General features: G+C 41.9%; 11 protein-coding genes across 22 annotated transcripts; 2 read left to right on the top strand and 9 right to left on the bottom strand.

Moving 5' to 3' along the window:
* The first annotated feature begins 8142 nt into the window (after window positions 1–8142).
* On the top strand, window positions 8143–9639 carry foxd7 (forkhead box D7). The gene has a single exon (XM_061711833.1). It carries the CDS (start codon window positions 8384–8386, stop codon window positions 9365–9367), a length of 984 nt encoding a protein of 327 aa, XP_061567817.1. The 5' UTR covers window positions 8143–8383; the 3' UTR covers window positions 9368–9639.
* Window positions 9640–37458: 27819 nt separating this feature from the next.
* si:dkeyp-69e1.8 (uncharacterized protein LOC100001340 homolog) lies at window positions 37459–45784 on the bottom strand. Its single transcript, XM_061711288.1, has 3 exons — window positions 45728–45784; window positions 45187–45332; window positions 37459–40573 (listed from the first exon to the last, which is right to left on the bottom strand). The coding sequence occupies exons 1-3, from the start codon at window positions 45750–45752 to the stop codon at window positions 39713–39715; spliced, it is 1032 nt and encodes a 343-aa protein (XP_061567272.1). The 5' UTR covers window positions 45753–45784; the 3' UTR covers window positions 37459–39712.
* A 266-nt stretch (window positions 45785–46050) lies between these two features.
* hmgxb4a (HMG box domain containing 4a) lies at window positions 46051–54403 on the bottom strand. Of its 5 annotated transcripts, none has more exons than XM_061711282.1 (13): window positions 54323–54399; window positions 52650–52741; window positions 52336–52472; window positions 52170–52245; window positions 51491–52078; window positions 51182–51385; window positions 48940–49115; window positions 48778–48859; window positions 48602–48666; window positions 48425–48521; window positions 47072–47235; window positions 46841–46963; window positions 46051–46752 (listed from the first exon to the last, which is right to left on the bottom strand). In XM_061711282.1, the coding sequence occupies exons 2-13, from the start codon at window positions 52669–52671 to the stop codon at window positions 46708–46710; spliced, it is 1779 nt and encodes a 592-aa protein (XP_061567266.1). In that variant the 5' UTR covers window positions 52672–52741; window positions 54323–54399; the 3' UTR covers window positions 46051–46707. The 5 variants fall into 5 exon arrangements, with proteins under 5 accessions (XP_061567266.1, XP_061567270.1, XP_061567268.1 ...); XM_061711286.1 differs by having other exon boundaries at window positions 52366–52472; XM_061711284.1 differs by having other exon boundaries at window positions 52650–52710; window positions 54323–54363.
* Window positions 54404–55134: 731 nt separating this feature from the next.
* ankrd54 (ankyrin repeat domain 54) lies at window positions 55135–60700 on the bottom strand. The gene is made up of 8 exons (XM_061711133.1): window positions 60102–60700; window positions 57572–57619; window positions 57389–57487; window positions 56960–57031; window positions 56750–56797; window positions 56359–56483; window positions 56133–56240; window positions 55135–55994 (listed from the first exon to the last, which is right to left on the bottom strand). The coding sequence occupies exons 1-8, from the start codon at window positions 60466–60468 to the stop codon at window positions 55920–55922; spliced, it is 942 nt and encodes a 313-aa protein (XP_061567117.1). The 5' UTR covers window positions 60469–60700; the 3' UTR covers window positions 55135–55919.
* A 209-nt stretch (window positions 60701–60909) lies between these two features.
* On the bottom strand, window positions 60910–70221 carry foxred2 (FAD-dependent oxidoreductase domain containing 2). 2 transcript variants are annotated; one of them, XM_061711132.1, is made up of 10 exons: window positions 70091–70221; window positions 68520–68740; window positions 68101–68406; window positions 67750–68001; window positions 66484–66801; window positions 66156–66322; window positions 65781–65946; window positions 64237–64463; window positions 63978–64148; window positions 60910–62427 (listed from the first exon to the last, which is right to left on the bottom strand). In XM_061711132.1, exons 2-10 carry the CDS (start codon window positions 68732–68734, stop codon window positions 62192–62194), a joined length of 2058 nt encoding a protein of 685 aa, XP_061567116.1. In that variant the 5' UTR covers window positions 68735–68740; window positions 70091–70221; the 3' UTR covers window positions 60910–62191. The 2 variants fall into 2 exon arrangements, with proteins under 2 accessions (XP_061567116.1, XP_061567115.1); XM_061711131.1 differs by having other exon boundaries at window positions 68520–68737; window positions 70091–70220.
* Window positions 70222–74139: 3918 nt separating this feature from the next.
* On the top strand, window positions 74140–76795 carry hmox1a (heme oxygenase 1a). Its single transcript, XM_061711617.1, has 6 exons — window positions 74140–74337; window positions 74426–74475; window positions 74564–74675; window positions 74760–74975; window positions 75073–75345; window positions 76231–76795. The coding sequence occupies exons 1-6, from the start codon at window positions 74188–74190 to the stop codon at window positions 76393–76395; spliced, it is 966 nt and encodes a 321-aa protein (XP_061567601.1). The 5' UTR covers window positions 74140–74187; the 3' UTR covers window positions 76396–76795.
* Window positions 76796–76820: 25 nt separating this feature from the next.
* Window positions 76821–84068, bottom strand: mcm5 (minichromosome maintenance complex component 5). Its single transcript, XM_061711615.1, has 16 exons — window positions 83745–84068; window positions 83149–83275; window positions 82916–83044; window positions 82657–82829; window positions 81803–81958; window positions 81532–81701; window positions 81261–81432; window positions 81060–81171; window positions 80843–80986; window positions 79455–79520; window positions 79204–79380; window positions 79015–79127; window positions 78788–78916; window positions 78561–78703; window positions 77596–77723; window positions 76821–77128 (listed from the first exon to the last, which is right to left on the bottom strand). Exons 1-16 carry the CDS (start codon window positions 83915–83917, stop codon window positions 77027–77029), a joined length of 2214 nt encoding a protein of 737 aa, XP_061567599.1. The 5' UTR covers window positions 83918–84068; the 3' UTR covers window positions 76821–77026.
* Window positions 84069–85312: 1244 nt separating this feature from the next.
* gcat (glycine C-acetyltransferase) lies at window positions 85313–94072 on the bottom strand. Its single transcript, XM_061712272.1, has 9 exons — window positions 93830–94072; window positions 91957–92087; window positions 91367–91468; window positions 91129–91275; window positions 90838–90992; window positions 90298–90380; window positions 86488–86659; window positions 86246–86367; window positions 85313–86167 (listed from the first exon to the last, which is right to left on the bottom strand). The coding sequence occupies exons 1-9, from the start codon at window positions 94047–94049 to the stop codon at window positions 86016–86018; spliced, it is 1284 nt and encodes a 427-aa protein (XP_061568256.1). The 5' UTR covers window positions 94050–94072; the 3' UTR covers window positions 85313–86015.
* Window positions 94073–94969: 897 nt separating this feature from the next.
* On the bottom strand, window positions 94970–110172 carry tom1 (target of myb1 membrane trafficking protein). 6 transcript variants are annotated; one of them, XM_061712179.1, is made up of 16 exons: window positions 110009–110172; window positions 105351–105441; window positions 105171–105249; window positions 104932–105081; window positions 104705–104839; window positions 104456–104590; window positions 103521–103637; window positions 103187–103320; window positions 103063–103105; window positions 102840–102978; window positions 99702–99765; window positions 99218–99287; window positions 98926–98991; window positions 98467–98529; window positions 97419–97458; window positions 94970–95664 (listed from the first exon to the last, which is right to left on the bottom strand). In XM_061712179.1, the coding sequence occupies exons 1-16, from the start codon at window positions 110058–110060 to the stop codon at window positions 95570–95572; spliced, it is 1473 nt and encodes a 490-aa protein (XP_061568163.1). In that variant the 5' UTR covers window positions 110061–110172; the 3' UTR covers window positions 94970–95569. The 6 variants fall into 6 exon arrangements, with proteins under 6 accessions (XP_061568163.1, XP_061568164.1, XP_061568165.1 ...); XM_061712180.1 differs by having other exon boundaries at window positions 103187–103317; XM_061712181.1 differs by having other exon boundaries at window positions 105357–105441.
* Window positions 110173–116094: 5922 nt separating this feature from the next.
* zgc:171844 (uncharacterized protein LOC100151763 homolog) lies at window positions 116095–129242 on the bottom strand. 2 transcript variants are annotated; one of them, XM_061711980.1, is made up of 7 exons: window positions 128866–129242; window positions 124705–124825; window positions 124579–124606; window positions 121859–121916; window positions 119866–119980; window positions 116868–116938; window positions 116095–116323 (listed from the first exon to the last, which is right to left on the bottom strand). In XM_061711980.1, the coding sequence occupies exons 1-7, from the start codon at window positions 128942–128944 to the stop codon at window positions 116205–116207; spliced, it is 591 nt and encodes a 196-aa protein (XP_061567964.1). In that variant the 5' UTR covers window positions 128945–129242; the 3' UTR covers window positions 116095–116204. The 2 variants fall into 2 exon arrangements, with proteins under 2 accessions (XP_061567964.1, XP_061567965.1); XM_061711981.1 differs by lacking the exon at window positions 124579–124606 and having other exon boundaries at window positions 121859–121932.
* A 2605-nt stretch (window positions 129243–131847) lies between these two features.
* On the bottom strand, window positions 131848–134259 carry mfsd6l (major facilitator superfamily domain containing 6-like; the record flags this gene model as incomplete). Its single annotated transcript, XM_061711225.1, has 1 exon — window positions 131848–134259. A coding segment is annotated over one exon (1842 nt), but the record flags the coding sequence as incomplete, so codon positions are not given.
* Between the last annotated feature and the right edge of the window lie 7101 nt (window positions 134260–141360).

Here is a 141360-nt window from a genome sequence, read left to right as displayed (position 1 = left end):
ACCACTTCTACATGAGAGGTTGTGACTATCCCTTATAGGCCGATGTTTAACATTGTTAAGCAGCCACTTTTGGTTAAGACACGTAATTCCCAGCATGCATTGCTCTCACGGGAGCAAATAGCCAAATGTTTAATTTACTTAAATTATGGATTGTGCAGCAATTCTGAACTCCTGTAATTATAATGAACGTTAAATTGTAAGTTAATAAAATTTGTTAATAATTTTAGAATTTTAACCTAAACTATTAAAGCGGCCCAAAAGCTTTGCCTTGACTTATGGGCTTATCAAAAAATAATAATTTTAAATGCAATAGATGTCGTATGGGACACTAGAGTTAAAAGGTGTGTTGGATTGTTTTTTCTCCTACATAGTTACATTGCTCTTGTTATGTTTCGGTCAAACTGTCCTTTTACATACGTGAAAACAATTAGATGAAGGCAGCGATACAATGAAGAGGAAGACAAAGGTTAGAGCTGAATGGGAAAAGACGGAGGAGTCACATGACAAAGAGTAAAATTGTTGTATCATTTTACGCTATCAAAACGTTGCTATGAAAAATGAATAGAAAAGGAAAACGATGGGTCTACTAGTGTATGGCCTTTGTGTAACTGGTTCCAGGCAAAGCTACTGCTCAAGAACTTTTATAGATATTTATATATACTGTACATATATATATGTATATATATATATATATATATATATATATATATATATATATACTGCATTTGTGGGTATGTTTTTTTACAGGTGATCGTGCTAAAGCGTGTGTGCTCATGTGGACGTGGGCGAGCACACGCCGGTTTTAGTGGTTTGCGTAAGAGGCTGAGTGGGCAGGTGACCTGGATTTCCCATCAACCCCAGGAAGCAGCAAGGGAAGCTGCTGTGGGTCTGTCAGCATGCTGTGGATACCCTCACCGACCAGCGGCGAGATAGCACTGATTTGTCGTCAGACTCCTGAAATAAAGGTCACGGTAGTTTACAGGAAGTTCAAATTAGAATATTACACTTTGGGTACGAATTAATACAACGCAGTTATTGATCAGTGATGGTTAACTCCGACAGCAGATCCCACCAGCCAGGGAAGAAGCGTTGGTGGAAAACTCCCTGCTAACTCACCCGACAGCTGAGAGGAAAACTAGAACCTGTCGCAATATGTCATCCCGCGCCTCCCATGCATTTCCAGCACAAACAGCCTCATTCCAATAAAAATACGGGATCTGCTGAAAGAACCAGCAGAGTGGACACAACTTGAACCTCAGATGAATCGAACGCAAATAAACCGGCACCTCAATCCATCCACAAGCCATCTGTGCTTCCCGGTAGGAATGGGCGATATTTTACCGTTCACGATTTACCGTCAAAAAAATTCCCCACGGTAAGAATTTGTCATCTCGCGGTAAAAAGGATAAATTCCCGTTGATGATGTTTTTGTGTAACAAACATGGCGGAAGGCGGATCTGAGAGCGAGGAGCTCGTCGTTAAACGAGGCTCCAGCTCCGTTATCTGGAACTGGTTTGGATTTCTAAAGAGAGACGAGGAGCAAACATCATCTATTATGTGCAGAGTCTGCAAAAACAGAAGGAAATGGTTGTTACATTTTGATAAAACGTTTGACTATTATGAAAAAAAATGTCAATAGTCTCTAATTTGTGGCATGTTCCAACCACAGGTTAATTTGCACATTTTATATTTATATAGAAGAGGATTTTTTAGAAGAGGTAATCACTGATAGGATTTTATTTCCAGTGAACTTTTATTTATTTGTCCTGTTTCTTTATTAATCAGGTTGTATTTTTTTCTACTTTGTGATTTTATAAGCTAGGAAAACTTGAAGGGCAATGGTACTTTTGCTGTTTGCACTGTTATCCCACTGTTTACGCCATACAGTTTGAATAAATGTTGAATCTGTTCTTACATTTCAAACTTGTTTCATTTGAGTCATTACAGTTTTGCAGTACAGGTGTACTAATTTAATTGGTTTTTAATAATTCAATTTAATTGGTGTACTTTAGTAGCATTTAGTATTCTTTTAGAGCAGTGTTTTGGGGGCTCCAAAGACTGAATGTGGTGATAGATTTATAGTTAAAAAGGTGGAGTTGAATTGGTATTTTTTTTTATCATCATTTTTATCGTTATCGGGATAAATGCCAGAAATTATTGTGATAAAATTTTTAGTCCATACCGCCCATCCCTACTTCCCGGGCTGTCCAGGGGCGGCAGAAAGGTCACGGGCCAGCAAAGCATCCGCGAGTCCTGATGGGATGCCATCCAAGGAATGTACCTGTCAGCACTGGTGTCACAGGTGAAGATCATGAGCGTCTTAAATCAAGGACAAACAAGATTAAAATTGCTCATTTTACTTGAAATAAAACAGTCATTGGTTTAAAAGAAGACTAAATAAGGAAATACCTATTGCCTCGGGCAGATGAGTCTCTCTGTCGGAGGGTCTTCATGGACTATGGTGGCCCCCTGTCTAGAGCCAGACGTGACCCTAAATGTAGCCGCGTGACCTCTAACTCCTCACACAGCCCCCCCACCCCCAGGGGTCGGACTCCAGGGCCAGTTGTCGTGCAGGCCATGTCCACGCACATTCACGTCAGGGTCAGCCACCCGACCACTTGCTTCAGATGTCAGATAATAATTTACTGCGTCCCTTTAATGCCACACCGCAGCTTCACAGTTGCTGCAACAACCTCGCTTCACATGTGGTTTTAAAGAAATGAAAACCTCATTTTTTTACAGCGAAACACACACGCATTCAGACTGCAGATTTAAATTTTCCCTCTATTGTTTCTTCTCTTTCTTGAAGCTGTTTGGAAAATTGAGCACATAGTATAAATGGAGAAGCCCGGCCCTGCCAGGTTTCTGTCTAAGCAAACCACTTTGTGCTTATGTTTTTAAGGCATTACCAAAACCAGGTGGTCCGCTCCCACTGACCTTTCAGAGTTCTGACATCCAAACTTTGGAAGTCCTCGTGAAAGGCCGTTGGCTGCAGATCAGTTGGGTTTGTTTATCCGCTGGATTCTAGCGTATCATTGCTTAGACACAATACCATCAGACATCACAGACCCCTGCTCTTGAAACCCTGGCCGTCTTTTTTAAGCTCCATGTCCTGGAAACTTTTTGCGGATACGAAACCATTTTCATGCCACGTCTATTTTCCGGTGAAATGCCTTTGGTGTCCCTTTCACAACAAGCTGAAACATGCTGTCAAAGCGAGGCCAGTCAAGACGGTGACAGCAAGAGATTAGCATCCCATGTTGCAGCGCAAGAGGGAGAAACAGGAAAACCTCAATCAAAGCTCTTGTGTGTCACCCTTCACCAATGTATCACTCTATCTCAGCGGGCACGGACGGTGCAGCAAGCCATGCGTGCAGGACAAACCAAGCAAACGCTCCCCTGGGACTTTCTTATTACGGTCTGATAGCTCGCTTGTCGCCACAGCTCGAACCCTGACCCCCGACAGTCGGTCAACATGGTACACGTTGTGCTTTACAACACAACATCTGCATTCCTTCCATCCTCAGGCCCGCCTCTCAATGCAACACGAGGATGAACACGACCCAGCTGACAAACCGCCGCTGTCAGTCCCAATAGAATAGGATAATGGAGATTTTAGTCCTGCAGTTGCGCAGGCGTTTGGCTCGGCGTGCTAAGTTTTCCAACTCATGGCACAAAAACGCTCATGAAGGTCAAAGGGTTTCAGATACATTCTGACAAAGTTCTTCACTAACAGCCTTCACTTCACTTAACGGCACTAAAGATGTTGGAAAGACGTCTCCAAACCAGAGGAGCATAATTGAAGTCCTCAACTTTATAAGTGCATTTGTGAAAGTAATTTGTCAGCACAGTTTTACTTGACTTGATGGAGCAACTGATGGTTGCTGCGGAAATGTTAATAACTATTTCTGCTGTGACTGCGCCCTCTAGTGGAGAGGTTGAAGAAGTATTTCAATTGATCTCTCTTCCTTAAGCCCATCAAGAGCCATACTTTTATATCTTGACTCGAAAAAAGTATATTTCTCATTATAAGACATCATCATTTTCATTTCAGGTTATTTACCTGTCAGCTTACTTTTCAGCATATCAAGACACAAGTGGTTAATGTGCAATCTTAGCATGTGTTACCTACTATCTAGTTCTTTTTGCCAGGTAATAACACACATGCTAAAGTAGACATACAGGACTGTCTCAGAAAATTAGAATATTGTGATAAAGTTCTTTATTTTCTATAATGCAATTAAAAAAACAAAAATGTCATACATTCTGGATTCATTACAAATCAACTGAAATATTGCAAGCCTTTTATTATTTTAATATTGCAATATTTCAGTTGATTTGTAATGAATCCAGAATGTATGACATTTTTGTTTTTGTAATTGCATTACAGAAAATCACAATATTCAAATTTTCTGAGACAGTCCTGTATACTTTAAAAAGCCTCTGGCACACTTGAAATAAAAACAACTACAAATCTGGAAGCACAATATAAAATATTCCATCTGAGTCATGTTGTTTGTGAGGTGGAAAGTCAGACTTAGAACTCCAGATCAGTTTATTTCTGGCAGCAACCAGTTTCGCTTGAAAGCTGGAAATGCAGAAGTTTTATTATTGATATTAGTGTTGATATTTTCTCTACTGATTGTTAACAAGGAAGTAATGCTCAACACCCAGAACCTGCTCCAGAACCTACGATGTAACCGTGGTTTATTTTATTGGATTACGCCTGTGCTCCCTAGGTTTGTGAAGAGTGACCACATTTAACATAAAGGAGTGATTTTATGTATTATAGAGTCTCTTCTTTTAAATCAAACACTGATGAAAGTTGTTTTTCTACATGAAGAATTCTATTTTTTTAATGTTGTCTTTCTTTAGAAACCACTTCTACATGAGAGGTTGTGAGTATCCCTTATAGGCCGATGTTTAGCCTTGTTAAGCAGCCACTGTTGGTTAAGACACATAATTCCCAGCATGCATTGCTCTCAGGATAGCAAATAGCCAAATGCTTCATTTACTGCAATTATCGACTGTAGCAATTCTGAACTGCTGTAATTATAATGGACAACGTTAAATTGTAAGTTAATAATATTTGTTAATAATTTTAGAATTTTAACCTAAACTATTAAAGCCGCCCCAAAACTTTGCCTTGATGGGCTTATCAAAAAATAATAATTTTAAATGCAATAGATGTCGTATGGGACACTAGAGTTAAAAGGTGTGTTGGATTGTTTTTTCTCCTACATAGTTACATTGCTCTTGTTATGTTTCGGTCAAACTGTCCTTTTACATACTTAACTGTCAAAATGTGAAAACAATTAGATGAAGGCAGCGATACAATGAAGAGGAAGACAAAGGTTAGAACTGAATGGGCAAAGACGGAGGAGTCACGTGACAAAGAGTAAGTTCATTGTATCATTTTACGCTATCAAAACGTAGCCTATCATTTATGTTTGCTATGAAAAATAAATAGAAAAGGAAAACGATGGGTCTATTGGTGTATGGCCTTTGTGTAAGCCTAAAATAACTACAAAAACGGGCCCAGTTGCTACTGAAACGCGTAAGAGGTTCAAAATAAAATAAAATATTAGAGGGTTAAGACATGCTTTAAAAAATCAGTAAACGAAACAACTCGATAGCGTTCCCCCTTTCCACCACCAGAGGTCGCCACTTACTCAGGGTACCACCGGCCCGTGATTTATTGCACAGGAGAAAAGCTGTTCCTCCTCGTAAATGGCTCCAAACAACACCATAATGACTGAGCAAAGTACTTGAAGACAAGAGTACATTGAAATGATGAGATGCAAAACACAGGTTGCATCACTTTGCATGTTATGGAGCCGTTTGTCAGCCCATAAATATTGTGTTAATGAGCACTTCGGCTTGTGAAATTTACACATATCCTCCCCTAAATGGTGTGTGTTTCAGACATGGGTTTGGCTCAGCGACTCGCCTGACTTTGTTTCATGCAGTTATGATTCATGATACCTTAAATTACACGTTATATTAATGTTCACCGGTCTGCCAAGATTTTAAGGGAATCAAGATGAGAGAGGTGTTCGTTAAGAGGAAACAAGCTCCGCTCTTTGAAACGGGTTTAATATCCTCCAATGAAAAATACCCTCGATTTTTTTTTTTAACTCTCAAGAACTTGAAGTTTTCAGTGAGATAACAAAATATTCAACTGAAGTAGCCCATGACAGCTTCATCTGGCCCTGTTTGGGACCATGCGTGCGGCTTTCATTTATCCAGAGTGATCTGGTATATCCCCCAGGCCGGTGGAGTTCCTGCCAAATGATGTGATTACACCGAGTCCTTGGTGGCTCCCACCTCTCCCATCTGCGATACAGAGCAAATAAGATCTCCACAAAGGTCGGTTTGTGTGAGGCAGAACATTGGCGATTGTTAAAATGTGTGTGTGAAGTGTCTGGATCAAAGATAAAAGAGAGGCCTTGCTGATTTGAGCGTTTCCACATTTTTAACCAATTCATAAAACTAAAAAGTTCCGCAGACTCCATTCCACATTTAATGTTGCATATCTTTTATGACTTTGTGTTTTTTTTTCTGAAATTATCTTAAATAATAACGATAATTTTAAGAGGTCTCTTTTGTAAATGTCACATCAGGAAACACTTAGCAGCAGCAGGGTAATATGGTGCGGATTGTCTTGTCCGCCGTCAATCCCCATCACTGCACCCCAGAAGCTGAGAGCCATATACCTCCAGCTTTTGCAGTGATTTGACGCTCCTTCTCGCGCCTTTATTGAAACCACACAGAGCGCACGGGCCTGTTTCCAATCTTAGGACGTGCGTGATGAATTTGGGAAATCATCTGCAGCCTTGCTGGTACCGTATATAGGCCACCCAGTCCGGACCCAGACCCCCTCTTACCCCGGGGTATCAATACGATTACAGGCAGGAAATGTGGGAATCCCCAACAAAGGGCTCCATCATTAAACACAAACAACCAGAGGCCTCTTTACAATACCAAAAGCGCCCTCCTCTCCTCACTTCTCTTTTATGTCTGAGCACGAGAAAATCTATACTTTCATCCCAATATCAGCAGTCGGCCACTTATGTAAGCAGATAATCTGTCAGAGTTATCACAGCCTATGATAGGTTTGTGCAAAAATAGAGAACAGAGGGTGTAAAGTTTCTACTCAGCTCATAAAGACTGAAGATCAAATATTATTTCTTACTTCGTTCCACATATGGTGGCGATGCGTCTCAAGGAGAAGAGGCTTAAGTAGAAGTCCGTTTTTACCAGTTTATTCAGTGAAGCCCCAATGTTGGTGACAAATTATTATTTTCACTGCAGCCCTGAATCCGTTGTTCCATTTTTGTCTGTTGTTGCAGGTCTGAAAACGTATAATTGTGAGTCAAGTGTGTATAAATGCGACTGCTAGAGCCTTTGGGGGGGATAGGGGTGGGGGGTGGATTACGCTGTAAATCCCAGCCTCACGTTAGAGACGTGTTTGGGGATTTTCCCACTGGCTCTTTGATTTCTAAACGTGTGATCTGGTGTCACCAAAGCCAGTTAGGATATCGTAAAATGTCTATACTTTTTCCAGTTTTCTTTAATTGTTACTTTTCCCCAAACGTGAATATTTTGAATACGGTTTTTTTCCATCTGTCTATTTAGTCTGAAAATAGATTCATATCTCTGATTTAGGGATTGACAAAAAATAGATAAAAAATACATTCATTAAAAAACCAAAACGATGTTCTTAATTCCCACCGTTTGTGTACACGTGAAAGTCTCCCGATTTCTTTTCTAAACATGAGTGAAGAGTTAATCTCTGGAAAATAAAAATATAAAAGGCAATTCAATGGAATATTTACAGTGAACCCCACGGAACAACTCTCCGAGGAAGTCTGCTTATTCTTCTCTAAATTTAGTCATCTTTGATTTCCTCGACGGATCTCCGCGTCCACTTGGCACGGATGCGCCGGTGATGCGGGTGAGCTGGGTGGCGGGTGTAGGCCTTCTCACTCCGCTGCGCTGCGTCACTTTCATTGGTCAGGAGCCTTTCCATCGTGACATCACATCCACCCGACCCGCAGGAAAGCAACAGTGGTTCCAGATGATGCTGGACATCTCTAAGGACGCGCACACTTTTACGCTTTACGCACAATCTCTCGCAGACCTCTCTTTTTGCGCTCGGAGGCACCAAAATAAAGCGCACGGCTCGGTGATGCGTCGCGGTCTGCAGGGTGTGTTTTTGTTTTAGAGGCAGGAGTGGGATTTCGATCGGATTTGTACTTTTTGTGTGTGTTAACGGAAATGGGTCGTGTGTGAAAGTCGTGTTTTCATCTTATCTCAGAGAAGAGCTGTCACTCACCCACCTGTTGCCAGGTGGTCTTGGCTTAACAGTCGGAAATCTACTATGACATTAGGTTTGGAAGAAATTGTCATGGAGGATATTGATATCGACGTGGTGGGGGAAGGACTGAGAGACAGCAGAGAGGAGCAGCTCCTGCCTCCGGACGAGTGTCGGAGCGAGCAGGAGCGCAGCAGCGCGGAGACTTCCAGCAGCCAGATTAATAAGGACCGGGACTCCTCCAGTCCTCCGCCGGTGTGTCACACCCCGGCTAAAAGCAAAAGCACCACGTCCGTGAAGCCTCCGTATTCCTACATCGCTCTGATAACCATGGCCATTCTGCAGAGCCCGAAGAAACGCCTCACCCTCAGCGAGATCTGCGACTTCATCAGCCACCGCTTCGCTTACTACCGGGAGAAGTTCCCCGCCTGGCAGAACTCCATCAGGCACAATCTGTCGCTCAATGACTGCTTCGTAAAGATGCCCAGAGAGCCGGGAAACCCCGGCAAGGGGAACTACTGGACGCTGGACCCCAACTCCTCCGACATGTTCGAGAACGGGAGTTTTCTGCGGCGGAGGAAGCGCTTCAAGCGGCAGCATTTCCGCTTCGAGCCGCTGAAGGAGCAGCACCTGGATCCCGGCGCGCTGCACGGCTTTACGCACGGCGCCTACGGCCTCGGCGGCGCCGCCGTTCACCTGCCGGGGCTGGAGCTGTACCCGTACCTGCACCACCACGCTCCGTCGCCCTGCGCCCCCGTCACCATCCCACCTGTCAGCAGCATCCTCCCGGCCCTGTCCAGCTTCTTCTCGCGCAGCGCCCTCACGGCCAAAGCCTTCCTGCAGTCCCAGCCCGGCCTGGACGGCTTCTCCCCGGCCGGCTGCGCCGCGTACTCCCCCCCGCTCACCTCCGGCGCTGCCTACGTGTCCCCGGCGCTCTTCCACCCCGGCGCGTCTCCGCACTTCCTCAGTTTACAGCAGGAGTACCAGAAAGTACAGACTCAGCGTGGCACCGGGGACCCTGCCAAACACATCAGCAATAACAATGAATAATCACAGTAAAAGAAAGGGGAAAAACATACTTTTTTTACTCGCGTTTTCTCAGGTAACAGAGACATTTAAAGCAGCTTTTCACGGTATCCCCCACGAGTGGAAGAAAATGTTTTTAAGAATGTTAGATAAGTTAGGAAAAGTCTCCCTCCTTCACACACTTATGGCTCGTCCGCTTTTTCATCATGAATTATCATCTTTTGTTTGAATATTTAATTAACGAGTTTCCTATTCTTTCTTTTTTTATGGAAAAGAAATAAAGCTGAATATTTAAACCCTGCGTTAAAACTGTTTGGGAAAATTGAATTTTGTATTTATTCTTGTAGGATTATTGAAAGCCAAAGGACCTTTTTGTTGTACATATGATGGTATCCGACTTTTAATCACTCCTCTGTGGATTCTGTGTATGTGTGGCTGAATAAATAGCACCCTTTAGTCCCTAGATCGATTAATAATTGTAACAAAACAGTTATCGTCATTTTCTTATTCAAAAACACACAAAGAAACGCTGGTATCTAAAAACAATGAAGGAAATGATATCTAATTGATAATGAAATTGAATTGTCTTATGGGCCTTTAAACTGCACTTGTAACATGTTTCTTCTGTATATGTAAGAGTTGATAAAATTCAAAACAACGCAAAGCAAATAATTCACCCATGGAGATTGATTTAGAATCAGAATGTTCTTTTGGTTGAATTTTGATATAATGACGTATTCACATAATATTCATACGTTTTTGTTTGTTTTTGTTGTTTTGTTTTGTTTGTTTGTTTTTTTTAGTTTTTTTTTTTAAGCAACAAATTGCGTGAATGGAGAGACTGGCGTCAAGGCCAAAGTCAGCTCCAGTGTCAGCGCATCTTTCACAGTGAAACAGGAAGGATGTGAGTCCCGAGTGAGTACCTGTATTCCTCTGTTGTGAGTCGTTTTGGATAAAAGTGTCTGCTAAATGTAATGTATCGGGCTTGAGAGTGCTGTTTTAATCACCGTCACCCTGAAAATATACCTCCCTCTAATTGCCTTATTTTCCTGGGCCACACGCACGTCTCGTTCCCGCGAGAAAATCTGTCGAACACGTTTTTGCGTTAAATAATCACCCGCTTTCCGCTCCAATCATCCTAAAGCCCCCACTGAAGAGGCCTTTTCAATTTCCCATAATTTTGTTTCACATATCTATATCTATATATATAAATATATATATATATATATATATATATATATATATATATATATATATATATATATATATATAGCCTATATATATATATATATATATATATATATATATATATATATATATATATATATATATATATATATATATAATGAACAAATAGAAATAAGAATTATAACTCCAAATTAGTTTGTCTGGCTAAGAGTATTATCCCCTTTGTACGGTATATATATATATATATATATATATATATATATATATATATATATATATACCACTGTACAAAGGGAATATACAGGGATATATTTTGCACTGTACAAAGGGAAAAAGGTTATTTGGTATATCGTTTTTCAGAGATAATATTAGAGAGAAGTAGAAATGGTTAACATCACTGAGCATTTTTATAATAATGGCCACAAGAAAACCCAAATCAGTCGACCTCAAGATAAAATGTACACAAATATAAACCGCACAATGTCTAGAACAAAATGACTACATGTGTGTTTAGTGTAACCTCCCTCAGGATCAACCACAGATGTAATTATTTTTAAAGATGTAAGATTCAATTGTATTCAAGTTTAGGAGAGCTTTTCCTTTATTTTCTATTTTAAACTGAGTGAAAAAGAAACTTGGATGTATTTAAAGCTTTGCTGAACAATAAGACTGGGGTGCCGAAGGCTTTCGCACAGTACTGTATTTCACTAGAGCTACACATGTGTGTTTTGGCTTATTTTATCTTAACATTCTTCATTTTTCCAGTTTCAAACCCAGTGTTTAAATCTGAAACAAACCGAGGGTGATTAAATTAACCATAATCAGAAAGTGAAACAAAGAATTAATTATTTTGTTTAAGCAGACACACACTGAATTAATCAGTGATAAAAAAATCTAAGAAAATAAAAAAAAACTGCACTCATCTCTCCATTCAGCTACATTTATTTTTCCTCTTTTTCATTTAAGTCCACAGAGTTCTGCTCCACAGTGAGAATGACAGCAGTAAAATAATTTTAGGTTTCAGAGCATGGAAGTATTTATTTAATTGTATTCAGATTCTGGTTTAGATGGATTGCAGCGCTGAAGATCTGGGACAGGGCTCAGGGACCACATTTAAACATGAAGCTCCTTTACTTTAGCATTTGATGAGCAATTTCAACAAGTAAAAGGATTGTTACCTGATACTGAGCTGTTATCTTTTCTCAATAAAGAAGATTTTGCATTCTGGCTGGAGAAATGTGTTTGGATGCCCAAACTGAAATCATTCTGAATTGAGATTTTTCCATTTTATTTTTTTATCTCTGACAACCGAATGTGTAAATTTTGTCTTCCTAATCCTGGGGCTGTGGTTCAAACACCAGATTCATATCGTTTACCACAGCAGTCTTGCTTTCCAGTTGGAATTTATCTGATTGGAAGTCAGATTTCATTTCCAGCAGCTTCTGTGCTTTACGCTTGTGATGATTTACTCTGAGCTGGATGTGTATTTGTAGAGTAGCACATGATAGAAATGTTGATAAATGTGGGTTTGGTAGACATCAATGTGGATTAATACCATGGTTAGGTGTAACTTAACGCATCAGGAGAACGTTTTTATTGTTTGTATTTGTTTTTAAATGTGATGAGCTTTAACTGCTGGTGGGAGCGGAGGAGAAGAAATTACTGAAGCGGACAAACACTGCAGCAGAGACTGATTGACAGCCAGAGAGGGGAGTCAGGGTCATTTTCTGGGGGGAGATGTAGTCAGTGCACCTGATAAAATAAGCAAGTTAGACACCCCTAGCGCGCGCGTGTGTGTGTGAATCAGTGTCTGTATCGTTTTAACTGCACATTGGTTTTCCATCCTGGAGGATGTTAGAGCTGCCAGTGCAGTGCATAGTCTTCTTACTTTTCCTTTCCCTTTGTGCGTCATTAAGCGCAACACAGCTTATTGGGTCTTGTAATAGAAGTAAAAACCTCTTTTTAAAATAATTACCACCATCATTTTCCTTTTTTTCCCCACCAAACGTTTTGATCTTCCGTGAGGTCCCAGTGCCCTCGATGTTAAATTAAACGTAATCTGCAAAAGTACTCAAGAGTTTGCAACAAGGGGCTTAAGTTTCACACTCAATGTGCTGCCACACAGAATTTAAATCAATGTCACGTTACCATGATTCATCACGCAAGTTGGACGTGATGAATGTACATTTATGTGACAGCGCGTCAGTGGGGCATGCCATGTTGCAACGCTGCAGCGTTTCCGCTCCGTTCCACACGGAGGACGGGTTATGAGTGAGTGTACAGCTCATATCTCTGATGTGGAGGTCATTGCTCTGGGAAAAGTGAGTCGATTCAGTCAGGCCTCCATTCATGCCGAACAGTGCTGCTGTACCATGCTTCCATTCTCCACTTACGAGCGCCAAGCCAAACAGGCAAGATAAACTCATTGGTGGAGCGACCCGCCTCGCTGTTTTCACTCCTTTTTCTTCCACGGCGGAGAGGGGAGAGTGGGGAGAGTGGGGAGAGTGGGGAGAGTGGGGAGAGTGGGGAGAGTGGGGAGAGTGGGGAGAGTGGGGAGACTGGAGCACTCGGGGACGGATCCTGCAAGTTCAGCAAGGGCAGGAAAAACAGTGTGACTATGCTGTTTGAAATGCATATTTGATATTAATTCCCATTAAATATATATTTTCTGTTTGAGGTTTGAGGCTGTTGAACATATAATTCATCAGTTAAAAGAAAAGAAAAGTCTCACCGTAACCATACTGCGTGTATTTCATCATGTGCCAGTGTGTTCACAGTATTTTCTGGGTCACACTTGGGTAACGGGATCAAAACAACACTTTCTCATGTGTGGTACTACGTCACCTTTAATAGTTTAAATATACTTTATTTAGAAACCTGGAATCATACTTTACACTTTGCACTGGCCAGAATGAAGTCAACTTTAAAGTCCCTTGGGATTACTTTTATAGAAAAACCAAGACGTTGCATCAAAATCAGTCAGATTTTTAAAGAGAAACTCAGTCGGATTTTTGTCGCTTCTGCTGTTTCATCAGCAGCTTTACGTAACGTCGGAGTCTGAGCTCGCCGCACAACGTCCTGAGGTGATGTGGTTTTTCAGTTATCATTAGTAAATCTCACACCTTGCTTGTGAGGCGACTCACAGCCGAGGTTTTCTCTCCTCTCACTTTAATGGCTGACTTCCACAGGCCTCACTTGCTCCCTGGCGTTTGCTTTTCCTGGCAGGGTCGGCGCTCGCTGCCCTGCTTTAGGGAGTTATTCAATTATAAATCTTCCACCCGTTCTTCTGCGCCCCCCTCCCTCTCCTCTTCCCCCCGCCGCTTGTCGGTACATGTGTTACTCCGCCAAGCTCAGTAAAATACACTGCCCCGCAGGTACACCCCTCTCCACGCTCGTGCCCAGGAATTTATTATGCTCAGGGTGGTGAAGCGGAGTGTGCTGCGTTTTTTGGAAAAGGGACCCCCCCCCAAGCCTCGGTGCCAACCGATGACAGTGACGTATAGCAGGAAAGCCACCCAGAAAGAGAATGATCTCACACCTCAGCCACGCGCTGGATGGGAGTGGGAGAAAACAGAGGGAGAGTAGAGGTCTACAGCTGGATGCTGTGGGGGGAATCAAATCAAGACGGAAAAGGTAGAAAGAAAGAAAAAAAAACTAAATAAACTCTCAGTAAATGAACTGATGCTGCCGGTCCAAAAATATGTCAACAACGTCTTTAACTCAGCGTTATAATAACTTCCAAATAAATCAAACTACAGCACGGTAAACCTCTTAGATATTATATTCGTCCTCAAACTCTCCAACTGTGATTTGTCAACGTCAGCCGAGGTTCAGAGGAATTTCAGATCATCACTGCTGGACGGATTCAATTGCTGCTGATTTGTAAACAAAGACACAAGAACTTCCTCAAAACTTAATGTAAATTAAAGCTAGAAACCAAACTTGTGTAACAATCTTTTGATAAATAGTTAAAAGCTATTGAGCAAGAAATAAATCAAAGATTACATATATTGGAATTCATATATTTATATGCAGAGTACAAAGCACACCCGGACCCACCCATATTGGCACCCTTTTTTATATATGTTAAAGAGCCACCTGCAGTAAAATTTTATATGACCTAAGTCTGCTGAAATACATTTTTCATTTCATGAAAAATAAAAAAGGGTGATGGTTTTCAGTTTCTTTCTCACTGCGGTTAGGCCCAGAGATCTTTCTCCGAGCATTAGGAGGGTTATAATCAAAAGGACGTAAAAATTTCAGCGACTAAACGGTTATCCCCGAAGATCCTGAAATCCCTGCTTTAACACTTTGTAATGTTATCTCGAAGTTTCACTTTTGTAAAACCGTTGAGATGCTTTCAAGATGTGTTTCTGAGGAGAAACTAAACGAGGGCGGTCTGAGAGGACTGAAGTGGATGATGAAAACGGCACGGATAGCGCTTCAGAATGACCCTGATCCTGACTGATAACTTCAGTTTGTGGCATCATAAAAATTGGTTTCTTCAACTAAAGCCAAGAAAGTTTCCACTGCTGAAAACTTAATCCGGTGGATTTTCAATAGGATTTGGAAAGATGAACGGGGATAGATCAAGACTGATTTCTTAACCCAACTGTCAATATCCAAATGATAATAGTAATTAATAACACACTACCTTTGTGTTCTGATGCAGCTCTGTGTTCACTGCACTCTCCACTCGTGTCCCGCCCACATCTGATTTGTCAGTCATTACCATACCTCACTCTGAATACTGCCAAAGAGTACAGAGTGAACTTGGTGTAGCGAGAAGGTAAGGCAGAACAGCTGTAACAACAGCTGTCGATGAAGATATACACACAAGGCAAACCTCTGCTCCAAAGTTGCAAAACAGCAGCCTCACATTATTTGCCATGATGGCATCCACGTCTTTTAACCGCCGAAAATGCACAAATAGCACATAAACAGCCGTTCTCTGTGATGTAGTGAAAGTTATCACGTACGCGAGACTACAAGTGGACTTATTTTAGCTGCACACGTGACATCGTTACCCTGCTCGGCCCTGAGTTGCCTGATTAACTCACAGTCTAATGTCGCTTTACACGCTATGACCACAATAATGCTGATTAACCACTAACAAAACAACAAGCGATGCAATCAGCTCTTGCTTTAACCCATTTGCACTTCTGAATTTTAAGCATGTAATTTAGCCTGTAAGATAATGTGTTATAGTAAGAATAGCATTGTCTTGTAGAGCAAAAGTGTAGCAATGGTCATCGTACCTGTGGACGTCATCCTGGTTTTGACCGAACTTGTTTTAGCTGCAAATAAAACACTGACCTGGTCGCCTGTTTGAATTGATCAGAATAATGCCAGCTCTTTAGCAATGCATCATTAATAAAATATTGTTTATTATTTTATATATGAAGAAAAAAAGTGACCCCGTGACCCTGCAAAGGATAAAGCGGGTATAGATAATGGATGGATGGATGGAAAAAAAGTAGTCAATCCCGAAGAGAAGCGCTTGTTATAATAAAAGATACAAGAAAAGGTTTTCTTTAAAGTGTTCTATAATTAGTTTTGTGTGAGACTTTGCGTCCTTCTGAATGTTGACATCAAGGTTTAGGTTTCTGCTGCAAATGTACATTTATTTCAGGTATCATTCGCTCCGTTCCTTCGTAACTAATAATCAGTGCTGGCAGGAGACCTGTAGACTTCACAAAGCAAAAGAGGCAAAAGCAACAACTTGTAAAAGCGTCTCTCAACAAATGAAAGATAAGTAAATACAGTTTAGAGGTTTTGACTTGTTTTTCTGTCTCAAAGATTCTGGATTTAAGTTTTAGTGAAAGATAACACTTGTTTTTTCTTTAAATAGGCCGTTGTTTTCAGTTACTTCGTACATGTAATTAGAAACGTTTATATCCAACCTTTTTTTTTTTTTTATTTAACAAAAACAACATGGGAAATGTTTTACATCTCATTCATGTTGCATCCTCTATTTTACCATCAAAGCCATCAAAGCAGCCTCCATTTCCAGTCTTCCTCGTGCCCTGCTGCTCTCCAGCTGGCGGCCGCATGCCCTTGCCCTGCATGCCGAGGTTGGCATAACCAACATCCCTTCTACAGGACGCTCTGTGCAGAAACACGTGCCTGCATGAACGTCAGAATGTGTGTGTGTGTGTGTGTGTGTGTGTGTGTGGTATGCACCGCAGGTAGAAGTCCTCCACCCAACAAGAGAAATGCTCTCCTTTTACAGTCCTGAGATCAAAGTCAGCGAGTGTGTGATGTCACCCACAGCAGGCCCTAAACCACTTATTGCTCTAAATGAGAGCCATTAGCCATACAAACAAAGACTTAAAACTCTATGTCATTTAATCAAAAGGGGAGCAGGAAGCACAATTAACTTCAGGGCCAATATGTGTCAGAGAGAGGTCAGGCTAAAATTGTGCAGGCTCTTATTACACTCGCGCAGTCCGTGGCCTGGCAGTCGGTGTACGGCCTAATGAGAGTCAGTAACCCCAACCTGGCTGCGGCCCGTCTGCTCCGTCTGATCTCTCAGGAAGACAGAGTGGTCTGCCTTCCACACCAGCCATCACCCCGAAGAGGAGGGTATGTATGAAAAGCAGCCAGCTGAAAACCTCTCACACAGCCTGTACCCTCTTTGTTTCTGTCTGCACTTTCTCTCCTTACACCCCCCCTCCCACCCCCCCACCATTACATTTAGGTTTTCTCCTCTCAATAACGTCTGCAGTGGCATATTACAACTTGGAAATGGATTTTAAAAGGGAGTAGAAAAGGGTGCCAGAATGGAAAAAACATGGACTGGCTCTGGGGGGAAGCAGATTAAGTGGGCATGCCAAACCTCACGCTTTATAAGAAACAAGAAAAAGACCCCCTTTTTATATTAATGCTCCGAGTTATGGACCAACCACATCGTGGAGAGAAGTTAAAACGAAAATCCCACCCTATACGAAAGAGAATGAAAATACCAGGCGGTGATTTGTCACCTCATACGGAGCCCTTCCTCGCCGGTGTCACAGGAGTGAACAGAGTCGTAAGGTGCCGCAAAGCTGTCAGTATCGTAGCTGCAGGTCTCCCTGTGCTCAGGGAGCTGTAAAGCCAATTCATAGGTCTGCAAACATCCTGTAACAGCTACATAAATCCACTAATTCAGGCCTTTGTGTCTGGTAATGGATGTTATGCCGCACCATGTAGATGTGATATGATAGGATTGATTGCTCTGGAGATCACTCGGGCTGCTTTCTAGCACCACCCTGCCACCCAAACTGTCGGCCAGCAAGCCGTTCATCCCATGTTGCCTCCGTTGGTGGTCCCTGGTGTAAGCTATATTTTCCCTTCACTTCTATCCCCCTCTCTCTCCCTCGCTCTCTTTTTATGGCTAACTCAAAATTGTTCCTAATTCGCTGCTGCTAGAGGGGGGTAATTTGCGGCTTTTGGCTGAGTGTTGCAAGCCCCAAATTTGAAAAAGCTGCTGAGTGTAAGGCGTTCTGTGAAACGCAGTAGGAGCAACAGTAGAGGAGCACAGACGCGGAGAAGGCCTAAAGTCAATCAGCTGAAAAGGAAAAACACAAAATCACGATAAGCCTCACAACATTAAGCACTGCAGTGCATCAGTAAGAGACGGATAGTGGAAGCTGCAGCCGCCAATAACGCCGGATCTTTTAATGAAAGGATGGAGATCATGTCTGCTCTTCTTGCCCAAGTCAATACAAGCTCTGTTTGGTCTGCAGAGATGCTTGTATTCTAATCAGGCCATCTTGGATAAAATACGAGCTCTCATATCAAACGTGTGTTTTGTTTGTCTCCTCTTGAATTGGCTCAGTGGAAACTCTCTCAGGCTAACGTGCTGCTGCAGATACGTCCTCTGTAAAAGAGAAAACAGATGGATACCCTCAAAAGTCATCTAATATCTTGCCATATTCTGGTTTAGCAATCATCTCTCAGGTAGGACTCTGTGTGTGGAGGTCGATGGGAACAATATGCCAACACGCCGCCGCGTGCCAATAAGAAAGGACGTTTGTTTCCTATATCTGTGGGAGTAGCAGGGAGTTGAGTCAGGCCTTCCAGTTCTTACGTCGTTTAAGCCCTCACACATCATTTTTGGCATCTATACCACACTAACAAGATTTTTTTTTCTCCTCAAAATAACCAAACACATATTGACAGCAAATTTAAAAAACAATATGCCCGAACCAATCCAAACGCTTTCAGACAAAGATCAGATGATCAGTATCATCCTTGTATGTACATGAAACTAATAGTTGCTTAGGTTAGCATGCACGTTCCCATGACTCACGTTTAAACAATTTATATTCATCCAGCAAACATGAAACACAGAAAGCTTTAAAGTTGCAGGCTTTTTAAAGAACTAAACAAAGCAAAACTCATACTTTCCATTGTTTATAAAATTGAGATGATAAGACTATTTAGTTAATTGATGGTGGCAGCAGCTATGTTTACTACGAATGAGTCATGTGTGATTACAATCATTTTCTATATAATATCTTACTTTGTTTGGTCTGCGTTCATCGCAGGACATCAAGTTAAAACAACTCTCTTTGTCTCTTAGATGGTTCTGAGGTCACCTCTCTTGATTCAACGTGGGAGTGACTCACTTTTATTACTTTGACCTTTTCCACGTTTCATGAGGCGTATATTTCTGCAATTTTAATTCATTTGAAAATTCACCAACATGTCAGTTGCAACACCTGAAAAGAATGTTTCGGTCATGTTTGGACTGTAAGCGTTTGGAAAGCCAATCAACCAGCAAGAAAAATAGAACTTTAATTATATTCCTGACAGTACGCGACATAAAAGGAAATCTGTAGAAAATGATCCTTCAAAACGAGACTTTCAAACAACAAGGAGGCACAACTAATGAGACAAAGATCTGGCAGTGAACAAAGGATATCTGGTGTATTTAGAGTGTTTGGTGCCATAACACCATTCATCTGAGAAGCAATCGTTAGCTTAACCCAGGTCTGAAACAATGACTGGATGCAAAAGTACCGTATTTTCCGCACTATAAGGCGCATCTAAAAGCCTTTAATTTTCTCAAAAACCAGCAGTGCGCCTTATAATGCAGTGCGCCTTATATATGATCATTACGGTAATTTCTGTTACTGTAGTCAGGGGGATTGTGGGTAATGTAGTTGGTGTCGCCGAAGTAATGGCGCTAAAAACGTCAGGAATCGTCACAGACTCGCATAATGGCGACTTTGACGAGACGGAGCAAAGCATATTTTTATTTTGTTAATAAAGTTTGACATACAGTACTTTTCTTCTTGTTTTTTTTTTTTTTGCATTTGCTGTAGGATTTTGTAGCATTTCCTGTAGCGCAGCTCCATCAGGTAGATACGTAACTCAACCCCAGCCACTATAGTACGTATTTTACCATATATTTAGTGCGTCTTATAATGCAGTGCGCCTTATAGTGCGGAAAATACGGTAAACCAAGTGCACAAGAGAAGCAAAATCTACTAAATAAATCACAAAATACATTTATTTTGGAGGACATAAGACATGTTTTAACAAAATCTACTTTCATTCATGATTAAAGTCTTATATTATTAAAACAACACATACTTTAGCTCAACGGGTCCCCCTAGAGGTGTGGAGGTGAAGTCACATTTATGACACTTTCTTAGACTTTCACTGTAGTCTATTGTTCAGTCACTCTCTTTTTTTTTCTCCATTTTTTTTTTATCACCCAGTGCTCCTACCTAAGTCGATCCTGGGCATTGCTCACCCTCTACCAGCCCCGGGAGGGCCAAACTGAGCTCAAGTCTCCTCCTTTCAGTTCAGCCACTCTCTTGATTGATTGTTTCTTCCCTTTATTCTGTCTCCAGCTGGCCCTGCCATGATGTCCACCATAGCTGGTCATACGTAACATATTAAGTCTTACGCATCTGCAGCAAGAGTCAGCCGGGATGGAGCAAAGATGCACGGGCTGGTTTTTATCGATATTAGGGACAGAGAGATAAATACGCTTCCAAAAAGAAAAATCAACAATCATTTAAATGAAATTGAAACTGATATTTCAACATGAAAATAAAGGTTTGTGTTGGTTTAATAATGGCCTCCTCCTGTGATACTGGCAAGATTAACTAACAGTCAATGTGGGTTAGATTTGCTGCTGTGTGCATGTGCTGCAGGCTGTCTGTGTCTCTCTTTACGCTCCGGGCTGCTGTTCCCAGAGCAGAGGGGAGCCCGAGAGCTGCTCTGCAGCTCCGTATGGACACGAGGGCCCTGAGAGGTGCTCATTCATTTTGATTAACAGGGCCTTCCTCACTCTCATCACATCCTTGGTGGTTTACTCTCTCCTCGGGGGGAAAAGCCCACATGGATGTTTTTCTTTTTTTTATCCCACATGGTTTTTCGCTTTCACAACAGCACGTCATTACCCGAGTGTTTAAACACTTAAGAACAGTTTAAAAGGCGCGTTAGGAGGTGGTGGTAGAGGAGGAGTGAAAAAACACTCACGAGCAATGAACAGCTCCACATTAAGTCTGTATCACTCAGGGGAGCTGTAAAGGCTGCCCTGTGAGCGAAATGAAGTCAATAAATAAATGTGGCTGATGTCAGATGTCTGGAACAGCTTGAGAGGGTTGCATCAACGGGGCATGCGAACCATGTTGAAATGACGGCTGATACGTTTTGGCAGCCCTGCAGAATTAGATATTACAACCCGCTGAGTGCCATTGACTAATGAGCGCAGGTTTGTTGCATAATAGATTAAAAAAAAGAACAAGAAAAATGTGAAAAGTTTGAATTGCAAAAAAAAACAGTTTGTTGAGAGTGACAGTCGCCTCTTGACTCTACGTTGCAAGAACGCCTGATAGCAAGATGAGGTTTGTTATTTCATACACGAGCTGCCTCTGATAACAACGCCACCCCTCCACAAATGTCCGCTTTCACAGCAGTCAATCAGAGCAGAAATGACAACAAATAGCAGCATGGGTGCAGATCCCGGGGGGGACGGGGGGGACATGTCCCCCCCTATTTCTGAAAAACATGAATTGAACATGAACATGAACAAAATAAATTTGTTCTTAATTTGCTTGCCTGGTTAAATATAGGTTAAATAAAAATAAAAATAAAAATGAATTGTCCCCCCCAGTAAAAATACCCTAAATTATTCAAAATTGAGGTTGAATATGTAGAATATTTATTAAAAATATATTTCTAAAAAACTAATACATCCACGGTGCGTTTTGAGGTTACAGAATGAAAGCAATGGGTCCTTTTTTTTTTTAGAACTGTTTACCACCATAACTGTGTTAAAACATGATCAGTTAGTTTAAACAACTTGTTTAGGGCTCCATATTTCATCCATATATCAATTGATCGTGCATAAAGTAGTCCCATAGGATAAAAAGAAGATGGTGAGAAGAATTTGAGATGAGTAGACACTACATGCCCAAAACCCTTAAAATTATGATTTACGAATATAACAGTTAAGTAAGCAGTGACACACACTGTTGGCTGTTTAGGACAAATAAACAAGGAAAGGTAAGCACAATAAATGATTCCCTGTGCAGTATTTTTTGGCGAGCCTTTACCAATTTATGGCATGGTATGAGTTGCATATTGGCAAAAAATTTAAAATTAAAATCACGTTGGTGTCCCCCCCAATCCTGACATGGGATCTGCACCCCTGAATAGCAGAACGAGACAGGGGCTGTGAGTGGCGGTTCGCCTGCTTCGTTTCATGACTGTGCTGAATTAAAAGCCTTTGTAGGAGGAGCATCTGCTGAGACGCGACTGCAGCTCCTCTACTGCGGATCAGCCCTGCAGGAACACCAGCAGAAAACAGGAAGAAAAAAAAAAAAAACCCAAAGAAAAGCAGTAGCAGCTGGACGAGTGTTTTTCCAAGTTAAAGCAATTGATCAGCGAGAGTCCAGAGGAGGACCGGGTGGGTGGGGGAGCAGGGGTTCAGAGGAAGCTGCAGGTGTGGGGAAGAGAAAACACAATCACATCTCAAGTCAAACAAACGCGTCTCCGCTGATGGAGATGGATGGAGGGTCAGCATTCCAATCCACGCTGGAGATCCCACCGCTTTAGCCCCAGGTCCTCGCTCTCAGTGCGTCTACCGCCGCCGCCGCCGCCGCTGCCGCTGGGCCAAACATCTGGATGGACGGAGCGAGTGGGGAACAACAAAGAGGAACGAGAGGAGAACTTTACAACTGAGAGAGGAGAGAGCGGGTGAAAAGGAGGGATGAACCGAGGCCAGATGAAGAGGTTAAGGCTGTTGATATGAGCAGCAGTGTTTGTCTTGGGGACTCCTGTGGAGGAGGGAGCCCACATAAGTAAGATTGTCAGTGAAGGAAAGTTCACACCCTGCCTGTTAGTTGTCTTTATTTTCATCCAGCTCTTTTCCAACTCCTTTTTCTCACATCTTCCAGGCAGCTGAAGGCTGTAGTAAATGGGGCTAATTCCTCAGCCTCTAATTAAACCTCTTCTAAACATCTCCCGAACATCGTTCACGGGACAAAAGCAACACAATGAGTGCAAAAAAATGTTGCTATTTTTCTTCTTTTTGTTTTCCCCGGAGTCCCGTAAAAGACCGCTCAGCTCTTGTTTTCTCTGCGAGTCAAAAGATGAGCTAGAGCTCATAAAAGCAGCTCAGAGGGCACGCAGAGGTCCCGGGCTCTGTAAAAGTCTGTGGCAGCCGTCCTGCAGCGGGTAGTAGCAGTGGAGGTGAATATATAGGGCTTTTTTTTGTTGTTGTGGCTGCACACACACACACACACACACACACACACACACACACACGCTCCGCACCTTGGGGCTATTTGATCCCTGTGAACACTGCACGGCCTGGTGAGGACACGCTCTGTAAATTTTCCCTCCCTCCTGTGCGCTGCCTGCGCTGTGAGGGCAGCCCAAGCTTGTAAAAGAAAAAAAAAAAAAAAGCTCATGACAGGTGCCAGAATCAGGAACGTGAAAGAGTGAATGATGAAACAATGTCAGGCAGTTAAATTGTTAGTTTCCTTTGCGTCTTAACACTTTTGGCCTCCGTGTTTCGAGAATGGGCAAGTAACATTTGAGCATTATAATCTGGTCTGGCAGAGTTACGGTGTTAAATATTCAGTTTAACCAACAATTAATTTAATTTTATATATACAGTACAAACCAAAAGTTTGGACACACCTTCTCATTCAAACAAATGGGGAAGTGTACATATATATATATATATATATATACATAATATAGAAATATTTTATATATGGAATCTAAAAGTAAAACGTTTAAAAGGAAACTGCTGTGTGAAAGCAGTAAAAATGATCAGTGATTTATGTTTGTAGTTGACTACTTGAATAAAAAACAGTATATTGAGTAAATGTTCTTTGTTACATTGACTCTGCTTGCACTGCTGTGTTGTGGATCGTATGTGTGTGTTTTTACTGCTGATGGCACAGCGGAGGATTTATTTGAACAGATGTGAACTCTCTGTGCCAGGGTGACCTCAGGTCCCACTTGCAGCCGATCTCTCCGCCCTGGAAAAATAACACTCGGTTTAACAGACTGACCTGTGGAGGAGAAGGCTCACAAACACGCCGTGTAATAAGTCCAGGAATAAGGCTACATTTCCTCTCGGAGAGTAATTGAATCTTAGGCTGACCTTATCAGAGTATATACTTCGCCTGCAACGTGGCGTCCAAAGTGTCAGGCCGTGTCCTTGTCCGCTCTGAAAATACTGCCGTTAAAATAACCAGACTGTACAGTAAAACCAGAAGTTATATACCTTTCAAAGTTTGAAATATGGAGCTGGATTTATATTCTCATTGACTGAAAATGTTTTGTTTTTTTTAGCAAACGCAGCGCACATCAGCGGCGCTGAGCATGAGTTAGTAGAGTGCAGAGGTTGCCGACAAGAGCCATAAAGGAGGTGAATTTATGTGTCGGAGTGGAACAGGCGGGTCAGAGGCAGAGTGAAGTGTGCAGGGTCGACGAGGATGAAGAGACAGCAATGTTTGGAGAGAGGACAAGGGAGAGTGATGCTAATTTATACCCCGCTAATTGGAAACAGCAGAGTCTTGCACCTGAACCGCATTTTGGGCCCCGTGGCCAGGGCCGAGCCCAGGCGACGTGGGAGGGTGATGAAGGGTGGACAGGGGGGGGGTGGAGGGATGGGATGGAGGCTGGGGGTCAGTGTCAATGGTGGCCTTGTTGGTTCTGTCCCTCCAGACGGGACAGGGGTTACGGTGTGTGCATGTGAAAGTGCAGGATGTGCCTGTCTGAGCAAGATTAGTGTGCATGTTCCAAATTTTCTGGGGGTCACGTTGTTGTGACAGTCTCACGAAACACACACATGCATTATGCACATGCACACGTACATGCACACATAACAGGCTACAGCCAGAGTGAGGACCACCCTGCTCTGACAGAGAGAAAAGAAGAAGGACGGAGCTGGGGGGGGGTCATCTTAATGTGTCATGGTTTCAATCTTACACGATCGGACCTCGGACGTGGCCGGACTTCAGCAGTATTACCTTCCTAGCTAAATAAATATGACAACCTCCTCGTATGATTACCATCCCGTGACTGCGCTGAGTCACAGCATCCGTTAATTATTAGATGGGTTGCGTGAGTACGTGGCTTCATTTTTCAACTCCTCGCTGGTCGTGCGTATTGATGTCTGCAGCGCTCCAGTGAGCTATGGTGTACTCAGATGTTGGCTGTGACTGCGCTCTGGCGTCGCGCTCACAAAGTGAAGTAATCCTGGAATTTAGATTGCAAAAGCATCGAGGTGGCTTGATGTATGCGGGGATCCGTTTGCACGGCTGCAGAGCGGGGAGCCTCCCGCGCTCGTTTAGGCAACAGATCAGCTAGCTCGGGGCATTTCCACCACAGAAGGGAGTTCTGCATTAGGGATTTTTCTTTTTTCTATAACTTCAAGACATGCAAATCAAATGGAAAGTTCTTTTTCACAAAACCGTCGCTGCATGTAATGAAAAGATTTGGATTTATGCTCAATATAGGAAGTTAAAACAAATGGATTGAGTCATCCAGATATAGTTATCAGTGAAGAATGACATGCACTTAAATGAAGACATTTGGGACATGCCTGGCGGAGATGCATACGGCTGTAGGGGCTCCTCAGACGTTGGTTAGGAATCCCTGATTTATGGCTATTTTCCTAATACTGCTGTGTATGCTTTTGATAGAGCAAGTTATCATTACAGTGCTAAGTGATGGGCTGTCAGCACTCACAGAAGGATAGCCTTCCCTTTAATACGCAGGACCCCGAGAACCGAATTCCTCTAAAACAACAGCGTAGACATGGACATATGGAGAGCATATTGGTAGGCAGAGTTCTGATCACACGAGTTTCCTCCAAGGAGAAGAAAAATACAACAAGAGTTAGATGTGGTGTGGGCTGCTTTGTTTCACATAAAGGCGTGTCAGCTGTCTGCCCTGCTTGAGGTTATTTGGGAGAAAAGATTTCTTTCTGCTTCATCACTCTTCGTGATTGACATCTCGGTAGCACAAGAACGAAAGTGTGCAAGCCATTTCCCCCCGTAATGGCACCCAACACACATACGCACATTCCCGCACACTCTCCCACTGTGGCGGTTTTGCAGAGAAACATTTGTCCTATGATACAGCCTTTTTTCCTCCGTGGATCTATTCTGAGGGGTAGGTTCTGAGTGCACATCAAAGCCGCCACAATCTGTCTGTTTCTCTCATGATTTGTCTCTCACACACTCCTCTCGCTAGCCTGGCCCATGCCAGCACACAAGCCATGCACAAACTCAAGCACATTCATATAAAAGTGTGTTATGGAATGATTTAGCATCTTCTTTGAACCCTGAGAGCAAAGTCATTCTAGGAAAACATTCATTTATTTTCTGAGATGGAAGTCCTTTATTATTATTACTGTTTTAATATTTGTTGCTCTTCTTCTGTAGCAGGATGTATTTGAGCTTCAAAAAGAGCTCATGAGATGGAGAGAAGGAGGGAGGGAGGAGATAGCGCCTGGAGTTACTGCATGTAAAGGATCCCCTCCTTTTCACGCTGCCTTATCATTTCCACATTGATTCCACTGCCCTCTCTGGGACAAAGTAAAGCCACTGCAGCTGCACATCTTAATCTTATTTTGCCTTCATCCTGCATGTCATGTTTACTGGATGTTTCCCTCTCTCCTCCTTTCTGCAGGATGCACAGTTTCAAAGGGACCGCAGAACAAATCAGAGGCCCATCCCAGCGCACCGACAGCCCGTCTCTCATTTCACATGGAGATTGAAGGGCATGTCTGCTCTTTGGGGCGTCAGTGGAGGTTGGGGGGGGGCTCGGCACCCGCCATCTTGGGCCTTCTGTGCCTCCACGGCATGGGAGCCGTACCATGACTCCCACCAATCGCCGAACCCACCCATACAGCCGCGTGTAAAACTCAGTAACCCCTCTTGTACTTCTACAGCGAGGTTCACACGTACTTTGGGCGACAGTTGAAGATACACCACCACAATGGATTCAAGATCAAATAATCACTGTGATGAAACTCTAGACTTTCGGTTTTAATTTAAGAGATTTCACAGACCAATTACAGCCATTTTAAGCAAAGTACCTCATTTTCACAGGCTCCAAAGTGTTTGGCAGGCGGACTAAAAAATAAGTGAATTGTCCAGATGTGGTCTGTTTATTTGTTAATTCAAGACAAATGATGCAGATAATAATTAGATATTAAAGACCATATCAGTTATCAGGTATATCAGGTATTGAGCTGGCATTATTGGACAACATGAAGTCCAATAAGGTTTCAGTGCAAGTGAAGGAGAGTATCATTAGACTGAAAGTGCAACATACATCTATTACATCTATTAGAGATATAATAAAACCCTTCAGTGTGGCCAAATTAACACTCTGGTACGGTCATAAAAAAAGAGGGAAATGGAAAACCAGAATCAGAATATTGGGATGGATGAAACCCAAATAAACCTAGATCAGAGTTAAGTAAAGAGAGAAGTATTAAGAATTGAAGGTGTTGTGGAAAAAACCCATCAAATGCTCTTCAATGTGTTTTTTCCAACTAGGTGAATAACTGGACTAAGTTACCAAGAATAAGACTTGAGAGATGATCCAGATTTCAGTAGATTTAATGAAACAGTTGCATACAAAAGGGTCAGAACATACATCAGGCGTCTCCATGCAGAATGACAACGTAACAAAGGAAGCATACTGATTTTAAGGCACAAAGGATGATTCATTCTTACAATTCGAGTAGACAAAAACATCTTTAAGGTCAGTGTTAATCTTTTTTTGAGCAGACTCCCAGTCTGTACATCTGGGTGTTATTTTGTTGCTCTCAGCAGATTGGGTTTAATCAAGTATCCAAGGCTGAATTTTCCATCACAGAAGGAACAGCAGCTGATGTGTCATATGTCGGACACGGTGGAGCTAGTGTTATGGTAAGGGGACGTGTGGCTGTGATTGGAACAGACTCACCCATGTTAATTGCCGTGGTGTCTGAAAGAGAGTTTTGGGCTAAACTCTGCTTATATGCAGAAAAAAATAATACAACAGGGATAGATGATGACACCTAACAGATCCTGCTCTCCGACGTGCTACACAAATGTGCTGCAAAGTCAGTCAAGAGTCCGGTGAATAATCCCTTTATTGTTCAATCGGTCCATATTTGGCGCAAAATTCACAAGTTGCATTGATGAAATCCCAACCTTTCACCGAACTCCTCCTTGTGGAGAAATAAATGTATATCTGTTCTAAATCATGACAGAAGCGTTGAGTCCTGGTCTCAAAAGTGCATTTCACGTCTGAAAGATTGCTACAGATGGAGTTTTTATGGTTTTGAGAGATTAAAACAGAAATACCAGCTATATTTACAGTTAAGAAGTTTCTTAAGAGACCGTTAGGAGGGCAACCTTCTTTCACGCCACTTGGCAATGCAGCAAACTCTAACGTCTTTGGTAGGTAGTCTCTAAATTTCAACCTTTCAAAGTTAAAATTTACTCATAGTTATCAAACTTAAAGAGGTCTTGTTAGTCATTTCCAAAAAATGTTTATCTCTGAACTGGAAATCCATTCTCCTTCTGCCGGTTAGATTACTGTTCCTCTGAAAATAATAAATAATAACCTACTCAGTAAAAGATCAATCAGCCTGCATGTATTTTTTAGCTTTTTATTACATTCATGGATAACGTCCTAATCCAAATACTTGACTGAGTATTGTTAATTAGATCTCAGTGACCCGGCCACACTCACGCTGCTGTTGCATATGTTAATATACTCAGTTTTGTGTTATGTGTTGTCAAAAAAAACAAAAAAACAAGAATTAATAATGAAATATTTTATTAATTAGGGTACTTGTGGAAGTAGTACACGGTACTACTTCCACAAGATTGAAGGTGGCAGATGAATAAATCATCAGCAGGGGGGCAGCTCTCTTTTAAAGAAGATGTTGTGGCAGTTTGCTGGTCTGGAGCATCCAGATGTGGGTTAACACAATGCCAAGAGGGAAAGAGAGTAGAAATGGACCTAGAGAAGCTATTGTTACTGCAAATCAGACCTGTAACAGGTTAAAAAATCAGTTCCAAATAATTTAGAGATTATGATACTAAAGTGTTAAAGATTATTCAAAAGTGGATCATCAATCATTCATCTCGGCTGCATTAGCCTGCTGGGCTGGATGGATGGATGGATGGATGGATGGATGGATGGATGGATGGATGGATGGATGGATGGATGGATGGATGGATGGATGGATGGATGGATGGATGGATGGATGGATGGATGGATGGATGGATGGATGGATGGATGGATGGAAATCATTTAAGACAGTTGTCAGATTGACAAAGTTAGCAAAGTTAGGTCAGATCTGCATCCGAAAAAAACCACATGACTTATATAAGTGTGTCCCATGGACAGACGAGACCAAGGTGGAGTTTTTTAGCCTTTCTGTATTTCAGAAGAAACATCTAATTCCCACCCCCAGGCACACTGGTGGAGGGGGATGTGATTTAGGCTTGGTTGAAATTAGGTCATGAAACATGGCAGCGACCAACAAATTTATACTGGAATCACTGGAAAAAAAATAAAAGACTGAAGCTTTGGGACGAGTCCAGATCTCAACCTGAATGGAATGCTGTGGTATATAGGACCTTAGAGGAGTTGTGCATAAGTGAATACACAAAAACGTCAATGAACTGAAGCAAAACTGAAAAGAAGAATGAGTCAACGTGAGAGACTGATAAAGTCATACAGGAAATGGCTATTTGAAGTAATTCCTGCTAAAGGTGAATCACGAGGATCATAGCATTCCCAACAGTATTTTTTTCCCCCATTTTGGTTGATTTTTGTGAAATAAATATTAGCCCAGTTAAAAAACCCACTAATTGTTGTTTTTTTCCCCTTTGAGATTGTGTTTACTTGTGACTGTGACTCACTACAGTCCTGTCTCTTTCACATGACTGTAAGTGGCTCTGCCTCGTGATCTGCTTGTCTGGTGGGTGCAGTCACTGGATTCCACCCAAGTTGGCTCCAAAATACGTGTGAGCAGAGTGTGTTTTGGGTTTGGCGTTGTTTGAAAAGATATGACAATAACGGGCTCTTGAGGATGAGTTATTACGTGCTTGGCTGACGGGGAGAGCTTGTGTTGCTGGGATGGAAGTTGGACGCGTCCCAGTGTTGTTTTGAGGTGTTTTTGGTTTGTTCGCCGGAGCCGACTGTAAGTTGCCTTAAGAAGCTCCTATTTAGAGATTTTCTTTTCCTCTTTGTGCTGCAACTCTCAAGTGATGTCAGAGGTCACCTTGGCTAACTTTCCTGGCAAAGGATGTGTCGGCATTTTGGATCTGTGAAAACAACGGGACAGCAGAAGATCAGTTCCAGGTTGTACGCACATAATCCCACAGTATCTGTGCAAGATGTGGCTTCAATCTTCCTGTGCGTCTGTCTCCAGCTCTGCTCTTTGTAGGCCTCCATTATAAGCTCCTTTAGCTTTCATATGACATGCCGATACCCATCATAAGCGTTATGACAGCATATGGACCTGAGTGACATTTGATGTATGTGGCAGGAGTGAGTGCAACTCCTCTCTGTGTCTCCCATTCATGTGGTGAGAGCGGGATTAAGACTTGATCCAATAGAGAGGGAGTTGGGGAGCAGGACTCGGGTCATATCTGCCTTGAATTAAGTCAGTGTTGAAGCAGGAATAATACAGCCACCTCCCCCAAAACCCTGTAATACTACTACGGGTGTTGTGGGTGCATGTGTGTGTTTGTACCGAGGCCGAGACCAAACCACAGGCTGGTGTCCTTTACAGAGACAAGGGGTTCCTGTTGATGGTTCAAACAAGGCTCACGGCCTCAGCTTCAAAAGGCTCCCAATCATCGCACCCACTTACAGCCAACGGCGCATGTCACTTAATGTGGACCACACTATTCATCAATTATGGTGAGCTCAGCTCATGGGCCGTCCGACTCCTGCACTGTGGCTCCACGAGGAGAGAGTTGTCTCCTGCTCTGACTGAAGTTCCCTCCCAGAGACCTCAAAGGCCCATCTGTTGCAGGAGGTGCGCCGTGAGGCTGCTAACTCCTCAGAGCTGTCACACCAGTGCAGCTCCAGCCCTCTCTGCTTCTTTCATGCTCCGTTATCTCACCACAACTCAAAAACGGAAGAAAAAAAAGATCTTCATGCAGAGTCCTCAAAGCTGCGTTATAGCATACTTCATTCCACTTCTGATGAAATTGTCATCCGCATACATCCACCTCCCTCCACTTAAGTATTACGCTGTCTTTGAAGCATCCTTAAGTGGGGCTGAACCACAGACCCCTAAGACACACACTGGATGACCTTATCCTCCTACTCGCTGCTTTTCTGTCACTTGGCATGTGAACAGAGTCGAACTGGAACCCATTGAGCACCGTCTGATTCTGACATGTTGCTATGGTGCATTAGTGAAACTCTCTTTAGCTGTCCAAGTGACAGAGCATTTCTCCCTCCCTCTTCACATGCTGTAGGGGGGGCAGGGAGATGAGGTTGTCCTCGTGCCCCGGATCTCCGTGGTTCTGCACTGGGACTCCTGTTGTTGGGGGTGTGGCCGGTGGGGGGAGGTGGCCCTGAGCCGCAGGTGCCCACTGGGCTCTGCCCGTCCAGTCTGAGCTGCTGTCGGGGGATCCGAGGCAACCAGAGATGATGGAGTTGGGCAGTGTGGTGGTGATTTTGATGGTGACCACCATCAGTATTACCAGTATCATTAATATATGTTGTTGACTGTTGTTACCGTGATTGTCATATTTTAGATTGGTACCCTTGATAATATGTTTTAGTACTCATGTATGCAAGTGTATGAGTACCGTATTTTCCGCACTATAAGTCGCCCCTAAAAGCCTTTAATTTTTTCTCAAAAACCAGCAGTGCGCCTTATAATGCGCCTTATATATGGTCATTACGGTAATTTCTGTTACTGTAGTCAGGGGGATTGTGGGTAATGTAGTTGGTGTCGCCAAAGTAACGGCGCTAAAAACGTCAGGAATCGTCACAGACATTAAAGACAACAGCAGCAACGCTCTACTCGCATAATTGCGACGTTGACGAGACGGAGCAAAGCTGGTTTTTATTTTGTTAATAAAGTTTGACATACGGTACTTTTCTTCTTGTTTTTTTTTTTTGCATTAGCTGTAGGATTTTCTAGCATTTCCTGTAGCGCAGCTCCATCAGGTCGATGCGTAACTCAACCCCAGCCACTATACTATGGTATTTTACCATATATTTAGTGCGCCTTATAATGCATGCGCCTTATATATGGAAAACGTTTTAAAATACGTCATTCATTGAAGGTGCGTCTTATAATGCAGTGCGCCTTATAGTGCGGAAAATACGGTATATGTTTGTATATATTTTTTAGGCATGTTTGTATGTGTATTCACATATCAGTCTATGTATTTATTTGTACAAGTACTATGGTGTTCCACACAAAACAGTTGACCATTTCACCTATCTTCGCTCCACACTGTCCTCACTCTGCTCCCTCGACACAGAAATGCACACCCGCATCAACAAAGCATTGTCAGCTTTCGGACGCCTGCCCAGCAGAGTTTTCCAAAAAAACGAAACCTGAAGGTCAGCACTAAGGTCGCTGTGTACAAGGCAATATGTGTTTTTACCTCTGCTCTACGGCGCAGAAATATGGACTCCATACAGGCTTCCACATCGGCTGCCTCCGGAGGATCCTGGGTCTGTCTTGGGAAGACTGTGTCCCCCCACAGAAATCCTGGCCAAGACCATCTGTATGGACGCAACGGTCACACAAAGACACCTACGGAGGATAGGACACATCATCTGTAAGCCTGACCCCCGCCTGCCCTGCCAAGTCCATACGGCTAACTGAGTGACACAAAACCAGCTCCCGGCGGGCAAAAAGGCGCTACAAGGACTACGCAAGAGAACTCCTAAAACACACTGCCATCATTAGTAGATGAACCATGTAATAGAGACATACAGTATAGTAAACACTGTAATTATGATACCATTTGTTTAGATGGAAAATGTACAGATGTTTGGATAAAAAACATAAAATAGATTTGTACACATAAATCTAAGCATGAATTAGTACAGATGGTAAAATAATAAAGATAATATCATGAAAGTATACATTTGTTTGCTCAGTGGAGGTTTAGGCAACTGCAAATTCTTTATCAATTGTGTGTGTGTGTGTGTGTGTGTGTGTGTGTGTGTGTGTGTGTGTGTGTGTGTGTGTGTGTGTGTGTGTGTGTGTGTGTGTGTGTGTGTGTGTGTGTGTGTGTGTGTGTGTGTGTGTGTGTGTGTGTGTGTGTGTATATATAACTTTAATATGTTCACTTGGTTACATGTATATGTATTTACTTATTCATTCATTCATTTATTATGAATATAGTCGTTATTAGTAAGTAAAAGTAATTATGTATATTTACGTACTGGCACAAATGAGTATTATTAGCATATATGTTAAGGTATGTGTGCTCTTTAAGTATATGTGCTTCCATCAGTACGTGCACCTACATGTATCACTAATTGAATCTGTAATGTTTTGATTAATTTTATGAGATGACTAGGCCCCGCCCCCTTCATCCCTACCTTGAAACAGACATTCACGCATTCACACCACACACACATGCACATCATTTGAGTATTATGAAGAAAGAGCTTTTGTCCGTCTCTTATCTTTGTTAAAAGTACTTCAGTTATATTGATCTGTCCGTCTCAATTTGCATGTCTGCCCTTTCTGTAACAACCCACTCAGATCCCAATACATCACTGCATCACTGTCCAGTGTCTGTCTCTGTCTTGTCCTTTCATGTTCCACATGGTTTTGGTCCTCTCTGGCAGTATGTTTGATCAGTCTGTCAAAGAGGACTGGAGGTCACATTCACTCTCACACACACATCTGCACAAAAAAACAAAAACTGCTATATTGCAGATATACTGGCAAAAAGGGCTTTGCCAATCAAGCCACTAACTATTCATACATGTAGACACACACAAAAAAAAGGAAAAGAGTGAAACTGGAACTCATTGAGCAGTATCTGATCCTGACATGCTGCTATGGCGCATTAGTGAAGTCTCTTTTTCCTGTCCAAGAGGCAGAGCGTGTGTTAGGCTGCGCGGATGAAGATGAACGGCACAGACGTGCCGACAGGACTTTCTTTTCATGTTGGGATGGCGGCAGGAAGCGTGAGGCTAAACCAGAACAAACAGCATCATCCGAGTCCGTGTCCATCCCCGAGGAGGTTCTGCTCTGCCACATCCAGACACGGTGCGGGTCTGCTGGCCCCGCCGGCCCGGCCACGCAGCAGCTGGTGCGGGGTGTCCGTGCGGAGGAACCTCCGCATCTGGCCGGGGTTTCTGAGCGGGTTGTCCCCGGGCTCTTTCCTCTTGTTGTTTTCCTGAGACACTTTGCCCTGAGTGCTGGAGACATGCTGCAGAAAGATTACGTCAAACATGGTGCTTCTGTTTCTGACCTTTCATGCCATTTACAACAGAGCAGATAAAACATGGGAGCCCTTTTCTTTTAGTGTTTAAAAATATATGAATTTTTTAAAATCTTTGAACAATAATCCATATAATTATGTGGTGATTTATTTTAGTGTTTTGTGGAGACTTCAAGCCAGTCGTTTTTACACACACACACACACACACACACACACACACACACATTTGATATATATACAGTACAGACCAAAAGTTTGGACACACTTCCCCCTTTGTTTGAATGAGAAGGTGTGTCCAAACTTTTGGTTTGTACTGTATATATCAAATGTATTTATGAATATATATATATATATATATATATATATATATATATATATATATATATATATATATATATATATATATATATATATATATATATATAATTTAATTTAATTGTGTGATTGTTTTCTTATCTTTTTTTTTTTGAACAAAACTGCATTAAATACCAGGAAAGCTTTAGAACATGAGAAAGGAGCTCAAAGCAAAAAGATGAAGGTAAATCTATAACAATTATAGAAATGAGTCAAAATTTTAACAGTCGACTCAAACTTCCAAACGAAGCTTGTTAAAGGACCAAAGAGGAAACCTTGACCAGAGTAAAGGGATTCATAACAAATGCCATATAGAGATTAGAATCTATTTAGACTACTTGAAACATGACGGCGGGGCTGATGAAGTGCAAGACTATGAGCCACTGGGGAAGGAAAAGAAAAGGTTTGGGGACTCAATACATTTTTGCATCTCATATTACCTCGCTGTGTTAAATTTGTTGTACCTTTGAACACATTTTAAATATTTCATGGTATTTAATAGTTAAACTTTTATACCCTAAAACAAATGAAAGGAAGCATCTGTGATTACATTTTTTTTTTTTTTACCTCCCAACATAATGCGTGTCGATTTGTTGCATAATCCATGTTGGACACGCACAGCCAGATGGGGCAAGCATTGCTTCATAAACAACTGCAACCACACTCGCTCGCACTAGGAGGGCACATGAAAACAGCTCTAATGGGAAAAAGATGAGAGGGCTCGCAGCGAGCACTCCCAGGGAGGAGGAGGAGGATGAGGAAGGAGCTCCAATGCCGCGGCTCTCCTAGCACACACAAACACAGAAAGCTGCTTCCTGAGGATCGACCAGCACTGCTGGGGTGATCTGTGTTATTTCAGTGTAAAGCATTTTTACATTTTCTGTTGTTGTGTTTTCATTTGGGATTTACTCCAAACAATTCAGATAATCCACTGCTTTTAGTAGCTTATAATTATAACAATAATATAGTGTTACTGGCAAAACTTAATGCTTGGTATTTTTTCTCTTCATTTTTTTTCTTCCTTTTATTGTAAATTGCTTACAGCAGTTTATTTGCTTTTTTTTCTAAAAATATAAACAGAATATATAGATAAAGCTTGTTTTGGACATTTAAAAATATGACGCATTGACTTTAAATTCTTCCATTCCCTTTAATCTTCTAATTCAATTCGGTTTATTTGTGCGCTGAAAATTCACTACAAATGTCATCTCTAAGCACTTTACCCGGAAAGTAAACAACGTCTGACAAGAACATATGCAGTCAAACACGAGATTTATAAAAAAAAAAAAAAAAAAAAAAGAAGATTTAATTGAAAATATCCTGCAGCTCATGTCTTTGTCATAATACAGTGCGCGTAATAATGTGATGTTTCTGTGGAAACCGCCCGCTGCTGCTGCTCGGGAAAAAGTGCGTCATCTTGTTTGTTTTCGTTGGTTTGCTGTCTTTTTCCAGTCCATAGGGCGCGATAATAACAAAAAAATATTGCGGCGTCCACGTTTCTCAGCGGACTCACTGGCCCCCCCAAAGAAACCCCGACGAGGGACCACAAGGCCCTTGTAACAACATTTTTTTGCTCCGAGGCAGAAGAGCAGACGTTACAGCCTGGGACTTAATGATGGCTCTCTGCGTGTTTGTCCACATTCCGGTTTTGATCGTGCACATGAGCACAAGTCAACCCTCCATCCTCCTGTCCCTGCAGGTGAGGCTGGAAACTAAACTCTGATTTGTGCTACTTTTACTCTTTTGTCTCAAAGCCCCCCCTCCCTCTCCCTGCAAAAAAAAAAAACTCATTTATTTTCCTCCGCAGCTCCTTATCCACCAGTGTGCTCTCCGTCTTGTGCGTGATGTGTATCTTCTAAGACTGCATAATATTTGGACAGGTGTTCTTTCACATACATTCACTTCAAGGGAGCTGATGTGCCGTTTCATTGCGCTCTCTTAGAAATAACACAATTAAAAGCAACATATCCTGGCGGGCCTGGAATCAGGACACCAGTCCACTCCGAAATGCGTAATCCCTAACAATAAAAAACTGTTTAGCACCAATTTTCCTTTACTTTTAAAACCTTCTTTTTTTCCTGTTTCAGACAAGAGGAGGCCACATCTGGAAGACAGATGTATTCCCAGAGCTTTTAGACTCGCGCTCCTTCTCTCTCTCTCTCCCTCGCTTTCGCTGCTTCTCCCTGCTCACTCTCTCTTTCTCCCCGTCCCTCCTTCCCTCCTCTCTTTGGGAAACATGAGAGCTGAGCTAATTCCCCCCCGTCCCCCCTCCCTCCCTCCCCGGCCGGACCACCCACACTCGGAAACGCCTCGCTGTTTCTGAGGCAGAGCCGGCGGCAGCTCGGAGACGCGCAGCGAACGAGAAACATGTAAGGATGGGTTGCGACGGACGCTTTTAGCAGAGTATCAATTACATCAGTGGAAGCTGGAACCTGCCATTGGGAGAGGAGGAGGAGAGAGTCTGGGAGAGCAGTTTGCACACGCGTAGATCTGCAGGGACTCCACTTTCTCTGCACAAATAGATATATCCATAGGTGGGGGGTGAATAAAAACACATTATTTGGGTTCATCTTTATTTTATAATAAAAGCGTTTATATCTGAATTGTTCACACATCCACACCTGAGACAAAAAAAGCAATGGCATGTACTTAAATCAGCAGCTTTTATTTAGTTTGGTAAGCAAGGGGGGAAACAAATCAGCACAACTTCACTTGTAAGCTGGAAACGTCCCCATTTCAAGTTCAGTGTCGCCACCTTGTGGATTTATTTTGGTACTGCAACTACAATCAGCGTTCAAGGTTAAATCCTCAGAACTACAGCAGGTGTTTTCAAAGTCAGCAGTAACAGGGAATGAGAGTCAAGAATATGCCATTAATTATAACATTCATGGATATGAGATCAAGTAAAAGACCCTACAAGCATGTGATCTTTGTGTTTGTGCGGTCCCAGTTTAACATAATGACAAATACCACAGTAGACAGCCTTTTTTATGTTTTGGCCATGTAAACCCAATTGCCACATCTTTAAAATATAATATGCATTTATAATCATGGTCCCATAGGCATTTGGGAACAGTAAAACCAAGCCAGAAGCTGGTCTGATTGGAGTCCTACTGTCAGTTCAAAACCACCCACTCAAATGGTTAATGAACTATTCAGAGATAAATAGCCTGCGCATGATGGGAAAACTAATCTGACTGTTGTATACCCACAGCAATTATTTTTGTTTAGTACTATTTTTATGAATAAAACTCCATGTCCTGTTTGAAGTGGTGTGGTCAGGATCCCGTGGAGAATTAGCTGCCGTCTCAGCTGTAACTCATTATTGTAGAAACAAAGAAGCAGCTTCTCATCAAAGTCAGCACACAGCTTCAGAATGCACTGGGATTCTTGGTCAAAACAAATTGGGATGGAGGGTTTAAAGTATTCAGATTATGCAAGTTTCCAGTCATCTTATTTGGAATCTCTGAGTCCTCTGCTGCAGTTCTGCACCCAGAAAAGCTCCAAAATGTCATAATTATTTCAGAACAAACAAACACTGACAATTGCAATGAGACATTTATGGAAAATTGGAGGATTCTGCCACAAACTTAGTCAGCCAAGTGTCCTCTAATCGGAATGTAAACTTCCTGCAGAAAATGACCTTATTAGGAGATTCTGCCCAATCTTACACAAGACAGAGCCAGCAAACTTCAAAAGTTTCTTGTCATTTCTGTACCCTAACTCTGGTACAACATATCTACACCTGTTTTTGTTTTTTTTTGAGCTCATGTCATGTATAAGATAAAAGACATTTTCATCATATTGTAGATAAGCCAGATAAGCCAGAAAACACAGAAAAGGCCCCTGGAACTACATTTATGCCTCCAGGTATGACAGTCTTCTTTGGGTGAACAAATTCAGGACAAAAATGAAACAACCAAGATGCTTGTACAAGTAAAATGAAAAAAAAAGAGATTGCAACTTAGAGGATGAAGCACACGCAGAAAATCTCTTATAATTCACCCAAAAAGCATTAAAACATTATTTTAAAGTTCTCTAAGAACTGTGTAATTTCAGTCAACAAATAAGTAGTGATCTTAGAGATGAGTAACACATGGTGATGAAAGCCTGTAAACACTAGATATTTTAATACTTCTGCACAAATATGGCCTAAAACACAGGGAAATCATTCTTTTAATTGAATGAAAATAGCACAGATCTATTTATATTAAAATAATTTTGTGCAGCATCGCTGCGACTGGTGTCAAAAATCTCTGATTTGCTGCTTTCAGTATCGGGTAGGAGGCGCTTGTGTAACAGTAACTGTAACTAAACTAACTAATCCAAAACATCAGCTTGTTGGAATTGTGGTGTGTTTTGAGAAGAGAAAAGCTTCAACTCTGCAATGGTGGATTTCTTCATATGAATCATCCACATCAGATTTTTCCTCCATATTTAGGAAATGATATTCTGAATATTGGAAAAGGAGCAATAAAAAAAAGTACATCTCTATTCAATCTTTATTATTTCAGTTTCATTAAAGTAAAGACTTTGGCTTGAATACTCAAAGGCAATTAGTTTTTTCTATAAACATTGTTGCCCAGCAACATGATTGACGGTCACATATGATGTGATGACATCCTTTCATGAACTACGCAGGTATAATTCCAATGATGAAACGTTTTCCAGTCCGGATGCAGCAAAGCAGGCCCGGACCATGATACTACCAACTTATTTGACAGACAGGAAGAATTTGTTATACTGGAAAGCGGATTTATGCTATTCAGACATAAAGGTAGGTCATATTTATGCTGCTATAGTGTTTCAAGTGCCACTATAAATAGTATTTCGCCAGGTCTTAGCTCAGTAGGTGTTTTGCTGAAAGCAGCTAAATGTAGTGAAGCATATGTTGTGACATCATCTCTCATTTATTTTTCTGGGTGTTTCTTCTCCCCACCTCAGTGGCCACAGAGCCCACCGAGGCGCCCACCATCCCTCCGACGGGCCCCCCCACAAACAGGCCCACCAGGGCCCCCAGCAGCGCTTCCCTTCTCACCAGAGTGGGCAGCCACCGGATCCAGGCCAGGAGCTTCTCCCACAAGCCCCCGAGAGGTGACAGAGCCGGAGAGGAAGCTAAGACAGCAGGAGAAGAGAAAATACTGTCCACATCCACGTTCAAATCTCCAATGCTCCTCTCCGCCTCCTCCCGCACCGCTCCCATCTCCTCCTCCGACACCTCTGGGTGTGAGTTTGTGGGAGATGCTTGGTCGCTCAGCTCTTCTCCCCTCCTTTCACTTACAAGCTCTACCTGTTTCTCCCTCACCCTTTCCTCGGCTTCCTGGTAGAGGGGGTAGCTGAAGTGCTGGCCCCCGCTCTCCTTCACCACCTGCTCCACCTTCTCCAGCAGCTCCTCCACAGCTTGCTTCTCCTCCGGTCCTCCGTTACGGGTTTCCAGGGTGTGGTAGCGGTCGCCGCATCTCTCCACCAGGTTTTGGAGGTCTTTGCGCCACGTGATGAGGTATTCCTCCAGCTGCTCGTCCTCGTCCAGCTCCTCCGTGTGGGTGAACAGTATGATGGTGTTGCTGGCCACAGCAGAGGGGCCGAGCAGCTGGATCAGGGCGTCCAGAGCCCTGGCCTCTCCGTCCGCCGGCTGGTTCAGAGGCACGCAGAGCAGGAAGGCGTGAGGCCCAGGGCTGGATGAAGCGATGAGGGAGGAGATGTGTTTTGTCCTCTCCTCTGGGTCGCAGGCCGAGCTGAACCAGGCTGGGCTGGAGACTACCACTACCTATAAGCATTTAAGTCAGGAATAAGGGTTAAATAATTACAGGGGGATGGTAAAGAAAAGGTTCATTAAGGTTACAAACCCCATTAAACATGGGACGAAATGGAAAAAAATGGCAATAAAACAAAAGCTTAGATTCATGTTGACAATTTTTTGAAAGGTATTTGGTGTTTTTTTTATTATAGTGCTTGTAAGGATTTGGGGGAAAATAATCACAATACATTGAAGTCTATTGTTTTCTAAATGCCAGGCTTTTACACTCTAAATGTCAATACTATATTTCGCCAATCTTGTTATAATGTCACCTCCTGTGATGTCACTCAAGATGCAGACTTGCACAGAGCGTTGTGAGCATCTTTAGAAGCTAAAGATATCTTACTATATTACGAAAACCAAAATTACAAAATTCAACAATTGGTCAACTTAATGAGTCTTATTGCTGAGTTTCACATTCATAAGGCAAAATTCTCCAAATCCTGTCCATCCTTAGTTCCCTTTAAAGTTGATTTCACAATGTATTTTGAGACGATACGATTAATAACAAGAAATGTAATACCACTGTCAACCTCATAAAATAAATGTGTACTGATATCTAAATGTATTGCCTTCCTATTATGTTAAGTGTGATTGTTAATGTCACAAACTACTTGTACTTTATTGTAGTTTACTATGATGATGCCTATGTATGTTTGTGTTTTTATATTATTGAATGATGTCTGCCATTTATTTTAATGTTATTGTATCTTCTGGAATTGAAATAAAGTTTTCATACAAAAAAAAGTGTGATGACAGAAGAGAAAGAAACAAATAAGGGAAAACTTGAGGAGTCAGAAGTCAATTAGCTGCAAGGCAGCGAGAAACTGGCTCCAAACACTAAATAATCTGTTCATACATTACACTGAAAATCATTTCCCCATCGCAATTTTCAACCATGACATTGCATATCACATATTTTCCTTATAACTGCAGCTCTTATATGCAGAAAACTACACTGGGATATTTCAGCAACATATGTTGTCGTTTAGACAACCTAAGATTTTTTTTCTTTTCTTTTTAAAGACAATGCTAAACCACATTTTGCATGAATGATAAAAAGGCATGACAGAGGAAGAATAGACTCCATTTACTGGACTTCCATGCATTCCCAACCTGACCCCAATAAAGAAGATGTGGTGAAGTTAGTAAGCCAAAAGTAACAACAATGACTGCATACACCATCTCTGCAGGAAGAATGGGACACAAGAGCAACAAAATCACTTGCACTCATCCTTGATGCCAGAATGTCCTTTCTTAAATGCTAAAGGAAAAGAATCGCAACAAAAAGTGGTAAAAAGCTTTACTGTCTCAACATTTACTGGAATGTGTTTGAGGCCTGAAATAGAAAAGTAAAAAGGTGTAGACACGGACAGGTTAGATGGTACCTTCTATTAAAGAAAAGAAAACAACTATTTGACTAATAAAAATCAGATATTGGTTTTGAGTTGTGGTTCAAAAGATTAATTTATAAAAAGAATATTGAAACTGGTTTGGATACATTATTTGTTCCCTTAGAAAAAACTGTGACCATGGTAACATGTTGAACTGAAGGTTGTCATGTAATGGACATCAGGTGTTTCGAGTCTTCAGTCTGCTCATTTAATGGGGTTAAATGTCGTCACTCTGCTGTTTGGTATCGTGGTGTTCACCACTCTGAACCAGAGAAAGTAAAGGAGATCAGAAAGGAAATCCCAGACCAGCATGTCAAGGGTGAAGGTTAGAAAACATCTCCAAGCAGCTGGATGTTCCTCTGACTGCAGCTGGAAAGTTCATCCAGAAGTTCTACAGTTCTGCAGCCAAACCTCCCTGGACGTGGACACTCGAGGAAAACTGATCCCAAACTGAAGAAGTGGAAACGTGAGTGTTGACCCCAGAGCAACATCCAGAGAGGGTGAAGGTGAGCTCCAAGGTCAAGGTCCATCAGTGTCTGATCACACCATCGATCTTTGAAGTGGACTACCCAGGAGGACTCCACTGTCGGGTGAAAATCATCAACAAGCCAAACTGGAACTGGTCAAAATGCATGTGGACAAGCCACAGAGCAGGAGAACGTCGTCTGGACAGATGAGCCAGAAGAGAATCTTATTTATGAGGCACATCAGCTCCATGTTCAGATGCACAAACGAAGCATTCAAAGAAAAGACTGCAGCTCCCGTGAAACTTGGAGGACTACTATGGAACCAACTTCCAATCTGGGTTAAGGGGGCTGACACCACCTCCACCTTTAAAACTAAACTTAAAACATTTCTGTTTAGTAAAGCCTATAGTTAGTGTTTAGTAAACCTCTAGCTGGTGTTGGTAAATCTCTAGGTAGTGTAAACTTTAGTGTGTCAGAGTCGCTCCTGTGGTTTCTTGTGCTGGCCCCCCCTTCTCCTCCCTTTTCTCTCTTTTGTCCATGTTGCAGCATCCTTTGCCGGACACCGGAACCTGCAGGTGGTCGTGGGTGGCTTGTAGCTTGCATTACGGAGCACAAGTCTTTCCCCGACCCTGCACCCCAACCTGGGACTTGCTGATTGGGCTGGAGCTTCGGGAGCTGCGTGCTGGCCTGCGGTCCCCACCCCTGGTCATCCCGTTGCTGGCCCCCCCTTCTCCTCCCTTTTCTCTCTTTTGTCCTGCAGGTGGCCGTGGGTGGCTTGTAGCTTGCATTACGGAGCACAAGTCTTTTCCTGACCCTGCACCCCAACCTGGGACTTGCTGATTGGGCCGGAGCTTCGGGAGCTGCGTGCTGGCCTGCGGTCCCCACCCCCGGTCATCCCGTTGCTGCTTCCACCTGCCTGCTGTGCTGTTGCCGTCCCTGACCCACCAGTCTGGCCCTCGGCAGGAGGGTCCCCCCTGATGAGCCTGGTCCTGCTCAAGGTTTCTTCCCTCCTAAAGGGGAGTTTTTCCTTGCCACTGTTTGGCTTAAGGTTTTTCTCCCACTAGGGGAGTTTTTACCTGCCATTGTTTATGTAATAACTGCTCGGGGGTCATGTTCTGGGTATGGGTCTCTGTAAAGCGTCTAGAGACAACTCTGTTGTATTAGACGCTATATAAATAAAATTGAATTGAATTGAATTGAGGAGGCTCGGTTCTGTTCTGGAGCTGCTTTACTGCATCTGGTTCAGGGTGTTTGGAATCTGAAATCTGAATCTGAAAAGGAATCTCAAGACCACCAAGACATTCTGGAGACGAATGTGCTGCCCGGGGTCAGAGCTTGGTCTCAGTCACAGGTCCTCCAGAATAATGACCCAAAACACACCGCTAATAACAAACAAGGATGACCAAGAACCAGACATTGGACTATTCTGACGTTTCCTCCTACGAGTCATGATATAAATCCTACTGAACATCTGCAGAGATCTGAAACATGATGTCTGGAGGATAAACTCCTCACAGCTGAGACGTCTCTTGAGTTACAGACATCTCTTGATCGAAGCCACTCAACAAAATATTACGTTGAGGATACCAATTTATTTGTCCAGCCTGGTTTATGTATTTTTTTTTTCAATTTTCCAATGATTTTGTTGAACCACAACTCAAAATAATTGTCTTTTTGTCAATAGTCAGTTTTCAGTAAACTATAATTGATTACTACTTTAGTCAATGTCAACCCTTTAATGGAAGGGTACCAACAGATTTCTCCCTGTGTATGCAACAAATGCAAAGTTCACATTAAATATTGTCTCCAAAAAAATACCAGTAAAAGAATATATTAAAAAAATGTTACATTATTTTATTATTTACATTTTCCATATGGTCCAGACCTTTTCTGATTTGGGCCTGCACCTCGGCTTAAGAACCAGATGTTTACGTGGTGTGACTGCTGCTTAGCCTCCTTTATTGTCAATCGCGGTATGAGCTCCACCATTCCCAAAGTAAAGTTCAGTGCCAAAGACCATATATACTAGTCTCTTAGAAATACCTTGAACAAGCAGAGGTGCTCCTTATTTTTAGAAGCAAGCACACGGATAGCAGTAAAGTTACAGTTAGTTATAAAGTTAAAACGGGCCTTATCATACTGCCCCCCGCCTCCATAGATAGATAGACACTTGATTTACTTAACTCCACCCCAACTTCCATAGGATACCTTAAACTAAGAAAACAGGTTTGTGTTGTGTGGACACTAGTAACTTCAAAGACTGGAGTATATGCAGTAGAGCAGGGGTCACCAATCCTGGTCCTCGAGGGCCGGTGTCCTGCATGTTTTAGAGTTTTCTCTGCTTTAACACACCTGATTCTAATTAATCATCGTCATCAGTTTGTCATTGAGGTCTGCACAATTCTGTTAACGACACAGTCACTTTTATCACGGTGCAATGAAGCAGGGAAACATGTAAAACATGCAGGACACCGGCCCTCAAGGACCAGGATTGGTGAGCCCTGCAGTAGAGCATAGGAACATTTGTTTTTCTTAATATAGGGCATATATTAAAGTCACTAAGATGACTTTAAAGATTAAGTCCTCCCAGTTAAGAAAAAAGTCTTTAAATGTGATGGTGTCTTGGAACATGTCTTAAAAAGTATATTGCAATTCTGGCTTCTCACAGTCTCTAAAAAAAAAAAAAAAATTGACATGCAAGTCAACATTTTGCAGTGCTGACCTGTCGGCCTGCCGCCTCCCCTCTCTGCTTGCTGCAGCCCTGAACTCCGTCCACATCTGGGCCAGGCTGGTCCTCCAGGTCCAGCAGAGAGCAGACCGCAGGTCTCCGTGCTGCATTCCTCTGGCCCAGCAGCACCAGCCTCAGCCCTGCAGGGAAACACAAACATGCTCTGGCTAGACCAGTCTCTTCATCCTGCAGTCTTCACGCTCCTAATAAAAAGGTGCGTCTTTCACAGCCAAACAACGATCACTACTTATTATATCTATGTCTTACTTTCCTTCCACAGCTTCCTCTGCAGATATGCAACAACACTCGTCTGTTTACTTTACGTGCTGTTTTTTTTTTTCCTTCTCTAATGTGTCATCGTCTCGTGTGTTCAGAAATGTTTCGACTCTTCCGAGAAGCGGCTGCGCCCAAAGCCGCCGCTCCTCTTCAGACCGCAACAATACCAGAACAACCGACACGAAACAGCTCGGCGTGACTTTCCTTTCTGCCACGGCTGGATAACCGCACGGGTAGAAACAAGAGCTCGTCAGCTTACCAGACTGCGATGCGGATGCTGACATGTCTCCTGCTGCTGTTTGGTGTTGAATTCCAGAGAAGAGACTTCCTGACTCCGGCCAGGCCACGCCCCCCAGCACCACACCCCCGACAGGCCACGCCCCCAGCGACGCAGAGACTACGGCGTAGGGTACGCAGCGACGCGCTGCGTACGGTGTGCGTACCCTACGCCGTAGGCTCTGCCTTGGTGTAACGCGGAACCATAAATCAGCCTTGTTGCGTGGCTCCTCATGGCACCAGCATCCCCAAAATCCCTCCCCCTTATCACCTTTCTGAGCCAAGTAGGAAATAAAAACTCTTGGATTTATTTAAAACAGACATTTTAATGTTACTGGAATGGCTCTTCACTTTGACAATGTTGCACCAAGAAGAGTTTTGTTGTTTTTTTTTGTTGTTGTGTTCCAACCATAATTATTAAAAGTCATTTACAATGTCAAAACCTAAGTCCTGTATGCACCGTAAAACATCAAATGTATAAAGCGAGTACATGATATATTTTGAAAGAAAAACTAAGCATGTGTGATAAATATTACTTTACACTGATGGGGTGCAAATGAAAGTTTAAAATGTTCCTTTGTGTTTTAGCAAAAAGGAGTCCTATAACAGGTGTGGTCAGTCGTGCACTTAAACACACACATTCATTCAACGTCGCACATAAAACATACACACGTTCCTAAAACACGCTGCTGTACAGTAACAGTAAAACCAAGCTGAGGTGCCAAAAGGAAGAACAAGTCCAGTAAAAGGTTTGATTTAAAAATACCATAATTAGAAAATTACTAGCCAGTTAAAAAAAAAAAAGGGAAAAAAAAAAAAAAAAGCACTTTAAAAACAGGTCGAGGCGAGAAACATTAAGGTTTCCAGATGCTGAGCATTGCCTTAAATTAAAGTCCGAGGGTTTCTCTGGTGGAGTTTGTTGTCTTTCCATGCCGTACTGCTCCAGAGTCAGGATCCTGTTCCTCAGAGCCCCGGCATGATGTAGGCGATGTTGTCCAACGTGTTCGACTGGCAGAAGAAGAAGAAGATTTGCACCACTGTGAGGTTAAGAGGTTATGAAGCAGACAGATTAAAAACTAGGACATTAATACTGTACCAGGACAGTCCGAGGACAGCCGTTTAGCTGCGGTATCTGAGCGGTGAGACAGGTCAGTGGGCCCAGCGCACACAGGATTGAATCCAGAAGAACGGACAAACTCCCTGATACTGCCACCATACCCTAACACAAGGACACGTGCCTTAATTATTTTGTTGGAAATTCATGGAAAACTTGACTTTTGTCTTTTTTTCTTTTTTTTTAAGCGGTCTAAAAAATTCAGAAACTCACTTCCGTTTCCTGTAGCCGATGTCCAATCAGAGACAAGGACTCCCCAAGCAGCTGCAGGTGAGCCGCTGCATCGATGGGATCAACGTCTGGTACCCGTGCCGGGGACAGGGACATGGTGCTGGGCGTTCTGGCGGGTGACACCACCCCTGCTCCGGTCCCCACAACTAAGGACATCAACATCTAGTTTAGAGACAAAAGTCATACGGTCCGAGCAGAGGGGTATTCCAGGAAGCAGGTTCAACAAACTTTGAGTTTAAACCTGAACTCTGAGTTGACTTATCTTGAGATAGGAAACTCAGAGTTTTCGGTTCCAGAACAGCGGATATGAGTTAGTTCAATCAACTCTGAGTTTGTTAAGCTTGAGTTAAGCGCGTGCATGAAGAAAATAAAAAGCCATCATCAATGGAGCCCTGATACAACGATTCACCATGGCAACCGGCGACAACATACTTTTTTTTTTTTTTTTTTAGCAATTCAATTTACAAAATCCCTTTGAGGAAACATTAGTTTGCATCTGAAGATCCACATACTTCACGCCACTGGAGTTAGAAGTGTTAATACGTGCGTATGGCAAGTATGAGAGCATATTTCGGAAAAAAAGAACAGCTGCAGCAGCAAAGGAGAGAATTGGCGTGGGAGAGAGTTGCTGCAGTCAATGTGTAAGTTTGAATGCAGTATTCATTTAACATTTAAGCACACTGTCTTATAATGTTACAGATGAAAACAGTGGTGGAATGGAATTGAATGAAATTTTATTGTCATTTAGATCAGGGGCAGGCGCCACACCTCGGCTTCAGGGGAAAATGTAAATGTTTTTTTTATACATTTATGGAATTACTCTGTGTCTATTTGTATTGATTTATGTATTACTTAATACATATGAAATAACTACAAATACATATCAGAACAACGTGATGGATTTCATTAGGTATTATCTTTCCCAACACTTGTACCCCGCTCATATCTTGAAATGTGATGTCCCAGCGTCCCGAATGAATGAGCAAATGAGTTAAATTGCGTTTGTCAGATACGCTTTTTCTGTTCTCTAACTCTGCCGCTTGCTGTCCGTGGTTCAGAAAACGGATGCGTATTGCGTAAAGGCCCATTGGCTGAATTGACGCCACTGAGGGACAGAGAGAAACTCAGGCTTTATCGAAGAAAACCTGCTAGCGAGCAGGTTAGGTTCACAGGGTCAGTTGCCGTGGTAACCGACTCAGAGTTTGAGTTATGTCGCTTTCTGGAACTGAAAACTCTGAGTTTCCCTCATCTCAGGCTTAACAAACTCAGAGTTCTCACAAAACCCGCTTCCTGGGATACCCCTCAGGAGAGGAAAGTGAGATGTCCCAGACGTACCTTTGTTTTTCACCTCGCTGGAGGACTTGTGTTTCACCGTGGTGGCCTCAGCTTTGTTCTGTTTGTGCTGCAGATACTGAGCTTTCTGCCTCCAGACCTGTCAAACGCACACAACGCTCAGTTCAACACCATAACTGCCAGGATAACGTAGATATTCTGTTAAACTGGAAAACCTACCAGCTTGTCTTTTTCAGCCATGGATTTCCACACTTCTGCCAGCTTCTTGCTTAGCTCACCAAAGTCTGCAGATGAGACGTGCATTCATTGTTATACACTTTGTTTTAGTTATGTTTGAGGACACGATGCAAGTGTCAAAGCTAATGAAACTGTAAAAAAAACAACCTTTTTCTCACCTAGCCCCGGCTGCTCAGCGTTTATGTTCACTCTGTACTCCTTACAAAACACCTGGTATGCTGTTGTGTTCTTCTTCTTGGGCTAGGAGGGGGAAAAAAACAAATAATCTGAGAAAAACTGGTCAAACACACAAGAAGCATAATGTGACTATACCTTCATACCTTGTCTTTGTCCTTTTCATGCTTTTCTTTCTCCTTCTCCTCTTTCTTCTTCTTCTTCTCTGCCGTTCCATCGTGGCCTTGGTGGTGTGGAGTGACGGTCTTGCTCATGGCGTACATCGGCCCAACAGCACTATGGGTGACAGTGGGATGGGAGTGACTGTGGCTTCTTGAAGAGTCTGGTGAAAGTCATACAAAGATAAAAGTCTGAAAGATAGATAAACGTGCATCAGTGTTTCCACTGCGGTTGCACACGCAGTGGAAACATGAACAAAAAAAACTTGCCTTTTGATAATAATGTCAACAACCACATGTTGATGTTTAGAATGTAACTATGGTTATTACAGATGTATGACTGTCAAACTTCACAGGAAGAACAGACACAAGCACTGTACAGTAACATTATGCAAGTAATTTCATAGAGATACAGAAGCAAACATGCAGCTGTGAAATATCAGCAAAAGAAAGACAAGTGAAGTTGAGATGACGCTTTTCAAGTCTCTTGCAAATCCCAAAAGCGTAATAATGTCTTTGAAAACAGAGTAAATCTTTCTAAAAACAAAAAATTGACTGAAATCCGCACCAGGTGTGTAAAAGGCTGTGACATTTCAGAGATATCAGCCTCAAAGAAATAAAAAGAGGAAAAAACACCCTCCTTTTAGAATTAAACTTTTTTTATGTGTCAGTAAATGTGTCCAACACTGTATTTTAACAGTCTCACCCTAAAAAAAAATATTACTACGACGTTCTTCATACATTTGTGAAATACTACTATTGTGTAGTTTATTTTGTTTTCTTCCTAAAAGGTTTAAAAGCCCTAAGTCATTGGGGCTTGCATTTATTAAAATCACTTTATGCAGGTGGTGTTTGCTCAGTAAGTTGCTCCCCATCTAGCAGGTTGCCGGTTGGATCCTCATCGACATGTCATGACCAAAGAGCCGATCCCTCTTTTAATCCTAAATGTTTTATCTATTAGGGTATTGTAAATATATATGCCATATACGTTAGATAAATACAACAGCAGATGTACAACAATAAATTACAATTTATTAGCATGTCATTAGCAGGTACTTCTGGGGTGTCCTTTGCAGGACTTAACATTTCAAAATGCTTATTTACTCTCAGTGGCTCCATTTTACCTTTATGCATTTCTCATATCAGAGTTAACTGGTACCATAGGTCATGAAATGAGTTAAGTTAAATGTATATCTGAGGAATGACTTCCTGTGCTAAACAAAATATGAAATGGTTCATGTTTATTTTAAATAAGTAGGCTGGAGACAGAGCACCACGAGCTGTGGTGGCGGCGCAGGCTAGACTGAGCCAGGCGGTGCAGCTGCCGTGAGAACACACCAGTGAAGAGATGTGTGCACAGTGGTTAATTCAAAAAGCACATATTTATAAAAAAAAAAAAAAAAAACCCCACACACACCCAACAAAAACAAAGTAACTCAACTGTGTGGCTGCACCTGAAGCTCAAGTGCACGTCGTACTTTTTCGCCTCTCTGGTGTCGCATAACTCAGATCTAATCTGACTGAAATGCAGCAGCAAGCCAGCGTGGACTAATTTGCCTAAACTGCCGGGTACGTTAACCTTAGCAGAGATATGAAAATCTGCAGTTTGACGGAATCTTTATTCCCTCAAATAAATACCAGGGCGAGAAATATACTGGCTGCAGTGGCTTCTATGAGCTGAGATGAAGCTTTGGACTAATTAAAAAAATCCTTTGTGGATAAATAAGAAGATATTCTGTTAAAATCTTTATGTACATTAATTGTAATGCAATTAAAAAAACAAAAATGTCATACATTCTGGATGCATTACAAATCAACTGAAATATTGCAAGCCTTTTATTATTTTAATATTGCTGATTATGGCTTACAGTTTACGATTAAGATTCCCAGAATATTCTAATTTTTTGAGATAGGATATTTGAGTTTTCTTAAGCTGTAAACTATGATCAGCAATATAAAATGAATAAAGGCTTGCAATATTTCAGTTGATTTGTAATGAATCCAGAATGTATGACATTTTTGTTTTTGTAATTGCATTACAGAAAATCACAATATTCTAATTTTCTGAGACAGTCCTGTATGTATAAAATGTGCATAACGAGATCAAATAAACCGGCACATGTCAACAGTTCCACTGATCAAATAAATACAAAAATGCAGCATGAAATGATGTCCAACAACACAGCGATCACTGCAAAAACATGTTTCCTTCACCTATAAGTATACTCACCTTGAAATCCTTTGCTGTGCTTCCTGTCCTTCCCACTTTTTTCCTTGTCTCTGTCTTTCTCTTTGTCCTTTTTCTTCTTGCTTTTCTTGCTCTTCTTCTTCTTTTTTGACAAGTGTGTATACGAATCGTCTATAACCAGTTCACCAGCCTCCAGTTCACCCCCAGAGGAAGAGCTGTCATCTCCCATGCCGCCTCCATAATGACCTGTACAAAAAAACCCAGATCTTTACACCACAAAACAAGCTCAGTTACTTGCAGTGGACGTGTATAAAGAGACAGCTCTACTGTCAGAAGACTGCATTAAGTTACCTTCTACCTCCACCTCCTTCCCCACTATAGGCAGTGGGTCTCTGCTTTGCTGCATCTTCTTCTTGGGTGACTTTGATGGCTGTATCCTGTCTCTATCCTTCTCTTTCTTCACACTTCCCTTGGATGAGTGCGACGTGAATGGGAAGCTTTCTGGTTCCTCCTTCTCCGGTGACATGATGAGCTTCATTTTCAGCCCATCAGCCTCACGTAAAGTCAAGGGCTCCTCTTTTGGAGCTCCACCGTGAAACAGAGACGACTTTGAGGAAGAGGACGAGTGCTTCTTGGAGGAAGACGAGGATGAAGGCGCGGGGCGGGAGTGTGAGAAAGAGTGGCTTCCTTTGCTTCCACTTCCGCTGCTGCTGCCCTCGCGTTTGCGGTCCTTGGAAGAGTGAGACGAGAAAGGGTAGGAGGGTTTCTTGTGCAAATGGGGGCTGGGGTCTGAGCCTGTGGCCAGAGGGGAGGTGATGGCCTGCAGGAGGCCCATCGCTGTATCTGTTGATTGTGATGATGTGGGGGATGAAAGAGTTGGTGAGCGGTCTACGGACTTGTGCTTTTTCTTATGGGAAGGTGGGCCTGAGCCATCGTGGTCTGACAAGGAAGAAGCAGAACAACTGCCATAAGTAAGACCTTATTACAATAGATTATTTACACATGAGTTTATAATGAAATAACCTCTCACCCCTGTAATAGTAGTCATCACTATGCCTCTTCTTCTTCTTGTGCAAGTCCCCACCAAGCATGAAAAGCTCCGAGTCCTGATTTGTTTTGACAAAATACAATTTGTTTTACAACACTGTAATGAACATTAACACCATGTTTTAAATTATTGAGGACATATAACTTACTTTAGGTCGTTTCTTTGATGTCTTTCGTACCTGAGCAGCAATTTCTTCCTCCTCTCGTAAAAGATCCTTGTACGACCTCCTCTTCTCTCTCTGGCTTCGACCAGCAACTAGGCCTCTGTCTCCCTCCATCCCCAGGTCTAGAATTCACGTAAAAACATGTTACAAAGGTTACCCTACCAGGAAATGTGATTGTTTTTTCCCCTTCACCACAGGCGTATTGTGAAATGCTGTATTTAACATTGTTTAGGTTATGTTACATGTGTCTTTTGTGATTGCATTTCCTTCTGCAAATATTAATTAAATCCCTTATTTACCCTTTATCTCCTCATATGCCATGGTCCCTCCTATGTTAACACGTTTACTTGTCCTGGGGTGCTGTGGACAACATTACAAGTAGGAGACTGTTCTGTTAAGCAAACACAAAGAAATTAAAATGGTCAGAATAGTCAAGCTATTGAAATAATGTAGATCATTTCTATCTGACAGTGAATGAAAGAGGTGTAATATTGGAAAATCAAACACACAGTCCATGGGCCAGAGCCCAAAATTTCACTTGTCAGCACCACTCAAGGTGACCAAACTTACTTATGCTTTTTGAAAATATCCATGTCTATAGATGATATTTTGGTATGATAATCTTCCTGAGTGGCAGCTGTATCAGAGTTATCATCTCATGAAGTCACCCAGCCCCTTCAGAACATTACATTTTAGATGCTGCTGCATATCCTGGTTTAGACTCATGTACAGGATATCTGTCAATGTTTCACAATATTGTGTTTGGTATCATTTTAAAGGGGAACTTTTAAGCATTAATTCAAGCTAAGATGTGAATCTTTCTGACCAACATAGAGTTCACTGCAGCCCTTTAAACTATAAACAATACACATTTTTACACAACTTTCGCCTAAATGATATACTATCTTTTAGCCCTGTGTCATCTAGGAACAACAGAGACACAAAACACAAAAACTGGAATACTCACAGGACCATAACGATTCAGGAAATGTATAATATACCCCCTACTATATTGTTGTTACCGGTCATTGTGAGCCTAAAACTAGAAGAGCATCATTAGGCTCCTATGAAACTTTAACAGCCACTAGATTAATGTCACAAACTGGTCTTTATCATGCAAATACAGGACATAACAATGAGATAAGGAACCAGCTTAGTTTTATAAACAACATTATAGACACAAAATACAAAAAAAAAAAAAAAATTACAAAAACTGGAATACTCACAGGACCATAAGGATTCGGGAAATGTATAATACACCCAATTTAGAATCATCAATTAACCTGAAGGGGGTGGTAACTTCATGAGCTGATAACTATGATACAGCTGCCACTCAGGAAGGGTTATCATACCAAAATATCATCTATAGACATGGATCTATTCAAAAATCATAAGCAAGTTTGGTCACCTTGAGTGGTACTGACATCTGGCCTGTCCCATGGACTAACATCTCTGTTATTTGTTCATTAAAAGCGATGCCGGCTTGCCTCTGGTGCCCCTGGCTGAGCCTGCACTGAACAGCCGAGAGGCTGCGAGGCAGCCGGGTGAACTCAAAGTGGACAAGCTCCGGGACTGGACAAAACACTTATTATTTCCTCCACGGATCCAATAACAGTTTGGTTTGTCCCTCACAAATCACTACGGAAAACTAGAGTAAAAACAAATTCCCGCCTACTTTCGAAGGGATGCACAAACACACCCCCTTTCTAATCACTTTGACACACCGGCTTTCCAACCTTTCCACCGCTTGGAAATGTCCCCGCCGACTTCACGTCCAGCTGCCCGGCGAAGCTGGCCGGGAAACACCGAGGCTTTCCTGAACGGCTAGGCCCAGGTCGCCTTAAGTAGCCCAAACACCGCGGCAAACTTGCATTCTGTTTACTGATGCCTTCGTTTCCTCTAAACTGCTAGCGCTGAGCATTTAAAAATAGCCAGAATTGGATAAGATGTGTGTTTTGTTGAATTCTACTACCTCAATGGGATCTCCAATTTACGCGGGTCGGCGCGCCATCTTTATTATCAGTAGCAACAATACGTGCGGGGGAGGGGGCGTGGCCTCGGCAGCGCAGCCAATCAGCGTCCAGGAATGACATGACGCTGAATACTCTCTTGTCCACTTTTCTCAATGAAAAACCACTAAATGTGTTGCAATTTAATGAATAGTATCTTAAAACGCACACGTGAGAATACAGTTTAGTATCATCAGGTGTCAAAAGTATTCACATTCATTACTCAGGTAGAAGTATAGATACTAGAGTTTAAAAATACTCCTGTAGAAGTATCAACTCAAGTTTTTTACTCAAGTAAAAGTATAAAAGTACTGGTTTCAAAACTACTTAAAGTATAAAAGTAAAAGTAATGTAAGGGGGAAAAAGCCATTAAGGACAAAAACCATTGAAAATGAATGCATCTTAGTATAATGCAAATATATTAAAGAACCATAATCTGAGGGCAACGGATGTAAGAACAAAACTGGACAAGAACATCTGAAACAACCACAACCAAATTCACTCTATCCGGATGGAGCAATTTAACTGGATAGTTTTTTTTTTAAAGGCTGAAATGAAATAGAGTAACGAGGCTGTTTTTAAAATGTAAGGAGTAAAAAGTACAGATAATTGCGTGAAAATGTAAGGAGTAAAAGTAAAAAGTCGTCTGAAAAATTATTACTCCAGTGAAGTATAGATAACAAAAATTTCTACTTAAGTAAGGTAACAAAGTATTTGTACTTCGTTACTTGACACCTCTGAGTATCATTCTATATCAATGACAGCGGCCCATAAATATAGTCAAAGATATTTATTGGTTCAGATCCATTTTCAACAGCAAACCTTCATATGTTCAAATACAGTTCACAAGAAAACACATGTCATGCAATACCAAAAAGAAAGCAACAATACAAATAGGATTTTGACAGCAAAAAAAGTCAAGTAAAACTGTTTAAATCACTTTGTCGCATAATTATCACATAATTTGTCAATTACTGTCAGGCAAAACAACATCTTTGACTCAAATGTCCTCGCACACAATGAAGAGGAATGTTCCCACTGTATCTCTGGGTGGATGTCATGTTCCCCCAGCTTCCTTTCATCAGTGTAGTTGGGCTTTAAGGGATTTTTTTTAAACTCCTTTTTTCCTCATATTCACCAACAGCACTGGTTTTTAAGACTTGTGGTCTAATAACTTTAACAAGATAAAATAGCATCAGAACTTGATTAGTGCTGTGGTTATTCAATCCATTCTCATCTTCATTTTCTAATTCTTTTTGTCAGACAAAAACATTTTTAGTTTTTTTTTTTTAAGTACCTGACATGTTTCAGCGATTCCTTTCGCCTTCATTATTCACAAGGTGGTGTGTGTGACCCATCATTTATCAGCTGATGTTAAACCGTCTCATCTTGTTTGAAATAATAAAGTGTAAATCTGTCTAATACAGCAGTGGTAAATGTTAAGAGCAGACAACGGTGGTATGAGGGTTCAGATTTTACTTGAATTGCTGTGGCTGGAGAAACAGAGGCTTTTCCTGCTTGAAATGGAGCTGGGAGTTCACTTTTTGTGGCATTAATCTTCTACCTGTCACCAAAATTCTGCTTCTGTAGACTCAGGGATGTGAAACTTGCCAGTAAATCAGTCACTTCATCCACCTGACCAAGAAAAAGAGACAACCATAGAATGGTTGAGGAAAATCAATTAAACAAATTCATTGTACATTATCATCAGAAGAAGATGCAAATATACACACATTACAGTGGACTTGCATCCCTAAAATATGTAGTTCTTACCTGCTCTTTGGTGCGTGTGTGTTGCAGCTGTGTAGAAATGTGGTCCAGCCTCTCTCTAGCTTCACTCTGGCCCATTAAGTTCAGATACTCCCTCAGCATCTGAATAATCTGGACGGGAAAAAAAAAACAGAAGATGAGACTGTACATTTAGGGCAGAGTCAGAGTATACTGGAGCAACATGTGAAGCCTTGATTTCCTAAGTGTGAGAAGTCATTGCGTTCTGTACCTGCGTGACTTCACCTCTCAGCATCTCTAAGCTGCGTGAGTCTCCCTCTTGCAGAATGTTGAGTTTGGAGCGTGCTAGATGCAGCGGGGTCCTCCCCGCCCGGTCTAGGGCATCCACACGGGCGCCTTCGAAGAAACAATGAGGAGTAAAGTCTCTTTTTTTATAACATGCTAATTAACATCTATAGAAGAGCTGTGTCTTTTGTTGTTCCACCATGACAGGTAATACTCCAACATGCCAGACAGAAAGTTATAAACAGATGTAAACCAGACATGTACCCGTCCATACACAGAGTCTTATATCTGCCTCCCCAGGGAAACAGAAACCCACCTGAAACCACCTCATTTATAAGAATAAAAATGTCAGTGAACAGCAAAGACCATGATCTTACCTCCCCTTAGCAATGTGGTGATTACAGGCACATGGTTGGTACAGGCCGCTGCAGGAACACAGGATGACATGGAGAAAACATGTCAAACCAACTGATGTAGTTATTACATCACATGTTATGTGTCTGATTATTTTACAACAAAGCCACAACCGTGTACATAGCAGACCACAGTGCTGAAGGCTTTCCAGGTCACAGACATCATTCTCTTACCCAGATGGAGAGGGGTATTCCCCAGACTGTCTCGCTGGTTGGGGTCAGCGCCGTAGCTCAGTAGCAACTGCACTGTAACATGAAAAGGATATTTTATAGACATTTCGTTCGTTTCCAATACTCTTGCTGGCTCTGAAATGTAACTTGCATACATTACAGTTGGGAAACAGCTGTGAGTATAAACAAAACTACCACCAGTAACACAACAGGTCAGTTATTCAAACGCACATGTGTGTGTGTGGATGTTGAGAGGAAAAGCTGGTTGGCTGCTAATTTTTACAATGAACCTCTACATTTAATTCTCAGTCTGTCCGTGCTGGGTGCTCTAGAAGTACCAGAGATAGAAATGTGATGTCTGTAAGATGACAGAAGACAGGAACTAGCGAGTGTTGAGAAAGGAAGTATTATCAATTGCGGTCTCCAACCTACCAATGCCATCATTGCCATTGCAGGAAGAGAAATGAAGGGCTGTCCTTCCCTTGTCATCTGCAGCACAGGGGTCTATGTCATCTTCCAGGAGCTTTCGCACTGAGAAACAGAGACATGCCATGTTTGTGATTCTTTCCTCCAGCTTGCTGTGTGTTTGCAGGTGTGTGACCAAACTGCTCATACCTGTGTCAGTGTCGTTGCTATTGGCCGCTTCCCTCAGTCTTTTTGCAGCTAAAGAGACAATCAAGTAGAAAATGAGTTTAATATTTCTTACTTATATCATGCAAAACTTGAAGTCACAGCAGGAAAAAGCCATTTTGGGATGTAGGGTTAACAAGTAATAGACATTGTAGCTCCAGGAAACAAAATTATACCACAGATGACTTTAAAGACCCATTTTTAGTAATGCGAGTACTATAAAAGGGTGTTTATATTTGAACCTTAATTCATTCATTCATTCATTCATTCATTCATATTTATTTCGAGCAATACAACATAACATAAGTGACCTGCGTGCAACAGAAAATGAAACAAATACCTTTATCAGGTTTATCAGGTGCAGGTTCAAAATACAAATTAATTCGTTAACACTCGAAAGGGAGTGGGAAGAAGAAAATTGATTTAATCCCACCCTTGTATCTCATTAACAACTTGACAATTTTTTTTAAGGCTTCCTCCTGTCTCAACATTTAAACCAAAACAATGAACAAAAGACCTATATCAAATTATAATAAAAATTATTCTACAGTTCACCTCACCTAAAATGTACACACATTGTGGTTGTGAAATGCAGATGCATTTCACAACCACAATGCGTGCAAATCCAGGAACAATATATATTGTCACCACGGGTGACAGTTAACCGTTAACTTATTTTTATAATAAATACTAGCAATGGTAAGGACAAAAATACCACAAGGTAATGGACATAATGGACATAGTACATACATAGTACATACATATAGTACATCCAGTACTGGAGTTGAGGGGGGATGAGGGGGGATGGCATCCCCCCTGAAATAAAAATGGTCCAAATCATCCTCCCAGTAAAACTGCCACCCCCCCTTTCCATCCCTTATGTCATTTCATCAATGAATGTGGTTTTACTGCTATTTCAACATATAGAGTCATCACCAGAAAAATAACACCAGAAAAATAACTTATTTGACAATTTTCACCTGTTTCAAGTAAATTTTCACTTGAAATAAGTAGAAAAATCTGCCATTGGGACAAGATTTATCTTCTCATTACAAGCAAAAAAATCTTGTTCCACTGGCAGATTTTTCTACTTATTTTAAGTGAAAATCTACTTGAAACGGGTGAAAAGTGTTGTTTTTTCCAGTGATGAGTCTTGTTTTAAGTGTAATGAGATTTTTTTTACTAAAATGAGACATTTTAACTAGAAATAAGACAAATATTACTACTTGTTAAGATTTTGAGTTTTTGCAGTGATCCATTTTACTTATCCTGTGAAGGACAGAGTCATATTGATAAGTTCAGAAAACTGTTTTTTATTGTTGTGTTGATGTATTTGATGTAAGCCCAGTGGATATTTAAAGCTTACAGAAGGCTGCATTTAACTGCTGCTATGTCATTTCTGCAGGTGTTTTGGTCACTGCTATTATTTGTAATATATTATATTATTTGTAATCAGCACAAATTATCTGTCCCCATATGATAAAATCCACCATCCCCCCTGATTTTTTTTTACAACTCGAGTACTGCTTATATTTATAATACACCGTTAACTTATATTTATAATAAATACCAGCAATGGTAAGGACAACAATACCAGAAGGTAATGGACATAATGGACATGGACATATAGTACATACATACACGTCAGTGATGGTCAGAACAACAGTACCAGAATAATCAAATAATCAAAAAAAGAAAGGGAAAAAACACATATACAGGACTGTCTCAGAAAATCAGAATATTGTGATAAAGTACAAATTACTTCTGCAGAGAGAGACCTTTTACATTTACCAAATGAAAGCAACTATCCATCCAGGTTTAAATGAGGATATTGATTTCAGTCCATTTTTGTAACTTTGCTTTTCCTATCTCCAGTATTTCATTGTTTAACAATTGGTGGAGCCATCTATTGGACATTATCTGTTATTTCTTTTGTTTTGTATTTGTCCTCCCACCTGCCCAGGTGTTTTCAATCATCCCATTTAAGGAGAATCAATGCATTGAGTGTTGCATCCCTGAGGAAGGCTGTGGCCAGAACGCGTGGGCTGTAACCCACTTTTTAATCTTTTTCACATGAAATAGCCAATTTAAATAAAGGCTTTTTATGTTTGAAGAAGAGTGCCTTGGATTTTTCTTCCATTGTGATAAAGTACTTTATTTTCTGTAATGCAATTAAAAAAACAAAAATGTCATACATTCTGGATTCATTACAAATCAACTGAAATATTGCAAGCCTTTTATTTTTTTTAATATTGCTGATTATGGTTTACAGTTTAAGATTCCCAGAATATTCAAATTTTTTTAGATAGGATATTTTAGTTTTCTTAAACTGTAAACCATGATCAACAATATTAAAATAATAAAAGGCTTGCAATATTTCAGTTGATTTGTAATGAATTCAGAATGTATGACATTTTTGTTTTTTGAATTGCATTACAGAAAATAAAGAACTTTATCACAATATTCTAATTTCCTGAGACTGTCCTGTACAAGCCTGTTGTTTCTTGTTTCTTACCGTACACATCTTTCCCCATGGGGGCCATGCTCCGCACGGCTCGGAAGTGTCTCCTGGCCCGGCTGCCCGTCACCTTCCCCAGCCTGCTGCCCACCGCGTCCCCCCCGAACTCGCATCGCCCCGGCTCCCACAGCAGGTGCAGGTACCGCAGCTCGCTGTCGTCTCTCTGGCCGACCCGGCCCAGAACCACTTTACCCTCTCCGATCCCGCTGATGCCGAACCCGACCGCAGCGGCGCTGCCGCCGCCCCCGTCCTCCCGCCCGGCCTCAGCCCGGGCCTCCCCTCCGGTCCCCGGGTCCAGGGTGTACTCCCCCTCGGAGCTGGAGCGGTCCTGGTCCGAGGCGGCGGCCGTGCTCCACCCGTCCATGTTTTATCTCAACATGGGGAAGCGGTTTTTACACAATCTCTTTCTTCACAGCTGCAGCCGAGCCTGGAACTAACACAGCCTTCAGCGGAACCGGGGCTCAACCCTCATTTGTCGCCCGGACGAACTGCACGAACCGTCAGCGAGCCAGAAAACCGCCACATTGTTTCTCCCCGGAGTATTTTGACATGTCTAGAGAGTTCACAACACCAAAATGTCCCCTGTTTTCCATTTCCCAGAGTGAGCAGTAAGAGGCGCTGCTATTGGTCACTCAGCAGCTCCGGCTCACGAACAACCAATCAGAGTTCGTGTTGTTGATCTGCTGCCGTCCAATAGGATCGACGCAGCCAAATCGACCAATCAAGAGCGTCCGTGGTGGACCAATCAGGGAGCGATCATTGTTCGGCAAATGCAAATTGTGAAAACGGGAATAAACAAACCTCCTTCATTGGAATTTAAAAGACACGCCTTTTATTTCCTCCTGTTAATGTATTAAACCATATAAAAATGAGTAATAATCATATGTACCGTAACACCCAAACCTCCACCTATCCAGCTTTTGCATGATATGAAAATGACATCGTTATGAAGGTAAATATAGTACGGAGTAGCAATAAAGTGGAAGTTCTCAGGGAACAAAGTGCCTTTCCAGTGATAAACTCTGGTTTACAACCTGTAAGGTTAAATTCAGGAAATAGTAATATAAGTCTGAGGGACAAAAAAAAAAGAACGGAACAGGAAATAAAAAAAAAGTTTGGATTATTCGTATTTTCCGCACTATAAGGCGCACCTAAAAGCTTTTAATTTTTTCAAAAACCGGCAGTGCGCCTTATAATGCAGTGCGCCTTATATATGATCATTACGGTAATTTCTGTTACTGTAGTCAGGGGGATTGTAGCTACTGTAGTTGGTGTTGCCAAAGTAATGGCGCTAAAAACGTCAGAAATCGTCACGGACGTTCAAGACAACAGCAGCGACGCTGACTCGCATAATGGTGACTTTGACGAGACGGAGCAAAGGTGGTTTTTATTTTGTTAATAAAGTTTGACATACGGTACTTTTTTTTTTTTTGCATTTGCTGTAGGATTTTGTAGCATTTCCTGTAGCGCAGCTCCATCAGGTAGATACGTAACTCAACCCCAGTCACTATAGTATGGTATTTTACCATATATTTAGTGCGCCTTATAATGCGGTGCGCCTTATAGTGTGGAAAATACGGTACACTTTCTTCCAAAACAGTACCTGATAACGGTACTTCCTGACACATAAATGGGCAGCATGGTAGATTGATGGTTAGCAGCATTGTTGCCAAGTCCTGGCAGGGGTATATCCGTGTTTTGCATGTTCTCCACGTGTTTGCATTGTCCGTCTACACCTGTCCACAATGTACCCCTGAAGAGAGGTGTGATTAGCTCCAGAGGACCCTGTGACCCCAAACAGGAATAAGTGGGTATAGATAGCGGATGGATCACCCACTAAACATTCACAATCACTGAAATTATTTGGTTTAAACAATCAGCAGCATGTATATCCACACGGTGATGACATTTTGAGATTGCTGAACTTTAAGAGATCACAATCTAAAATTGTCTGGAAACCACTGAATAAAAAGGATAATACTCTGTTTGAATATTTGGTCTGAAGGAGGGACTAATCACAGGTGATGGAGGTAGCAAGTTTGAGAGACTTAGGAAAACATCAAATAAACGTTTAACAGCCAAAACAATCAGAAGTCAAGTTTCAGTCCTGAGGACACAGATGCTCCAGCTGGAACCAGGTATCTGTGGGGCGACGGGTCGGATTCTGCAGCACCAGCATCATCTTGTTCAGGTGGAATCCCTCTGGAGTCATGAGGCTGCTGCCACGGCCGACTGTCACGAGGGAGACCCTGCCCCCTCAAGTAGCCCTGCTGGCAAAACAGCGGCGGTTTGCGGTGGGTGAGGGCGAAGCGGAAACATGATTCTAAAAGAAGAGAAGAGGAAACATAGACATGATTCAATTTTCAATTCAATTTTATTTATTTAGCGTCAATTACAACAGAAGTTTTCTCCAGGCGCTTTCCAGAGACATGACAAGTAACATTGTTTTCATAGGGATCTTCAAAAACGATATATATAATTTTTTTTTGGTTGTTTAAACATTGTATGTGTGCTGTGCCTTAAATTTGCATACTAGAACAACAAATTATTTTTCCCCTTTTGGATGGACGAATGTAAACGTTGCCTTGTCTGAATTTCGCTACTGACAAATAGTGGAACTTTGTAAACCCAAAAGGTCTCCGGATCATTATGACTCTGCCTTTTCCTGGTCAATGGTCTCTTTATTCTCTAAGTTTATTCTAAAATAAACTCCATAGTTACAAGTAGACCAGTTACTCATGTTAAATCATTTTAAGTAACATGATGTCACATTTAACATGTCAGCTGAGCCAAAATGAAACAGAACTTTTGAAGAGATAATTTAAAGGCGTTTTAAATGATTAGCCAATCACATCCAGTCTGAGGAGAATTTTGAAAGTTTCCCAGTGAAAGTTTACCCAACCATCAGGCCCCCTAGTCTGTGTCTCCACAGACAGTAACACTGAATTTGTAGGTTTACCTGTTGTCTTCTTTGAAAAGAAACTATAACTCACTGGAACACTCATTGTTTTTAAACTACTGTTGACAGGACATGTAATCTTTTTGTTGGCAAGAGGTAGTTTGGACAGTTTTGAGTAGGAGGGGAGGTAATTATTTGTGTGTCACAAGTACTGTCATCATAAGTTATCTCTACACGACAGAGCTTTAAAAGCATAAAACACATACTACGTTTACATGCAGTCAAAATTCGGGTTATTACTAATATTCCAGTTACTGAAACATTCGGAATATTCCGTTTACATGCGTGAGCAAACAGGGTTATCCCTGTATAAATGGTAATTAATCTTTCGGGATATCCCGATCAAACCAGCGACGCGCGGAGAACGTGATGACCCAAATAGCGTCATTTCTTCTTCCTGTATCCAAATTAAAAACAAATGCTGCTTCGTGCAACTTTTCGCTCACCTTCTTGTAAATCTCGCTATCCCGGTACTTTCTACCGTCTACAAATGCCAAAACGTTCATATCCTTCATTACATTTATGAAGTGATTAGTCTCCTCCTCACTCCAAAAGTGTGGCGTGGTCTTGCGTTTCTCCGTGTTTAGAAGAACTTCCTGGACTCAAAAGACCAGGATTCCTTGTGAAAAGAGCATGCGCAGAAAACAAATTCATGTTCCGTTTGATCAGGATATTCCGTTTGGCGTTTACATGACCCAATATTCGGGTTTTAAAAGGAGTAACCCAGGGGTCATATTGGGGTTTTTAAAAACCGGAATATGAGCAAATTCGGGTTATTCAAATGGGTTATTGGTGTTTACATGGCTGTGCAAATTCGGGTTATTGCCAATATTCAGGTTTTAAAAAGGGTTATTGACTGCATGTAAACGAAGTCACAGATCACATAGAAACAGAGATCTAATATTCTGCCTCACCTGCATAGAAAGCCCGGAGGTCGGTCTGGACACAGCGCTCCAGGAAGCGCCTCAGTGGCTGGATGTGAGATAAAGGCCCCTCCCACTCTGTGAGGAAATCCTCCACCATGTGGTGAATCGCTCTGGGCCGGGGCAAAGGCCAGCCATGGGGGCGCATCTTCACTTCTTCCTCTGGGAAGGAGAGAATGCTACATGAACTACTTTTTCTGAACACTGTCAGAACTACAGTGAGTAAAACAACTTTGAATCATTTACTCACCAGTAGGGAGCCTATCGTAGTAATATAAGACAGGGTGCAGGAAGTTGGATTTCCAAGCCTTGGTCCAATCTGTTTCTGCCCGGCCACGTCCCAGATAGTCTATCTTCTTCTTCCCGTACTGCATGACGACAACGATCAGTCCATGGCTGGAAACTTCATGGCCAGAGAGGGAGACGAACTGGGGCAAGGCTTGGAGTAGAAACTCCTCAACGTACTCGCAGTGAGAGCTGGAGGTGGAGAAATGAGGGCGGGACAAACATACTATAGTAACTTTTTCCCCATTATGTATCATTAAGGCAAATTACTATAGTATTTACTATAGAGTATAGTTCAACAGTTCAGTTCTCAATAACCTGTCAATGATATGTTTTGGTGGAAATTCACAGAGATAAAGAACAAACCTTTACTAATATGTGTACCAGTGGTGTTCTTGTCGGCTATTTTTAAATTTTGTTTCAGTCTTAGTCCTGTTTCAATCGCCGTTGTTATTTTTTGTCATATTTAGTCGAACTCATCCTTTTTTTATTTAGTTACATTTTTGTCGACTAAAAGTCGAGCATTTTAGTCTTTGTCTTAGTCCATGAAACCGTGAATTTATTTGTTTAGTTTTAGTCAACAAAAACTATTGGCATTTTAGTCTAGTTTTAGTCTGACAATTTAGTCTAATTTTAGTCTGACAATTATTTTAGACATTTATCAGTAGATCAAAACGATAAATATTTTCAATCGCATTTTCTCTCATCCTTTTGATAAAAATGTCAATTTTAAGAAATACATCTAGAAAGGGAACATGAATTGACATGAATTTGCACATTTATTTGGATCACAATTCAGACACATTGATGGTTGCATTAAAATAAATATACATCCGCGATGAAAATAAAATAAAGTGCCTAATGGGCTAGTTCACATTCAAGAAAATGGATCTGAGGTCAGTGAAAATAAAAACAAACTCCCAATGTATATAACAAAATAGTCTACTGTAAACATCAGCATTTTGGCAATTTCTTGTTTTTGATATTTTCTCCTGAAAACGGCACTTAGGGCAGGACCTATGTTCAATTCTTACAAGCCAAGAGCCAGACCTCTACTTCAGAGCTCAACACTCACGTCACCCACTGTGTGTCTGTGTCATTGTGTACAATATATGTTTATGTAGCCGGTTCAGAAAGCAAAATATTTGTTTTTGAGTACAAAAAATATTTTTTCTACGATACAGGTCTACTTTAAAGCTGTCTAGTCACTAACACCATTGTTCTTTCACTTTACTTGAAAGTTTTGAGATTATTTGGGGAATTTTGTTCTTCTGGCCAAGACGTCTTTGAAAGTTTGAGGACATCGAAGCATCTATGATAAGATGCTGGGAGTAATTGGGAGAGGACAAACGTGGAAAAAATAACTACTAGCGATGGGCGGTTGGTCAGGATATGTTACACAAAACAGGACAGATGGATCGTCAGTAGTGACCCAGAGCAGCCGTCGTTAATAAAAGCAGCTGGAAAAGGCAAATGATTACTGGTGATCTCAAAACAGCTTCCGCTTACCCACGAAGGAGAATGACATCCCCGAGTGTCTCAAACATTTGGTACGGCCCAGAGGCCTCACCGATCCGCTTCAAAATCCAGGAATGCAACTGCGTTGTCAACAGCCTTGTTGATGGCCAGAGGTTGCCATGGTGACGGTGTTCAAGTACACGATGCACAGCTCGGGCTGAGGCAGAGAATACGCCGTTTATGTAAATCTCTCACACAACAGAACTGCTTCACTTGACGGCAAACGTGATCTTAACTAAATCAGATCGATGCAGAATACATCAAAAAAGATGGGATAAGCGACTAAAAAGGATGCTACGAACATATAAAGAACTTAGAAATGCCATCACAAATGTCACAAGCAGAGAAAGATCCTGAGACGTTCACCTGTGTACCGGAACCCGTGCACGAAGCCGCCGGCGGACGCGCGGTAGTCCCTGGAGTGAGACGCCGTTCCCAGCACAAACAAGTCAGGGGTGCTCCTCCCTTCGTACCAGGCCGTCACCCCCGGCAACCGCCCTTTTGCATTTTCACTGTTGGGTGGGCAGGCTGAGCTGAGGAGAATTTGAAAACTTTTAAAACCGTGAGCATTGACTAAATATAACAAGCTTAAAAGAATATAGATAAGATGTAATTTCACCAGAGGCTAGGACATCATTTGTCATGGATGCAGGGACTCAGTAAAGCCGCCCAGTCGTGATGTCTGAATCAATACCTGTCAAATATGCTGAAGTTGAATCGAAACCCAAGACATCGGATCACGCGGTCGTAGGGTTTTCGCATGGGGAAGTTGTCGATGTGGTGCCCCGGCAGCTCCTCTCGTGTCACATAAGAGCCATTCTTCTCACGTCTGTTTTGTACATATTTATTTAAGCTTAAATACAACTGTCCTTTTTTCTTCTCGTTCTTTCCACCTGATCTCCTCCTTCCTTGCTCCTTTTGTTGCGCAATAACGATCTTCTCCAGTCGAGCCTCCACCAGCCCATCCAGAGACTTCAGCTGGTATGTGTCTATGAGCTCATTGTTAACGGCTCTGGGGGAAAAAAAACATATATAGGTTTAATTTCAAAAGTAATTTTGGTCTTGTTCTACCTATTTCTATTGATAAATTAAAGCAGCACAATGTAACTTTCGGTAGTGCTTTACCAGAAAGAACCCTACATTTCCCATGAGCACCAGCGCGTAATGCCGGAAAGATCCTGTCCCCGTCGCTGCATTTGTTTTGATAATGAATGAGAGACGGGGCGGACTTTCAAAACCACTTTTCTGTTTTCAGCGGTCGTTTGCAGGATGGATAGCGAAGAGGTAATGTATCTATTTTTGGCTAAACAATATAATATGACGATGTTGAAAATCACTAAATTCAACCTGTTTCAGCAAGATTATGCGCCCCAAATTACTACTGCACCTTTTTCCTGTCACGTTTTTTAGAGGGACTTCGTCATAAATTAGTAGTCCAACATACTTACTGACAAAATAAAAAAATACTTTATAACCTGTGAATAACTGAATGCCCATTCCTTATATTTTGCAGATCAGCCCTGCACAATTTTACAGTTCTCAGGAAAAATATTTTTTTTGCGCCTCCTCCGATAAAACATTTATTTTTTTCATTTTTTTCGCTGCTTCAGCCATGACACCAGCTTCTGCTGAGCTCTGCGCTCCACGCCCCGTCCAGCTTTCGTCTCGACTACGAATCGGGAAGGAGGGGGAAGTGACGTATGCCGTAAAGCAGTCAAAGCCGTAAAGATTTGTAGTTTTTTAGTGTGGCAGGGTTCCTACCATGCTCCTCAAAGTTACATAGTGCCAGTGAAGGCGATACAGACCCCTCAGACCATGACAGAGGTTCATTAAACCTGTTGGAAGTTGATGTACCATCACAATGACTCTGGAAATATTATATTAAGGTGGAAAAGTTACATAGCGCTGCTTTAAAACTAATTATGGAATTCAATTTGAAAGCATCCTCTGTTTATTTTACCTGAGATCTCCAACATAATGTGTCTGCCAGGCCAGCCGGACCGGGCTGGAGCTGAGCATGTGCACCCGGCTGGCTCTTCCCAGGATGCTCTGGGCTGTTTCAAAAGCAGAGTTCCCTTTTCCAAGAATTAGCACCGCCTGGTCTTGGTAGTCGTCAGGGTTAGTGGAGATGGACTCGTAGCCCTCAACCAGGTCGGAGCCCACAAACTCCACCTTCTGAGGAACCCACAGACCTGTGGCCACCAGGAGGACGCTAAGGAGAGAGAAAGAAGGAAAAAGTGTAACACAAGGCGGTCCTCAGTCCAAACGCGTGGAAGTTTTTCGTCTTAGGATTGGTGGGCCAAAACTAAACCTGCATGTGTAGTCTGCTGCATGTTGATCAGTGAGGACGTAGCTGCTTCCTGTGGCAGACTGCAGAGCCCGGATTCTTCCAATGTCCACGCCGTACCGTACCTTCAAGCCGAGCTCCTTGACAAACATGGACAGGTAGAGCGGGAACGCGTCCGCCGGCGGGTAAAAGTCCGTGCTCACTCTCCTGAACAGCAGATCGGGTTTATCGCTCAGCAACGAGTTCCAGTCATGACGCAGGTTGAACTCTCGGTTCCGTCTCCCTGTGTAGACCTTATTAATGCTAATAAGCTTCCTGTGCCTGGGATACCTAAAGATGCACAAGGCATAGAGCAGAAAAAGAGGATACAGGATCATAGACACATTTCATTTTATTCTGTCACTTTCTGCACCAAAATGAAGTCACTCCCAAAAGTTTCTTACTTGTTGAAGAAGCTACCGGGCCCCGAGTTCCTCTCCATGATGATGTAGTCTCTTCCGGCCTTGGAAAGGAAGTGACCCATCTGCAGACCTGCAGGCCCAGCTCCGAGTACACAGTACTCATAATGGTGGGTGGCGTTGTGGCGGGGATGGTTGTACGAGGTGGAGACAAAGCCGACTAGGGTGAAGAGGATGAAACATGGAAGCCTCGGCTCCATAACCTGCTGGACACGGGATGAAGGATGACAACATAACATTGTAGTTACATTAATAATAAGAGTAAAGGGGACATACGTACATGGATCTGGAGTCAGTATTGTGTATGAATGAGTAAATAACAGGGTTCATACACATTTTAACCAACAAATTTCCATGACTTTCCCATGACTTGGCAACAAGTTTCCATGGCTATACATGACCTCTAAAACATGTATAGCCATGTTTTTGGCTATACATGTATGAATGAAATATAGGAATAAAACTATGTAAAAAGTCACCACAGTGGAGATCTAATGACAATTATGGTTTTATACAAAATAAACATTTGTTTAAACTAACACTGATATACCAGCACTATGTTGTAGTATATGTTGTATAGTAATCTAATATAAATGTAATAACTGAAATAATAACCGATCTGCATGATGCACAAGATGCTCGGCACGTCAGGGGTGAGAACGCGTTTGACTTTTCTATACGAAATATTTATTGATCAATTTTAAATCTACCTTAAAGGCTGTTATTACTAAATGTTATCATTAAGGGAGAAAAATAAATTCCATGAATTTTCCAAAACTTTTGGGGTGAACTTATGTTTCCAAAACTTTTCCAGGCCTTGAAAATGACATTTTCAAATGCCATCACTTTTCCAGGTTTTTTCAAAACGTATGAACCCTGAAATAAGTAAAATAAATAGCTCCTTTATTGTCATTCACAGCGTAGATCATGAGTGCACATTAATAATGACATTTCAGTGTATTGAATCATCAGACTCAGTTTAAAATTTAAGTATAAACAACTAAAATATAATGTCTAAAATTAAGCAATACTGAAAATATGTACACACAACCAATATGAAACATGTCTATATACAGAAGTTATAGAAGAAGTGTACAAGGTTGGATATACATATTGGATATGAATATATTTCACAGAAAAATAACAGGAAATAACGAAAATAAGTAACTACAAAAGTTTGCGCTTGCAAAAACACAAGAAGAGGAGTTCAAAATTGATTTTCAACATGATTTGACTGGACTTATTTCCGTATTAACTCTGCGTGGGTTTTTGCGCCATGATGGAGCAGCTGGCTGCAGAAAACTGCAGTAACAAGCTGGATCCTCAGAGCACATGATATAATCCAACCCCCGACCCAAACTGACGATCCGTGCTCTGCTTGGATGAGCTGGAGCAGGAGAAGCCGTGCAGACCCGACAGCAGGTCGGCGACCAGACTAGCAGATCCCCGGGCCTGCGAGGACTCTGCTGTTATATCACCCTGCTCTGGTGCAGCGGTGCCAGATGTGAGCTCGCCTGAAGCTTCACAACAGCGCAACACGGGGACTCGAACCTTACCTTTTATGTGCGTCGGTGCTTCACCCGGACCGTCTGGGGGTTGGAGAGAGTCCAGGCTGCTACATGTTTACTATCTGGCATGTTAAGGCGCCTGGACAGATATGTGTGTGTAGTCCTCTGGACGCTGGCCCCGCCCACTTCCCCTCTGGAGAACAAGAGCCAATGGAGAGGCGGCTGCGCGGAGCAGGGGGCGGGGCTAGGAAATAACATAGAACTGAGACGCATAGAAGAGGATTCAAATCAGTGGTGTAGCCAGGAAAAATACATTGGGTGTGCACCAGCAAAGACTGGTGTGCCAAATTTAATTTCAACAAAACTGGACGTTACACATTCACAAACATTCAAAAGCATGTATATCCAACATTACTGACTGTACAAAACAGATCCACACGTTGTGTGTGCTCTCATCAGTAATAAAAAACATATCCATGTTTGAGAGTACGTATGACATGCTCTCAAATAAAATCAATAATATATAATAAGTATAATAATATATATAATATAATACTAAGTAATAAAATAACCACACTTTATGCGTGTCCTAAAAAAACATCACACAAACATAACCACACACACACACATTGCATGCCCAATAAAGCGAACATAGTGAAATATAACACTCATGCGTGTACTCATGCATGTTTTTGCATGCGAAAATAAAATTGTTTATTTTGAATTATTTTGAACATCATGATTACATACTAATAGCCTAGATTTATAATACAACATGTTGGTAAGACTATATAAAAAAAAATGCATCAAATCTTTGGGTGTGCCAGCTGAATCAGTGGCTACGCCACTGATTCAAACTAAATATCCAATTAAACATACCGTAGATAGATAATATGATCACGTTTTTATGACCAAATCAGGAAGTTTAGAATATCTTATAATCAAGAATTACATTCCTAAAAATCCACATCTCCTCATTTAAAATCTATACTAAGCTATTGGAGTGTTATAACGTTCTTTAAGGAATAGCATAATTAAGTAAGTAAGTAAAGTTTATTTATACAGCACCTTTTACAGACAAAGGAATGTCACAACGATAAGAATTTGAATTTAAGTTCCTACGTAGATGAGACAAATGTATTCATCCATGTAACAGCTAGATGGACTGAAATCAAAGAATAAAATTGAATGTCTTTATTGCCATCGTACAGGTACAACGAAATTGGATGCAATCTTCTTTAAGGTGCATGGTTTAAAAATGTATATATATTAAAACAACAACAACTATAAAAAATAATCTCTAAAAGGACACAAACAGGAAGACAACATACAGTATTCACATTTGGCAGGTATTGCACAGTTCTATGACAGGTATTTCACGATTCTATGGCAGGTATTGCACGATTCTATGGCAGGTATTGCACGATTCTATGGCAGGTATTGCACGATTCTATGGCAGGTATTGCACGATTCTATGGCAGGTATTGCACGGTTCTATGGCAGGTATTGCACGATTCTATGGCAGGTATTGCACGATTCTATGGCAGGTATTGCACGGTTCTATGGCAGGTATTGCACGGTTCTATGGCAGGTATTGCACGATTCTATGGCAGGTATTGCACGGTTCTATGGCAGGTATTGCACGATTCTATGGCAGGTATTGCACGATTCTATGGCAGGTATTGCACAATTCTATGGCAGGTATTGCACGGTTCTATGGCAGGTATTGCACGGTTCTATGGCAGGTATTGCACGGTTCTATGGCAGGTATTGCACGATTCTATGGCAGGTATTGCACGGTTCTATGGCAGGTATTGCACGATTCTATGGCAGGTATTGCACGATTCTATGGCAGGTATTGCACGATTCTATGGCAGGTATTGCACGGTTATATGGCAGGTATTGCACGATTCTATGGCAGGTATTGCACGGTTCTATGGCAGGTATTGCACGGTTCTATGGCAGGTATTGCACGATTCTATGGCAGGTTTTGCACAATTCTATGGCAGGTATTGCACGATTCTATGGCAGGTATTGCACGGTTCTATGGCAGGTATTGCACGGTTCTATGGCAGGTATTGCACGGTTCTATGGCAGGTATTGCACGATTCTATGGCAGGTATTGCACGGTTCTATGGCAAGTATTGCACGATTCTATGGCAGGTATTGCACGGTTCTATGGCAGGTATTGCACGGTTCTATGGCAGGTATTGCACGGTTCTATGGCAGGTATTGCACGATTCTATGGCAGGTATTGCACGGTTCTATGGCAAGTATTGCACGATTCTATGGCAGGTATTGCACGGTTCTATGGCAGGTATTGCACGGTTCTATGGCAGGTATTGCACGGTTCTATGGCAGGTATTGCACGGTTCTATGGCAGGTATTGCACGATTCTATGGCAGGTATTGCATTCCTCGCTTTCCTGAGACACCGGGTGTTGTATAGCACCTCCAGGGAGGGGAGAGTGCAGCCGATTTATCATACCTTAAAGGACTACATGACTCGAGGTTTTGCTTTAAATTCCATAGTAAACTGGAACTATTGTCTTTAGCCATAAACATAAACACTATCCAACTAGTCAGACAATTGAGAGGGAACGTTGGGCCCCCTGTACTATTACGAGGAACTTGTTTTGGAACAGGACTTGCCCTTAAATGCGTTACAAAATGATATTAATCAGGGTCCAAATTCAGAAGATGACACCCTTTGAAACTGAAAGAGAGAGGAAAAAGAAAAAACAGCAAGTCCATACAAAAGCATTGTAGGTGGTGGGGACTCCCAAGTAGCTCAAAACAAGGTGCAAACCAGCTAGCTAGGACACAGATGAGAGGTATTAAGAGCACCGGGGAGAAACAAGAGAGCAACTCAGGAAAGAGCAACAAACCGTGTGATAATGGAAAGAGGTGACACAAGCTCCATATACACTAGCTCCATATACACTAGCTCCATATTCACACCGAAGAAACAGTCAGGGGAGACATGGGGGAGTCCACACAAGTGGAGCCATCTAAACACACAAAACCATTTCACAAGAAAAGAACACAGGAAACCACATCAAAAAATATAAATCTATACACTTTGACAAACTCACATATAGTTCATTCATATAGAATGAAATATTGCAAAATTAAGATCATACAAACTCAAGAGTTATGCAGAACTACTAGAGCCTGGACTAGAAAACTAGGAACTAGTCCATGCATTTGTTACTTCTATATGAAGACTATAGTTGTAGCTTATTGTGAGGATTGTTCCAAAAGAAAATGATCTGTAAAGCCTTTACATGATCCAAAGATGCTTCAGTGAAAGAGGAGAATTAGGAGGAGAGGTGATTTTAGCTTCTCTGTTTTGGCAGAGACTCTAAAATTCAGTGTCAGATTTATAGTTTTTCTCCTCACAAAACCGTTTTCCCTGAAAGACATTGCAGTTCCTCATTTTAAATACAGAGACAGAACTTTGTGCTCTGATACCTTCACGGTTCAGCTCATATCCTTCTGTACCGACCTCAACCCGAGCAAAAAGAAGCATTTTGGTTCCCGAGGTGGCTTTTTTTGTGAGCTGACAATATTTAAACCATTTGAACTGGTTTGAACGATTTGAGTCATGTCTACACTGAAAGTTTAAGCTGTTTAAAAACCTGGATGTTTCCTAATTATGGTTGAAATGGTCTACTTCCACCCTGGCTCACACTGTCAATCAGCAGCATTTCCAAAACAGATGTTTCAACAAAGAAGTATCAAAAGGAGTACATACATCACAGAGGGCTGGTAATCATGGACCTTTTCAATCTTGTATGTAATTGAAGTAGATTTTGAAACTACTTACTGATGTTAAGACATGTAAGAAGTTCATGTGGAACCAGACTTGGGTAACAACATAACACTTTTAAGTTTGACAAAGTTTACACTGATACTGCTAGTAAAGGTGGTGTAAAACACATTAAATAACTCTAAGGAGTCTTTAAATTACTCTGGGAATGCAGTTTGTTACATTTCACTGCTCAATATGTTATTATTCAGTCGTTATTATTATCCCAACATCTGTATTTTGAGCTTTAGATTTCTGCCTCGTCATGTTTTCTGACTTTCTCCACTCAGAGTCACATCTGCTTTGTCATGTGAAGCAGCACCAGTTTGATTAATATGACACAGCAATCACACTTCCCTTTTGAGTCAGCATCCTGGCGCCGTGGGTGTATAAAAGACGCCGGAGACCCGAGAGGCCACAGCGAGATCCTCACACAAGCAGCAACTCACCCACCGCACAGAACTTACAGCTACAGCCGACTGAACGTAAGTTAAAACGTTAGTCTGGGTTTTATTTTATACTTGTACTTTAAAAAAACAACAACAAATAAACTGTTTAATACAATTTGAACAGATGGAGGCCATGAAGAGCGCCAGGAAACCTGAAACAGGAGAAGTCGGCAGGTATGAGGAGAAACTTTGCTTGTTCAAAGTGTAAACATGTAAAACACATCTTTTTGTGCTCATTCTCTGCCTTGTGTTTGTTCCTCAGCGACTTATCAGAGCAAATTAAAGCAGCTACTAAAGAAAATCACGTCAGAGCTGAAAACACAGAGCTGATGCTGAGTTACCAGAAAGGTCAGATCACCCTGAAACAGTACAAGGTAAGGACCTGATATTCACTTCACTTTAGCGTTTCCTCCCCAAGTTATCGTCCTGGAATCCCCATGCAGATGTTTGGCCTGCAGGTCCTGCTGTGCTCTCTCTATGAGATCTACAAGGCTCTGGAGGAAGAGATGGATAGGAACGCTTCCCATCCGGCCGTGGCACCGATATACTTCCCCCAGGAACTCGCCCGTCTGGAGTCCCTGGAAAGGGATCTGGAGCACTTTCTTGGTTCAGACTGGAAGAGCAGAGTTATCGTCCCCGCAGCCACACACAGATACGTGCAGAGACTCCAACAGGTGAGCCAAACATTCTGAGACAAGCAGCACTTTTAAGAACACCGACCAACTGAATGCAGCCTTTTATTGATTTATTATTTTTATCCTTTTGTCCCAGATTGGCTCAGAGAGCCCGGAGCTGCTCGTGGCCCACGCCTACACTCGCTATCTGGGCGACCTGTCGGGTGGGCAAGTGTTGGGAAAAATAACCCAGAAATCTCTGGGGCTGAGCAGCAAAGAAGGGCTGTCGTTTTTCTCCTTCCCCGGCGTGAGCAGCCCAAACCGCTTCAAGCAGCTGTACAGGAGCCGGATGAACAGCATCGAGCTGAGGCCGGAGGAGCAGACGGCCGTGCTGGCAGAGGCCGTGTCGGCCTTCGAGCTGAACATCCAGGTGGGTGAACAACACACGAACAGAGGGGTCAAAAGTATTCACATTCATTACTCAGGTAGAAGTATAGATACTAGAGTTTAAAAATACTCCTGTAGAAGTTGAAGTATCAACTCAAGTTTTTTACTCAAGTATAAAAGTATAAAAGTACTGGTTTCAAAACTACTTAAAGTATAAAAGTAAAAGTAATGTAAGGGGAAAAAAAAACATTAAGGACAAAAGCCATTGAAAATGAATGCATCTTAGTATAATGCAAATAAATTAAAGAAGCATATATGTGTAATATTGAGCATTAACATGTGTTTCAGAGAGCAGGAGATATGATGACTAGTTGCCTATAAGTATTGTAATGGTGCAAAAAGTCAAACTTCAGAGGCATGTTATCATTTATCCTAACCTTTATTGGAATGTACATCCAAGTTTAGTTGCAGGAATCTGAGGGAACGGATGTAAGAACAAAACTGGACAAGAACATCTGAAACAACCACAACCAAATTCACTCTATCCGGATGGAGCAATTTAACTGGATAGTTTTTTTTTAAAGGCCAAAATGAAATAGAGTAACAAGGCTGTTTTTAAAAAGGAAGGAGTAAAAAGTACAGATAATCGCGTGAAAAAGTAAAAGTAAAAAGTTGTCTGAAAAATTATTACTCCAGTAAAGTATAGATAACCAAACTTTCTACTTAAGGTAACAAAGTATTTGTACTTCGTTACTTGACACGTCTGCACACGAAGAGCGTTTAGTGGGCAGACGGGTATTAACAATGACCAGAAATGACTTCAGCCACTGAGTTAAACTGAATCCAGCAGGAACAGAAACTAACACAGGGAGAACAAGCACAGTGCCAAATCCTTAAACTTTCTTTCCCCCCCTGCATTTTCCACCAGGTTTTTGATGACTTGCAGAAAATGTTGAGTGTCACAACCGAGTCCCGGGGCCAATCAGAGCGCAGCTTCCCAAGTGCAGGGCTCCGGCCGTCGCCCCTGGTGCAGGTCACCGTGGGACTGTGTCTGGCCCTCGCCACCATCGGAGTGGGAGTCTATTCCCTGTAGACTCGACCCCGATCAACCCTGATTTTGCACATTTAGCACTTTACTCACTTGTATGAAATCAAGACTAAAACGTGTACTTTTTTAAAAATCTCGCCTTAAAACTTTTTATTCTTTGGCTTTTAATCCAGCGTGAGAGTTGTGTGGTCTCCGTCTTGTCTTTTATGTTTCTGAATCCCTGGTTGTCTGTTTGGTGTGTTTTTATTTCGTGCTTTTATCTATTTTACTCTGTTTTTAGTTTTTACTATTTTATTATGTCTTGCTTTACTCATTGTGCAGCACTTTGGTGACCTAGTTTTTTTTAAATGTGCTATATAAATAAAGTGGATTTGATACTTCAGAGCTTCTAACATCTACATCAGTCTGTAACTCCTCTTTCTTTGACTTGTGTTTAATAAAAAAAACGAGATACCAGATCAGAGTCAGACTCTTAAGGATCTTTTATTTATTTTCATTTTTGTACACAGAGTGAAAACCTTTACACATTTAAGCATCTTCCCACCAATAGTGACTCACTTTCATGCAAAGTTTCAGTTCCCGCCAGGATAGAAAGAACTGAGATAAACGGTAAATATAACGAAACAACAGACCACAATTATTTACAACAAGAGTTAAGTATAAAGCGCTGCTGGCTCTACTTGACTCTGTACAGGACCTTCCTCTGCATGCGGTGCTGCATCTCCCCCCTCCTCAGCATCAGGTGCAGGACTTTGTAGATGGCATGCTCGGGATACTTCTGTAAAGGTGCAGAAATTAGGAGAATTCAGACCAAAACATCGGCAACGGAGGCCTCTAATGTCCACATTCAGGGCCTGTTTACTGATTTATTGTTTTCATTTTTTTTTCTGTTCAGAATCATCTTTATTAGGTTCGAACATATCATGTTCATAACATGTTATGCTATTAAACTGTGCCTGTAAAATAAACCCGAGTTAATCGGACAAGCCCATGGAAGTGATGAGGGAAGGTTTTGCTGATTTATACAAAAATTAATCCCATTTAAAGACCTTTTTCATTACAAATCAATTCATCTTTATTTGTATTGTACATTTAAACAACCAAAGTTGTTTTAATTGGCCTTCATTTGTTTACAAAATGAGATTTCCAGGCCCTTTTTTCACACGAACGAGCTGAAGGGAAAGAAGAAACTACAAGGTCTAACCAGCACCCACAAATAAAAAAAAAAAGCAGCGAGACACGGACCTGTTTGGTGAAGTCCTGGACGATGCTGTGCTCCGACACCTGGGAGCCGATGGCAAAGCGTCTCTTGAGCTGCTTTTCAATTCGGGAGACCATCTCTTGGTCTTCCTGAGAAGTGAAGCCCTCAACTCCTGAGCACAAAAACGAGATTAGAGAGATGTTAGCAGCATGAAAGTGTCTCCACTGCCTCCAGTTAAAGTGCACTGAGAGTGGATTGTTGTACGTTATCCTTTTGTGAAGCTTCCTATTGCAGTCTGAGTGACTGCGTTTCCATGCATCAATAACCCTTTAAAACCCGAATATTGGCAATAACCCGAATTTGCACGGCCATGTAAACACCAAAAACCCCTTTGAATAACCCGAATTTGCTCATAATCGGGTTTTTAAAAACCTGAATATGACCCCTGGGTTACTCCTTTTTAAACCTGAATATTGGGTCATGTAAACGCCAAACGGAATATCCCCATCAAAAGGAACAGGAATTTGTTTTCTGCGCATGTTCTGTTCACAAGGAATCCTGGTCTTTTGAGTCCAGGAAGTTCTTATAAACACGGAGAAACCAAGACCAGGAGGAGACTAATCACTTCATAAATGTAATGAAGGATATGAACATTTTGGAATTTGTAGACGGAGAAAGAACCGGGAAAGCGAGATTTACAAGAAGGTGAGCGAAAAGTTGCGCGAAGCTGCATTTGTTTTGAATTTGGATACAGGAAGAAGAAGCGGAAATGACGCTAATTGCGTCATAATGTTCTCCACGCGTCGCTGGTTTGATCCAGATATCCCAAATGATTAATCACCATGTATACAGGGATAACCCTTTTGTCACGCATGTGAACGGAATATTCCAAATGTTTCAGTAACCGGAATATTAGCAATAACCCGAATTTTGACTGCATGTAAACGTAGTCATTAACTTATGTCCTCCATCATAACTCTGCCAGCGGGAGAAAGCGGCAAACACACACCTGAAAGGCTGCCAGACAGCGCAGCATCCAGCGTGGAGACCTGGAAGAGTCTGAGCGCTTCGTCCACCTCCTCTTCTCCAGCCACGGCCTGCAGCTTCATCTTAGCCAGGGATTCAGCGATGCGAACAACGGCCTCCAGCTGCCTGCAGAGACAAAGACAAGAGATCACGTCAGGACGATGCCTTTTCAATCCTGATCTGAAGAATAAACAGAAACCCCAAGGCTACCTGACGGTGATGGGGATGGACGGCCTCTTGTCACTCTCCCTCTCATGCTCTCGCGCACCACTCCTCATCACCACGTATCTGTTCTTCAGCTTCTCTGCGGCTGCAGCCGAGAGGCGAGGGCCGCATTTACTGCAAACAAACATGGAGCAGGAAAAATAACACTTAGATATCAACGTCTGATATTGGTACGGCAGAAAACCATCACATCCACATTCAGGCAGACTCACGTTCTGGCATAAGCGATGTATTTCTTAAAAGTGGCCAGTGGAATCTCGCCCTCGACGCCCTCCGTCTGCGTCTGAGCGCTCAGGTGAACATTCATCACGTGACGAGCCAGAGTCTAAAACAAAACAAAACAACCTCAGTAATAAAGCCTTGGCAGAGTTCAATCACTGACTTCACAGCCGTCCTCGTACCATGTCTCTCTGGTGGTCGTGGTGGTCTTTGATGATGAAGATCATGTCAAAACGGGACAGGATGGTGGGCATGAAGTCGATGTTGTCCTCGCCTTTGGTGTCGTCCCAGCGGCCGAACACGGAGTTGGCGGCGGCCAGCACGGAGCAGCGGGAGTTCAGGGTGGTGGTGATGCCGGCCTAGGAGGAGGTGAAAGGTCAGCCTTCCCTAAGGTCTGCCAGTGTAACGTGGGATTTATTTAAAAGGGTCTCACCTTAGCGATGGAGATGGTCTGCTGCTCCATGGCCTCGTGGATCGCCACTCTGTCATCCTCTCTCATCTGAACGGGAAACACACGAGTCAGAATTAAGTTTCGGAGCAGAAGTTGCTGATAAACAGTGTTGGGACTAACGCGTTATTTACGCCGTTACTAACGCGTTTAGTAACGCCGTTAGTTTTGCAGTAACTAATACTCTAACGCATTAGTTTTTAAATTCAGTAACGCAGTTACCGCTACCAAACGGTGCGTTACTCCGTTATTTCTGGCTACAGTGAAGCTTTTTTTCCCCACACGCGAAGACTGGAGGAAACGTAGTGTGTGTTCATTCAAAAACATGACCGGTCATCTTCAAGGATCTCTCTCGAAGTTCGCTGCAACTTGGCAGCCTTTCATTACATTTGTCAACAATATGGAATCAAGGAAAGTAACCCCATAATAAGTAGCATTATTTATCTCATTTTGCATGTATCTGTATACTTTTGCACTGTAATTGTTTCTCCTCTCAAGAAACACTTACTCTTGAGAGGTTTAGGTCTGGTGGGCCGGGGTGGGTAGTGGGTTTCGTGTTCTACTTGTTTTGTCTTTTTTCTGTGTGATATGCAAAACCTTTAATAAAAAGACTTTGATTAAAAAAAAACATGACGGTCACAGCGAGCCAAGAGAAGGCGAGTTTCGCAACGTGGAGATATTGTCATTACAGTAATCCCTGGTTTTTCGCGGGGGTTACATTCCAAAAAGAACCTGTGATAAGTGAAATTCTTTTTACAATTATTATAGAAGGCTTCAAATTGCGGAGATCAGCACAGCACATTTCCCTGCTCGTCTGAGCCGCTGCATCCCGACCCTGTAGCGTCTTTTTCTCTTAAAGCCGCGGTGCAGGGGTGTTTTTTCGAGAGAAGAAAATAGTTATGGGTTGTTTTGTCGCTCTTTTTTCTTCTCGGCAAAAAGATTCTTATAAACCGACATGCTACCATTGGTTATATTTGAGAACTGTAAATAACGACATCAAAGTGTCTCGTTCTTTAGCTGCTCCTGAGGTTCATTGGTCGTTCTCAGCTTGTTGCTAAGCAACCAACGTTATTGATACATGAAGTGAAGGAGCGGGGAGACTGTTTAGCCAATCAGAATGCAGAACACAAGGCACAATGCAAATCCATACAGTACCTGCTGAAATGAAGGCTAGAGGGGCATTAATGGGAGCATTTTAAAAAATGTTTTTATTTAAAGTAACTAAATAGTTACTTTTCATAGTAACGCATTACTTTTTGGTCTAAGTAACTGAGTTACTTTATTAATGAAGTAACTAGTAATGGTAACTAGTTACTATTTTTCAGTAACTAGCACAACACTGCTGATAAATGCACTCGGGCGTTAACTGGTACCTTGTCAAACTCATCGATGCACACGACTCCCCCGTCAGCCAGCACCATGGCTCCTCCCTCCATGATGAATCCCCGGGTGGTGGGGTCTCTCAGCACCGAGGCGGTCAGACCCGCCGCACTGCTCCCTTTACCCGAGGTGTAAACCTGAGGGGCACAGAGTCACGCTGAGGATCGCCTGCCGTCAAATAAACACCTTCCACCGGGAACAGATCCCTACCCCGATAGGCGAGCATCTCTCCACGAACTTGAGCAGCTGAGACTTGGCCGTGCCGGGATCTCCAAGCATGAGCAGGTTGATGTCGCCCCTGCGGGTCAGCCCATCCGGCAGCCTGTCGGACGCAACATCCAACCGTTACTAGACATGAAGCGAGATTTTACAGTGACTGGAGTTCATGTGCAGCTTTTTTTTCAGCCTGACCTCTTTCTTGAACCGCCAAACAGCAGGCAGGTGATGGCCTTCTTCAGGTCATCGCTGCCGTAGATGGAGGGAGCCAGGGAGTGTGCCAGGGAGTTGTACACGTTGGGCGAGGAAGCAAGAGTTCTCAGTTCTTCTTCCTCCTGTGGGGACACGGATCCAGTAGCGCCACGGCCTGGGAGAGACAGAGGCACAAGAAATAAATAAATCAACCTCCACGGGAAGGAAACATTAAAACTTTACCCACAAATCCCTGCAGAAAGAAACGCCTTACCGGCGCCTTCTGTGTCCATCTGGATGCCGACCACTCGGAGGTAGGAGGCACGAATTCCCACACCAACACCCTTCTCCCTGCCTTTGGGCTTGACAGCAGCCATCTTTTTGATAGAGTAGATACCCATGATGGTGACCCTGTTGCCCGGCACCACACGGTCGCACAGGTATCTGAGATAAGAGAGGGGAAAAAAACAAAACAGAAAATGTTTGAAAACACAGTCAACATTTTCCACGTTAGGTTCAGGTTCTCCTTGAAGAATCTGCTTCACCTGTCGCAGTAGAGCTGCAGGTGACGGGGCATCTCTCCATGCGGGACGCCGTCCGGAGACTCCTGCAGACGCAGCGTCTGGAAGTCGACGCAAACGCAGCGGTCGGGGACGATGAAGTACGGGTCGATGGGACACTTGACCCGCCCAGCGTTCTCACTGAGGAGAGGGAGGACTCGTTAGGGGCAGCGTTACTAAGGAAGTCGCTCCGAGCGAGTTGAAACTCTCCACTAGGGCTGGGCGATATGGACCAAAAGTCATATCTCCATATTTTCTAGCTAAATGGCGATACTCGATATATATCGATATTTTTTCTGTGCCATAATTGGGGTTTCCCCCAAAGCATTATAGCATAGCATCTCTGTTAGCTTCATTTTTTTCTGAGGCAAACCCTTAAAAAAACAGTTTTAATACAATGCCTCGTGCCAAATGTCACACAGGTTCCTTTATTAACAGAGGCCTGCACGATATCAAAATGTATAAAACAAATGAAATAAAAATAAACTGCCTGCATATATAGAATAAAAATGCTTCTTGAATAAAATAAAACAAATATCCCTTTCCTGCATAACAATTAAATTACAATACACTGTGCAATTAATACAATGTAGACAGTAACAGGCAGACTTTTCCACTGAGGTTGACAGTTGTGAAAATAACAAAACATTTGTGCAAATCTCAAATAAAACATTCAAGTCAATTTGTCACAAAATAAGCTATATCAAAATCATAAAAAAAAAAAAAAAAAAAAATATCGATATAAACGATATTGTCTCGTACCATATCGCGTTTGAAAATATATCGATATATATTAAAATCTCGATATATCGCCCAGCCCTACTCTCCACCACTCTCACCTGTTGCATTTGCGCGGCAGAGCGTAGCCCTGCAGGCCCGGGGGCAGAGGGATGTTGTTGATGACCCCGTTACAGCCGCGGCACCGCAGACACACCTTAGTGGCCTTGGCCTTCACCGCCGTGGCCGAGATGATGATGCCGTGCACCTTCACCAGCCGCGACACCTGCTCCGACTGCAGGGCAGAAACGTGACAAAGATGTGATGCAACCATGTGCTACAACAACAGAGAAACACAAAGACACAAAAGTCTGTGGGTACCTTGAGACTCCGAATGGAAGCGTGATGAGCATCGCTCTTCAGCATGACCTGGATGTCTTCCACCGTCTCCTCCCCCGCAGGCCGGGGACGGGTCACCTCATCGGCTACCTCCTTTGCAGCTTCTTCCAGCTGAAAAATAAACCAGGTTATCATGGGATTGGAGTAAGTTCAGCTGCTGTGAGACACATAACAGATTGTGGTAAAAGAGGAGGCCAGCTAAGACGGAGTCTCACCAATGGCAGGTTCTCGGAGGGCAGCTTGTAAAGACAGTCAGACAAGTCTTCATCAAAGCTGCCGAGGTCCTCCATCTCCACCTCCACCCAGTACTCCCCCAGGGTGTAATGTCGCTTCAGCTCATCTCTGATTAAAAAGGAGAGAAATGTGAATATTTATGAGGCGTGAACATTATTCTCATATGGATTTATGACAGAAAACAAGAGGACTGATGAAGTGCCAACACTTTTTGATTGCTTCTGATTTTTTGGAAGAACAACAAACATATTGCCAGCTTCTTTTGAGCATTTTAAAGGCAGATTGTATCAAACCAGTCATTTATTAAACACATTTTGAGTTCCCAACATATGGACTGAAAAAAAGGTATGGATTCATTAGAAGTGTTGGGGCCCAGGGAAGTCAGACTTTTACTTTCTTTGACATAATCGAAATGATTTTTCATGTTAAAGTACCTTGACACTAATAGATCTTCGATTTTCACGCTCTTTAATATGTCACCACATGCGCATTTCCTGCAGCAGCGCCATGCAGGCCGATTTAACTGATTTAACAGTGAATCCCGTCACTGATCATCTGTATCGTGATTATATTTCACCTGTATTTGTAGGTGAAGCCGGTCCGGTCGGTGCCCACTCGGAACTGGCGCAGGAACTCTCGGAACCGCTTCTTGATCTGGATGCGCTTGTGTCCGCCTTCATCGTGGCCGTGACCCTCTCCCCCTCCGAAACTGTCGCTGTAGTAAACCCCGGGGTCGTCAAAGCCAGACATACTCAATCCACTCGGAGAACGCAGCCGTAGCAATAGAAACTAAGTATCAAAACAAATACTTTGAACTCTGAGGAAAACTAATGTAGTCGTTATCTGTCGGGACAAAGCCTCTCGGAGTGACGGCTACGCGGCAAAACTGACCGTCTTCCTGCCTGTTTCCCGCGAACTGTTCGCCGGAAGCGCCTCTGATTGGACGGCAGGGACTGAGCTGGTTTCTATTGGTCCAGAGGCTTCTCGGGGGCGTGTCCTCATCGAGAAGGCGGAGCTTATGAGCAGTAGTGGCGCGAAAAGCACAACGGAGGAGGAGCGAGAGAACCACGTGACCAGCGGCAGCAGCTGCCACAAAGAAACATGGATGGACTAAACTCAAGCGAGAAACTCCAAAAACTCCAAATGTAGTCTCTTACTGGAATAACTTCACTTCAGATCTGAACTGGAAGAAAATATGGTGTTTGCCCTCTAAATATCTGATTATAAATAAGGTTAAAGAAGTGACTCTGAAAATGATTCATTGTTTTTATCCTTGCAAGGTATTTTTACAAAGATACAAAAAGGACATTGATGTGGACTGTTCATTTTGTAAACTGTCTGCAGAAGACTTATGTCATTTATTTTGGTCTTGTCCCATCTCATGTATTTTTTGGCAAGATGAATTGATGGGAAAACCCAGGTGGTGTAGTGCGAGGGAGTTATTCTGCCAAATGCGTATAAACACTTTTCATGCTCTGTTGAGAAAACTAAATGTATAGATTCATTTGTCGACTGAATGACACACAAAACTCTGTTTTAATGCTGTTGACCAATCCTGGACTGAGTGCTGTGAGATATGAATCAGCAATGTGGAAACACTGGCATGATTGTCTTTTTTAAAATTTGTATGTGTGTTTGTCTTTTTTAAATGGATCCTGAGTCTATTAATAAAGTCTATCTATCTATCTATTCACATACCATCTTTCCCGGCCTTTAAAAATGAATTCAAACTATACATTGCAACAATCCAATATTCTAAAAATAGAAAAGCCATCCAAACCACTAAGTTATGTAGTATGTATAACATTTTTTTGAACTGATCTATAATTTCTGTCTGTGACTAATCCCCTGGGATCAACTGTTTCTATATATATTTTAGTTTGTTTTATAATGTATTGTTGACAATTTGAAATAAAGAATTGTGAAAAAAAAAAAAACTCAAGCGAGATCTGCCCACGTAGTTTAACATTTTATGTTCAGTTAGCGTTCATTATTCTCTTTTAAAAGGACATGTTTGTTATCAGACATCCCAGGAAAAACTATTATTAGTTCTATATGGTGTTTCTTCTTTTACCAGTTGGCCAAAAGTTAGAGATGACCAGTTATAAAGTACTGTTTTCACTGCTGTCATACAAGACAAAGGCATTCTCTTTTAACGTTTTTAATAACTTTCCCTTTATACAGACAACCTCATTACAAAATCACATCTACTAAATCCTATTGAAAATCCAGCATCAGAGTCGCATTTTGTTTTCCACATGTCATACCAGCTTCATGCAAGATATCCACTGCAAAATCCAGGTTGAGCATGTTTCCTTCTTTTTATTTCATTTTAGTCTTGTTCTGGGTCTCTGGGAAGTGCCTAGAAACAACTTGTATTGTAATAGACGCTATATAAATGAATTAATTTAATTCTTTGAAAGGATTATTTGCTGGGTGATCAATTATCCATAACTTTCAAATATCAAATATTGGAAGTTATATTTTATTATTTCTGAGGTAAGAAACGTAAGGCTTCAGTTCTTTTAGTTGTAATTACAACTTTGCCATAATACATGCTGGTAATGCATCACATTCCTGGATTTAAGAATTATCTTCCTGTTATTATAAGATTTACAGGAGGTGTGGAAATATAAGCCCTTTTTTCCTTCAAATACAAACATCTACACTTTTACCAAACTGCTTTATTCTGTTGAGCGAACACAAAAATAACATTCTACTCCCATGACCTAAGATTGTAACTAATATTTCCATCACCATCATTCATAGGTCTCATGTAACAGGCAGCGTGATCCTTAAAGGCAACAGGTTTGCTGAATCCTCTTAAATTCCTGCTCCATTGACGTTTTCAGGAGATGACGCCGTGCTTTCTGCCAGTCTCGATGAAAGCGTCCACGCACCGGTCAATGTCTTCGTCTGTGTGTGCAGCCGAGATCTGAACTCGGATTCTGGCTTTGCCCTTTGGTACAACTGGATAAGAGAATCCAATCACATAGATTCCTGCAGGAGGAGGAGACGTGTTAGATTCAGTCAGAAACATTTTCAAGCTTTCAACAAAGTGCTCTCATGCCGTCTCACCGTGTGTCAGCATTTCATCAGCAATCAAAGACGCTAGCCGTGCATCACCGAGCATCACGGGACAGATGGGGTGCATTGAGCCTGCGATGGTGAAGCCGGCCTGCGTCATCCTGTTTCGGAATCTGATGGGACAACATTCAGAAGCCTTTTAACCATCGTACGCTGATTATCAGTCCAACATGTTTCTGACTTCATCACCATAACAAATACAGAGCTGCACTTTTCTTAAAAAGCAAACGCACTTGGTGGTTTTGGCTGTCATGCTCTGTGCGATCTCATTGGAGGCGAGCAGCAGCTCCACAGCTCGGGTGGAGCAGGCCACGACGGGCGGGGGGAGGGCGTTGGAGAATAGGTAGGGCCGCGAGCGCTGCCTGAGCAGGTCAATGAGAGGCTTCGGACCAACTGTGTAGCCACCTGAAATAGAACACATGTCACACGGTGGATTGATGAGAGATTAACAGGTGGTCAAACCTGCTTTGGTAACAGCTTCAAGAGAGGGGGGTGAGCTTTGACCCCTTCTGTTGACAGAACTGCTGCAGCTCAGTCACATGTGTAGGATGTCTGGAGTAAACAGTTCTTTTGATTTCATTTTACAACCTTTTTGAGGAGATTAAGTTTGCACTCCCTCCCTCATGATGCTGCGTCCACCACACTTCACTGATAAGAGTCCTTTTCTGTGTCATACACAGTGCTGGGGCCTCATTTCTAAAGCTTGCGTGCGCACAAAACAGGGCTTGAAAATCCACACGCCACCTTCTACGCAAAGGTTGGGATTTAAAAAAAAAAGAAACTAACGGAAAAATGTGTGCATCTCTACGCTAACCCTGACCCTAGCGCACAAACATTTTGAAGATATGGGGAACTGGTGACGCAGGCAGTGAGGTGGTGAAATGAAGCCAGATTCATGTTATACTTTTAATGTCATCACATATCAGACTTGTAATATAATAGCGCTGATCGTGTCCCTCTGTGTTTGAAGCACAGCGTCAGTTAGGACTCTGGTGCTGCTGCTGCTGCAGCCGCAGTGCAGGACGCGCCGAGCCGGGAACTTCCTCGTCACCCACCGCGACAACTTGAGTGACTTAGGACAGAACAAAAGAGTGCCGGGCCACTCTACGGAGCCCCTAAAGGGACTCAGATTTTTATTTATTTATTTATATATATATATATATATATATATATATATATATATATATATATATATATATATATATAAAAAACGACGCAGAGCCTACGCCGTAGAATCTGCGTTGGTGTAAAGCGGAACCATAAATCAGCCTTAAAGGTTTTCACGCGCGCACGTAAAACTCATTATATATAAAATCCGTGTCCCTGTAGGGGCTCCGTACCTCTTGGCCTCCACCTTCAAATCACACCACTTCTTTTTTTATTTCTGCAACAGATAAAACCGTGTGCACGCACATCTGCACGCAATGTAATGTTTACATTACATTGCGTGCAGATGTGCGTGCACACGGTTTTATAAATCAGGATTTTTTTGGTCGCACACCATTTTTGGCTTTTGGGCGCACGTGCAATTTTAGTATGAATCCTACACACTCTTTTATAAATGAGGCCCCTGAGCATTACTTTTGAGCAATTTGAGTTTTGCTTAACCAGCTCACACAACTAACTAGCCAGGAAACTCCAGGGGCCTTATGTACTAAGAGTGCGGCGCACAAAAAACGTGCGTACGCCACTTTCTACGCTCACGGTCGGATGTACAAAGAATGACGTGAACGTAGAAAGCTGCGGTCCTTCACTCACACATTAAGGCTTTTGTACGCACTTTTCTGAGGTTCTGCCCGTTGGCGACACTCACTGGTGATGCAGTGAAGTGCAGAATATGAGGAAACTTAACGTCAACAATAAATTCACGACCACGTGAAGGACACGACAATCCCGACATCACCAGATAAATTACACAAGAGTGGAGCTGCAACAATCTCACAATCAACCACATGATCTGAACAAACAACTAAAGGAGCTCAACGATGGAAGCTGCAAATCCTGATGGAGCTTGGCTCCGTTAGAGGAACCTGCTGATGGCAGGATCAGGAGCGAGTCCTCAGGGACCAGACTGATCTGCTGGTCCAGGACTAAGACTGAACCATCAGCTGGTTCAGGTACCAAGAGGATCCTCCTGGATCTCTGCCCTGAACTGGACCAGCTGCTCCGGTTCAGACCAACATGATGCTTCAGCTGGAGCTGCTGCAGGTCGGACATCTCTGTCACCATGACGACCGTATGGGAGGACTACTGGAGATAAAAGCCAGACCCTAAACATCCCATAACTGTGTCTGGACAGAAATACATTAAAATTAATTTTGAAGCAAAAACCGGTGTTGTGCCAAAAAGTGATTGCCTGCCAGAATCTGATTTCTTCTGATTTCTGTCCGCGGGAGCGCGCACAGCAGCCCGTTGAGCGAGAGCGCTAAACCGTCAGATTTCAGATTATGAAGCTCAAGAATGAGATCAAGTCATATTTAGGCAGAAACAACTTTTCATTAACTGTATTTGGCCTTCAATCACTTTTTGGCACGACACCTGTCTCTCCTCCTGCGGATGCAACACTCCGAGTTACAGCAATTTTGCTCTTTATTTCTCACGTTTGCACCTCGATAATCCCGTCGGCACAAATTGTCTTTATTTCTGCAGCAGAGGAATCAGATCGTAATGCTTCATGTTTTAAATATAAATGTATTTTGTTCACATTGTTATACTTATGAGAGAGGTGATCGCGGACATCCATAATGTGTAAGACTCAATAAACGTTACATTGGTCTTAATGCGTCAGCATGACAATAAAGCAGAACGAGGAGCCGTTTTTCATCCACCAAAAATTCTGGTGTCGGTTCTTAAAATACAAACAAGAAAAGCAGGGTGTAATGATGCACTAACGCTGCCCATAAAAATTCACAAACCCGTACGATCATTATAAAACCACAACTCTTCACGGAACGCAACGCAAAGCAAAGAACAGCATAATGTAGGTGTCAAACTGAATCCCAGAAGGGCCGGTGTCCTGCATGTTTTAGATGTTTCCCTGCTTTAACACACCTGATTCTAATTAATCATCGTCACCAACTTGTCATCAAAGTCTGGATAGTTGTGTTGATGACACAGTCACTTGTATCATGGTGCAATGAAGCAGGGAAACATCTAAAACCTGCAGGGACACCGGCCCTCGAGGACCGGAGTCCGACACCCCTAAATGCCCCAAAATGAATTATTTATTCCAGCTCAGAGCATTTTCTTGTTAGGATGAGCGGTTTTTAATGGATAATTATCTTCATATCATATTCAAACATATATTTGAGGGAGGAGACAAGGCGGAGTGTTGTGCTCCCGCATGTGCGCTCAAATCCACGCTGATTGGGATGTACAGAGAAACCTGCGTGGATTTGGGCGTACGCACAGCTTTGTACATATGAATTTTTGCGGTCTTGTTAATTCCACGCACGGATTCACGTTGAAGTCCACGCACTCTTAGTACATGAGGCCCCAGGTGTGCACCAACGTTTTCTGGAGGCCAGAGGCTTCCTCTGTGTTGCTCGGCCTTTACCATCCAGCCGGTATTGACCAGTTGGATGGTAAGTCACTGGATAAGTCATTGGACTTATGCACAGTAGATTTCATGAAGATGATTTCATGAAGATTCATGAATAGAGACGTTAGTAAGTTCTACTGATACCTTAAAGCCTTCAACCGGTGCTTGTTGGTGGGTCTTTACCTCACTGACAATTCTGCACCTCCTAAGATGATCTTTGGAGCCACCTTACAAGTTGCCCACCTCCAGAAGGAGCATCCACAGAACCAAACTGTCCACTGTGCACCCATGGATGTCTTAACATTTTGAGATCACTTTGTACTCCTTTCCGGTCTCACACAGATAAACTACTCTTGATCCTCAGTCTTCAGAGATCTTCATTTTAAGAACTCTTCCTTCGGGCTCATTTTGATATATCTAGCCATCTATAATTGCCACACATTTCCAGCTTAAGCACCAGACATCAGTTACTGTTAGATAATTTGTTCAAAATGAGACTCACCAGCTGCTCCTCCCAGCGCTTTACCCAGAGTGGAGTTTACAATATGAACTCTGTCCATCACTCCAAGGAGCTCGTCTGTTCCTCTACAAATCAGAACAAGTTTTGGGTCATTCATCTGTGAATGATACTGGGCACCGAAGCTGTGCTTTACTAAAACCTCTGTGCATGCTGTAAGATTTGAATACGACTGACTTAGGCAACATCTAATGACAGTATTAAAACTTATTTAAGTCTAAACAACATCAGCTTTTCATTGGGTTCATCAGTTTGGCATCAAATAAGGTCTCTACTGTACGTGCTGCTACAACAGTTCAAAAGTGAAAATCAGTAAATATTTCTGCACAGATGGAATGTGAAAAACATCAAAATCAATCTTTTCACTTCAGGCCTTTTTCTGTGTTGTTGAAAGAAGCATTTTCTGATTTTACTGTGATATTACACGGTGGTGTGCTACACATAAAACCAGAGGCTCAAATATAAAAAGGTGTGAAAGGATTTAATATTACTCTGCGTTTTGGTTAGAAGAAGCACGTTACCCACCTGCCCCGTGCCCCGAGGAAGCCCGTGGCGTGACACTCATCTATGAACACCATGGCGCCGTACTGTTCAGCCAGGTCACAAATCCCCTGCAGGGGAGCTACGTCTCCATCCATAGAGAAGACTCCGTCTGTCACTATCAGCCGCATGCGCGATGACTGAGGGAGGCAACGCAGAGTCCATAATAAGCTATTTTTGACTTTTCCTCAAAGTGCACCAAAACAAAAGGATGTAAAGGGATGCTCTCAAATGAGATATAACAGGTTAGCGTGTCCAAATAATGTCCACACAAACCTGCGACTCCTTGAGTCTGATCTCCAGGTCGCTGAGGTCCATGTGTTTGTAGCGCAGCCTCTTGGCTCGACACAGGCGGATCCCGTCAATGATGGAGGCGTGGTTGAGCTCGTCAGACAGCACCGCGTCATCTGGGCCCAACAGCACCTGTTGCCAGAGTTGTTTCAGGCTTTCCTAACTGTGATGAGGAAATGTTTCCGATATATTCAAAGACAAGTACAGATTTTTGTTCACAAACCTCAAACAATCCAGCATTGGCATCGAAACAACTAGCATAGAGGATGCAGTCCTCTCTCTCATGAAACTCTGCAAGCTTCTGTTCCAGATGTTTGTGCAGATTCTGTAAATAAAATGTTACACCATTACTGACATCATCTCATCTACTGTATTTACCAATTCTGAATCTACAGGACTGTCTCAGAAAATTAGAATATTGTGATTTTCTGTAATGCAATTAAAAAAACAAATATGTCATACATTCTGGATTCATTACAAATCAACTCAAATATTGCAAGCCTTTTATTATTTTAATATTGCTGATCATGGTTTACAGCTTAGGAAAACTCAAATATCCTATCTCAAAAAATTAGAATATTCTGGGAATCTTAATCTTAAACTGTAAACCATGATCAACAATATTAAAATAATAAAAGGCTTGCAATATTTCAGTTGATTTGTAATGAATCCAGAATGTATGACATTTTTTTTTTTTTTTTTTTTTTTTTTTTAAATTGCATTACAGAAAATAAAGAACTTTATCACAATATTCTAATTTTCTGAGACAGTCCTGTATATGTTTGTATCCATCATCTACAATAACTACTGTACCTGTGTGCCACAGATGAATCGAACAGAGCTCAGTCCAGCACCGTGGGACTTCAGAGCATCAATCCCGGCCTTGACCACCTCTGGATGGCTGGACAGTCCCAGGTAATTGTTGGCACAGAAGTTCAATATAGCTGACGGAAAACATTTGTGTAAAGAGGTGAGACGTATTGTGAATTGATAATAAGGACTGCCTGCTATTCAAAACCTTCTATTTAAATTGTTCCCAATTTTGGGCAGAAAGCCAAACCAGTGAAAAGAGTTACAAAACAAACGAAGCATGTGACGGCAGCACTCCAGTGAGCATGAAAGTCAATACATAAGGGGTCATGACCTCAAGGAACTCGACCATTCATACACCAGCAGAGAGAGGACGTCTGGCAAAAGTTCATGCTGAATGGTCAACATGTGATGAGCTCTTTGTTGACAGGACGGACAGAGGTGAGCTGTCCTGGCACAGTTAGTTTTTTCATCTTATTTTTCCTTTGGTAAACTATTCCAACATTCCGAAAGTCGTTCCTTCCACCTGCCATCAAGCTCTATAATGTGCAATAACTGCCCTATGTGCAATACTCCAGCACTTTATTCTTAGCAGTTTATTACTCAGCACTTTAGTACCCCAGCATTTTAATTTTAAATCTAATTTTAATTCTAAGTGATCTGTTTTTTTATTGGATCTGTTTGTTATCTTTGTGTTCAATGTATGCATGAAACAATGCACTGATGCTGCTGCTGATGTAACACCTTAATTTCCTGCAAATGATTAATAAAGTATCTATAACTATGTTACATAGTCTTTGCATTGACAGAAATACTTAAATGTACTTTATTTATATAGCACCTTACATCGACCTACAGGTGAACCAAAGTGCTTTACATAACATACAAATCAGCAAAATAAAACAAGAATAAACATAAGCATTCTACTATATTTTACAGGGAAACCTATTTCTTGCTGCTTCATTATATTTATCTGACATGTGGAGTGAGAGTACAGGACTGTCTCAGAAAAATAGAATATTGTGATAAAGTTCTTTATTTTCTGTAATGCGATTAAAAAAACAAAAATGTCATACATTCTGGATTCATTACAAATCAACTGAAATATTGCAAGCCTTTTATTATTTTAATATTGCTGATCATCGTTTACAGCTTAAGATTAAGATTCCCATAATATTCTAATTTTTGAGATAGGATATTTGAGTTTTCTTACGCTGTAAGCCATGATCAGCAATATTAAAATAATAAAAGGCTTGCAATATTTCAGTTGATTTGTAATGAATCCAGAATGTATGACATTTTTGTTTTTGTAATTGCATTACAGAAAATCACAATATTCTAATTTTCTGAGACAGTCCTGTATGTAGACTAGAAGTAAATGTATAATAATATGTATATACTGCTCATATTTCTGTAATTATACATATTTTATATATATTTTTTGTATTTTTTACTTTTTAGTCTTTTTACCCCTCCCCTGCATGTGTGTGCTAAGTGTAGCCTACTGCTGCCAACAAAATAAGTTTCCCCCACTGAGGGAGAAAATAAAGGATTCTCTTATCTTATCTTAAAAGCCAGGTCTTTTTTTAAGCTGCTGAAATATTTAAAAGCTCCTGTCATGTTAATGCAACATTAATATAAAAACAGACATTTTTCATTTTTTGTTTGACATCATCATTTCTGTGCTCCCACCCTACTTTACTTGGAATATAGGACTTCAAATTTAAAGGTAACCTTGTACCTTTAAATAGTGGCATTAGTTATTTCATTTAAGCAAATAACTACTACAACCACTACTATTACTACCAGTACTTTACATATATAGGGATGTTTTAAATCCCGTCTGTGTCTGTCCAGTGTCCAGTGCAGCACTCACTGCCACGACTGCCGTCCACGCTGATCTGCGGTCCCTGCGGGGAGGTGATGATCCGCTCCGCCTTCCACGTCCCCGCGGCTCGGATCGACTCCAGCTCATGCTCCAGCACCGCCCGGGCCTCGGCGACGGCCGCATAGCTGCGCCCCGGGACGGAGTCCGGGGACCGCAGGAATCCCCGCACCGGTCTGACTAAACTACGTGCCGCTTTTCCCAGTGACATGTCAGCATGTAACCGTGACACCGATACGACCGAGAGATAAGACGTAACCACGATGGGCGTATGAGCCAGGGACCAATCAGAGGACGGGAGGGAAAGCCACGTGGCCTTGTTTGTCCAATCACATTGCAGAGATTATGTTCTCGCTACATCCGCTTTGGCAAAGGTGGAGACGGTCTGCTGCCGAATATAAACCGTGTTTAAACCTCATTGTAGTTCCACCTGCAATTCAAAAGTATTTAAAACATCTATTTGTAAAAGTAAAACAAACAAAGACTTACAAAACTCAAATAAGTAAGAAACAAACTACTATACTTATTTGGTGATATTTATCAATAACATACATAAAAATACAGGGCTGTCTCAGAAAATTAGAATATTGTGATAAAGTTCTTTATTTTCTGTAATGCAATTAAAAAAAGCAAAAATGTCATATATTCTGGATTAATTACAAATCAACTGAAATATTGCAAGCCTTTTATTATTTTAATATTGCTGATTATGGCTTACAGTTTAAGATTAAGATTCCCAGAATATTCACATTTTTTGAGATAGGATATATGAGTTTCCTTAAGCTGTAAACCATGATCAGCAATATTAAAATAATAAAAGGCTTGCAGTATTTCAGTTGATTTGTAATGAATCCAGAATGTATGACATTTTTGTTTTTGTAATTGCATTACAGAAAATCACAATATTCAAATTTTCTGAGACAGTCCTGTATATGCACTATAACCCGGCAACAGTTTCATGCACAGGCAGAAAGGGTTGAATAAATGAATACAAATATAAGAGAAAAATATAAGTACAAATTATAAATGGAAATACAGTGTAATATTTTTTAGTAATTACAGCAACTAAATTCCCAATGCAGTTTAGAAAGAAATTGAGGCGAGAACAAAATGAAAACAAACAGATTTCCACTTAATATATTTAGTTTAATAAATGACAGCAATCTGTCACAACCTTCTGTTAAACTTCAAATAAAACATCTTCAAAGGGGAAAAGTTGCAAGTAAGAAAAAAAAGGAAATAAAATCCGGGTTTTTTCATATCTGACAACACTGATGTGAAACATCAAACTATTACAGTATATTACAGCTGAGACTTTTTTTTTTTCCAGTAACAATATTTGCTTGTGGCTTTTTCTGTTATCCTTCATATTACCCATATACATATACTGTATTTAACAGCAATATAATACACAGCCTTTGTTGCAAAGCCTCCGTAACAAGATCCACATTTTCCTTTTACAGCAGGAAGATAACCATATAAAATGTGCAAAAGTCTGCTCAAATACAAACTTTCCTAACGTCGAGGAGACACCTCTGACCTTTGACAAATGCCTTAATTTTCTATCCTATTTGCGCCCCAGTAACATGTCTGTCGTCTTTCCTGGGGTTTGGAATGTAGTTCCGACATAATATGTGCCATTCAACCATCTTTAAAGTAGAGATTTCCAGTTTCCAGCCTTTGTAGCAGGAGGATTATGGGTAATATTAATTTGTTAGTTTTATGTACAGCTTAAGACTCTGAGAAGTTGGTGTCTTGAGAGGAAGCTCGCAGCGATGGCAGGCGGTCAGCCGCTTTTGCTCTTTCTGCCAAAAATCTGTCAAACTCTGAAGAGAGACAAACAGGATACATTTGTGAACAATGTGCACGTAAATGATTATTTTGTAGCTTTAATAAAGACATACAAATTTGAATAACAGAATGAACTTCAAGAATCCCACATTTGAAAAAGATGGGTTGGGAATTCTTATTTCAATTATCATTTCATTGCAGACCATAAGACATATAATTTGTTTCTGCTCGCAGTCTGCCATTCCTGCCATCAGCAGAAAATGCCAAGAGTAACTTTGGACTCTTATTTCAGTTCTCTCTTGCAACAACAGGGTATTTGCCTCATGACACTATGTCACACATCAGCAACAATGAAGCTATTTGACAGCGGGCATCATGGTATTGGTGACTAAGGGACTCAAGAAAGTAATTATGAGAGAGAAAATGAGAAAGTGACCAAGCAACAGACAGAATAGAAGTATATCTCTTACAGTGATTTAACCTACATGTCTATTAAGGAAACCTCTGAGCAAAAAAACTGCAAAAGTTCCTTTGTTTCACTTTTATTTTACTTGTTAAGATACATATTTCAGGTCTGCCACACATTCTCAAAAGCTGTTGGACCGGTAAAGCTTTCACCACTTTGTAATGTTGCCATTCCTTTTCAGAAGATTTAAAAGGTGTTTTAATTGGCCTTTCTGCATTTGCATGTTCAGGTTAGGTATTAGACAGTGCAGAGATACTATCACATGTTTTTGTTTCAAAATTCTCTCATCCTCTGTTGTGGACAGTTCAGGAGTGCAGACGGGTCAGTCCCTTAACCACACCTTCTCCTTCCTCAGCCAAGCTTTTGTAATGTGAGCACAATAAACTATAGTTTTCCACTGTTCTACTAAAATAAGTCTAGTACACTTTTCTGCATTACTGCTGCCATGAAAGAAGACGGTACTAAAATCTGTTCCATCACAGATCTAAATCTACATAATCCTGATTTATCTGACCACAAATGCACATTGCCACTGTCCAAGATGGCTCCAAACTTTTTTTTATTAATTCCTTTTAATGTTCATTTTTGAATAAAACCCTGTATTTCAAGGCTGATGCCTGGTACATAAGCCTGTGCTCCTAGAACACTCATCTTAAGCAATAAATGTTTCTCCCGATTTTCGGTTCCGAATAATTACAATAGTTTCAACAAATAAATCCTTTCTGATTCTTTTTCTGCGGTGTAAATCCCAGTACTAAGAACTCCATCTGCCTGTCAGAGCTATGATTAAACTCTGATCAATATTGTAGAGGGCTATGCAGATTTTCTATTTTAAGTTTTATTGAGCACGTCAGAGATGTGGTCACTCGTCAGTTTCAGTCAATTACAGTGACGACAGGAAGATAATGGCAAGATATGTAACACTGCTGAAAAGAGGTGCTAGTGCTCTATAAATATTAATACTATTATTATTATTAAATGAGTAACATCATTGTATCATGAATGAGGTCCCACTTTGAACTGAGGTGAAACGGCAGGTTAACGTCATGAGGAAGTTGGTTTCTGATTCAGACGGAGGGAGCGTTCCACCACATTTTAGAGCATTTTACGAATCACATTTTGTGATTCGTAAAACTTTTTTTCTATTTGTGAAAATAGAAAATGTGACCAAAGCACCGCCCTTCGCCCGTTTTTTTAAACTAAATGTAAAGGCTGATTATTTTCCATTTAACAATCAGTGTCCCACAAAATCATTTTTTGGATGTTGCAGGTGAGGATGAATATCACATAAAATGATAAAGTGTAAAGTGTGAAGCTGCTCACCTTCACTGGTCACACCGTCGGAGTCCTCAAAGTCATCATACTGTATCACACAAAACAAACATTTTGGTTCCACACACATTTATGGAAACATTTATCACATTAATTACCAAACATCTAAATACAATGAGGATATCATTTATTAGTTCTGGCCTTTATCACCAATAACTGTATCTAGACTGTGACAGAAACACAGGTCCGACTGTAGATTTACAGCAAATGATATAAGTGAGATACTCAGTCCTGTAAAACGAAACCCAACAAATTAACACTAGTTTAAAGAAAGTCTTTGAGCGTGATGAACGTCAGGGCCAACGCCACAATCAGACTAACTGGTTCAACTGCATGGACTTGCTACGAAAGTTAAGAGTGACTCAGGTTCAGGAGGAGGTTATGTTTTCACAGTAAAGCATGATGAATCCTTAATGTGCAGGGGTGGGGGGTCCAGACAAACTTCTTCCACCAGAAGGAGCTCTCGCACAACATTTAAATCACTTTTATGTCACAATAGCAACTATGATCATGGCATGCTGGAGTCTATCAGTGCTTCTGCATATGTGTCAGGTTGGTTCTGGGCTTAACGGGTATATGTAAAACACTTTTCCAACTAATTTGTATGAGATGTAGATTGTAAAATGTGCATGTTTTTTTTTTATTTAACAAATTTTGAAGCTGCGTGACGATTTCTAGAGGAATAGGTCTCTTGATTGTGAAATTGAGATCACTTATGAGTCCACACCTCGTCACCATGACAAATACATTTGGGACTGCAGTGTCACAACAGGTTCCATGCTTTTTAATGGTGGTCTTTAGTTTGAAGGTCCAAGAAAGCGCTTATTTAATGGCTGAACACAGGACGACAGCCCGTGCACCACTGTTACTGTTACTCTCTTATTCATCAAGGGCATAAAGTGAAGATATAAAAATAGCTACGCTGCTTCAAAAGAAGTTGCAAAAAACTACTGAGTGATCACAGTCTGAAGCCCTGCGCTGAATATTATGAGACGAGTGTGTTATGTATTTGATTTAGTGAAGAAATCGAGTCACTGACCTCATCTTCTAATGAAAGCCATTTCTCAATATCATCCATGACATTGGACTGGTTGATAGGAATCTAAAAAGAAGGCAGAGATACAGGTTGGTCAGTGGAGTTAGACATTAAACATTGGTCAAACTTCATGCCACCGAGCCACCAAAATCAAATAAAATGAATAAACAAAATGAAGGAATAACCACACGTCTGCAAGAAAAGCATTAAAATACACCCCCTTCACATGTGACAAGGCTGCAGAACTTTGTTCAGTGCACACCAAACATCATCATGCTCTTCTAGATCCCAAAACCAGCATGCAAACCATCTTGTTTTATGCACAACCCAGAAGCATGAAACCCAAAGAGTGATCCAGGCAAACATAATCCAAACCACAGCACGAGTTGAAGAAACTCATAACAAAAACCAAGAGACAAAGGGTGTCGAGCTAGGACACATTCATTTTGGACAGAAACCCACCATTCCCCTTTTTATCATCCAATCTAACTTTGGTGAAGAGCTGCGGGTGGAGGCCGGACTGTCGTCCTTCGTGCACAGACAGAGAGTTTATTCAAGAGGAAACAGCAACTGAGTCATGGTAACAAATCTACTTCAGCATCAGTCACAGGGATTATGTACGGTTTCCTCCCCTTGAAATTACCGGCCGCAAATTTCCTCGGACATCACATGACGCCGAGGAACCAATTCAATCACCTTGGAACTAAACTTGTTGAAGCATATAAAACCCAAATGACATGCTGTCTGAACTCACCGTTCCAGTGTTCTGTAAACTGCTGTCGAGAGCTTGAGCCAGGCCGTCCACTGCCACGCCATTCTTATCACTGAAACAAGGTTTAGATGTGGCTGAACTGTCATGTAAACTGCTAACTTCAATTACAACACAAGTTGAAATGCTTAAACACAGCTCGATCCAAAGGAAAGAACAACATTTCTGAGAAATAGCCTCGGTAAACAGATCAACAGAATTTGATTGTTTTTAATCAAATATTTTAGGATCCGCATTAGATTTTCAGAATACATTGGTCATGAGATTGGACTGAAAACGGTTACGTTGGCTCGATCAAGCTTGATATAAAGTGGTGTGATACAGTCCTGCATTACATTTAACTATTTTTATTGATCAGAAACAAACAAACGATTTTACAAATGTCAGAGCCACAAAGCAGAGTGGAATAAGTCTCCCTGCTCCAGTTACCGCTGTCATCATCAAGGCTGTGCTTTAAATCTTTCTGTACCTTGATCTTTGTTGAGCTGAGACGTGTAGTTTCTGAGACAGCATGTCATCTGATTCACTGGTACCTGCAAGAAGAATAACAAGCAACCCATTTTAAACTGCACAGAAGCACGTTGCATGCGTACAAACCCATCTCAGTTACTGCATCCATCTGTCAGCCACGATAGCAAGTACATCATACAACCTTATTCCCTGAAAACTTGGACGACGTGTAAAATCTGAGAAAACTATGGAATCTGAAGATCCATTTTTGACTTGAAGAAAATATGTTTTTATTTACTTTGGTGAAGAAAGGATGTAGTTGGACATTTGAAGTAACACGTCACTGGGTTTGGCACCACGCAAATCTGAAATATGTCACTCAGCAAGTGGTTCAGGTTAGTACAGCTGCTGTGACATCATGGGCTCAGTTCAGAGTAGGATGATCCAGCCTCCTCATGTTTATCTAAAGTAGAGTTTCTATCCAAGGTGGTACCAACCCCCCGCCGGGCGTGAAAAGGGAGCGCTCAGGAATAAATGGAGGCTGTTAGTCACATGTGGTGTTTCTATTACCCTGAGATTTGCACGAAACCCAAATATCGAAATAGAAATCCTGTAATGTTTTTACAGACGTGTCGATAGTTTCACATAGATTCATTGTAAAAGTTTAATGGAAATGCTTTCGGCACACTTCCACGTGTCTTGTGTGTGTTGGTTTTGACGTAGTCAATCTAAAGACATCAAAATCTAGTTACAGCTATTTTTGGTCTCATTAATACAATTTAGTTGAGCTAAAATGCTGCTTAATCATAATACATTACTGCATTACGTCAGGGCTTTGTCTCTGGATCATCATTTGATGATCGGCCTTCATCATCAGACTTGTCTGATGTCTGATCTTTCAACAGTCGTAGCGGAAATCGCAATGATTAGTCAAAGACTAAAGATGGTTTTCTCCCTCTTATTCAACGTTTAGAGATTTTCTTGCTTGTGGTTTTGAAGAGACGTCTGCCAGGACAAGATTTAGAGAGTTACGCTTATTTGTAAAACGCCGACCTCCTCCAGCGCCACCTTTATCGCAGATTCGAGTTTCGATTTTCTGTTGCAAAAAACTGTCATGGAAATGCAATGACATTCATACATCGCAACATTTCAGCTCCTGACGATGAACAGAGAAGACCCGAACTCCACCCGTTTAAACTAGTTGCTACGAGCAGAGATGAAAAGATGATGTCAAAAAGGGGACTTTGTGCTGTATTCCTGACGTATTTGACTAAAGGATGCCACAGACTTGTATAAAATTGTATAAACATTGAAAAAACATTGAATCCAATATTTAACAGAAAATGATATAATATGTCAAACACTGACTATGAGATATATTAATAATATAACTATAGATAAATGTATAATTGATCTAAATATGAAACTACAAATTAAAGATAAGCCTAAAAAGAGAAAAGGTGAGAGAAAGAAACCTCGCCCTCTCTCTCTAACACACTCATGCATGCACGTACGCACACACTTGCCAAGACGTCTCACATTTAATTAGTCTAATTGGTCAGTAACATGATTAGTTATAAGTAAAGTTGGGGACAGTTTCATTTCCTAAGAACTTAACGTCTCCAGGTAACGTAAAGAATTTTGAGATAACATTAGCAACTGTATGGTATTGAATGATATTCTTTAGAGATTCAGAGACATTTTGGGACTCCTCCATGACAGCAAGTACTGCAGCTCAACCTGCAGCGCTGTTATAGGACCAGAAAGGCTGCATCCTGCTCTGAGCCTGAGCCCGTTCAAGGTGAAGCGAGGCAGCATGATAATCTGTCATGAGGTCTGACATCCTTTAAGCGGAGGAAAAATCTGGCTTGTTGTCAGGGTAAGTTTCCACAGCCTGCAACGGCGGTCAGGATGGGGCGTCGGAGCACATGGCACATGTAACTTGAAGCAATCCGTGAGAGCAACATTACAGCAGGAAAGTAGATAAAGGTTCTGGATCAACATGCGTCCATCCAGACATCTGTTACTGGCAAGGCCTTGCTGGTTTTAGCAAGACAATGCAAAACTATATTCTGAAGGTGGTACAACAGTATGGCTAAGAGTCTAGGTCAGGGGTCTGAAACCCGCTGCTCTAGAGCGGCATGCGGCTCTTTAGCTCCGCCCTAGTGGCTCCTGGAGCTTTTTCAAAAATGTTTGACCTTTTTTTCCTTTTTCTTTCTTCCTTTTTCTCTCTTTTTTTCTTCCTTTTTCCTTTCCTTTTTAATCTCAACATTTCAACTTTTTTCTTGAAATTTTGACTTTTTTCTCGACATTTTTACTTTTTTCTCTAAATTGGGGCTTTTTTATCGACATTTTTACTTTTTTCTCAACATTTCCACTTTTTTCTCGAAATTTTGACTTTTTTCTCAAGATTGTATTTCAACATTAATCTTGGCATTTCGACTTTTTTCTCGACATTTTGATTTTTTCTCGAAGTGCATAATGAAAAAAAAAATCTTCCTCCTCTAAAATATTATTTTTATTTTTCTCCTGCCTGGCCCTAACAATCTTCCATAGATTTGCGTAACAAAAAGAGTCATGTGGAAAGACATTAGTGTGCTACATTTGCAGCCGAGGACCCAGTTATAACTAATATAGATAGATACAGCATGTGTGAGCATGCACGGTTTATACAAGACTTTTCATTTTTTGCGGCTCCAGACATATTTGTTTTTTGTGTTTTTGGTCCAATATGGCTCTTTCAACATTTTGGGTTGCCCACCCCTGGTCTAGGTGCTAAACTCAGCGGTTTAGAGCCCAGAGCTGTCCTTCCACTAAAGTTACCTCAAGCATTATGGATCAAAACATCCCACATCAGCTGAAATGCTGTGAAATTCTATTTCATCCCAAACATGTACAGGAGGTAGAAAAAAAAAGTTCTGCAACATAATGAGAAACATGCTCAAGCATGTGCTGCTGGCATGAAATTCATTACGTTGAAACATTTAAGTTCCTCAGTTTGAGCAGTTCATGTCCTCTCTTACTTGTATTTTAGTAAAGTGTGGGATTTGAACAATTTGCAAATCGGTACATTCTGTTTTTAGTCACACTTCCTGCTGCACGACAGCGTTTCAGAAATCAGGTTGTAGCAAAAACAAAGATTCAAAACGGCACTTACTAAGTTTTGCCATCTGACTCGACAAACTGTCGGCTTTGGACAGGCTGAGGGAGCTGTCGCTCTGAAACGATGCGAGCCCCGAGTGGTTGGCGGACTCTGTTTTTAAGTCCAGCTCTGCGAGGTTGACGTAAGTGTGGCTCTGAAAGTGAAGAATTGAAAAACCACATTTCAACCATTCTGCAGCAAAAATGTCAACCGAAACCAAGAAAAAACTGTTCTTTACCTTCTGCTCTGTGCTTTGACCATTTGTTATTCGTTTTTCAAACCTGTTAACAACAGAAAAGGAAACATGAGTAGGAGGAAACGGTGAGGCTGAAGGATTGCGATGAGTGAAAAGGCCACGTTACCTGTGGAAGCGATTGAAAGCTGTGTTCATTTCATCATTAGTTGCCAGCAACTCTTCAATAAGCTTCTCCTCGCTGAGTCTGGGGACAATCTTCACTATCCTGTCTTGCATTTCCTTACAAACTGTGTATAACTGCTAATGACACAATGAGACAAAGCATGTGTGGGTGGGGGGGATTGAAGGGCCAGATGCAACACAAAACGCATACGGGACTAGATCAGTTAAGGGGAATAGAGCATTACTCAGCATGAAGGAAGGAAATCATTATCCTGCAGCTGGGCGGCCCAGAGACCTGAACACTAATACAGGAGCGTTTATTTATTTATTTTTTTTACCTCCAGCAGCTCCATGTCTGCCTGCTTCACGGTGACTGGATCCAGCTGACTCATCATGTCTGACATCATCGTCAGGTTGTTTCGCACCACTCCCAGCTCTGTCTTCAGCTTTTGTACCTGCAATATCAGCATTATATACTCAACAAATACAGCCACAATACCTCTGTGAATTTAACAAATATTTACATGGCGTCAGAAGCCAGAGCGAACGGGCACAGGGATAGAAAAGAAAGTTGTGAGGAGAAGTTTTTAAGAGCAGACAATGACTGTGTTTACATGCAGTCAATAACCTTTTTAAGACCCAAATATTAGCAATAACCCAGTTTTGCACGGCCATGTAAACACCAATAACCCCTTTGAATAACCCGAATGTGCTCATATTCGGGTTATTAAAAACCCCAATATGACCCCTGGGTTACTCCTTTTAAAACCCGAATATTCGGTCATGTAAACGCCAAACGGAATATCCCCATCAAATGGAACAATTTTTTTTCTGCGCATTCGCAAGGAATCTTGGTCTTTTGAGTCCAGGAAGTTCTTATTGGAGAGACGCAAGACCACGCCACACTTTTGGAGTGAGGAGGAGACTAATCACTTCATAAATGTAATGAAGGATATGAACATTTTGGCATTTGTAGACGGTAGAAAGTACTGGGATAGCGAGATTTACAAGAAGGTGAGCGAAAAGTTGCGCAAAGCAGCATTTGTTTTGAATTTGGATACAGGAAGCGGAAATGACGCTAATTGCGTCATGACGTTCTCCGCGCGTCGCTGGTTTGATCGAGATATCCCAAATGATTAATTACCATGTAAACAGAATATTAGAATGTTTCAGTAACCGGATTATTAGCAATAGCCCGAATTTTGACTGCATGTAAACGTAGTCACTGATGGGAGCAGGGTGAGATTCAGAGGCCCCTGACTAGCTCCATCACCTGGGTGGGGGTCAGCGCACTGGTTCCCTCAAGGGCCAGTTTTAGCTCAGAGGTCTGAGGTGTGATGAGGGAAGATTTGGAAGACAAGCGCACAGCGGGCAAAGTAGTAGCAGCGGGCCCATTTCCAGGCAAACTCTGACAGGAAAACCACACAGAAAGAAAAAGGCAAGAAAGAGAAATTACCAAAGACGTGAGGCACGGCCCTTATAATTAGCAGTAACACAATGTTGCACCCAACCCTGCTGGCACCTTTTTCGGAGCTTGGGCTGAGAAGTAACCGTTGAGCTCGGTTGTGGGGAAGTCCAGGCCTTTCCTGCGCAGGTCCTCGTACACCGACACCACACCCGTCAGGTCGGGCGAGCTGCGGAATGCATCGGCCCACGCCTTGATGGGAGGGAGAGGAGTCACTGACGGATGTCAAGAGCAAGGCGGGGACACATGCCGTAGCTGCTTTCCTCCCTCTCAGCCAGTCTCACCTGTATGATGCCGAGCACTCGGTCATGCACGACTAACGGAGGGTTGTTCCTGGGAATGATGGCGCGCACCAGGACGCCCTCGATGAAGTCCCGCGTCGTCACCAGGATGTGGAATCTGTAGCCGCAGTTCTTCACACAGGTCTCCAGGACCTGGACACAAGAGGACGAGGAGAGTCAGGGAACTGACCTCACGGTGAACGTTAACAGGACGTACAAAGACCAGCGAGGACGGCACCCACCGTCAGCGCCAGCATGACCTCCTTGAAGTTCTTGTTTCCCACGATCCTCTTCTTTATGGCTCGGATGGCATCTTTGGGCCTGTAATGGGAGTGTTTTCAACAATTAGAGGCATTTAACCCCAGGGGGCCGAGCTTGTTTTCTGATGTTGACAGATAACACACACACACACACACACTCACACACACCCTTCCTCCGAGCTGTTGATCAAGTCACAGATTTCCATGTTGAGTTCCCAGTCCTCTGACGGAAGGCTGGAGCAGGTTGCACGCTCTGCAAGACCAAGTGCAGTAACATGAAGACAATATGCAAGAACTGTATATCATTTTTTTTATCTCAATTTCATTATTTTTCAAGTTCTTTTATTAATTTATACCTAGTTTGTGTTTCTAATACGTTACAAGTGAAATACAAGTGTTGTTCATGCATTTTGCACGGCGCTACAGAGCACTGTATGCTAAAACCTCCAGACACAAGGACAGTTTCTTCCCCCAAGCTGTTGCTCTGATGAACTCTCATAACTAATAGAGTCTCAGAGAAACCAATCACGTGCAATAACAATAATAGCAGTAACATGCTGTAACAATGCACCTTCCGGCAATAATCATGTCTGCCTCACTCTGCTGCACCTCTCACTTTTTTGTATAAATGTTATTTTATTCAGAGCCGTCATTTTTTCTACCCCATACTGCTGCACCTTCAGTTCTTTAATTGTATATATGTCAATAAGTGCCACATTTGTTTATTTACGGTTTGATATTTTTAAATCTAAAGAGGGAAATAACCGGAGTCACAGACTCGGGGACATTCATCTTCCATGGGTTTGAGAAATAGAGGAAATCAGCCGTGACCTCATCTGGAAGCTTAACGCCACCCAGCTGGTTCAACCTCCACAGCTGGACTATAGGAGCATCTTGACTAGTAACAGACTGTGAGCAGGTGACCACAAGCCCCTGCAGAGAGTGATTAAGACTGCTGAGGGGGACACCAGAACACTACTGCCTTCCCAGCAGGACATCTACCACTGCAGAGTCCCCAAAAGGGCCTCCTCCATTGTAGAGGACTGACCCGCAAGGCCACATCCACGCTGGCACATTTTCTAGTGCTCATACATAACCATTACTGAGTTGAAAAGCCTTCGTAAGCATCACATCAGTTAGAAGACCAATATAGGAATGAAACAACAAGCACTGCTGACTTAACTGTTATGCAGTAAAAGTCTGTACTTTATGAAACTGCAACAGCCCACATGCATAAATTACAGTTATGATGAGAATCTGCAGCACAGGTGATTTCCAGGGGACATCTCAGCCTCCTTTCGCTAAATAGCACATGCCCAGTGGGCGTGGATGGCTGTAAGTTTATTGTGGTGTAATAGCAATGGAGATCTTTGCTGCAGTGCTCGTGCGGATGAAGATCCGTACTGTCTTGAAACTGCTTTTATAATAAATATGGACTACTGGAGACATAACTTCAAATAGACTTTAAGACTGAAGAACAGTTTTTACCACATATTAACCCTGAGTCCCACTCGCCATTAATAACCACGTATTTGTGCATTATTATGCACTTATGACGACTGGAATGTATAACTCAGTCTGAGCTGATGTTGCACATCCAGCATTGCTCTGTGTTTTCCTCTTTTCTCTCTTTTTTTTTTAGGTACACATATCCTTTTTATTACTTTTATTCCAGTATATTATATATTTCTGTTTACAGCAGAAAGGGAATAAAAAAGAATTTAATTGTACAGAGAAATGTGTTTCTTTTACGTTCGTGGGACAATAAACGCTTTGAACTGAATTAAACCAGCCAATTTCAAAGTGAATGGTGACCACCTTCCTTTCAAATCAAATTTTTTAAATGCTATTTCTTTCTACAACATATAACAATAATACAATCAGCACAGCCAAAGAAAAACGTTTTTAAAACAACAAGAAAATTGAGTTTGTGGTCTCACATTTGTCACTCTTCAGAAGTAGTGTGAAATCTACAGCTTCTTTGTTTTGGCGACAACAAAGCCTGCTTTTACACTGCATGGCACTTCTCTAACAAGAGTCTCTGTAAGAAATCAACATGCCGATAGATTCAAGCACAACAAAAGAATCTCAAAATCACAAACGACTAAAGATAAATAGGGTATATGTTGTCAATGAGGGCACTTGGTTGCTTGTTCTTGAGACAAACACAGCCTAACTGTCATCAGTGTGCATCATACTGCGTTTACAGGTTAATACTACAATGACATTACATATTACATGCAGTGACATTGCATGTAATACTTTATATTATAGCTTCTAATTGAATCCGACAATGACTTTTTTTAAATTCCTTTCTCAAAATTCAAAACATAGAAGCAAAGTAGGAGTTATTCACTTCTCTGACTGGGGTCAAGTTCAAAAAATGAAGGATATATCACATTCATGGATTCAATCAGTGTCAAGACCCCCCGAAAAGAGGAATATACTATTCTTTTTGTTTTGTTAGTTTTTAAAATTAGGACTGTGGGTTAAAAAAAAGAAAAAAGAATCAATGAGTAAGCACGCCCAAACTATTTGTCAAAAATCCAGTTCTGAAAATCCTCCCAACATGTTCAAGGTATATTACAAGGAATAAAGAGACGCTCCACTGTTTCTGCTCCCGGGAAACAGAACGTGTGAATCCTTGCATGGACAGATGTCTTTTAAGTTGCTTTGTTTGGCTTTGAATGGAACAAGAAATTGGATATACCTACATCTGATTCTCTTACAGGCATATCTCCATGTTAGAGGGGAGGAAAAGCGTTTTTTGGAACGTGAAACTCTTAAAAAACGTGTTATTACGTTTCTTGGGTGAGGAGAGATAATCGTAGATGAACAGTGCAACTGAGCTACCGTTAGTGTAAGGGCCCCGAACTGTACCAGCCGCATAAATATAAATTAGCAGATTTATTTATAATATGAGGCATGGTCTTTTTATTGACACTCAGCTCAGCCAATGGCCTGCCATTATCACTTCCTCCTCAGTCATTGTCATGCTATGAAGGTCAGCGAAGCAACCACCAGGTTGTAGTAACCCAGAGTTGACTAAAAACAGTGGTCGTTTCTGTTTTTTCAATAAAAACCATATCTAATATGTGGTTTTCCACCTCATGTGTGGATCAGCTGAAGGAGAGCGTAACCATTGCTAAGTTTGATTGAAACGAGGTGGTGAGGGTGTTCCAGCCATAGACTGCAAAACAGTGGTCCAAGCATTAAGTCAAGTGACCCATTGGTTTCTGAAGACCATCTTTTTCTTCACACATGTCAATCAAACGTAGCTGTGTTCCCAGCTCCTTCAGCCGAACCCTGACTAATTATCTGCAGAGCTTCCGTCAGACATCTACAGCAGGATATACTGTTTAACATGTTGATTCAACGGTGAAAAAAAGACCATGATTAACTGATGCTGGGTTTATACGGACAGGTGGTTGTTTGGCTAAGCCAGGTAGCATGACGATTACGGCTGAGTAAGTGATAATGACTAGCCATTGGCTGAACTGTCAATCAATCATATTAAAAATACATATATGCTTGTCATAAACTCTGCTGGCTTGTTACAACCAGAACCAAGGTACAACCTTGGTACATTTTAATGTGGAAGTCAATAGAAAACTGGCCTCGACTGGATGATTCAGATTCAGATTCAGATTCAGATTCAGAAAACTTTATTCATCCCCGAGGGGCAATTGCAGGACAACTGAGCAGCAAGACGTTGAAGATCTCAAATAGAAAAAGAATAAAGTAGAATAAAAATGAACAGGGCATGTCTCCTTATGTACAAAAAAAATATATAAATATACGAATGTCAGAAAAATCTACAGCAGAGTGACTGTAGTGGTGTAAGTAAAAATATAAAGTATAAAGTGTTATAACGTGTTGATAGAGACTGGCTTCAAAAGTGAGCCAGTTTATATCGTCCAGTCTAGGAACTACAACAAATCTTAGCACCGCACGAGCCTCCGTCTGGAAGTTGGATGAAACACCTGGCTCCAGCGGCTTCCAGGGCCTGTTTGTCCGACCCATATGCAACATGGCGCTAAACAGCGCAAGGAAAAAGGCTTTAAATCCACTCTTCAGAAAACCTATGGGTGACATCAGGGATTGTCTGTCCAGTAATTTACAGCACCTTACACCGGCTGCAAATGACGGAACTGACAAGACATGGCCCGAGAGAGAGCTTTTGTACTGTATTCCTGTGATATTTTGATCAAAACGTGCCACAAACATTTCCCTTGTGAAATAATGGCATCATTTTCCCATAACAGAACACTTTTTGGTACGAATCCACTTATACTGATGAAACACTTCCAATTTCCATCAGTCAATAATCTATCCATCATTCCCATGATATCTACCGGTAAATGACTGCGACTGGAGGAGACAGAGCTGCATCACATTTGGGTCAGGGGCCGGTAACGCCCCGCCTCGCTACTTGCATGTTAAAAGCCGAGCCACCAACAGCCAATCAGATCCCGCCGCTCCGCCGCTTCTCCCCATCAGTAGCCAATCAGATCCCGCCGCTCCGCCGGTTAGCCCCGCCCCCGCCAGCCCATTGCGTAACGCACGCGTCAATCAAAGCATAAGCCGCAGCGTCTCTGTCACTGTTAATATATCTAACTTGTTATTTCTCTCATATCGTTGACGCGTCACAAGCATTATTGTTTTAGCGTGGAAACACCCTGGTTTATAACGAAAAGACACGCGTGTCTGCAGACATGCGGCGGCAGCCAGACGGCTGGTAACGAGGATGCGCCTGGCTGAATGAAACACCTCGTTTTAAACAATGTATCGATTTATGAAGGAGGATGAAAAGACCTCACCGATCCGCTGTCCGACCTGCGTGCTGAACGGATTCCCCATTAAAAACTCCATGGTGAGGCAGGTGAGGGCCCCGCAACGCGCTCACGACCCGCAGCCACACCGAGCCCCGGCCCGATCCCGCACACTAGTGCTGCTGCTCGGCTCAAAGTGGAGCACCAGTTGAACTGCGTCAGGCTTTAAAGGGAAAGCAGCCTGCGAGGGCAGATGCTCCGTACTGTTGTTAGTGCACTGGAACTGCGCCCTCTAGAGGCGGGCCGGGGTTCTGCAACAATGAACACATCACATAGGAGAGGGAGATCACTGCAAGAAATACTGCTCCTGGATTCACATTTTATTACGACGGAGTATTAGGGCCAAACTAAGGCAAAAAAATGTGGAAATTAAGAGAATAAAGTCATAATATAATGAGAATAAAGTCGTAATATTCTGAGAATAAAGTCGTAATATTATGAGAATAAAGTGGTAATATTATGAGAATAAAGTCGTAATATAACGAGAATAAAGTCGTAATGTTGCGAGAATAAAGTTGTAATTTATGAGAATAAAGTCGTAACATTATGAGAATAAAGTCGTAATATTATGAGAATAAAGTGGTAATATTATGAGAATAAAGTCGTAATATAACGAGAATAAAGTCGTAATGTTGCGAGAATAAAGTTGTAATATTACGAGAATAAAGTCGTAATATTATGAGAATAAAGTCGTAATTTATGAGAATAAAGTCGTAACATTATGAGAATAAAGTCGTAATATTATGAGAATAAAGTGGTAATATTATGAGAATAAAGTCGTAATATAACGAGAATAAAGTCGTAATGTTGCGAGAATAAAGTTGTAATATTACGAGAATAAAGTCGTAATATTGCGAGAATAAAGTTGTAATATTACGAGAATAAAGTCGTAATATTATGAGAATAAAGTCGTAACATTATGAGAATAAAGTCGTAACATTATGAGAATAAAGTCGTAATATTATGAGAATATAATTTATGAGAACTCTAACAGAAATAGCAGTCTTCTCCCTGTGTTAAAATGAGGAATATTGAGCAAATTGTGAAGTTATATTTATATATTTATAATATATTTAATATTACGACTTTATTCTCGTAATATTATGACTTTATTCTCGTAATTTTACGACTTTATTCTCATATTATTATGACTTTATTATTGTAATTTCCATTTTTTTTGTCTTAGTTTGGCCCTCCGTCATATTTTATAGTAGTATCTATATAAAAAAAAAAAAGGTAGACTGTGTACAATCCCAATAAAAACAAAAAGCAATGATTTGTGCATCTAATAAGACCACATTAGAAATAAAGCATAAACCTATCAAACATTTTAACTGAAGAAATGTACCATCCTATCTAGTTGCTCCAACAGGTTTCTAAAAAGTTGGGACAGGGTGATGTCTACTACTCTGTAACATCGACATCTATCCATGTGCATCCGAGATCTGAGGAGACCATTGATTGAGTTTTGCAACCTGAATCGTGTCCTTTTCTAATCAGATGTAGGATTTGAGCTCCTGAACCGTCCTTTTGTTGAGGTTAGATTAGATTAGATTAGATTCATTAGATTATCCTTTATTTCTTCCTCAATGGGGAAATTCACTTTGTGTAGCAGCAGTACACTTAACACACACATGCAGGGCAGGGTAAAAAAGTAAAAAATATTTAAGGTCAATGTGGTCTTTCTGAAATATGCAAGAGCTTCCCTTCTTGACGTGTGGGGGCACATGTTGCTCTATAACTTGTATAAAACACTCAGAATTGATTAAATGTTGTTAGGGTTGTTACTATGTAAATAATACAAATATTGCTCCATAAAATAAAACAATAGTCTGCTCTGAGAGATGCAGGTAGCTGCTTCCAGAGGTGTCTATGTTTCGTTTTAGCTCATTTTACTGCCATCAAAGCTCCTTGGAGCAGGTGAGAAGTTGAGCAGCACAACTTGAACTAACTTTCACTCAAATAAAAAACACAAACAAACAAACAACACAATTTCATTAAAGTGAAAAAGGTTATCACGAAAGATCTATCCCCAAATTTAATTTAAAAGTTTCCACATAGCAAATTATATTTTAAAAGACAAAACTGAGTCTTCACAATTCCCTCCCTTTTGCATTCCTGGACACGTGGATACATTTGTGAGTACCCTTCCATTAAAATCAGAAAAAACAGACAAAAGTATTCATTTACTTAACATGTTCAATTCAGTTTTATTTATATAGCATCTATTACAACAGAAGTTGTCTCCAGGTGCTTTTCCAGAGACCCAGAACATGACCCCCGAGCAAATATTACATAAACATAACATAAATACTGGCAGGTAAAAAATTCCCCTGGTGGGAGAAAAACCTTAAGCCAAACAGTAACTAATGATAATGACTAATGAAAATCAGAAAATCATTTTGAATTGTGGTTAAATAGGATCTTTCAAATAAACAAACAAATAGATGAATAAATACTGACAGTGATTGATCTTTTCAGTTAATCACTGCAATGAAGCCATTTCTGTACCTCTCCATGAGTGTTCTGCACCTGCAGGCAGGTATCCTGGTCCACTCCTCATGAACAAACTGCTGTCTCAGGTTTGAAAGGCTCTCTTCTCCAGACTGCCCATTTCAGCTCTTTTGTGTGTCTGAGTTCTGAATCACAAGTATATTTGATTCAGATCTAAATCTGAGAATTATTGTTAACTTCATACGATTCCTAAAATAAGCTTTAAATGCTTTAAAAACGTGTGCAGTTTTCTGCCTCATGGGTGTGCTGTTTGACTTTACCACCTTGGTCTTTTATTAAACTGCCTTTTCTTTTTTACTAAAGACAAACCAAGACATCTTTCTCAGGCTAAATGAGGGCAATGATGAGCCGACCCCATTAAGCCCAAAACAAGACCTCCATGGAAGTCCGTTGTCTGGTGGGTTGTTCCAGAAGTCTTGACGTTTGATCAAATGCAACGTTGCAAACCTGAGCTGTGCTGCCATGTTTATCTAGAGATAAGGCCTTTTCCTGGTAACCCTCCCAACCCAGCCGTGCTCATTCAGTCTCTTACTAATTGAACAGGTATGAATTTTAACATTTAACATGACAGCTGAGTCCCTCCTCTGAGTTTAGAGGTGAAGCAAACTAACTAAGAAGTCATTAACTTTATAATCTCCTCCCTAACTGATGGACAGCAGGAATTGCTTCTCTTATGTCTTTCCCTTCAAACATTGTGTTGCCATACACGATGCTCCAGACAAGCAAACTGATAAAGTCATTTTATTTTCCTGTCATGGCTATTCTTCCACCACATCCTGATTGTTTTATGTTAGAATCAAAGATCAAAATCTTATACCTGTCTCCAAAATCCCAAATTGAGTTTATATTTTGCAGTGACTGACATGTATCCACTCAAAAATCTTGTCATTTATTAATTATTTTCTGAATAAAACATAAGAGGTCATTTCCAGACAAAATATAAAATATAGACAGCTTCAGATCAATGCAGTCCTCCTTGTATGCACAACAGTACATTGATGCCGTTTGCTCACTTCACCTCTGGTTGGTTTTATAAAGAAAATTGAATTGGGAAAAATATGATGACAAATCAATACATAAGGAAGAAAAAAGACAGCAAAGTTGGCATGGCACGGTATCATTCTTCCTGTGAGCCAGCAGAAAGTGCAAGAACAAGCAGCTTTTACGAGAATGTAATTACAGTGGGTTGGCTGTAACATGTCCATTTTCACAGCGTGCTGCCGGATGATTAGTCCTTGTAGCTTTAAAATGAAAGAGAACCGAGAGCATCGCTTGCTTCTGCACGAGTCTGTGTATCTGCAGCCAGCTGTGATGGCCTTTATCAACTGCCATGAAAGCTGAACCACGAAACACATCACAATCCTGCCTGGAGAAGAGGCGTACAGACGATAGCAACACACCATGTGTGTATATACATGTGCACTAAAACATTAAGTTGAATATCCATACTAATCAGTCTCCTGTTTGGCCTAATGCATCAATATTGTCTTCAGAACAGATGGTCCATTAGGAACCATTTACGTGATTGTGGCCCTGATCGAGGAGGAAATAAATCTATCTTCTCTGTGTGAGTCACCAGCGTCAGCGGCGGACTGTGTGTGTGTGTGTGTGTGTGTGTGTGTGTGTGTGTGTGTGTGTGTGTGTGTGTGTGTGTGTGTGTGTGTGTGTGTGTGTGTGTGTGTGTGTGTGTGTGTGAGGGAAAGGAAGTGTGGAAATGAAGCCATCTGGTTTCCTCCTCATTACAATGAACAATCATGCTCCCAGCTGCTACACACACACACACACACACACACACACACACACACACACACACACACACACACACACACACACACACACACACACACACACACACACACACACACACACACACACACACACCTTTGTGTACTACTCATTTTGTTGTCATGGCAGTAAAACATTTTTTTTTCTTTTCTTTTTTTATAAAAAAGGTTGGTTGTTTATGTTCAGGCATTTATCCTCAAATATAGTACATACATTTGGTTGTCATTGGTTTATGAGACAATTTATTACAAGAAAGAACAAAGAAAAGAACCGAAGCAAAAAAAAAAATGAAGTAAATTAAAAGTAAATACAAAACTATGAAACAGAAAAGAAGAAATCACAAAGCATATCAAAATCATCAATCATTTATTCTTCTGTTCACTTTTTGTTATACTCACCCTATTATTTTCTTGAAGGTTGATTCTTTTCGAGGCACCTTTGATATCTCCAAGAAAAGTGAGCATATATCAGAACCCACCGACATTTATTTGTCTATGTGGTATTTATTTCTGAACTGTGCGTCAGGTCTGTGCGTGTTCAGCTGAGATAAAAGCCACATCATTGTCTCATCACCCTTTTGTTCCCACCAGGCTTTGTTCCTGTTGTCCAGCTGCCTTTTAGACTCCTGCTTTTACTGCTTTCTTTAACCTTCCCTCCCTGTGGTACCTGGAGTTTAGCTTTAAAGCTATTCAAGTTTACTTTCAGTTATTGGGGTTATCTGTCCATGACTGTCCATGACAATTGTTTATTTGTTAAAAGGTTGCAAATGTTAAAATGCTTCTGGACTGGAAAAGGCCAGAAATTGATAAAACCATTTATTTTTACTGTCAATAACATTTTATTCACTATATTATAGCAATAGATCTCCTGATACATAGAGCGTAGCATAGAGCTACTCAGAACATATGGATACCTCATTTGTCATTTCCTGTGTCTACAGTTGACTTTCCTGCTAGATGTGCAGCTAAAATTAAGTCAAGGATCTGGAATATTAACACTCCTGCCAACAACAGCCCCCTTTTGCATCACCAAATCTCTACATCATCTCCTCAGCTAAAAAAAAAAAGCATTTCTGAACACATTTGAGAAACTGAGAAGTTTCCCTCCATCATGCAGAAAACTCAGGAGGTCATGTGTACACAGCAAAATAAATCAGTGAATAAACTGATTAAACTGTTAATAAATGATGGATCTCATAATGAAGACACAATGTTGAACACAATGCCCCAAGCTCAGAGGAGTTTTGAATATCTTTATTATAACAACACTGATATTATAGTCATGCAAAAATGATAATAGATTATTGGTACATATATTTTCTTTTGAGAATATACTATGTTGAAATCCTTACAAAGACCATAAGGCATATTATGAATAGACTCATCAATTATCAGAATAATCCCCAGTAAAAGACTTAACAATGTCATTATAATAATACTGAGCTAGAGCAAAGGGAGTCTGGCGAGTGCATTCTGCTCCCTGTGGGAGATCTACATTTACTCTAATTCATCACTAATGGATAATTGTACTGTCAAAACAGCCATAATGATATCCAATTACTTTAACTGGGCCAGACTCGTTAGGTTGAAGCCAACCAGCCTCCCTGCTGCATTGAATACAGTTCAAAAATCACATCAAGTATGTTGAAATGTTCGCTTAAGTTTTATGAGCAGATATGAGAATAAATCTCGCTATCTCTTATAAAAGTGCAAACACACAATAGAGACACACACACACACACACACACACACACACACACACACACACACACACACACACACACACACACACACACACACACACACACACACACACACACACACACACACACACACACACACACACACACACACACACACACGGACACAGTCCCCTGGACTCTAAGCTACATGATGGAGCAGGTGAAACCGCAGCAATCTTTCAGCAGCGTTAGCCCAGTTTTTGAGATAAACGGCACTGACGTCTGCTGGGATTTGGATGCCACCGATCGACCTCCCAGAGCACCTGAGTTAAAGACAGGATGGGAAACATTAAAGGTTATATTCTTGAAAATCGGAAGTAAAATATTTTTAAAAATTTGCTCCTTCACTGTCCTGCCGAATGCTTTTAAAAAACAATTAACCTCTTGTACCCGAATAGCGAATATGTCTAAGCACACACTTTATGAGGAACAAAGTCCCCTCTGTGAGAAACGAGAATCCTTGATAATTCCAGATCCACCAAACACAAAAATCTGCATCACCACACAGACCACAGGTCCTCATGGCAGCTCCAAGTTTGAGTACTGGCTGGTGTCCCTTTGCTGCAGGTTCAGGTAATCCCCTTTTCACTTCACTCTCTTAACCGTCTGTCTCTGCTTTCAAATAAGGCCACTCATGCCTAGTGTTTAATGGAGTGATCTGTGTTTCTTTGATGTGTGCAACGTACAGCATCTAAATATTTTTGCTCCCTCACTTGACAAAAGGAACAGTGGTTGATGTTGTGTCTGATCTGTCTGGAACTGCGTACTGACTTTCAAATCGTTTTGCAAAATGCAGATGAAACTCACCTTTTTCAGCCACGGCTTTGGGATATTTAGACTGGAATAAGGCTGCCATCTCTTTGTCTTCTTCTCTTTCTCTGTAGATGAGAGAATTTCCTGGATTTTAACTTGCAAACAACCGGATGCTATGTTTTCTATATCTGGCTTAAAATCACTGAGTTATAGATGAGAAAAACTTTCATTTCATTTCATGTTGGAGTGACACAGAAATTCTGCGAAAGATCATATGGCCTGTGGAGTGGCTCCAGTGCTGTGCCTTGTGGGCCTCCTGGCTGCTGGGATCACTAATGGCGCTTTTACACTAGTACCTACTCAGCTCGACTCGCCACGCCCCTGTTTTGCACTTTTACACTACGGGTGGAGGCGGGTGGAGGCGTGCCGAGTAGATACTTTTTCTGTGTCTATTCTGCCGAGGTTCTAAGCGTGCTGAGTTGGGCTGCATCTGACGTCACCACACTACACGCCACCGATTGGTCGGGGGGCGGGGCCGTCAGACGTTTGAGTCAGGAAGCGGGAGTCAGCACAAGAGCGGCTCGTGGCGATTTTACTCAATAGGCAATGGCAGCGCAAAAGTCTTTTTCGTGATCCAACTCTGAGGTGCAGATGTTCATAGACCTGGTGCTGAGGAGAGAATTACAAAGAGATCTAGACGGGCGATAAGGAACGACCAGATCTACCAGGAGCTATTTCACTTCTCAGCCGCTCGCGATTACCAGCTGACTTTTCATCAGCGCTGACACAAACCAATGAAAAAAAGCATCGCCGCTTGAAGCTTCTTTCACTCTCATTTTTTAACTTGATATCGAACACAAGCCACAGACCCAGCAGCACATTTATCATCTCCTCCAGGTTCTACATCTTTCGTGTTGTCTTCTCTGTTTAAATCACACAATCAAATACGTCACAGCAGCTTCGCTCCAACCCGCCCACTTCTCATCTGGGTGTCTAGAAACAAACAAGGACAAGGCGAGTGGAGGCGAGATGAGTCGAGTCGCGCTGATTAGGTACTAGTATAAGAGCGCCATAATAGGTCATTTCCACTAGTACCTATGAGGCTCGGTTCAGCTTGACTCTAAACTGTTTTCAGGGTTTTTCAGGTTGATAGTACTACTTGGCTGGGGATGTAACCGAGTTGAGTCGGGCTGAAAATGCAACGTCACCAGGCTTCAGGCCACTGATTGGCCAGCAAGTAATGTCTCTGGTGAGTCTCGAGAGCAACTTCTTCACACCTCCTCTATTCAAAATCCAGCAATAATAACGCGATATTTACGTTACAGCTAAACTTTGAGACAACGAAAAATGGCAAGTAAACCTACTCCGTGGTGCTTCAGGCGGTCCACACGTTTCTGTGCCTCGTGGCCGACGGCTGCATCCATGGGGAGGTTGATGGGCCAACGCTGCACCAGAATGAGGCCCCAGCCACATTGAGGGGGTTCAGAACTGAACTGAAAAACTAATGAGACTGAGGCAAGTGGAGTCGAAAATTGTATAATAGAAAAGGAGCTTAACGCTGTCCCTGTCTGGCTCAAGTCCCTCTGGCCAATGGGGTGGGGATTCCAGGATGCTGGTGTGGGTGGAGACACCTTTCATGTCCGTGGTGCTCCCCTACTATGGCTTGCCGTCCCTTGAGTTGCTCCCAGTTAGGTTTTCTGGGTCGGCCCTCCATCCCAAACTGCTCAGGGCTGTAACCCTGCCTGTGCAAGTGGGGCTAGGAATGCAGGGTTGAGGAACCGGGCTGCCACTCTGTCCACAGCACACATCTCTGGGTTGAGTTCTTGTCACGCCTCTTTTGATGCACATTACTAGATAAGAGCATTTGGAAACAGGTTATCACACTATGTGGTAGGGTTAGCGGTACTGACTCAGTGGGAGTCTCGGGGAACAATCAGTGGGGAGGCTCTGAAACAGGAGTGGATTGCGATCCTCCTACCATGCCCCCGTCTACTCCTGCCCTCCTTTTAATGCATATACCTATCTTACAGTAATCACTTAGTTGGGGTTCCCTTGGTTTGGTGGGACTGACATCCACTGTTTTCTAATCAAAAGTTAGAAAACGACCTAAACGTCATATCATCATCATATATGGTTGAGTTTGGGGTTCCAAGGCACTTTGTCACTGACCTGCCTGAGGGAAAGATATATGGGGCCATCCTGGTGGTCCTGGGTCTCCTTGTTTTTCCTACCTCCTGCTCTCCTCCCCCACCGCCCCTCCTGTTGCCGGGTGGGCTATTGGTGCTGGTGCAATGGGGGGGTTGCTGTGGCACGGTTCCTTCTGGTGAAGGATCAAAGGCGGCCGGATTCCCGTGAGATGTAGTGACCAGGTGTGGGGGCCAGGGTCCCCTCCATGCCTATTTGTTGTGTCCCCTGTGCTCCATATGTTGTGGTCCCATTGGCTGGTGCCCTCCCTGGGTTCTGGGCTGGTCTGCTTACTGTCCAGCCAGGGGAGTGGTGGCCCATCACCTTCACTTACCGGTGCTCGTGGCAGGCTGGCTGAGCTGGCTGGTTCCTGATGGGCTTGAGAGGAAATCCAGTATACCGTACAGTACAAGTGGAGGTCTGCTGGAGACACCAGTACCAACTGTGCCTCAGCCTGAAGAACTGGTAACCATTGTTGGAGATCAACATTTCTGTTTTACGTCTCTCTGCTCGGGGGTTTACCCCCAACATCACAACACATCCACCACACTGTCATTTACACACACCCCACCACGCTACAAACACCAACTCATTATCCAACAACACACACAATCCATCATGGTCTTCTATCGTTGTCTGTCTTTCTGTACTTCACTGTCGCTGATTTCAGTCCTCTGACAGAATCTGTCTCAGGTCCCAATAACGTTTCTAAGACCAAACTGTAAAGAGTGCTGATGAAACTCTCACAAAAGAAAACTTACATCTGCTGCAACATCAAACTGCATACAAAACAAGGGTTATTTTTCCATTCTTGGCACTGACCCACCATATGTATACAGACAGTTGTAGTCATCCATTTTAGTCTCACCTTAGCCTTTCAAACTCCACATCATCCACAAGGAAGTCTCTGGTCTCCACCAGCTTGTTGATCTGCCTCAGCAACTCGTCCTCCCTCTCTCTGTCCTCTTTGGTCTTGTCTTTGTCTGTTTAACAACCAAGTGAAGAGACTCACATGGACAACAGAAGTCTTTCAAATTGCAAATCAGTTCAGGTTGGTGAGCACCTACTGTACAATAAGCACATCATTAACAGCATACCATGCTTCATGAGGGAAGATAGACCAGAACAACACTTATGGTGGTTTTAACTAGTGAGTGACACTTTACAGCCTCAGAAATAATCAACTTTTTTATGGTGCAGCATTTCCAGGGCAATAATAGATCAAAGTTTACTGCTTGTTTAATATCTACAACAGTCAGCAGATATAACATTTCTAAAAGGGGAGCATTACAAATCTAATAAACTACTAAATAATGTTTTATTATTGCTACCTGGTGGCTGTGTGTTACCATGGTTACTTTTAACGTGGTTACATTTCATTTTCGCCCATTTCATTGATTATTAGGAATTTTGTAAATATGTTACATCGCGGTCAGAATAAATTCTGACTATGACATGCTCCACTGAAATAGTGTTTTCTGTATTACTTTCTGTCTGCGGAGGTCATTGCATGCCGAGGAAGTATAAGTGTGTGTCAGGTGGTTCTGACATTTGTAAAGGTTTTTGACTTGCTGGTCTTCGTTTTACCATGTATGATTTGCTGTCTGTTGTTCAGTTTTTGCTGTTTTTTGCAAGGCTGTTATGAATTGTATTTTATTTTTGTGTACTTTGACCACTGCATGGCAGAAAAAAATCAAACAATCACATGTATTAGTAAATATATGGCATGCTGTCTATTTTACAGGTAATTATGTTGCTATGTTAAGAGCTGGGATTTAGCCATTCACTGACCATAATCCAGTGCGAGGTTTACCTGCTGTTGCAAAAATGTGTTAAAAATTACATTAGAAACACTTCTCAATTCACGACCTGTATTTGCTGTATTCATCTTAATTTTTCTGATGTTACTCTCATCAGGACTCTGTTGTTCAGTTTAGTTTTGATCATGGCCTCATTTACCTTTTTGTGTGTTAAACGATTGCTTTCTTTCTCATCTTATTTTGAAGGTATTATTGTTGTGTGTTTAAGTTTGTATATTGTTGAGCTTTTCCCACCTCCCCTGCTGGTCCGTTGTCATTCTGTCAGTCTCGCTCTCAGTGTTGTTTTTCTTATTACTCTAGCTGCTCCCTTTGTTTTAATTCAGCGTTATCTTAGCATTCTGTGGCTTCTGGTTGTCATGCTGCAGCAACACCTTTGTGTTCCCGTTCCTGCAAAATCTGACAGTATTTGAAGCTTGACAAGACTAGGACTTTAAGGGGATATTGAGAGCCAAAAAAACCCCAAAACATTTCAGCTACTAACTAAAAATTACATCATCATAGTAGCAAAAAAGAAAAGGTTAGGGGATCAACAAAGTTACATAGATTTATCCTCCGTAAAACCATTAATATAGCCATCACATTTTACTGCTATATTCCCAAAAGTGATGCACATATCACATAATACTAATGTCATTGTAGATGGTTCAGGTCATCAGGCTTCAGCCTTCAAACATCATAAATGGTATACAATTTTAACACAATATAAGTCTGTTAATGATATTTTCAAAATGCAGAACAACCATTTTCTGTATTAGATATCTAAAATGAGGGAACAGAGGGATGTGAAAATTGGTTCACATATTTTAACACACACAAACACACACACACTGACACAAAAGCCAAAGAGTGAAAGACCTTGAGAGAAAACTGTTATTTAGAAGAAGAAAAAACGGATCTGCAGTCACAACCACCGTCTTTTCAGGTTGAGAAGAAGTGATTACTAAAGACCTCACATGCCGCACCACTGTGGACGTTGTATTGCTGGCAACACCACACACATAGTTACAAGTGCTTTTATGTTATTATCATTCCTTTATTTACCTGGAACTGAGACCAGTTTCTGCAGCTCCTGTTTCAGCCTTGTGATATCTTTGCAGAGCTGGATGTCGTCCATCCTCAGAAAAAAAGGAAAAATACAGAGAAAATATTACCCCTTAATTAATTACAAGGACATCTCAGGTAAAATAGCAGCTTGTCTTTTTGAGAGACTCCTTAAAGTAGACACATTATTTGAACCTGTTCTCCCTTCCACAGGTTTCCTAAACATGGAATTTATTACAGTGCAGGAAACTATTTTCTTCCAAACTTTAGAGACAGGCAACAGTGTGAAATCAGAGATTTGATATCTAACACTGGCGAGGTCTGTGGATTGATTAGCTGTAATAACATCACCACGCTGCACTCTGTGAATAAATCACACTGGACAGTATCAAAATTAATTTCACGGTCTGATGGCAATTTTAAAACATTAGGGGACGGTGGCTGCAGCTGATACACTTTGAGCTTGTTTAATAAAATAGTCGTCACTTCAGCATCCTTCACACATTTTTCAGTACGATTCCTGCAAAACGGAGTGAGTCAAGCATGGGGTTGCTTCAGCAGACCACACCAGCATCTTCTATACAACAGCATCTATACAACAGGAGGACTGTAAAGGATTCTTGAAAACAAAAAGTCAACCAAGCAAAGATATCATTGCATGGATTCAAGAACACTTTTATAAAATATTGGCAGTGAGCACTGCAAAAATCAACTTAATCGTCCATATGTGGACCTAAAAATGCTGAAAACTAAAAAAGTTCCTCTGTTCTGTTTTAAAAAGGTTTAAAAGAGACATTTTATTAACTTTGAATGAGAAAATCTGTCTGGGAGTTTGTTTTTTTTAAATATTTTTTTATCCCCGATTTTTTACCCATTTCATCACCCAGTGCTCATACCTAAGTAACAGTCCTGGGCATTGCTCTCCTCTGCCAACCCAGGGAGGGGCCTACACTGAGCTCAGGTCTCCTTCTTAACCTGAGGAGTGACGGACCGCTTCTTTTCACCAGACAGGGTGAGGATTCTCTGACCGGACGTAGCGCGTGGAAGGATCACGTTATTCTGGCCGGATCCTCCCCACCCCATCTGGCGCCCCGGTTGGCCAGAGGGGGCATGTGGACTGGTGCATGTTTTTGTGAGGGTAGCTCACATTAGCTACCCAAGGGAACACGGGGAGAACATGCAAACTCCACACAGAAAGATCCTTTCGCCAACCCCACCCAGGGTGTGGGCACTGAAGTCATGGGAGAACTAACACGCACTTCAGCGCCCACAGCGTCCCCGGCGGGAATCAAACCCAGGACCTTCTAGCTGTGAGACGGCTGCACTACCTGCTGCGCCACCTAGCTGTATACACAATTATTCATTCGCGTTTTCATTTTTGATTTGTCATTTTCAATTTCCTTTGAATTCATTGCAGTTTGGACTGACGTTAGGCATCAAGCACAGTAGATGAAACATTTAATATTTTATTTTCCATCGTGGACATGATCCATGGTGCTAATTTGTCACTAATTTACAGATGTATGGCTAAATACTACCTTTACTTTTAACTGAGCAATTGTTTTCATTATTTAATGGTGCATTACCTTGAGCGTGGATTGTAGCCGATATAACCACCCGACACACCCACTTCACAAAGACATACAGCAAGCAGCACTTCAGGAGTTAACAGATGGGTAGTTGATGGAGAGTTTGATGCTCTTGTAAAAACTATGGTATTCAGTCATCAGCCTCCAGTATATACAGACACATCAGGTCAAACAATGACGACCTAAGACTAAACAGAACACCAAACAAAAATATTAATGCTCAGTTTCTCACGTTAATTTTATCACCAGTCATTCTGACCTCTAGACCTCTCATCTCTGCACTCTCACCCAGCTCCGTCTGCACTGTAATGCATCAGGATAATGAGGCTTTTACACAAAGAGACTGAAATTTAAAAAAAGACATTCTGTGTGTGTATTTGTGTGTGTGAGAGTGGGAGTGTGCTTGTGATACTGTTGCTTGTTTTAAAACCACGTTTTCCCGCCTCTGCTGCCGCTGCTAGTGTCTGACAGTTGTAGTCCATCAGTACTACTCCCAAAGGACTGCAGTATCCTTGGGTGTTCACATCGCTGCACCACACAGTTTTACTCTGTGTGAGTCAACAGAGGGGGAAACACAATGGCAAAAGATATATATGAAGCATATTTTCTTAAAGGGCCAGATACCATGTCACTGTTTCTTCATTGACCATTGATTTAAAACCCCAGGAACAAAAAAGGTTGCAGGTGAACTCTTGCAGTTTAACATTCAGCCACATTTCCTATTCAATTTGCTGTGGAGGAAGGAACATTAAATACTTTTCCTTTTAGATTCTTGTTTTGGTTGAAGTACTGATACAAACCGTTGTATTTGTATTTGGGAGTGCATTTGTATGGTACATCAATGAAAACTGGTGATAAAACAAGCTATGAAAAGAGAGGGAGATCAGTCCATCTTTGCTCCTCAAAGCGTGTTAGCGTTGTTTCTTTCTGTCACTCCTAACCCAAATCAAACCTGACCCTACCGTTTGTTTGACACTTAACACGGAAGCCAGAATGGTGGTATACAAAACAAAGTAAATCAGAAAACATGAAATATTTCAGGTTTATACCGTCTTCAATGGCATAAAAGTTTTCCAAATGTGCATTTTATATCAAACGTTTTCCTGATTTGAGATGTACAGGAGGACAGACCTGAAAACAGCACCACTGGTCGTGGCTGCTGCAGGTGCAGAGACAAAAACGATGATTAGACTAAAAGCATCATTGTTTATTGGTTTGAAAAGACTGGCATCACTTGTTTTCTGAAACAGGTCTTACATATATCTCAGCTCTGATTCTCTCCGCACGAGGATGTTTCTTATCCGCTCAATTCTGCACAGCTCTCCCTCGATGTCCTTGACGGTAACGGTGGAGTCGGCCATCGACACCACATCCTCCGCTGCAAAACAGACAAAACCAAAAGAGATTTAACTGGCCACATCAGCAGAGCTAAGGACTGTCTCAGAAAATTAGAATATTGTGATAAAGTTGTTTATTTTATGTAATGCAATTAAAAAAACAAAAATGTCATACATTCTGGATTCATTACAAATCAACTGAAATATTGCAAGCCTTTTATTATTTTAATATTACTGATTATGGTTTACAGCTTAAGATTAAGATTCCCAGAATATTCAAATTTTTTGAGATAGGATATTTGAGTTTTCTTAAGCTGTAAACCATGATCAGCAATATTAAAATAATAAAAGGCTTGCAATATTTCAGTTGATTTGTAATGAATCCAGAATGTATGACATTTTTATTTTTGTAATTGCATTACAGAAAATCACAATATTCTAATTTTCTGAGACAGTCCTGTAATGGAAAGGTGAGCAGATTTCAAGCGTGTCACAGTAGGCTTGTTAATGTTCAGTTTTAAGATACATCGAAGTATAAATTAAACACTTATTTAAGAGCTGCAGTTAAACTGAATTATCTTGAATGATTGAGTTATTTGCACATGAGTTCTGGGCCTTAACTTTAGTGGCTACTTAAAATACGTGCACCATCAAATCAACATCAGTTGCTTGTGCTTGTTAATTCTTTTTTTAAACTTTATAAACCAACATTTCTATTGCTTTCCTGTCAGACCAACAGAAGAAGCCACCCAGCAGCCTCCACAGGGACTCAGCTCCGACTCGTCATGTGCACCAGTGAACTTTACGAACAGCATTCAGACTATTTGCCGGATTGTCTTAAAGGTCAGAGAAACACACATCCCCGTCATGCTCAGAAGGTCTTACAAGGCTGAAGGGAACAGACTCAAGTAGCCTTTACAGGCTGCGAGAACAGAGAGGCCCATGGTAGAAGTCACACAAAAGATAGAAACAGCACATCTCCAGGCTCTCAGAAAAGACCACAGAAAAGAAGAGAGATACAAGATAAGATCACTCTACCAAAACTACATACTGTAACTTCAACCAGAACCAGCTGGAGAATCCCATGAAATGCCTCCAGCCACGACAGGCTATCGGTTCTCCTGCAGGTCTCACTCGTCTCCAGAGATACGAGCTAACTGTGCACGTCATCGCTATCATGACCAACAGGACAATAAAAGGAAGTTTTAAAAAAAAACTTCACATGATTAGATTTGTGCACTTACATAAACTATGTTGAAACTTTAATCTGATGAGTAAGGCTCCTGCGACTGCAGCCTCGGCAACAAAAGATTTGTTGCTGAATCATTCTAATTAATGTCAGGATTTCTTCAATTAGATCATTTTTTCCTAATTTTGAAAATGTTAGGACTGTGTAAAACCCATATTTTATTTGAAATAAGACATATGAAACATAACAGATAGCCTTATGTGGATGATCATCTTGCAACTAATTAGGTCAATTGGCAACAAGTTGGTGATGTGATTGGAAAAAAGAGATTATAGTAGAGAATCAGGGTCTCTGAAAAGTAGAGATGGACAGAGATCCATCAGCTTCGGGAAAAAAACATCTGCAATTTCTGAAACGATTATTGACTAATGTTCCTCTGAGTAAAATTGCAAATACTTTGAATATTTCATCAACTACATGTATATCATCGAAAGATTTAGAGAATCTGGAGAAATCTCTGCACTGGGGACACAGCAGAAAATAAATATGAGATGTGTTATCCAATATCGCAGGGAAGCACTGCATTGAAAGCCTGCGTTGAAAACCAGTTGTTCTATGATGGAAATGACTGCATTTGGAGCATCAGGAAACATATATATATATATATATCGGCAACCTTGAGTGCCGTGAAAGGTGCCTAACAAATAAAATGTATTATTTATATATATATATACAAAGAGCATTCTTGAGCACCTACAGTCCTGCATTAGACAAGAATGAGACAGCATCCCTCTCATACTTCAGCAGCTGCTCCCCTCAGTTCACACACATGCATGGGGGTGTAGTGGGGGACATCACCCTGCCCCAACATTTTTGAGACACACTGCTGTCATCAAATGCAAAATGATTTAATATTTCATTTATGACTAAATGCTGAAATGTGTCACTTTTAACATACATTTTCCATGTTCTATAATGAATAAACTTGTGAGATTTGCAAATCAATGTATTCTGTTTTAATTTACAGTTGACAATACCAATGTTTATTCTGGATTCAGGCTTAGCTTAACAGAAGACTGGAGCATGTACGTGTTTTCTACCCATGTTTTCTTAGACTGTTGGATGACCCTGCCTCTGCAGCACCTTGCTTTGAATTTACTCATCTACCAACCTCTGCCTTTGTCCTCAGATTGAGTCCACTATCTGTGTCATCATGACAGTTTGCTTTTGGTTAGGTGACATTTTGAAATGAACTGTTTTGAAATATCACCCCTACTCCCATCATGATGGCAAAAACAATGTAATCTCCTTAAAAATAAATCTAATAATATCAAATGGGGGAAAAAGTGGAAACACCTGGATCTCAAGCAATTAGTGAAGGAGATGCTGAAACTTGTGATATTCTTTGCTCAGCTCTAAAAGCATCCCTGAACAATGACACTACCCCTCCTGCAGCCTCCCACTCCACCAGGGAGGATGAGTCATCCAGCTTGGATTGGCTTTTAATTACCTGAACTTGTGTGAAAAGACGTGTCTATCTTGGTGATTCATTGTAAATAACAGGAACATTTGTACAGAACCCCTCAAACGTCTCGAATCCAGCTGGTGAGACCATCAAGACCTTCATCTTAATGAGTGTTGCCACATGAGGAAATAAAGCAAGTGATTAAGGCTTTCAGCCTTAAAGCAGCTTGGATGTAGTCTTTTCACTTTTTCTGGTTTCAACCACTTTGACAGGCTCAAAACATTCTGCACAAACTGTTCTTGGCTTTTAATTTCACACTGTCACTTTTCATTAAAGTAGCTACACAGCAGCAGGGGTTTCTAAATATGCAGTTTTAGTTGTTTGCATGTTCATTGTTTATTTTATTTTTTATTGCCTTTATAACTGCTATTAATTAGAAAAAAAACGGAGCTAAAAACCAGTAGGATATTAAAGGTTTAACATATATCAAATATAATGAGCTACAGCAGCTTGAAGAGGCGTTCATGCCTGCTGGTTCTCAGGTCAAAGTCACATGTCTGGCAGCTTGTCACACAGGCACCTGATACTTAAAAACGTCACGTTATAAATTATCCTTGTGCTTACACTTTTAATTCACAGTTGGCGTTTGCTCGAGAAGAGAAAGAACAGGATGGAAGCAGCAAAGAGGGATGGTTCTGAGAAATATTCAGATCTCTGCACACTGGGGAGGGACATTTAAGAAAATGTAAAATGTACATAATTAAACAAAACTCATGTTTCTGGTGTGCACATGCAGAGCAGCCTACCTTAATGCCTAAAATGCTGGTCAAAGTTGGTGATGTGTGTTGACATTATTTAAAAGTTCAGCTTTTCTTCGTCAACATTAAAGAGAACATCTCTGCACAGTTTGATGAAACAACCAACATCATGACATTTACCGGTACGTGGATGTATTTTTCAGTTTTTCAACTCTGACCTGTAATGTCAGACCAATAACTGTCACATCATTAAATAATATTCATAAATATACACTATGGACCAAAAGAAGGAATGTTTCCCGTTTCAACCACAAATTAAGTTAAACAGTCAAATTGAAGAACAGCCTTTTCCTAAAAAATGCAAAAACCAGTTGGAAAGAATATTCTGAGATTTCATATTTGGTTTAATATATTTAAAGACTGTTAAGAAATAAAAAGAATGAATGAAAATAATTTAAGCCATCAACATCCATGCAACAGCATACAATAAAAACATAATCTGATGTCCTCGTAAAAGAAACTTTACTGTTTCAAGTATCATAAAATCATAGTCAAATTCCACTTATCTCTGGTGACAGTAGGCTTTTGCTTAATGTGGTTTCAATTTCTGAAGCAGGTCAAACACCAACCAAAAACGTGGCTTCATTTCAGTTCTGGCTAATAATTCACCTGCTTTCTCCCTCTCTCCGTCCACCTGCGTCTTTTCCAGCGCTCCGTATTGTTGGGAGGGTTTTCTTTCTTTTTCCATACTCTTCCAATAATAACAACGTTTTTCTAAGCTTTGGGTTAAATTCAAAGTAGATCCTCGTGCAGCTTTCAGATAAACATCAATACGCTTGGAAACAGCGTTGTCCTAACGTGAGAGCAGATCCAGGGGACATAAGAGCCGCCAGCTGATGCTGGAGACAGTCAGGGCTGAATTATGGTTCTGCGTTAAAACGACGGCGTAGCCTACGGCGAAAGGTACGGAGCGACGCGCAACGTAGTTCTGCGTTGGTGTGACGCGGACCATAAATCAGCCTTCAGTCACCACAGAGGCGCGCTGATGCTGATGCGCACCCAGAGGCGCCCCCTGACGACTAAACACCAACGCTTCAATGCTGAGCCTGCAAAAACACAACAACAAAAAAACTTTTTTTTCACTGGCTTCAGTTCCTTTTTAAATGTGTTTATTTACACTGTCCTCCATATTTAAAAGAAATCATATAACCCTCCATACTAACTCAGACATATGAATTTTCCTTTTTCTTTGTTCGTAGAATTTCAAAAGAGGTTGGTAAAAGATAATTTAATTTTAAAGCTCCATCAGACTGTAATAATCTTCCTCTCTTTTTGCATTCTATTACTTCTTTTCATTGTTTTAAGTTGTCATTATACTCTCATTTTAAAGCAAATTGCCTATTTTTTAATTTATTTATGTATTTTTTGTCCTTTTTTCTACTTATTTTGTTTCTCTCTGTTCTGTTATATTTATTTCATTGTTCTGGTTATTCAATTAGTCTATTTTGTAACTAGACTTATGTGGGTAGGGGTTGTGTGTTGGAGGGGGTGAGCAAGATGTCTGTGTTTGTTTTATGTCTTGTATGTCTATGCTGTAATGTGATGTATTGTAATGTTGTGTGGATGGATGGATGGATGGATGGATGGATGGATGGATGGATGGATGGATGGATGGATGGATGGATGGAAACAAAGTAAAAAAGTCCCACATTTTTCTTTGGAACTCTCTTTAGATTATTAACCAAATACTCGTTTACAGTAATAATTTTCCAAAAATTGTTCTACATTTTTATACAGTTGTGTTTCTCTTCTAGCTTCCCATTGGAGGGATTTCCCACAACAGTTCAAGCCAAACTCCAGCATACCGACTTTTCCTATCTAATTTCTATCGACCACCAACGTGCAAATCGGTATTGACAGCTAGATTCCATGGCCATGAAAGCTATATGAGGTAAAATTATATAAAGCAACAAATGTATGCAGTTAGGTACTTGGCCTTTTTATTGATGGTCTGAACAACCAGTATGGCTGTCATCACCTTTAATACTTTGAAGCTGAGAATGAAGACCTAGGATCAGAGTACGTGTTGTTGTTTATTAACAGAAGGTGGTGACTGGCTACAGGTCGGCACATCCTTGGTGCAACGGTGAAGCTCAGCTATGCAGCTGGCAGCTTGTAGTAACCGTACTTTCCCTGATCTCAAGAGTCATTTCTAATATGCCACAGAAAAAATATTTGAAATCCTGTTGCAAATATTGGCCAGCATCTCCGTGTGAGCTACTGGATCATTTTCAGGACTAGGGCTGGGCGATATATCGAGATTTTAATATATATCGATATATATTTTCAAATGCGATATGGTACGAGACAATATCGTTTATATCGATATAGCTTCTTTTTTTTATGATTTTGATATAGCTTATTTTGTGACAAATTGACTTGAATGTTTTATTTGAGATTTGCACAAATGTTTTGTTATTTGCACAACTGTCAACCTCAGTGGAAAAGTCTGCCTGTTATTGTCTACATTGTATTAATTGCACAGTGTATTTTAATTTAATTGTTATGAAGGAAAGGGATATTTGTTTTATTTTATTCAAGAAGCATTTTTATTCTATATATGCAGGCAGTTTGTTTTTATTTCATTTGTTTTATACATTTTGATATTGTGCAGACCTCTGTTAATAAAAGGTACCTGTGTGACATTTGGCACGAGGCTTTGTATTAAAACTGACTGTTTTTTTAAGGGTTTGCCTCAGAAAAAAATGAAGCTAACAGAGATGATATGCTATAATGCTTTGGGCGAAACCCCAATTATGGCACAAAAAAAATATCAATATATATCGAGTATCGTCATTCAGCTAGAAAATATCAAGATATGACTTTTGGTCCATATCGTCCAGCCCTATTCAGGACCCTTCCATTCCTTCTCCCTTCATTACATCTCCTTTAGATGGTACTCCTCTATTGATAACTCCACCCACTCCACCCCGCCTATACTTTGTTTATCACACTCCCCGTTACTCTACACAGTTGAGCCCAAGAATTGAAACTTCTCCAACTTCACTTCTTGCATCATCACTCTTCAACCTGCTTCCTCTTCATTAACACTCATGTATTATTCCTTGCTGCTACAGACCTTCATTCCTCTTCTCTGTGGTCCACATCTTCACCTGCTCCATTCTCTTGCTCCGGGTCATAATGTAATCTGCAGACATCACAGTCCACGGAGCCTCCAGTCTGACCTCCCCTGTCAACCTATTCATCCTCACTGAGGCTCCACTTTCACCTGAGGCCCATCTGTTACTCCTACTGCCCTCATAGATATCCTGTATCCTCCCAACATAATTCTCTACCACTCCGGACGTCCTCAGTCATGTGCAAAAGAATCAATATTACACACCTGCAGAATTACAGTTGTCTCTAGAGACAAAAGCTCACTTTACCAGTGTGGCAACACTCCCACTTCACGTCTGTAACAGGTTTATCACGACCCGTGTGGCATGAGATATGTTTAGCACAAATTATTCACTCTTTGAAATACCAGTTTGACAAACGATTAACTGTAATTGTAAGACTGAATTAATTTGAAACGCACTAAAGCTACAGGGAGTAAAACACCAAAGATCTTTATTTATTTTTTATTTTCTTGTTTAATAGTTTAGAGTCCTGACACAGACATGGTAACCAACAGCAGCCAGTGGGGATATTTTCCTGAAGATTGACAGTGTGTTTGTGGTGCAACAGGATGCCAGCACAATGTCTTGTGTTTGCAATGCCTCTGAGAGGCTTCGCTGTTTCTAAGCTGCTGAACCGGCACGGTGGAGGTGCGTCTTTGGACAACCCATAATCCCGCTGCCATGTTTGCATAAGAATCCTTTGCATGACACACTAACAAAAGACTCAGAGACAAGTCTTTCAATAAATCAGTAGCCCTGACACCCCCAGAACCGACATAATGCTTCAGATGATAAAGTAATGACTGTTTAGAATCGATGCTCAGACTATAATTAAACTCTTCAGGGGAGGAATTAAATCATGCCTGTCTGGACTGTGCTACGTTATAATAAAGATTGGCATAATCTTAATGCAGGTTTGATCCCCTTTTCCAAGCTGAGAACAATTATTTTACAATTTGATTTGGTGAAAGAGTGCTTCCTCTATCCACTGGATGTTATTTAATCAATCAGTTTTATTTTTGCAGTATTGAGTTTATTGGTTTCAGGGGTTTATCCTCCGTCCGTGGTTATTGGGTCCCCTGTCGTCTTCCATAGCTTTGTCAAGCCAGTCCTGGTCAGAGTCGGAGTCACTGGCTTCGCTTGCATCGGCTGCCAGCAGGCGAGAGTAGTTGATCCTGCGCTGGCGAGGGGCTTTCCACTGGAGCAGCGGCAGAGACACACACCACGCCATCAGGACCACGGCCGCCCCCCTGAACAGCCACTCCAGCCCGAACCTCTGCGCCACAAACCCTCCAGCAAAGCTCCCCAGTCCACTTCCCAGGTGCAGCAGCAGAGAGCCGTACACCCTCCTCAGGCTCTTCTCGGCCCCCGGCGTGGCCACCTCCTCACACTGGATGTTCACGGCCCACCAGAGGGCCCCGCCGCTGAGGCAGCTCAGCAGCTGAGCAGGCAGGGCGGCCCAGGCCCCGCGGAGCAGGGAGTAGTAGAAGCACTGCAACCCCAGGCCTGTGGCCCCCACCACCAGCACTCTCCTCGGACTCAGGACTTTAGAGAGTCTTCCGGCCAGAAGGGGGAAGGAGGCTCGCGAGAGCAGAGCGAGGGCTAAGGCGAGTCCCATGTGCAGCTCGCTGCTCCCCTGATCCTGCATCTGCCAGAGGAGGAAGTTCTCCACGGCCGAACCGGCCACCCCGACCAGGAAGACGGTGACGGCACAGAGCAGGGCGTGGGGGGAGCCGTGCACCAGCTGCAGGGCTTTCAGGAGCCCGTTGGCCCGCTCTCTCTTTCTGCTCAGGTACAGGGGGAAGTGGACGGCTGCAGGCAGGGCCAGGACGGCCAGGCCGGCGTAGCAGAAGAAATGCACCGCTGTCCTGGGGGTGTGAGCGGCTATGAGACAGCGCAGCTGGCTGACTAGCAGCCCCGCTCCCCCGACGCCACACGCCGCCCCCAGTAAACCCCACACCTCTGCGCCGCTGTGGCGATCCGAAGCATCGGCGAAGTCCAGGTACTCATACAGGCCGTCGTCCGCCGTCCAGTCCAGAGGGGCCGACACCAACTCCCACACCGACACCAGGAAAAGGATCAGGAAGAAGAGTTGGTTGTGAACATCCATCTCTTTCAGGCTTCCCAGGAACCCCAGACTATTCCTGTACTTCTCCTCCGCCTGCTCCGATTTGAACTTGGACCTTTTGTTTCTCACGGACGTCACCAAGGAGGTGACGGTAGGATCCACGACAGATATGTTCATCTCTGATTCTCCAGGAACGCTGGCGAGTACCGCCGAGGCGTTTGACAGTCCATGCTGGACCGCCGAGGAGTTTGACAGTCCAGGCTGGAGCTTTTCTGTGTCATTTGGAACAAGTGATGATTTGGTCGTGACTACTGGAGAAGGTTTAGTACCATTGAAGCTTTTGGAGGGAACGGTGACGAGGGTTTTGGGATGCGTCACTGCGGGTCTAGTACCAGTCACGAAAAGGTCATCACCCAGACTCTGAGTCGGAAAAACGCTTGTATTGTACATTTTACAGGTTTCATTTCGTGCGCCGGGCACATCGATGGGTGGGATGAGCAGCAGCAGCAGAGCAGCGGCAGCAGACAGCACCAGGGAGCAGGTAATCACCACCCGTCTCTTGTTGTAGCGCTTGGCGAGGAGACTCGCCGCGGGGCTCCACACCAGCGTTATGAGGCACTTGGTTCCCATGACGATCCCCGTCATGGCAGGAGACAGGCCTAGCTGTCGGAAGTACAGCGTGAGGAAGGGGAGCAGGCTGGCTTTAGCACACCAGCACAGGAAGTTGAAGGTGCCGGCGAGAACGAGGGCACGTTTGATGTCGATCTGCTTCCTCATGGTTGTCCTCCTGAGCGGCGCCGTCTCCCCCGAGAGATGTCACATGGAGCGGCGGGTCGGATTCAAACTGACACTGATGAACAAACAAACAGGAAATTAGTTGGTGAATAACAGTAGTTGTCTCCTAGAAAAAAGGCTTTGTTAGGAAAGTGTGACTAGCTTTTAGACTTGTAGTTCTCAACCACTTTTTTTTTTTTGTGGTCTTGGACTTGTCACGGCCTCGTGTTTGGTCTTGTTTCTGTCTCAGGGTCTCTGGGTCTCGCCAGGTCTCAGATAATTGAGGTGCCGTTGCACACCAAGGTGATAATCTTGTGATCACCAGTTCTTCCTCTTGGTAATGTACAGTTTTGTGAACTATTTGTGTTTTGCATCTGATCTGTTATCTGTTGTATGTTTCAGTGCATCTGCATGTGTGTCTGTATTTAATTACAGTATTGTGTTTATTGTTTGAATAAATATATGGCACCATTGACCTTTGAATAATATTTGCATATTGTTGTGATTGATTAAGGTCCATGCCATTTCAGTGATGCTCATATACAGTGTAATTTGGCTACTATATTTATAAATAATGCAATTTCAAGTTGATAATTGTGTGTATCTTTAATATTTAAAAATCACGTTTCTTCTACAAATTAAATCATAAACATTTGCTATTCATTATTTTTCTGAGGTGGAGGGGGTGTTGGAGGCTGGTTATTTTGTTAGATGACTTTGGGACTAGTTAGTAGTCGTGTCAATCCTTAAAAGCACTCGAGTCAATCCAATCCAAGGATGGTGCTGATGTTCTACAACTCATGAAGATGACAAAAAATAACTAGGTTTGTTTTTGGTCTCGGTCTTGAGCTGAACTAGTCCTGGTCTTAAATTGATTGGTCTTGATCTTGGTCTTGGTCTTGTCTTGAACTGGACACTCTCTGGTCTTGGTAGTGTCTTGGTCTCGGTTTAGGCGATCTTGACTACAAGTCTAGTTCTGAATCAACATCTTCGTCATTAACACACAAATAAAGACTCTACCTTCCTCATAACTTACTACTCAGGGCAGGAAGTGATGCAAAGGGTGACACGACATTTAATAAGGGTAGGTTTCTTGTGAAAACATTTGTCTTCTAACAGTTGACGTATCCTTCGCACTATGTCCGGTCGGAGAAGCCCCACCCTGTCTGGTGAAAAGATGCGGCCTGCTCACTCCTCAGGTTAAGGAGGAGACCTGAGCTCAGTGCAGGGCCCTCCCGGGGTTGGTAGAGGATGGAAATGCCCAGGACTGTCTAGGTAGGAGCACTGGGTGATAAAATGGGGAAAAAAATCGGGGATAAAAAAATATTTAAAAAAAAAAGAAATAGCGGTACTGCAGTCGCCACACATATCTGATCACAGCTGATTCATGAAAACATTTATAACATAAGACATCCACTTCTCTGTGTTATTGTGCTGCAGTTGAATACAAGCTCATATGGAAACTAAGCAGCTGAACCAGGACGGTGCTGATGTTCTACAACTCACGCAAGATGACAAAAAATATAAAATATAATAAAAACATAAATAAAAATTAAAGCTGCAAGCAGCAATGAACGGGCCCTCGCACTCACGTCCACCGCCCCCCATAAGCATATCAGAAATGACACCACCCACGACTCTCTATGTCAAACCATTCAAAAGTTATAGCAGAAAAAAGGAACAACCAATAAGAAGAAGGGGCAGGGCTAATTCAGGCCAATGAAGGTCAAGGACTCCATACAGAGTCTGATGACACCACCCACAACTCTCTATGTCAAACCATTCAAAAGTTATGGCAGAAAATCGGGACAACCAATCAGAAGAAGGGGCGGGGCTAATTCAGGCCAATGAAGGTCAAGGACTCAATACCGAGTCCCATGACACCACCCACGACTCTTTATGTCAAACCATTCAAAAGTTATGGCAGAGAAAATTATTCTAGGGGGCGCTGTTGAGCCGTTAGGCCACGCCCATTAATGCAAACCATGAAATATCAAATTTATCGCCAGGCCTGGCTTGCATGCAAAATTTGGTGACTTTTGGAGAACTATCAAATATGGACCAATCAGATGAAGTGGACGAGCGCTTTTTCGCGTCTAGCGTCGCCACGGTAACACTTTTGAAAGAGAAAAGTAATGCGTGGTGTCGCAGGATGTAGACGCACATTTTGATGTAAAAAAAAATACAAAAATTGCTGACAAAAAATATCATCACTCAGCAAGGCTCGAACTCTCGACTTCTGGAACCAAAGACCGCAATGCTGTGGCTGAGCTATGTCTCAGCTTTACCTTTCCCTTCAACTTAATGGGTTAGGAGGGACCAACACAGTGATAAAATGTCTGGAACTTTTTTTTCCTAATTTTTTAAATATTTGTAAGGTATAAATATTAGTAAAACACTACTATTTTTATTACTTTTTCTGTAACCATTCTACCGAGGTTCTAACCGGGCTGAGCACGGGTCTATTTCTGATGTCACCATATTACAGGCAGCTGATTGGTCGGGGAGCGGGGCCGTCATCACCCTACTCGCCACTGATTGGTCGGGGGACGGGGCCGTCATCACCCTACTCGCCACTGATTGGTCGGGGGGCGGGGCCGTCATCACCCTACTCGCCACTGATTGGTCAGGGGGTGGGGCCGTCATCACTCTACTTGCCACTGATTGGTCGGGGGGCGGGGCCAGCAGACGTTTGAATCAGGAAGCGGGACTCTCTATGTCAAACCATTCCAAAGTTATAGCAGAATATCGGGACAACCAATCAGAAGAAGGGGCGGGGCTAATTAAGGCCAACGAAGCTTAAGAACTCATTATAGAGTCCCATGACACCACCCACGACTTCCTATGTCAAACCATTCAAAAGTTATAACAGAAAAAAGGGACAACCAATCAGAAGAAGGGGCGGGGCTAAGTCTGGCCAATGAAGGTCAAGGGCTCCATAAAGAATCTGATGACACCACCCACGACTCTCTATGTCAAACCATTCCAAAGTTATAGCAGAAAATCGGGACAACCAATCAGAAGAAGGGGCGGGGCTAATTAAGACCAACGAAGCTTAAGAACTCATTACAGAGTCCCATGACACCACCCACGACTTCCTATGTCAAACCATTCAAAAGTTATGGCAGAGAAAAGTATTCTAGGGGGCGCTGTTGAGCCGTTAGGCCACGCCCAATAATGCAAACCATGAAATGTCAAATTTATCGCCAAGTCTGGCTTGCATGCAAAATTTGGTGACTTTTGGAGAACTATCAAATATGGACCAATCACATGAAGAGGGGGCGCGCCTTTTGGCATCTAGCGTCACCACGGTAACACTTTTGAAAGAGAAAAGTAATGCGTGGTGTCGCAGGATGTAGACGCACATTTTGATGTATAACACACCTGGGTGCACATTACGGTTCGGGCTGAATTAACTGCCGAAGGAATGGCATAAATTTCGCCAAAATGACACAATTTATTCAAAATGGCCGACATCCTGTTCGGTTTCGGCCATGGCTCCAAGAGACTTTTCTTAAAGTTGCAACATGATGCAGGTGTGTAGCGATTTTCGTGCATGTACGTCAAACCGTATTGTGGGGCTTGAGGCACAAAGTTTTCCGGGGGGCGCTGTTGAACCATTTTGCCACGCCCATTAATGCAAACCATGAAATATCAAATTTATCGCCAGGCCTGGCTTGCATGCCAAATTTGGTGCCTTTTGGGGAACTATCAAATATGGACCAATCAGATGCAGGGGGGGTGCGCTTGTTGGCGTCTAGCGTCGCCACGGTAACACTTTTCAAAGAGAAAAGTAATGCATGTAGTCGCAGGATGGAGACGCACATTTTGATGTATAACACATCTGGGTTCACGATACGGTTCGGGCTGAATTAACTCTCGAAGGAATGGCATATATTGCTCCAAAATTACGCAATTAATTCAGAATGTTCAAAATGGCCGACTTCCTGTTCGGTTTCGGCCATGGCGCCAAGGGACTTTTCTTTTAGTTGCGACATGATACAGGAGTGTATCAATTTTCGTTCATGTACGTCAAACCGTATTATGGGGCTTGAGGCGCAAAGTTTTTTCTGTCTGAACCAACCAGATGAAGGGTGGGCGCGCTTTTTGGCGTCTAGCGTCGCCACGGTAACTTTTTTGAAAGAGAAAAGTAATGCGTGTGGTCGCAGGAGGGAGACGCACATTTTGATGTATAACACACCTGGGTGCACGTTACGGTTCGAGCTGAATTAACTGCCGAAGGAATGGCATAAATTGCGCCAAAGTGACACGATTAATTCAAAATGGCCGACTTCCTGTTCAGTTTCGGGCATGACGCCAAGAGACTTTTCTTTAAGTTGTCCCATGATACAGGTGTGTACCGATTTTCGTGCATGTACGTCAAACCGTATCGTGGGGCTTGAGGCACAAAGTTTTCAAGGGGGCGCTGTTGAGCCATTTTGCCACGCCCATTAATGCAAACCATTAAATATCAAATTTTTCGCCAGGCCTGACTTGGGTGCAAAATTTGGTGACTTTTTGGGCATGTTAAGGGGGGCAAAAAGGCCATCACTTTGTCAGAAGAAAAATAATAATAATAATTAAAGCTGCAAGCAGCGATGAACGGGCCCTCGCACTCACGGCCACCGCCCCCCATAAGCATATCAGAAATGACACCACCCACGACTTCCTATGTCAAACAATTCAAAAGTTATAGCAGAAAAAAGGGACAACCAATCAGAAGAAGGGGCGGGGCTAATTCAGGCCAATGAAGGTCAAGGACTCCATACAGAATCTGATGACACCACCCACGACTTTCTATGTCAAACCATTCAAAAGTTATAGCAGAAAATCGGGACAACCAATCAGAAGAAGGGGCGGGGCTAATGAAGTCCAACGAAGCTTAAGAACTCATTACAGAGTCCCATGACACCACCCACGACTTCCTATGTCAAACCATTAAAACGTTATAGCAGAAAAAAGGGACAACCAATCAGAAGAAGGGGCGGGGCTAATTCAGGCCAATGGAGGTCAAGGACTCCATAAAGAATCTGATGACACCACCCACGACTCTCTATGTCAAACCATTCCAAAGTTATAGCAGAAAATCGGGACAACCAATCAGAAAAAGGGGCGGGGCTTATTAAGGCCAACGAAGCTTAAGGACTCATTACAGAGTCCCATGACACCACCCACAACTTCCTATGTCAAACAATTAAAAAGTTATGGCAGATAAAAGTATTCTAGGGGGCGCTGTTGAGCCGTTAGGCCACGCCCATTAATGCAAACCATGAAATATCAAATTTATTGCCAAGTCTGGCTTGCATGCAAAATTTGGTGACTTTTGGAGAACTATCAAATATGGACCAATCACATGAAGGGGGGGCGCGCCTTTTGGCGTCTAGCGTCGCCACGGTAACACTTTTGAAAGAGAAAAGTAATGCGTGTAGTCGCAGGATGTAGACGCACATCTTGATGTATAACACACCTGGGTGCACGTTACGGTTCGGGCTGAATTAACTGCCGAAGGAATGGCATAAATTTCGCCAAAATGACACAATTTATTCAAAATGGCCGACATCCTGTTCGGTTTCGGCCATGGCTCCAAGAGACTTTTCTTTAAGTTGTGCCATGATACAGGTGTGTAGCGATTTTCGTGCATGTACGTCAAACCGTATTGTGGGGCTTGAGGCACAAAGTTTTCCGGGGGGCGCTGTTGAGCCATTTTGCCACGCCCATTAATGCAAACCATGAAATATCAAATTTATCGCCAGGCCTGGCTTGCATGCCAAATTTGGTGCCTTTTGGGGAACTATCAAATATGGACCAATCAGATGAAGGGGGGGTGCGCTTGTTGGCTTCTAGCGTCGCCACGGTAACACTTTTGAAAGAGAAAAGTAATGCGTGTAGTCGCAGGATGGAGACGCACATTTTGATGTATAACACATCTGGGTTCACAATACGGTTCGGGCTGAATTAACTCTCGAAGGAATGGCATATATTGCTCCAAAATTACGCAATTAATTCAGAATGTTCAAAATGGCCGACTTCCTGTTCGGTTTCGGCCATGGCGCCAAGAGACTTTTCTTTTAGTTGCAACATGATACAGGAGTGTACCAATTTTCGTTCATGTACATCAAACCGTATTATGGGGCTTGAGGCGCAAAGTTTTTTCTGTCTGAACCAATCAGATGAAGGGTGGGCGCGCTTTTTGGCGTCTAGCGTCGCCACGGTAACGCTTTTGAAAGAGAAAAGTAATGCGTGCGGTCGCAGGAGGGAGACGCACATTTTGATGTATAATACACCTGGGTGCACGTTACGGTTCGGGCTGAATTAACTGCCGAAGGAATGGCATAAATTTCGCCAAAATGACACGATTAATTCAAAATGGCCGACTTCCTGTTCGGTTTCGGGCATGACGGCAAGAGACTTTTCTTTAAGTTGTCCCATGATACAGGTGTGTACCGATTTTCGTGCATGTACGTCAAACCGTATCGTGGGGCTTGAGGCACAAAGTTTTCAAGGGGGCGCTGTTGAGCCATTTTGCCACGCCCATTAATGCAAACCATGAAATATCAAATTTTTCGCCAGGCCTGACTTGGGTGCAAAATTTGGTGACTTTTTGGGCATGTTAAGGGGGCCAAAAAGGCCATCACTTTGTCAGAAGAAAAATAATAATAAAAATTCCTGCAAATACAATAGGGCCTTCGCACTGCAAGTGCTCGGGCCCTAATTAAAGCTGCAAGCAGCGATGAACGGGCCCTCGCACTCACGACCACCGCCCCCCATAAGCATATCAGAAATGACACCACCCACGACTTCCTATGTCAAACCATTAAAAAGTTATAGCAGAAAAAAGGGACAACCAATCAGAAGAAGGGGCGGGGCTAATTCAGGCCAATGAAGGTCAAGGACTCCATACAGAATCTGATGACACCACCCACGACTCTCTATGTCAAACCATTCCAAAGTTATAGCAGAAAATCGGGACAACCAATCAGAATAAGGGGCGGGGCTAATTAAGGCCAACGAAGCTTAAGAACTCATTACAGAGTCCCATGACACCACCCACGACTTCCTATGTCAAACCATTCAAAAGTTATAGCAGAAAATCGGGACAACCAATCAGAAGAAGGGGCGGGGCTAATTAAGGCCAACGAAGCT

This window comes from Cololabis saira, chromosome 21, assembly GCF_033807715.1.
Source record: "Cololabis saira isolate AMF1-May2022 chromosome 21, fColSai1.1, whole genome shotgun sequence".
NCBI classification, from domain to species: domain Eukaryota; kingdom Metazoa; phylum Chordata; class Actinopteri; order Beloniformes; family Belonidae; genus Cololabis; species Cololabis saira.
Note: the sequence above shows the minus strand (reverse complement) of the source record. Positions and strands in the feature narration are given on the sequence as shown.

Excerpts from the sequence above, each read along its gene's own strand:
- foxd7 (XM_061711833.1), top strand. The coding sequence starts at position 8,384 with ATGACATTAGGTTTGGAAGAAATTGTCATGGAGGATATTGATATCGAC.
- si:dkeyp-69e1.8 (XM_061711288.1), bottom strand. The coding sequence starts at position 45,752 with ATGTCAGCATCCGCATCGCAGTCTG. Across the intron at positions 45,333-45,727 it reads AGCATCCGCATCGCAGTCTG|GGCTGAGGCTGGTGCTGCTG; the intron begins GTAAGCTGACGA and ends GTTTCCCTGCAG. Across the intron at positions 40,574-45,186 it reads GGGAGGCGGCAGGCCGACAG|GTAGTGGTAGTCTCCAGCCC; the intron begins GTCAGCACTGCA and ends AAATGCTTATAG.
- hmgxb4a (XM_061711282.1), bottom strand. The coding sequence starts at position 52,671 with ATGGCATATGAGGAGATAAAGG. Across the intron at positions 48,667-48,777 it reads CGCTGAGCAGCCGGGGCTAG|ACTTTGGTGAGCTAAGCAAG; the intron begins GTGAGAAAAAGG and ends TCTCATCTGCAG. Across the intron at positions 46,753-46,840 it reads GCTGTCCTCGGACTGTCCTG|TCGAACACGTTGGACAACAT; the intron begins GTACAGTATTAA and ends TTCTTCTGCCAG.
- ankrd54 (XM_061711133.1), bottom strand. The coding sequence starts at position 60,468 with ATGGACGGGTGGAGCACGGCCGCCGCCTCGGACCAGGACCGCTCCAGC. Across the intron at positions 56,798-56,959 it reads GAATACCCCTCTCCATCTGG|CGGCCTGTACCAACCATGTG; the intron begins GTAAGAGAATGA and ends GTGTTCCTGCAG. Across the intron at positions 55,995-56,132 it reads ACACACGCACCAAAGAGCAG|GTGGATGAAGTGACTGATTT; the intron begins GTAAGAACTACA and ends TTTCTTGGTCAG.
- foxred2 (XM_061711132.1), bottom strand. The coding sequence starts at position 68,734 with ATGGAGCCGAGGCTTCCATGTTTCATCCTCTTCACCCTAGTCGGCTTT. Across the intron at positions 68,002-68,100 it reads GCAGCAGACTACACATGCAG|CGTCCTCCTGGTGGCCACAG; the intron begins GTTTAGTTTTGG and ends CTCTCTCCTTAG. Across the intron at positions 64,464-65,780 it reads GATGTCATTCTCCTTCGTGG|CTCTCACTGCGAGTACGTTG; the intron begins GTAAGCGGAAGC and ends CTCCACCTCCAG.
- hmox1a (XM_061711617.1), top strand. The coding sequence starts at position 74,188 with ATGACACAGCAATCACACTTCCCTTTTGAGTCAGCATCCTGGCGCCGT. Across the intron at positions 74,476-74,563 it reads GAAACAGGAGAAGTCGGCAG|CGACTTATCAGAGCAAATTA; the intron begins GTATGAGGAGAA and ends TTTGTTCCTCAG. Across the intron at positions 75,346-76,230 it reads CCTTCGAGCTGAACATCCAG|GTTTTTGATGACTTGCAGAA; the intron begins GTGGGTGAACAA and ends ATTTTCCACCAG.
- mcm5 (XM_061711615.1), bottom strand. The coding sequence starts at position 83,917 with ATGTCTGGCTTTGACGACCCCGGGGTTTACTACAGCGACAGTTTCGGA. Across the intron at positions 81,172-81,260 it reads TTTGGCGGTTCAAGAAAGAG|GCTGCCGGATGGGCTGACCC; the intron begins GTCAGGCTGAAA and ends TGCGTCCGACAG. Across the intron at positions 78,917-79,014 it reads TACATCGCTTATGCCAGAAC|TAAATGCGGCCCTCGCCTCT; the intron begins GTGAGTCTGCCT and ends GTTTGTTTGCAG.
- gcat (XM_061712272.1), bottom strand. The coding sequence starts at position 94,049 with ATGTCACTGGGAAAAGCGGCACGTAGTTTAGTCAGACCGGTGCGGGGA. Across the intron at positions 91,469-91,956 it reads GATTCATCTGTGGCACACAG|AATCTGCACAAACATCTGGA; the intron begins GTACAGTAGTTA and ends TTTTATTTACAG. Across the intron at positions 90,381-90,837 it reads TTCCTCGGGGCACGGGGCAG|AGGAACAGACGAGCTCCTTG; the intron begins GTGGGTAACGTG and ends TCTGATTTGTAG.
- tom1 (XM_061712179.1), bottom strand. The coding sequence starts at position 110,060 with ATGGAGTTTTTAATGGGGAATCCGTTCAGCACGCAGGTCGGACAGCGG. Across the intron at positions 103,638-104,455 it reads GTGCGCTGACCCCCACCCAG|GTACAAAAGCTGAAGACAGA; the intron begins GTGATGGAGCTA and ends CTGATATTGCAG. Across the intron at positions 98,530-98,925 it reads GGATGATAAAAAGGGGAATG|ATTCCTATCAACCAGTCCAA; the intron begins GTGGGTTTCTGT and ends CCTTCTTTTTAG.
- zgc:171844 (XM_061711980.1), bottom strand. The coding sequence starts at position 128,944 with ATGGAAAAAGAAAGAAAACCCTCCCAACAATACGGAGCGCTGGAAAAG. Across the intron at positions 124,826-128,865 it reads CGGAGAGAGGGAGAAAGCAG|CGGAGGATGTGGTGTCGATG; the intron begins GTGAATTATTAG and ends TCTGTTTTGCAG. Across the intron at positions 119,981-121,858 it reads GAAACTGGTCTCAGTTCCAG|ACAAAGACAAGACCAAAGAG; the intron begins GTAAATAAAGGA and ends GTTGTTAAACAG.